Here is a 121,896-nt window from a genome sequence, read left to right on the forward strand (position 1 = left end):
GAGAGAGAAAGCAGATGTTTTGCAGTAAATAAATGCCACTCAAGCTACAATGAATAGTGTTTATGGGTCTCCTAAGTGTTCACATCATCTTACTTCTTAATCACAGGATGCAATTTTCTGTAACTGTTGACTCTAGTATAGGACTTATTTTGGTAGCAGCATTTTAGCTCTCTGATTCATTTCTAATGTGCTACTTTTATTTTAGAGGCATCATGCCCCTCCTCCCTTCAACTTGGATTAGTGTAGTCAGAGGTGACGAAATATTTACCCCTACCTCTCATTTTTAAGCATATTCTAAATAAAGTGTATTTCTCAGTTGTACATTTTTTGTAAGAATCTTTGGGAACTAAGCTAAACAAACACAAACATATATCTCAATCCAATCCAATAGAAGAATAAATAGGAAATGAATAGGTCAGTGGAATTAGGTTATGTTATCCTGTAATACAAACTGGCCCCGTCGTCGTTGTAATATTTATAACACTCTGTGCCAGCAGAAATGGTCCAACAGCAAGACTCACAGACCTTGAGCTTCTGTTTTAGCCAGTTGGCCAACAGGTGCAGTTCTCAGATATGCAAAAGGAAAGCCTAGTGAGCAAAGAGGCCAACTGGCCTGGTACCAACTACCAATCAGCTCACTTCATGCAAATAATCGCTCCTGTCTTATTCTACCATTTCAAAGACTATCCATTAATGGAAGAATAAATTTTGTTTTAAAACCACAATAAAAACAACTCCAAACTTCGTACTGTGTTGACCAATCATTTAAGACACTGTCCCTGAGTCTTGTCTTACCATAAACTTTTTTTGTTTGTTTGTTTTTTGGGTTTTTTTTTTTTTGCAGGGCAATGGGGGTTAAGTGACTTGCCCAGGGTCACACAGCTAGTAAGTGTCAAATGTCTGAGGCCGGATTTGAACTCAGGTACTCCTGAATCCAGGGCCGGTGCTTTATCCACTGCGCCACCTAGCCGCCCCCTTACCATAAACTTTTAAATAGTCACTTCATTTTTTTTTTGTTCCTTAGAAAAATTGAGATGAACATGTTTGAAAATCATGTTGTTCTCGTTGTAGGAAGCTATGTACTATAAAATTCTGATTTTTATTAGAAGTTTTAAATCTGAACCTCCACATATCTTTTCAAAAATAACTCTGTCTGAATTAAATATGTGGAATGTTTGTTAATAATATTATAGTCCTATATGTATGTATGTATGCCTAGAACTCTCTTCTGAGTTTAACATATTTCGAGATTTCATTTAAAACATTCTTTAAGAGCATATTTTTGCCATTTTACCTTTTCAGTCTCAGAAATATTTCTGTTCAAGACTAAGTATAAAAATATTGCACATTTGAATTAAATGATTAATATATTTCGATGGAATTACAAACAGTGGAAGTGAAGACAAAGATAGAACTTAATAAGACGAGCAATGAATGTACATTTAAAACACTGGATGAAGAATATCACAAATGTACTGCTGTTCTCTTAGGATTTAAAAAGCCCTTTTGCTAGTCTCACTTTCAAGACTATGAAATATAGCTCTTTTTAGTAATACCGGGGCTGAAAAATACAACTTTTTTCATCAGGTTGACAGAGGGACTTTTTTTTTTCAGTATCTATTAAAAATAGCTACCTACAGATTTGTATTTATGACATTCTCTGATGCTGAAACACAAATCACCTAGTCGATCTAAGACACTGTCCTATAACTAAAATCAGCACCACCTTCCTAGTTGGTAGTTCCCAGGCATTTCAGAAACACTGCCTATGCCAGCATACTGTCTTCCTGTTTTTACATTTGAAAAGCAAAATAGAGCTTTTCCCATTGTTGATATTGACCTTTTAAATGACTTTACTTCTGCAAAAGCAAAATTTAAAAATAAATTTGAGGAAGGTTGACAGAGTGCTGAGCTACTTAAAATCATGTGTAGCACAAAGATTCCCAGCTCCAAGGGTTTCTGGATGAGACTTCATATTTTTATTCTTGAAACCATAAAGTATCCTTAAGATTTGCCACTATGGTTCATGATATCAGATAAACTTCTTGACCACTTGGCAGGCAAAATATGACTTAGAATGGACATAATTCAGATACATTCAGGCTTCAGATTGGTTTGAAGGACATCCCCTGTGTATGGGTGAGAATTGGGGTACATTATGAAGGAACCTCAGTTTAGTTCGATATTTGCTGTATTAGTTTAGAAAGATCCTATGTGTCTGCTTGGAGGTAACCCCCATTTGACCCAGGACTCTATGGCTTTCTTGCTCTAATTTGGAGATTCTTAATTTGGGGTCTATAAAATTTTTTTAAAAAAGATTTGTTGGGGTGGCTAGGTGGCGCAGTGGATAGAGCACCGGCCCTGGATTCGGGAGGACCTGAGTTCAAATCCGGCCTCAGACACTTAACACTTACTAGCTGTGTGACCCTGGGCAAGTCACTTAACCCCAATTGCCTCACTAAAAAAAAAAAAAAAAGATTTGTTTATAATTTTTTGGTTGCCTTTATAATCCTATGTTTTATTTTTTGCATTTAAAAACATTATTTTGAGAAGAGAGGGGGCATAGGTTTTACCAGAATGCCAAAGGGGTACCCAACACAAACAAAAGTTAGGAACCACTGTTCTAGTTGATTTCATATTCTAAGAGACTCCTTTCCCCAAACTTGAAGAATGATCTGGCCCCTGATTGGCCAAGTGTGCCAACATTATCCAAACATTTATTAATTACTTGCCGTGTGCCAGTTACTGTGTTAGTTACTGGGAATACAAATGCAAAAATGAAACAATCCTTGTCTTCAAGTAGTTTAGAGTCTACTGAGACTCAGCTAGCTTCAGTGAGGAGATGACGGCCATGAACAGGATTGAGATTCTGCTCTGAAGCTGATTAAATTAGTTGTCTTTGCCCTCCTAGTCTTCCCTACTTTCCTGTACTTTTCTTCCTCATTTTGACTTTGACTTTCATGAAAAGTATCCAGCATGCTTATAATGCCCCCAGACTGCTCACGATCCTATCTTTCACTGTTATTCCAAACTCTATCCTCTCCAGACAGTATTTCTTTCTTCTCAAATGGTTCATTGGAAAAAAGGGCCCTTATATGGAGGTAAAGGATCTAGATTTAATTTCTGGCTCTGCTATTTATAATATACATGATAATAATAATAATAAATAAATTTATATAGCATTTTAAGGTTTGCAAAATAATTTGTCAATATTATCTTGTTTTATCCTCACAACAACCCTAAGAAGTAGATGCTACTATTATCACCATTTTACAGATGACTGAGGCAGACCAGTCAAGTGATTTGCCCAATTACAGTTAATAAGTGTAAGAGGCAAAATTTGAACTCAGGTCTTCCTGACTCAGCCCAGCTCTCTATTCAGTGCCTGTGTGACTTTGGGCAATTCAATTCATCTTTAGACTCAGTTTCCTGCTCTGAAAAATGATGGGGTTATATTGACTGAACTCTAAGCCCTCTTTCAGCTTTAAATGATATAGTTCTATAAAACATTCCTACAATAAAACAAGCACTGAATTAGGCATTTAAAGACTTTTATTTATATCCTGACACTAATCCTGTTTGTGCAATCTTGAGCAAAACACCTAACCACCCTGTACTGGGTTTCTAATCTGTAAAAAGGGATAATACTTGCTCTGCCTGACTTTTAAAGCTATTGTGGGAATCAGATTATACAATGTCCCAAAAGTCTTGGTGCAGTATTAAGCTTTAGTAGCTTAAAGAGGATATCACTTTATCCTGTAAAGTACTACATAAATGTTATTGTTATTATTGTTATTTGTTCCATATTTTATCCCCTCACTATCTAGATATGCATCTGAGATAAGAGCTAGTTATCTAATAAATTAATCATAACTAAGATGTTAATAGTTGATAATGAATTTCTTCCTCTCAGGGACATTGGAATTTTAACTGAGAGTTTCTAAATATATAATACTGCAGTTCAAATGAATGACTCTCTGGTGTTTACTTTTTTAAGGAATGATGACAGGTTGATGGGGAAAGGTTGATGGAGTGCATATCTACCTACACCCTCAAAGCCCCAACACATAAGGGGCTAACTCTTCTCTCTACACACAGATCTTTCTCTGGCCAGCATGCACTCATGTGAAATTTGCTATACCATGTTTTCATCTGGGAGGCACTAAAATGCTCCCCCTACTTTCCTCACACTGACAATGGAAAGAAAAATAGAATAAATATTCTTAGCCCCTGACCTTATATTTATTGTCCTCTCTCAAAAGAAGAAATATTCCCCCCATCACCTCCAACTAATTCCTTGCTTTATCTTTTTGTAAGAAATATTTGATTTGCAAATGTTTTAATGATTCCATGGATCTGCTATTTCATGGATATGGGTACTCCTTCCACCAGTGTGGATTGCAAAACCAGAATGTTTTTTCATTCTGTCTAATTTTATCCTCCTATATATTCTCTATGAGAAGGCCACTCAATGCATTGGGAGCTTTTCCCTCAGCTCTGTGCATTACAAATGCTAATAATTTATCAGATGGAAATCTATCTGCTATCTTTCAACATGACTGACCTACCTCCTTTGCTGGCCATATATTGCTTCAATTGCTTCAATAGTTATATGCTATGATAATATGGTACAGCTCTTTTTTTTGTGGGGCAATGGGGGTTAAGTGACTTGCCCAGGGTCACACAGCTAGTAAGTGTCAAGTGTCTGAGGCCAGATTTGAACTCAGGTCCTCCTGAATCCAGGGCTGGTGCTTTATCCACTGTGCCATCTAGCTGCCCCCTGGTAAAGCTCTTTTTACAGCCACCATACATCCATCTCCATTCTACCCATCATTTATTCAACAAACATTTATTGATTGCCTACTGTGTACTAGACTATGCCAGATGTTGTAGCATGCTAGCAATGCCTAATATATTTTGAATCTGTGCAAGTCTGCATTGAGCTATTCAATTCAACAGACATTTTTAAGTGACTGTAATGTACAAGGAATTATTTTAGGAACTCTGGATACAAAAGAATTTAAAAAGACATAATTATTGTCTTCAAGAAATTGATATTCTACTGGGGGATAAATATATATTCACAAATAAGTAAATAAAAATAATAAAGAGCAATTTTTAGGAGAGAGAGTAATAATAACTGTTGGGGGGACCAGGAAAGATGTCCTGTAGAATGTTGCACTTGAGGATTGAAGGGAATTCTACAGGGAAGATGTAAGAGGGATACATACAGTACCATGCTGCAAAGAAATGGGATTAGGAGAAGGAATACTGTGAAAATTAAATAGCTACTAGGCCAACTTGACTAGATCAGAGTACATGAAAAGAAGTAATAGAAAATAAGGCTAGAAAGGTAGGTGGTAGGCAGATTTTAGAGATCATTAGATGCCAGCCTGAGGATTTTTGTGTTTTATCATAGAAACAAGATGGAGCCATTAAAGATTTTTGAGTGGTGGGGTGATAGTAAGGACAATCAGATCTGTGTTTTAGGAACACATTTTGTCAGCCATGTGGGAGATAGAATGAAGATATTGGAGGCAGAGGAGCCAATAGCAGGCTATTGCAATAGTCCATGCAAATCTATGATAAGGTGATAAAATAGGGTAGAGTCCATCTGTGCCATTATTTAAAATATACCAAACAAAAATGTTTGGCAATTATTAAAGTACCATTATCTCTTCATACAATTTCTTGTGCAAAAGACATAATTGATAATATGTATGAGTGTCTGCATGCATGTGTGCGTATCCATATGTAAAGTATAAGAATAATAGAAAGTTAAGGGGGCAACTAGGTGGTGCAGTGGATAGAGCACCAGCCCTGGATTCAGGAGGACCTGAGTTCAAATCCAGCCTCAGACACTTAATACTTACTAGCTGTGTGACCCTGGGCAAGTCACTTAACCCCAATTGCCTCAGCAAAAAAAGAAAAAAAGAAGAAATAAAAAAAAGATAATATACCTTTTCTAACTTAGAACCAACATGCATTCTCTCTTGCCCTTTTAATGACCAACAATTTTTATGATATTGCATTGTTTCATAATGTCAGTCAAATAACACTAGGTAATCAATAGTATTAAAAAGATGAATTTGTGTGTGTGTGTGTGTAAATGAGTATCTTAGAATCTTTGAAAGCATAGTTGTATCATATTCCCAAATATGATCAAGTCTGTTCTCCTTACATTCAATTCTTGGCTTAGCTCTTTGTCCATCTGCAACATACTTCAGAATATATAATCCTATGGACTAACTTTAAGGATTGTTCACATACACATTTTATATCCATGAGGTTTTAGGGGGTTTGTTTACTTAATTTTAAAAAGATTTTCTGTGTAGATGATTGGACAGATCTCTGACAAATGATATATATCTTATTAAGGAGGGCCCTGTAGTATTCTGGCACTTCATGAAATCAGCACAAAGCCATCTGAACACAATATTGGGAACATCTCAGCCTTAACAAATCTATCTATCTTTGTCTCTTCCAGTTCGTTGGAAAAGAGGAAGGAGCTTTTTACTGGTTTTCATTGTCTCTGTATGTGTCTGTTTCTCTGTCTCTCTCTGTCTCTCTGTCTTTTTCTCCCATATGTATAGTAGACACCTTTTTGAGAAGGTATTTAAGATTGTATTTTACTCTACCAAATGAAATTTTTTTGTAATAATAGACAGTGTTGAGTACTGTGTTTTCTCTATCTCCCAGTCAGTTGTAATTGACAAAACAATGTTGTCTCCTGTTGAAAAATGTCTAAGAAAAACTTGCTGTTCTTACCTCATGTTTTCATTAGATTGTATAGACATTTTTCCATTTGTGGTATTTCTTTGAGATTAACTGAGGTAAATTGAAAATCTTTTCTTCAGTGTTTTACCTGACCAAGTAATTAGGTATTGGTTTGCTGAAGTAGTTTGTGGACTTTCATACATTAATTTTTTTAAATTAATCAGCATTTATTTTCTCTTTCTTTTTGACCTTCCACTTGACCATGCACTGAGGTGGGAGGGGAGGAAAATAAAACCCATGTAACACATATATATAGTTAAACAAAATTAATCCCAACCTTCTGCATATACAGAAATCTATGTACCAATCTATATATTTAATCCTTCACAGCCTTTCCATTGTGGTGACTATTTTGCATAGGTTAAACTTCTTTAAGAAATGTTTATGGTCAGACAATGTCTTTACTTTTATCCTTTTCCAATATTTCAGTGTCAGATCATTTGAACAGGCCAGTTGCAACGGCTGAAATCAGTATCTTTTTATCACATGTATCTTCTAATTTACCAACTTCTAATCAGTCTAGCTGTAAAGTGACAATTGATTCTGAAATGCCTCAAGACCAATCATTTTTTTCTTGTCCTTTGAGGTATAGTTAATATCTTGTTTTGTGATTTTATCTGGTGCTTGTCTCTCAACTATCTACTTTAAGAATTTATTGGGGGCAACTAGGTGGAGCAGTGGATAAAGCACCGGCCCCAGATTCAGGAGTACCTAGTTCAAATCTGGCCTCAGACACTTGAGACTTACTAGCTGTGTGACCCTGGGCAAGTCACTTAACCCCCATTGTCCCCCCCCCCCAAAAAAAAGAATTTATTGATAATGTATTGGTGTGATTCTGGGTATTCTGAGTTGCCTTTGGTGCCTTTCATTTCATGATTCTCAAACCTTATTTTCTAATAGAGTTTTCTCTGTTTTCCTGTGCTTAATTTTACACTAAAGTCACCAAGCATCAAAGTATGTGTTGACTTGGTTTGGAGAATCTTGAAAAGGTTTTCCTATTTTTAAACATTTCTTCATGCTTTGCCACAGACATTAGTACATAGTCTTACATTTTTTTCCTTCTGGTCAATGGAAGTTTTGTGGCAAAAAAATCAAGAGATCCTACCTTTATGGACATTACACATATGAATGTAATGCCTAGAACAAATAATTTCGTTGTCATGAGGAGCACAGGGTGTGGAAACTTCCTTCCCAATACATATTAGAAACTTAGTTCAGAAACTCAGAATAGAGAACCTTTAATCCCCCAACTGTATCATGAGATTAATGCCATAAAATCAACCAATTAGCTAGCTTTCATTCCCATTTCCTCATTTATAAAATGGAAGCCATTTATCTGGTCCCTACTTACCTCACAGGTTTAATGACATGAAAAACTGAACTTGCATTGTAATTGGAATGAATCAAATTGAAAACCTGAAAGTATAAGAATCTCATTTATATTATTATATATAAGAGAAAACAGTGTTCTCTTCCCACACATGAATTTTTGAAGTTCCTCCTTGCCCTATAATTCTTGTCACAATATCCTCATCATAAAATTATGCCCCAACTAAAGAAAATATCAAATTGACAATTCATTATGACAAAATAATAAATAAAGAATTGTATTAAAAGTAATACAATTTTAGCTATAAGATATGATGAGTAGGCAGATTTCAGAAAAAAACTGGAAATACTTAAGTAGAGTCATGCTGAGTGAAGTGAGCAGAACCAGGAGAACATTGTACAAACAGCAGCATTGTGTGATGATCAACTGTGATAGATTTAGCTCTTCTGGGCAATACAATGATCCAAGACAATTCCAAAAGATTCATGACAGAAAATGTTCTCCACATACAGAAAAAAGAACTGTGGAATCTGAATGCAGATTGAACCATACTATTTCTGGGGGGTTTTTTTTGGTTTTCCCCTTTTGTTCTGATTCTTCTTTCACAACATGACTAATGCTGAAATATGTTTAATGTGATTGAACATATATAAAAGCTATATCAGATTACCTTCTGTCTTGAGGAGGGGGGGGGAGGGAAGGGAGGAAGGGAGACAAATTTGGAACTCAAAATGTTATAAAAACAAATGTTGAAAACTATCTTTACATGTAACTAAAAAAATAAAATACTGTTGATTGAAAAAGGATTACAATTTTAAAATCATTTAAGGATGCATTTTTAAGGTTTCTCAAAGAGATATCACAATTTTAAAAAATATGGATAATGCTTTTTAAAGAAAAGGCAGCAAGACAAATATGCTTACTAGGGAACTAAACTGGTTCATATTGGTGGGAAAGTATTCTAATGAATAAATATGGAATTAAGAACACATGAGAATTAATATTGTTATTTCCATTCTGAGAAACATAATGTATCATTACATTATAGAGCTTGGTGAAATAAGCATAGAGCTTATCTGTTGCCCAGGAGATAGAAGTTATATTCTCACCATTTTAAAACAAGAGCAATGTGAAATTACCCTGGAAAAGTAGGATTAATTTAGATTAAGGAGGCCCTTGAATTTCAGACTGAGGAGTCTATACTATATCTTAGAAACAAACTGGTTTTTGAGCAAAAGGTAGATTAGTTTTGCAGCCACATAGAGAATGAATTGGTGGAGGAGAGACTGGAGGTAATTAGGAAGCTATTACAGTAGTCTAGACAAATGACGATGAGGGCTTGGACTTGAATGGAACAATATTGGGGAAGAGAAAGGGTGGAATTCCTGAGATGTGAAGGTAAAATCAATATGACATAGCAACCTATTGGCTATGAGATGTGAAAGTAAGGGAAGAGTCAAGGATGACACTGAGGTTACAAAATTTGGTGAATGGGAGAACAGTAATGTCCTCAGTTGAAATAAGGATGTTTAGAGAAGGAGAGGGATACAGGATGATGAATTTCATCTGAACATGTTCTCCAGTGTCACAGAAAATATATTATTCAGAAGCTGAATAAAAGAAGGATTTCCTGTTGGTGGCAAGGTTATTGACATTCATATATTTTGCAGATGAAGCAGTACTAATATCAACAAGACCCCAAATATTATAAAGCCTTCTCAGGAAACCCATTTTTTGAAAGAGATTGATTTACCAATTTATAATATAAAAGCAAAGGAACTATTGCCTAAACCACTGAATTTGTCTATCATTAATAGAATTAATATCTCAAACTATTACTCTGAGGATCAAATGAGATAATATTTGTAAAAAGCACTTGGCACAATGTCTAGAACATAGGTCCTATAGAAATGCTTATCCCCTTTCCTTCTCTCCTTTTTTTTTTTTTAAGTGAAGCAGTTGGGATTAAGTGACTTGCCCAGGGTCACACAGTTAGTAAGTGTTAAGTGTCTGAGGCCAGATTTGAACTCAGGTACTCCTGACTCCAGGGCTGGTGCTCTATCCACTGTGCCATCTAGCTGCCCCTCCTTCTCTCCTTTTAATATATAATTCTGTTAGAACTGAAAACTTCACTAAGACTTTTGGGACACCTTGTATAATAATGTAACATGATATAGTATAGCACATAAGTTGACGTTTGTATACACACATATGCACATGATAAATGAGAAATAGAGAAATAAATATAAGATATTTGAGGGGCAGCTAGGTGGCGCAGTGGATAGAGCACCGGCCCTGGATTCAGGAGGACCTGAGTTCAAATCCGGCCTCGGACACTTAACAATTACTAGCTGTGTGACCCTGGGCAAGTCACTTAACCCCAATTGCCTCACCAAAAAAAAAAAAAAGAAAAAGATATTTGATGGTTCCTTTGAGTTTGAGGCTATTCTAAATAGCTCCTTTATTCTATTTATCAGATAGGGAGAGAGGGCCATTATACATGTATAAGGACCAGTGAAGATGTTTTTGTACCAGCAGCTCCTCTCAGTGAAATGAACAAGAATGGAACATAGAAGTGGATAGGAAGCTCCTAGTTCCCTTCTCTCTTCAATTTCCCCATACATAAGCTTAAAGGATAAAAGAAATTGAATTTGTTCTGGGCAGGGGGAAAAGGGGGGTCATAATAATGTGGAATGGAACAAAGAAACAAAAAATTCTGGCTTTAAAAAGGCTAATTGATGGGGACCAGAACAAATAGTAACTGGGGTAAGCCAATTTAGGGCCTACATGGAGATACAAGATCAGAAGTCATGCAGAGAGAAATGAATTACATGCTAATCATGCTGAGATAGCAATTGAAGGGGAAAAAGGCAATCCTAAACACAGAATCAAAGTTTCGCTAAAGTCATCAGGCCCCAACACCCACCCAAGAGTATATTCTAACTACATGGAGAGACTGACCTCATGCCCATGTCTTCCCTTGAAGTCTTCCCATGAGTCTTGAAGGCCATTTTCCAAGCTATTCTGGGACAAGAAAGGGTGAGGATGGAAAGGTGTACTGACATTACTTCAATTTTCTGTCTTGACTAAATATTTGTCATTACAGTGTTCTTCCTTTCGTAGATCTGTTAACATGGTGGGCAACTAAATAACTAGACCTGAGTTAGTTTCAGAGGTCAGTTGGGGAAGAGCGAGAAAATGTAGGTATATTTATTACCATCAAATGTGGCCATTGGTCAAACCCATTTAAATGCAGGTCAAATGAATAGAATTCAATAAGCTTAATATGTCAGTAAGAGCTACTGATCAATAACAAGTTGGGCCTAGAGTTGAATAGGAGATCAAGCTGCATCACATTTAGGAAATTATGGAGAAGATTCTAGGCTGTTCTTTGCTACAAAATTCTATCTCTTTTAACAGTAACACTTTGCCTATGATGTTATATAACTGAGAATCATGGAATGATCTTAGACAAATTAACTAAAGGACAATGGAAAATCATGGTGAATGTTAGTAGCCAATATAGTGATTTATTAGTAATTAATTAGCAATGAGTAGTGATTTATTTGTAATGAAAAGAAGTATGAAAGAAATCATCCAGGTCATAATGCTACTGGGAAAGGAGCTGAACGAAGCATGTAGTGAGAATTATAGATAAAACATAGACAATTCCAATGCTACATTTAAATCCTTAAGACAGTAAAAGAATCAGATGAAGTCCTACAGTGACTGAGATGGGTCCTCAGTGGAGGACTGATGGAAGAATATGAATGATAATGACAGAAGATGGGAAAGCGTGGAAGGGCTGCAATCTGCATTGGTTCAGAAAATACTTACATCCAGATCTAGTAAAATGTAAGCACTTTAAGAACAGAGAAAATGCTTGTCATTTTGTCTTTGTAACACATAGCCTAATACATGCCATGGTGAATAAATGTTTTCTAAATTGAAGGGAATTCAATCAATCAATCAACAATCATTTTCCAGGGACTGTGATAAGCACTGGGGATATGAAGATGAAAGGAGCTTATGTTTCTGTAGGGAAGATGACGTGTAAATAATTAGATACATTTAGGATATGTAAAGAATAAATGATAAGCAACCTCAGACAATAAGGTTCTCACAATTAGGAGGACTGGGAAAGGTCTCCTTCTGGTAGCATTTAAGCTGTGTCTTGATGGAAGATAAGAGGCAAAGGAGAGAATATAAAGTATTCCAGGCATGGGAGACAAGTAGGAGAAAAGGTACAGAAATGGGAAATGCAATGTCATGTGGGAGGCTTAGCAACTAAAGTGAGGGTATAAGCAGGGCTGATAAGGATAAGAAGACTGGAAAGGTAGGAAGGTATCTGATAGGAATTACACATTTTAAATATCAAACAATCAGCTTTATATTGGATCCTGGAGGTAAGAGGGAACCTTTGGATTTTAATGAGTCGAATGGGTAACATGATCAAATTTGTTTTGGGAAGATTTGGGAATCTTACTTTGGTGTCTGTGTGGAAGATGGATTGGAGTGGAGAGAGACCCGAGGTAAGGAGACCCATTAGAAGGCTAACTGTAATACTATAGATGAAAAGTGATGAGTGCCTTAATGAAGTGTAATGGCCACATGAATGGAGGGAAGGGGACATATACAAGAGATATTGTGAAGGTAGAAACAAGTTTTGCTAAATGATTTGTCAGACCAGAGGTGATTGTAAGTGAGGCGTTGAGGATGAAATTGAAGTTATGAAGCTGGGTGGCCGAGAGGATGGTAGTGCCCTTTACAGTAATAAGGGACATTCAGAAAGGTCAGCATTTGGGAGGGAAAAGTTAACGAGTCCTGTTTTGGGCACGTGGATTTTAATGTGGTTATAGAGTAAGATAATGGATCCATCTAAATATCTAGGTTTATCTTTTCCCAGTTGATATCAAGATCACTAATTGATCTGGTTATTTCAGTCTTTAGAAATTAATTAATTGGTTGATTAGGTAACTAGTTGGATTAGATTTTTGAGGGTTCTTTCACTCCAAAATTCTTTGATATGCTGATTTCTGGGTACCCCAGTAAAGAGGAGAGACTACTAGTCAGAAGAATTGAGAAGAGTTCTACTCTCAGACTCCCTGGCCACATGACAAATCAATGAATGAAATGAATTAGCTTTACTGAGGTGGTTTCTTCATCTGCAAGATGGAAGTAATAGTACTTTCCCTAACTGCTTCATAGGGTTGTTTGAATGGTAAGTTACATGACAAATGTGAAAGTTCTTTGATACTCTTAAGCACTATGTGAATAATGTAAAGTACTATAAGGTACTGATTTAAATAATTTAGCTGCTAATGAGATATAAATAAAATAACAAGTTCACTTATTATTCAATTTTCAAATAATTGTTTTGATGGAACAAGATATTTTAGTAAAATTTGCACATATAAAATTTATTATTAAAGGCACCAAAACACCAATAGCAGACCCAAAGCACTATTTCCAAAACTTAATTTTGAGGGGAAAAAAGTTCAGTGTTACTTTTCCCAAGTGCTTAATAGGCCATTGCTATAAATTGTTCTCTTCTGAGGCATTGATATAAAAATTTTACTAGACTATAAATACCTTCCTTTTAGCCCAAAACTAGTGTTTTACAGTTCACAGGCAATTATTACAAATTGGGGTTCCCCTAATTACAAATACTTTCAAGAATAATTACTTAGTATACAACTAAATTATTCCTTCCAAAAATATTAAGTCTACTTTGACAATCACAGTAACTAATAAAGAGACACAGTTTTTGCCTTTGATATAAGGACAATTTCTAACTTTATGTATTTACAATTTTTTGTCAAAAACAAATATTAACAGTCCATTCTAAAGTATATTTTCCTGTGCTTATTTCATTAGAGACATAATGTTTTTTGGAAATATGATCTCACAATCTTTATGGAAATAATAAATGCATTAGAATAGTATCTTTTATCCTTTATGAAAAATTAAATTCTCAACAATATAAACTGGATGGCAATATGATACAGTGGGGTTTTTTATTGTTTTTTGGGGTTTTTTTTGCAGGGCAGGGGGGTTAAGTGACTTGCCCAAGGTCACATAGCTAGTAAGTGTCAAGTGTCTGAGGTTGGATTTGAACTCAGGAACTCCTGGTGCTTTATCCACTGCACCACCTAGCCGCCCCTGATACAGTGGTTTTGAGTTAGGAAAACCTGATTCCAAATGCTACCTCTGACACTGGCTGTGTGACCCCTGGAGCAATCAGCTTCTATTTGCCTTAGGCAACTCCTTAGAACTTATCTATTCGGTCATAGAAATATTAGAGTTACCCACAGTGTTGAAATCAGAGTGCCTTCAGGTATGATTTGTAAAAAATAGAATAATTTGATGTTTTCAGTTTCATAAAATAAGAATTACTTTTATATAATGCAAGGCACTAGAAATGGTGAGCACCAAATAAGAAAACAAAAAATGAAACTGAGTCTCTTTTAACAGGAAATAAATTACTCATTTCTGATTGTTGAAATTGCTCTCTGTGTCCAATTTTTTAGAGTGAAGATCAAATTAACAAAAAATTGGAAGAATAAAAATGAGAAAAGGTGTGGTGAGAATTGAAAACAATTCCAACCTGACAAATTATGAACTCTTCCATAACATAAATTGGATGAAGGAAGGACACTGATGCTAATTGAAGTGACTTCCTCGAAAAAATTAACTAATGTAAATCAATTACCACTGAGTAGTCAAGTCCATGAGCATTTATTAAACACCTACTATAAGCTTCAATCAGGAGGCAGTTGAAATCCTAGCCAAGTAGAAAAATATGGCAACCCCAGGGAAACTTATTTATATAAATTTGCTTATAAAAATTTTCAAAAAAGGCTTTAAAAGATTGGGAGAAAAATCTTCTCATAAATTAGCAAGAAGCAGAAAAGGAAAAAAAATTAAAAGGAAACTTTATGAAAGAGTCTATTTTACTCAGAGTCACCATGAAGATGTCTGAAGGTGAAATTGGAAGGAGGGTAACAAATGGAAAATAAATATCTGCTGAAAGAATGGTGGATTTGGAGTCAGAGAATCTCAGTTCAAACCCCTCCTTTGTCACCTATTAGCTATTTGACCTTAGGCAAATCACTGAATCTCTGCTGGCTCAGTATCTGGATCTGTAAAATGGGGAAGGAGGAGGATTGGACTAAGTGAGCCTATATGCTTCTTTCTAGCCCCAAACATGATCTTGTGATATGTATAACAACTTCTTTTCACAACCAAGGGAAGTAGAACCAACACAATTAGAATCTCATATCATTGTACCAGGAGGAAATGACATTGAAAGAAACAAAGATGAGGAAAACAGCTGGATTAGACCAAGTATACAGTAAGGAGGACTACATTTGAAGGAACTGAGAGAAGATATCTAAAAGAAGGGAAGTTAATAAAGTCACAAAAAAAACCCTTAAACATAATTACCTCCTTTCCCCCTCCAATGACAAAAATAATATCAATAACTACCTATTTATCTGTCTACATTTCCATCCTGGCAAAATTTTCATTAAACTAACCCCCCCACACACACACACACACACAATGAAGTCATCTTTGTTGAAAATATAGGAAGGGAACAAGAAGGCTTATTGCAAAAGATATTCTACAGTAGAACATCTTTATAATCACACAATTGACTCTAAAGTATAGAAAATGCATAATCTCATAGTATTCATTGTTTATTGACTTAAAAATATTTAATTTTGTAGAGCAAAGATTTTCCTCCAACCGGGTATCTCCTGTGCAAATGACAAAATCATTCTTCCATAAAAGATGTAACAACAGATAACTGTTCAATAACCCTTTGATTATTTCTATCAAGTTAGTGATTTGCAAACAAAGGATTTGAAGAATACAAGATTGCAGATTTGGGTTTGATACAGAAATCAAAGCTGTAAGAGAATAAAAGCCATGTTATACAATACTTTAAAAAGGGTAGGATAGAGGGAAAATGGAACACTCTTAATGGTTTTAATTTCATTCCACTATTTCTGGGTTGGTGAAAACTACTCTAGAATTCTTTAGTCTTCTTCGTCATATTGGTCTGTTTGCTTCTTCGTGCACATAATGTTCCATCTCCATTCCTTTCTTTGCACAGGATGTTTCCCATGCCTGGACTCCTCTGCTTCCTAGTCAACTTTCAGAATACTTGCCTTTCTTTAAGCCTGCCCCTCCTCCTTCAGGAAGCCCTTGTCAGTGCTTTCTACCCCTACTCTAGCTGTGTGCTATCCTCTCTAAGGTCATCTTCCACCTCCTCTGTGTTTATCTTATATGTTCTGATTTATATATGTTTTCTTCCCCATTAGAATGTGAGCCCCTTAAGGACAGAGACCATTTTTGTTTTTAATCGGTTTTCCCAGAGTTTAGTACAGGATCTGACACATAACTTAATACATGTTTGTTGAATGATTGATTGAAGCCCTCCTTTCCAGGGGTGTGCTAGAGCCAACTCAAATGACTCAGAAATTGACAGCTTCTACAAATGGGACTTGATTTATTGTGTTGTTGATTGTCTCAAGAAAGTGATGGAAACAATGTTAATGATGTACTTTTTTATGGAGAGCTGGTTATTAAACATTTACTTTTTAATGGACTACTTTTTATGCATAGCTTATGATTAAACATTTACTTTTTTAATGGAGAGCTGATTATTAAATGTTTACCAGTATACCACTGTTCTTTTCCCAGGGATTCTCTAGACTTAGAGCTGCACTCTGGAGCTGAGCTTCACTTTAATAAGGAAAGAACTTATGATTTTAGCACAGCATGTATAGGGATACCTAAGAGTTATGGCAGGTTCTGTTCTAGACCACTGCAATAAAGGGAGTCACAATTTTTTTAGTTTCCTCAATGCATATAAAAATTAGTTTAAGTGTGCAATAATATTATTTCTAAATATATATGTTATATATATACTTAATTAAAAATACCTTATTACTAAAAAAAATGCTGACCATCATCTGAGCCTTCAGTGAGTAATCATTTTTTTGCTGGTGGAGAGTCTTGCCTCATTATTGATGGCTGCTGACTGATCAGGGTGGTGGCTGCTGAAGGTGAGAGTGGCTGTGTCAATTTCTTAAGAATAAGAAAGCAATGAAGTTCACCATATCTGTTGACTCTTCCTTTCATGGAAGATGTCTCTGCAGCATGAAATTCTTTTTACCCACAGTAGAAATTCTTTCAAAATTAGAGTCAATCCCCTCAAACCCTGCTACTGTTTTATCAGCTAAGTTTATATAATAGTCCCAAACATTGCTGTGTCTCAGAGAGTATAGAGGCCCAAGGAAGAGGAGAGCAATAGGGAAGAGCCAGTCAGTGAAGCAGGCAGAACACACTCAATATTTACTTAAGTTTACCATCTTATATGGGAATAGTTCCTGGAACTTAACAACAAATAAAACAGTAATATCAAAGATCATTGATCACAGAGGGCAGTGAGGTGGTGCAGTGGATAAAGCACTGGCCTTGGATTCAGGAGGACCTGAGTTCAAATCCAGCCTCAAACACTTGATACTTACTAGCTGTGTGACCCTGGACAAGTCACTTAACCTTCATTGCCCCCCCCATAAAATCATTGATCACAGATCACCATAACAGAAATAATAATAAAGAAAAAGTTTGAAATATTGCAAGAATGATCAAAATGTGGCAGAGAGACACAAAGTGAGCACATGGTGTTGGAAAAAAAATGGCGCCAATAGACTTGCTTGACTTAGGGTTGCCACAAACCTTCTATTTGTTCATATATATATATATGTATGTATGTATACACACATAAATATGTATATGTGTATGTGTGTATACATATATACCTATATGTACATGTGTGTATGTGTGTATACATATATACATATATGTACATATATGTATATATACATATGTGTGTGTGAAATGCAATAAAGCAAAGCACAATAAAATGAGGTATGCCTATATTTCAAGAAGCAATAATTCTGGACCCAAGTTTAATTCCTATCTCTGACACTTTCTAGTTCAGTGAAGTTCCTCACAAGGAGAAAGTCTTCTCCAGGTTATAGTGCATAATTTCCCTACCATGTTCCAAAACATCTTCATCCTGAAGTTTTCTTCAGCTCTGGAAATCACATTTTGGAAATGCCTTCTGCCCCTGTAACCACTCCCTCTTGTTGGAAGTCTCCTCCTAAAATCTTTATTTAAGAAGAAAACCTGGGCCAGCCATATCTTTATTCCTTTCCAGGCTGCAGTCTGCACCATCTCTACCAAGCCCCGTGCTGGATACCCTCAGTTCCACCCACCATATATTGTGGGTTAGAATGGGAGCTCTTTAGAGCAGGAAACTGTCTTTCTTTCTGCTTATATTTGTATTCTGAATGGTTAGCACAATACCTGGAACATAGTTGGCTCGTTGGCTCATTGACTAACTAATGAACTGACTAGCTGTATGACTCTAAACAAACCATATTGTTTCTCTGTGACTCAGTTTCTTCATCTGTAAAGTTGAAATAATACTTATACTACATACCTCACAGGACTGTGAGGAAAGTGCTCTATTAATCTTAAATTTCTATATAAACATAAGCAATTGTGATTATTGTTATTATTATAATGGAGGGTTATTAGACTAGAGGTAATGTACTATTGTAGCAAAACACTGGCCTCCAACTCAGAAAGCCTGGATTCTGGTCACATTTTAGCCATGGATCAACTGTGTAACCATAGGCAACTTGCTTAGCGTCATTGGGACTATTTTTCTCAGCTTTAAAATGAAAATACTTGGATTAGATATTGCCTAAATTTCCTTCCAACCCATCAGTCCACAAAATTACCATCTTTGTTTGGCTTACTTTATTTCATATCATTATGGGCATCTTACAGATGAATAGGTATATATTATTTGATGACAATGATGCATCCTTGCACTCATATTACAGGAAAGCTGTTTCCATTTAAAATGTCCTTTCAAAAGAGAAAAATGTTAAAATTACAAAGAAAAACTTAGCTTCTTTAATGTCATGTGCCCAATGAAAACAAATTTCCCTTTATGCCATTCATTTGTAATCTACAAAACATATTTTTGTTTAAAATCCACGGCATGTCTTTGTCCTTTGTATTATTTAAAAGAAAAATAAGGAGCTTCCCCCTACCCTTTCCTCCCCACGAAGAGAAAAATAGATATTCTAATGAAAATCTATCTACCAAAATTATAGGCAGCTTTAAGAAGCTTTGATAAATAGGTTTAGTTTCTTTGGGAGGAAATTTCAAATCATTTGATAGAGTTTCCACTGTTTACTCAGAAGTGAGGGTGGCTCCAAGAAGATAATACCAAAGGAAAATACTATGAAGGAAAAAAATCAAATCAAATGCTCTGAATTTATCTTGTACTAGTTTATATGATGGTTCCCTTTCTGATTCCTGATTTGCTAAGGTCAGATACATATTGCATTGATACAAAAGAGTTAATTTCCTGCTTAATATTTTTTCTCTGTAGTTTTTACACAGATTGACTCAACTATTGCTAGCTGGATTTTCCACCAGGGAAGAACTGGGCTTCAGACTGAAATGTTTGGAATGTTATTTATTTCCTATTGCTTGTTAAAGAAATACTGAAGTAGAAAGAGGAATTCTCAATTGTGATATTTTAACTTAGGGTTTTTGGTGGTATTTTGAGACATGACAATAAAATCATCTTAACTTTAATGAGGAAGAATTTTCTAATAATCACATTAAGCTTCATTTATACAGTGCCATTTTTTCCAAGTGGTACCATGTGATATTTAAATCTTTTTATGATATACTCTGGAGAGCACTCATACTTAATTCCTTACATTTGTTTGGCGGTATTTGTAAAAGAATTTTCCACCTATATAATCTAATTTGATCTTACAACATTCTTGTGAAATAGGTTAGGATAACGACTTATCAGAGATATAATTAACAATTTTGTTGCCTGGAACAAGAGTCACAAAATGCTCTCAAGTTGAATAGCATAACATGTTCCCTCAGGTCAATTTTTTAAGCAAATTCCAGTGAAGGCATTTCAAAGACACTTCTAGAACTCTTGCCTGAGAGCTGTAATATGGACAGGGCTGAGCTGAAAAACTTAACTTGTGTTTAGCTCATCTAAGCATTTGAAAGAAACCATGCTATCTGAAAGTTTCCTATTTTAATGAATGTTTTGCTATTTAGCTTAGTTGTTTCTATCCTGTTGAAAGAGCATGGAAATGTTGTCTAATAAATTTGGGTACCCTGAGAGTAAAACCCTGATTGCCCACCCTAGTAATAGTTCTGATTATTACCCCCATTTTAAAGATGAAGAAGCTGAGACCCAAAGGAGAGCTGAGACTAGAAACCAGGTCTCTTAGCCAATAGTGCCATTCTTTCTTCCTCCCTGATAAGCACTATAAGTGGACTTGCTTCCTTTTTTAATTTAATTTTTTTTTTTGGTGAGGCAGTTGGGGTTAAGTGACTTGCCTAGAGTCACACAGCTAATAAGTATTAAGTGTCTGAGGTCAGATTTGAACTCAGGTCCTCCTAAATCCAAGGCTGGTGCTTTATCCACTGAGCCACCTAGGTGCCCAACTTGTTGCCTTTTAAAACAAGACAGCTAGTGCTCAAAGGTAAAACCTCAAAAGATCTCTTAGGAAAGCAGCAAATTATGGGGAAAAGAGCACTGGCCCTAGATTTTTGACACCTTTCTAGTTATGGCTTTACATCTAATTAGCTGTGTGACCTATTCCAAACACTTTGTCACTCTGAGTCACTCACTTTTGTCATCTGTAAAGTAAAAGGGGCTGCCTGCCAGAAGTTCTTAACTTAATTTGGGTCACGGACCCCTTTGGCACTCTAGTGAAACTCATGATAATATTTTTAAATTCATAAAATAAAATACAGAAGATTACATGGGAGAAACCAAAGTTTAGTGAAAATAAAGATGTAATTTTTTTTCCTATCAAAGTTCAATGACTTCTTGAAATCCATTTTATCATGCCCTTTGGGTATGTGTGGACCCTGTCAAGAACCCCTAACTTTGATGATTTCCAAGGTCACTGCCACGTCTCGAATTCTATGTTTTCCCTGAAGCATTAGAGACCATATTATATAAATTTCCCCTCTCTTCCAAGAAGAGTCCCTCAGGTGCCAAACATACTGTGCTGCAGCAAAAAGCCCCACAACTCACTATGATGAAATATAGTCCATTTTCCATTTTACTCATATAGATTATTCATTGTTACCTAGCTGCTTTCCCTTTGCATTGTTGGTTGAGGTTTAACTAACAGGTTCCCAGTCTACTCTCCTGCTGTCTAGCCAGCATATGTTTAGGAAATGCAAGGTTATTTTAATATTAGCCTGAGCAAAACGTAATTATTATATAACCACCAATGTGGGGAGAGATAGAACAGTAAGTTCTTAAATGAAATCCAATATAAGTATTTCTGGAAAATCAGATCTAACACACACCTTATATGATATGTGAAAGAAAGCATTTAACAAATGCAGATTTAGGTACAGTTCTAACCTTGAGGAGAGTGTGCTTCACCATCACCATGATGGTATTAGAGTTTCATCCTGAGGGCAATCTTCTCCCTGAACATCCTTACTGTGGCTCCACTAAAAGGGAGTAAGTTAGTAGGAATCTCTATGGAGATTGCCACCACATAATAAGTATTAACTCTCTGAATCTATCCTGTTGTATTCTAGGGTACTAAGAGAACATGTGAAGGGATTGATGCAAGACTAGTTAATGGACAATGTACAGGAAAGGAATCATGTGCTCAGAGGTAAATGTACAAAAAATACAAAGATAAACTACTGATAATTTTTTAAAATTGTAAATAATTCAAACTTATTTTACATTTTTAAAGTAAAAATAATGTTATTTTTAAAAGAAAGGAAGATGGCTTCTACAAGCTACAGAATGATGAATCAACGTTTCCACATTTTAAAAAGAGGGGGCAGACTAGATGGCATTTGAGGTCTTTTCTAACTCCAAATCCTATGACTATGAATATGAAATTGAAGTGAATTCCTAGACAAATTCTAGAACAGATTATTAAAGGAGTGGTACATAAGGATTTAGGAAAGAAAAAAGCAATGATAACTATGAGAAAGCATTAATTAAAAACAACTCATGATAGACTATCCTCATTTATCCTTCCCTAATCCCCTTAATACATTTTCTTTCCTCAAACTGCATTGTATTTATTTATCTGTCTACATGTTGTATTCTTGCTCTGAAAAACTCAGAATATACTCTCCATATGGTCAGGGACTGTTTCATATTTGTCTTGGGGCTCCACCCAGAGCTTAGCACAATATTTTATGCATGGTTGGCACATAATAACTATTTGTTGTATTATATTTATAGTCTCATTTTTGCCTGAGTTTCTAGAGTCATAGATCAAAGGAATACTATAGATATACGTAATATACCTATATTTCAGAAAGATATGATAATCTTTTACAATATCCTTGTGGGGGGGCGGCTAGGTGGCGCAGTGGATAAAGCACCGGCCCTGGAGTCAGGAGTACCTGAGTTCAAATCCGGCCTCAGACACTTAACACTTACTAGCTGTGTGACCCTGGGCAAGTCACTTAACCCCAATTGCCTCACTAAAAAAAAAAAAAAATACCTAAAACAATATCCTTGTGGGTAAGATGGAGATATATGGACTGGATAGCAGTGCAATTAGGCGGAATTAGAACTAGTTTAATGCTCAGACTTAAAGTGTTATGATTAATGAATTCATGTCCACATAGAAGCAGATATCCAATCAAGTGTCCCAAGAAGCTGCTCTTGTTTAAACTATGTTCAGTATTTGGATGAAGGCATAGATAACATGCTTATAAATTTTGAAAATGAAATAAAACTGGTAAATATAATGGATGACAGGACCCGGACCCAAAATATCAAGACTACTTCCTTTGTAGTTAGAGGACCTAGGTTGGAATGCAAGTTCTGACATGCTTGTTCTGTGTTACCTTGGGCACATCACTTAACTTCTCTATGCTTCAGTTACCTCATGTATAAAATAAAGGGTGTTAGACTAGATAGCCTCTAAGATCCTTTACAATTCTAAATTGATGAGCCTGTGATTATCAACTGATAAAAGTATTTATTATATACCTACTATGTACCAGCCACTATGTTACATGTTAGGGATACAATGATAGTCCCTGCCCTCAAGGAGATTACAATGTAATGAGGGAAACAACATAAAAACATCTATATACCGACAAGATATATACAGGATAAATTGAAAGTAAATTGAGAGGGAAAGCACTAACATAAGGAGTTGAAGAAGATGGGATTTTATGATCATGGTGATCTCACCATGATCTAAATAAGATTAAACAGGGATAAGTGTTACAACCTGGGTTCAAAAAGTCAACTGTGCAAATGCAAGATGGTGGGAGGTGTATCTAGAAAGCAGTTCATGTTTGGTAGACCACAAGTTCAATGTGAGTCAAAGTTGTGACATGGCAGCCAAATAGATATTGTGCTTAGTTCTGGGCACCAGGATTTAGGATGTCCATTGAAAAACTATAGCTTGAGCTATTTATATTTCTGAGAATCTGTTGTTCTGTGTCCAGAGTGGTATTCATGGGATATTGAAGAGATTCAAAACTAGATTATATGAGGATCAGTTAAAGAAAATGGTAATGTTGAGCTTGGTGGAAAGAGTACACTTGGATGGGGTAATGATTGGTGGGAGTGTGGGAGTGTGAGGATTAAGGAGGTACATGTCTACTGTCATATATTTGGAAGGTTGCCATAAGAAATAAATTATGTTCTGATTATTCTTGAGAGAGTTCAACTAGAGCCCATGGATGGAAACTATAGGGAGGTAGATTTCAGTTCAATACAATGAGGAACTCTATAACACTTAAACTTGTCCCAAAATGTAATGGACTGGTTCAGAAGTGGTGGTTTTTGTCCTTCATACTTGAAGAGAACCAAAATGACATCATTATGTTGGGGTCATTGGACAATGTGTCTAACTATGACTGATCAGACCAATATGAGTTTGGGAGGCTCTACCACGGGTATGAACATTTAGAATGGAGATGTCTCCAAATTTGCATATCTCACATTTCTTTTGAGCTACTGCAATTCTCCTTTGCTCATAGAGTATAGCACCTTCTTTGATGTGGTCATGGCATACTGAGAAGTCTTGTGTCAAAGTGTCCTGTATCTCACAATTGATTCCAAAGTTCTTCAGAGACCTTGAGAATATGAAGAGTGTCCTTGAATTGCTTTTGCTGTCCGCCACATGAGCATTTGCCTTCTGTGGGTTCTTTGTAAAGTAGTCTTTTAGGCAAACACACATTTGGCATTCAAACAATGTGGCCAGCCCATTGGAATTGGATTCTCTGCAGTAGAATTTGAATACTTGGCAATTCAACTGGAGAAAGGACCTCAGCGTCTGGTACCTTATCTTGCCAGGTTATCATCAGAATCTTTCTAAGACAATTCAAATGGAAGCGATTCAGCTTCCTGGCATGTGGCTGGTAGTCTGTCCAAGTTTCACAGGCATACAACAATGAGATCAGCACAATGGCTCTGTAGACTTTCAGTTTGGTGGTCAGCTTTATACATCTTCTCTCCCATGCTCTCCTATGGAGATTCCCAAATACTGAACTAGCTCTGTCAATGTGTATCAACCTCATCATCTATGTGTATATCCCTGGGAAGTACATTGCCAAAGTAAGTAAATTTATCCACAGCATTCAAAATGTCTCCATTTTCTGTGACCAATGGCTCCACATATGGATGGTGTGGTGTTGGTTGGTAGGGAACCACTATTTTCTTGGCATTAATTTTCAAACCATAATTAGCACAAGTGACAGGGAATCTATACTCTGTTGCAACTGTCTCAGAGGCTGCATTAAGTGTACCGGTTGAGAAGTAAGTAGTTCCCTAATACTGAAGGCATCCTAGATACTGTAGATGGGATTCATGTATTAGGTAAAGAAATGATTAGAGAAGATGATCTCTACCAACCTATCAAACTCTGTGATTTTATAATTTGCTGGAATTGCCACTGATAGAACTGTTTGCAGGGACGTGATTTGATCTGAAGAATAGATGAATTCATTTAATGAAAAGCAGTATTACAAGAAGATTCTGCCCTGTGGGTTCCACTGTCCATTCAGTGGCTTCACTTCACTAATATTAGCTATAACATTTCCTTACAATTAGAAAAAAATGGGATTTGGGGGAAAATTATCATGGTAGTTTGAACAGGAGAGACTGCATTGGGTTTTACCCTCCTGAATATGCCAGGTACCTACTTTATTTCAACAGTTTAGGGTTTAAACTCCGAACAAGCCATCAGGTAAAAGTAGGGTAAAAATATCACATTTAATCTTAGAAATTTCCAAATCCACTAAGGCTTTTGTAAGAGAACATAAATCATAGTTTGAGACTTCATGTTATCTTCCATGGTGAAGAAAGCTTCCCAGAGACTAAAATTTTCATAAATAACTGAGGGGAGGAGGGAATTAAACCAGGAAGTCTCCCTGAATCTTTTGAATGCTGCGATATAACATAACAGGAAGCAGTTCTTATCATTGCATCTTATTCTGTGACTTCAGGCCCTGAATATTCTCACATTAAATGTTAATTACACTGGGGGGGTGGAGGTGGGGGTGGGGGTGGGGGTGGAAAAGAACAATTGTTGACCGGAGGAAAAGAACAATTGTTGACCAGAGAAAAAGAATAGAAGGCATTGAATCTACAAGAGAAAAATAAAACCATGAAGGAGGAATAATTGTGGTCTTCATAATACCTTGAGGCAAATAAAATTTACCATGGTTAAATATGAGGTTCGACATTTCTTCAGTACTTCAGAAGATTTCTAATTTCATCAGTGATCCTGTTTAGGTTATAAGTATGAAATATGTTAAAATGTCCATGTTCTTGTGTGAATGCTGTGTCAGGCTATCTATGATATTTATGCAATTCTCACCTCCACCCTTCACCAACACAAATGACAACCGCTCCACATCTTGGTCAATAATTTTTTTGTATTTGTATCACCAACATCTAGCACAGTTCCTGGCAGAGTGAGTGCTTAATAAATGATTTTTGGCTGATGGATCCATGAGTTACTGTGGACAAAATAAAACCCATTATCTTGTTGGTCCACCTTCTGTTAGCTACTCTGAGCTCTGCTAATCTGATCCTTAAATAACTGTCATGATTTTGCCTATAATCAAAGCCTTTTCAGTGTGGGAAGATCCGTTAGAGTTTGTTTTCTGCTGGCCCAGCCTTTAAACCCAGAGTGACTTTCATCGCTCAATGATGAACTGAAGTAAAACTTAAGAGGAAAGAGATGTATTAGAACATCAAAAAAATTTCACTAACCTAAGCAAGTTTGTATTTGATTTAAAAACATACACAAAACTTCTCAGGATGTGCAATTTTTCACTTATAGGCATGTTTCATTATAAAAGTTTCACATGGTTCTCTAATAAACTTTCACAAAATTATACAGGGTGGGCCAAAAGTCACGATGTTTTAATAACTTTTTGAAAGTTATTTTTTGCCATTTACAAGATTTGATTTTTTCACACATAATATAAATTAATTTCATATATGTGTATATACTGTATATGATCCTATGGTATTGTAAATTAAAAACAAAAATGAAGGAGTTATTAAATATTGAAACCTCTTCATGATCTTTGGCCCACCCTATATATAAGTAGTAATTGCTTAAATTATCTGTGTACTGGTGTTAAGGATGTTATTGTTATCTGTGGTATTTACTGAGGGGTCATTATGTGAGGGTCATAATACTGTGACTTTTTCTGAATGTTGTTAAAATCTACGCATTAAAATTTGTTTATACTACATATGTGCCCAATGCATCAAAGTGACATTAAGGTGAGTCTGGGTCCTTCGAGATTTATACCAGTAGGGGAAAAGCTCTGGTAAACTCCACTAAGCTGGAAAAGGCTTTGAATGCATACAGGTCCAGTGACTGATAGTCTCTATGAGGAGTTCCTACTTAACCTTTTTTATGTCATGGGTCACTTGAGAAGACTGGTGAAGCCTGTGAACCCATAATATTTTAAAATTTATAAAAACAAAGCATGCAGGAATACAAAGGAAATCAATTATGTTCAACTGTGTTTATATATATATATATATATATATATATATATATATATATATATATATACATATATTTAAGTTCACAGCAGATTAAGAATCCCTGCTATGTCATCTGAGCCAAGTATGGAGAAGCACTTCATTATGTTTGTTGCAATTTGATAGACTTTCTGGGCATAGCTATTTCCCAAAGATTGTCCAATAAGGCACAGAGAGGTAGCCAATTCTGTGGTCAAGAGAGTACTCACACTCATGAAATTATAGATCATTGATGTACCAATGTTTGTTTTTTAAAGTAGATCTGTGAGTTCACTGGAATAGGGAAATACCAATAAGGTGCCTCCCTCTACCAATTCAGATAAGTGCCTGGGCTGCAATTTGTAGTTTTAGAGTTATGATTGGGGCACCAAGAGATGAAACGATTTGCACAAGGCCTTTTGCTAGAGGTAGACTTGAACCCAGAACTTCCTGTTTCCTATGTGTAGGTCCTCTCTCAGGCCTCCAAAGGCCCATGTCAGCCATGTTCATTTTTTCATTCCTCTGTGGGCTCCACTTTTGACTCTCTAGACTTTCTCCACCATTGCCCCCCACACATACCTTCTTTCCCCATGCCTTTCAGTTTTCTTTTAATTGTTTTCTTCCCTTCATTAAACTGGAGTTCCTTAAGGGTAAAGACTTTCTTTTTTCCTTCAAATTTTATTCCCAACACTAGCTCCTTACCTGGCTAAGCAAAGCAGGGGTTAATAATGCTTGTTGACTTGACTTTTTTATGTAGCCTAAACCAGAGTTTTCCAGAATGGGTTAAATAAAACTGAAAACTGTCTAACTGAAAGAACCAAGATTATACCATCAAAAAGGTTAAGATTGTAGAAGAGGAAAAGGAAGAAATGGAATTGATAATATACTACACAAAGGCCTGGAAGAAGCAGATGCGGATTGTGATGAAGGAGGAGTTGGAGAGAACAGGATGGTAGAGTTAAGGCAACAGATTTAGGGGTAAAGTGCTACATAAGCCAGTGCATTATGATATGCTGATTTCTTTATTTGCTTTGAGATCTAAGATACTACTGTTAGGGCTCCAAAAAACAAAGGGAAATTTGGTGTGGTGATGTTGAACATTTAACACCTAAAATTGGTCTAGAGAATAGTGCTACTATTTAAGGATAGTTTGGGGATTTAATGCAAAAAAAAAGTGTGTGTTTCACCAAGTTGCAGCTTTATCTCCATCACTAACCAGTCCCAGGAACAGGGAGAAACAGAATCAAATTCCTTACCTTTTAAAATTTTATACGAGATTAGAATGACCCATCATGTACTGAGAAATTGTGAAGTCCTTCATTGTGAACAGTTATAAAGAGCTAAAGGCACTAAATGTTTCAAAGGAAATAAAAAACTTTAAATGTTCCTGAAACTTATTTTATATAGTTGTGAGTAGCGATCATTTATTCAAAATTATATGGCTAAGAACTTTTCTACATCATGTAGATCTATTTCTATTATATCAGACCTTTAAAGATCTATAAAATATGAATTTGTGTCTCGGTTCTTTTATTCTTTGAATTTATGTGCCCAATATGATGTTGGAAAGGGAGGAGGGAAAGACAATGTGACTGGCCCCAAGAACCTATATTCCTCAAGATAATCCTGGATTCTCTCTTATAATCTATTTATAAATCTTGAGTTGAAAGGGACTTTAAAAAGCTATCTAAGCTGAATGCTCCATTTTTCAAATGAGGAAACTGAGACCCAGGGAAGCTAAATGACTAGGCCAAAGTAATACAGATAGTATAAGAGAAAAGATTTTTACCCAGGTCCTTTGACTCTAGAGTCAGAGATCTTTCAGTCTTTTTCTAGGGAGAGCTCCAGGTAGAGGTAGGAAAGGCGAATGCAGCCAGGTAACTCCTCACAGCAGGAGTTTGTTCGTTCGTTCCTTTGTTTGTTTGTTTTTAATTTTCTAATTTTTTTTTTTCAATCTCCAGACTATTTTGCTAGGGCAAAATGAAACCCATCCTCATTGCTACTACAAAAATAATCACTACAATAATCAAGAAACTAGAATTCCTTTTGATGAGATATCAACAAAGCAATATGTCTCCATCTTATGGATTATCATAAATGAAGGATTAATTCATTCCAGAAACAAAGTATAAACACAGTTATAGTGTAACATTATTTTGATAAGAGATAAGTCAAAAAATTTTCTGAGAAACCCTTATATGTCATCAGCAATCCCAAGACCATACTTTATAATGGGTAAAAGAGAAACACAAGTAGAAAAGTGGATGACTTCAACCCTGTCCCCCAAGCAGGAAATGAAAGATCAAAATATTTCCAACTTAACATGTCTTCCCTCCCCAAAAGTTGTTATCTTAGAACTCAGAACCCCTGAGTGTCTAGCACAATACATAATGGGATCATCTATTTAGAAAGAGAAGGGAACTTTAAAAACCAAATCCCTTATTTGATAGACAAAAATAAGGATAGATAGAGGTAAGAAAACTTTGGCCCAGAGAACTTAATGATTTTCCCAATGTCACACAGGTACAAAGGTAGTAAGGAACAAATCAAAAACTCTAAGTCCTTTGACTCAATTAAATTCAACAAGTATTTATCAGTTTTCTATAACTTTAAATGCATGCTTTTAATGTTCTACTCTGTGCTAGGTATGGAGGACAAAAGAGCCAAAAAAAGCCCCAAACCCAAAACAAACAGTCTCTACTTCAAGAAGCTTAAATTCAATTTAAGGGAAAGAGGGAAGGAAGAGTAAATACAAGTCTACACAAAATGAATTCAGTGTAATTTGGGGACAGGGCATTATCAACTGGAGAAACTGGAAAAGGCCTCTTGTAGGAGTTGGCACGTGAGCTAAGAGGCATGAAGAGGGGTGGGGTTCTAAGTGCAGAGGTGGGAAAGATGAGCATTTATGATGGGGGCAGACTGCAAAAACACAGAGACAAAGGATGGCATGCCATGTATGGGGCTTAGAAAAAAAGACCAGTTTTACTGGAATAAAAAGTGTGTGTGTGTGTGTGTGTGTGTGTGTGTGTTTTTCCTAATCAGTTTGGGGTGTAGACTGGAGCCAGATTGTGGAAGACTTTAAATGCTAAAAAAGAGATTTATGCATATTATCCTTGGGGCAACAGGGAACCATTAAAAGGGAGTAACATAATCATATTAATGCTTTAGAGCTATTGTTTTAGCACCTCTGTGGAGACTATATTAAAAATTATATAGTCTGGATTCAGGGAGCCCAATTACAAGGCTATTGCAGTATTCCAAGTGAGAGGTAAAAAGAATTTGAATTCAGGTGGTTCTGGTGTAAATTAGAAGAATAGATCTGTGGATGTACAAATAGAATAGAAAAGATCTCACAACTGATTGAATGAATAGGGTGAATGAGGGTACAAAGGCAAGAATGATTTCCAGATTTTGAGCCCAGGTGATTAGAAGAGTGATAATGACTTCAAGAAAAATAGGCTACTCATTCTAGATAGCTTTTGGGAATAAGAATACAAGACAAGAGTATAGTAGGCTCAAAAGCTATTCTGCAAGTGGGCAAAGTGCCCACTTGGAGAAAGGAAGTCAATGACCCCCTGAACCTGCTATACTCACTATGTAAAAGCTATATTACTTCTAGACTACTTAGAATTAATCAGGTCATGAGTGATGGCAAGGAAGACTGGGAGAATAGGCAAAAGATGGAGGCTGACACTATAATCATACACAACAGGAATTTGCTGTTTTCAGTCAGTTTAGACTTGTGAACCAATTTTTCTGAACAGAAAGTACTAAGATGTCTTATTCAGATGTATTTGCTTACAGTTGAATGTGTTTTCTGATTTCCTATATGCCAGAGATAATTATGCCTATATTTCAAAATTTCTTCAATGGAGCCTATGATCTCATCAATGTGGTTACTCCTGCCAACCACACAGACCACAACTTAGCCATAACTTCTTGTTCTGTGTGACTCTTGCCCATGTACTCCCACAAACCCTTCAGCTAGGGGGGAAGGAGGAATTCCTCTAGGCTTTTCACCATTCTATGGATACAAATGCAGTTCTCAGCCTGATCATTTGTTATCTTTTACAGCTGTTTCATGACTAGACCACTACACGTTTTTCTCAAAAGTCAATCCAGTCTGTTGTCTTTAATATGTAGAGGTAACTAGCTAGGTGTCCCACTGGATAGAGCACTGGGCCTAGAATTAGGAAAACCTCAATTCGAATCTAGCCTCAAACACTTACTATTTGTGTGACCTTAGGCAAGTTACTTTACCTTTCTTTGTCTTGGTTTCCTCAACTGTAAAATGAGAATATAATACCAACTACCCTTCAGGGTTGTGATGATCAAAGGAGATAATATTTATAAAGAGCTTGGAACATAGTAGGTACTTAATAAATAATTGTTTCCTTCCTTGCTTTCTGTACAAATCCCAACTTATTGTCCAAATACAGTGCCTATCCAAGATACATGTACTGTTGGACTAATTTAGTGGGTAACCCACCCACTCAATTGTATTTCATAGTCTGAATAAAAGACATGCTTTATCTTTTTGTTTTTCCCTCTGTGGACTGTTGGAGTGACCAGGTAGTTCTGAACAGGCTCTGTAGTATTCTGGTACTTTTTGAAACAACAAAATGCCATCTCCAAACAGTAACACAAGAGGACTTCACCATCAATATGGAATCTGCCTTTGATTTAGACTCTAATGAACACCCTAGGTAACCACACATGCACCTGTCTTTTTTTTTTTTTTTTTTGCTTCACTTAGTGTTGATTATAAGACGATCATTAAACAAGAATACCGTTATTATGTATGTCAAAGAATCTTAAATAAACTCACCATATGTATGGAAAATGCCTTGTTAGAGTCTTTAAGCCTATATTTTCCTCTACAAAGTTAAATGTTTTTTATAATAAAGAAATTAAAAATATGTGAGGATCTTATCTTCTCTACACTTTTCTATCAATTGTGCAAAGGTAAAGATGTCTGATCTAGAAAATTGTTGGAAAAACCCTGTTGGTTTTCTTCTTATATTTTCATTAAAAATACTCTCTCTCTCTCTCTCTCTCTCTCTATATATATATATATATACACATATATATATACATATATATGTATGTATATATTTATATATGTACATACAGATACATCTATACATATTTGAGACTCTCCATATTGATATGTGTATAGATCATTCTCATCAAGATTTTATAAAGGCACAGGCTAGCACTATGTAAATGTCAATGGTTATTGATGTTTTTAATAATATCATCTATGATTTACTGATCCTTCAAAATATCCTGATTTTTTCAATGTCTTGAAAATTGAAATCTTTCCAAAAAATTGTTTTTCCACATCCAACCCAGCTTGTTTTTTCTGTGTTTACTTGGCCTGGTCCAGTTGTTCTTCTTATCTTATTTCTTCTTCCTTATATAACACTTCAAGGAATGAGGTGGTAGATCCCAAATGCAGCGGGTATTGTGATTGATAAACTATTTTGTAATGGAGGTTCTGACAGATCTATTCCATTTCCACCTGTTTGTCATCTTTCTTTTATTTTCATCTCTAAATGCTCTTGAGATGATTGTGGTGAGTTGGGAATTACACCAAATTGGATGTAGACTCATTTTCCCTTCAGTAGCATTTCACTATTCTATGAAATTATATTGACACCATCTTTACCCATAACACTTTGAAAATTAATTTGTTATCTAAATCTGTATTGCAGCTAAATCTCTCTACTTTCTGAAAACATCAAGTGTTTTCTGTCTTGAGAGGTTTATCATAATCAAGTAAGATAATGGATAAAAAGTACTTCATCAACTTCAAAGTTATATATATATATATATGGCAGTTATTTTTTATCTCTTGTTGAGATTTTATCCTAGATCCTCCCAACTCTGAAGTCAATTCTCTATGAACTCTACCATGTTGCCTTGCTACTCTGTGCTTTTTATAGACTAAATGCTTTTTAAATGCTATTTTTTCAATAGCTGAACTTGTTTTGAAATCTTAAGTAGATACTGTTTAAAGACCTGCTGAAACATAACCAAAAATCCTTAAGCTTTCAGAAAGGAAAGCTAGGAAAAAAAATGGGGAGTTAACTTGAAAAAAATATCTTCTTAGCAGAATACTTTAGAGGGGCAAAGTGGAAAGAACAGTTTATATTTTGCCAAAAACAGGGAAAGAGTTCTTTCTCAATATGGAAAGTTGGCAATGGCCACATAATGATCTCAATCTTTCCTGAAAATAGTTCTAGACAATGAGCCAGATCTCAGTCTTAAAGGTATAATTGGTGAAGTCCTCACATCTTTATTTTGTGGTCCACACCCTTTCCTGATTGGACTGACAAAGTATTCCTTTAAAAATGACAATTACCAAACTACTTCGAGATACTCATTCATGAACAGTAAGAACTGTAATTAAAAACAAAGTACTTGGAGTGATTTCTAAAGCCATCCTTTGAAACTATTACTTCCTTCAAGGATGTTCTCTCTTTTCATGAACCTATAGAACTGAGTCTAAAATAGGTCTTTTCTTTTGTGAAATTTAAATACAGTTACAGCTGTATACTTTTAGGTAGAGTAAATACAATTTTTTTTTTGGTGAGGCAATGAGGGTTAAGTGACTTGCCCAAGGCCACACAGCTAGTAAGTGTCAAATGTCTGAGGCTGGATATGAACTCAGGTCCTCCTGACTCCAGGGCTGCTGCTCTATCCACTGTGCCCTCTAGCTGCCCTGGTTAATAGAATTTAAAAATAATAAAGGCATGAATTGCAATATATACACTCAACAAAGAACCCCAATTGTTTCGTACATTTTAGAGGGAATTTTTCTTCAGAAAAGGGTTGGACTAGATGGCCACTGGCCTTCCAACCAGGAGAGAAATCTGTTAAGTCTATGAAAATACTAATAAATTCCTTAGTATGCTGTCAGGAGGAATTTTTTGTTGATCTTTCAGTAATTTGATTAACTCAACAAGCATTTATTAAGTGCCCACTATGTGCCAGGCACTATGCTAGCAACTCAACTAAAGGAAATCAATTTGACTTCTCATTTATAAAATAATGTTTTAGGCAGTTGTCAAGGATAAACTTGGCATATTTCTCAGGAAGGATTTTTTCATTACCTGAATCTTATCAAGTATCATAAATAAATTATTTTAATAATTTATAATTTAATAATATTAAAGTATTATTCTTATCAAGTATCATAAATAAATGATCAATTATAGAATAGCTGTTCATCTCTTTTACTTTAGAAAGATACAAGGAAAGTTCATGCAAATCTGATCTTGGTCAGTTTCTTCCTGATTGACTCTTCATCTTCATATCTTGGAGAAAAGTCAATGCATGAACATTCATCCTAGGTTGGAGCATGGCACAAATTATAAGCTAAATATGGAAGCAGGTGATAAATGTTTGGTGATGTAGTTCTTCTCCTTACCAGAAAGGCTTCTGAAGTATTCTTGTGATGTCAGTACCTTACTGATGGAATAAAATTGTCTAAGACTGTAAACAATTTAAAATAATGTCCATCACATGTGGTCAGAATTTCTGGGAAGAGAATTTAACAGTGAATGTTTTAGACATCCAGTCAATGAGTTTCATATGGTTTCTAAGTAAAGAGAGACCCAATGTTGTAGGCACACCATTAACAGTTAACATATGACTAAAGTTACATGGAAAAACACAAAAGTCATATAAAGTCAAGTAGGAAAATAAGAAACCCTATGAAGTCAGTGACTAAAAACTTTGCCCTCAAAATATCATGTTCCTTCACTTAATACCAACTTTAGGCATTTTTTAAAACAGAAATTTGAAAACTAAAAAAAAAAAATGTCCAGCTACTTTTTAAGATTAGGCTTTTAAGAGGGTTTTTTTGGTTATTTTAGTAAATGGTTAAAACAAAAATTAAAGTTAGACAGTGACTTTAAAATATAAATAAATTAAACTTGGTAAACTTTGTTTTTCAATTGTTTCTGTCATGCCTGACTCTTGGTGACCACTTTTGGGTTGTTTTTGGCAAAGATACTAGAGTGGTTTGCCATTTCCTTCTCAAGTTCAGTTTACAGATGAGGAAAATAAGGCAAACAGGACTAAGTGACTTGCCCAGGGTCACACAGCTAATAAGTGTCTGAGGCTAGAGTTGAACTCAGGAAGAAGAGTCTTTCTGATTTCAGGCCCAACACATTATCCAGTGAGCCACCTAGCTGTACTCCTAGTGAGCTAGATACTTCCAAATAAGGATGAAATGTTGGTGAGCAGAGGACTAAACTGGAAACAATATGGGAATATGGAAGGACTTGTGATTTAGTTGGTATGAGCAACTCCCAGTATGGGAACTTCTTCCACCAAGCAGATGCCAAGCAACCAGTTCATGATCTTATATAAAAGTTCTAGGTCATTGGCTGAGGCCCATAGGACTAAGTGGTTGGAACACAGGTCTAACTGACTCCATGTCTACATTCATTTCACTATGCTATACCACTTCCACAAACTGAAAACAAACATATGAAAATAAATTTATACCCTGAAATTCAAAGGCAATATGGCACAGTGAGTAGAAAGTTAGTTTCAGAGCCAGGAGAACATCGGTTCAAAATCCCATGTTTGTCATATGCCATCAGTGTGATCCTAGTTAAGTCACATAGATAGCCCCTTTATTCCTCAGACAATATTTTAAGACTGTGAGTTGAAGAATGTTTGTGGTTCTGTAATGATAAAAGGATATTCTTCCTTGGGAACTCCCTACACCAGCAAAATCATGGGTCTGAACTAAGACAAACAAACAAAAAGACCTCCCCTATAATTATATGACAGCAGTTTAAAATGCTTGCATTTGACTATAAGTTAGATTTATGTCAAGATGTCTCAAAGTGAAGGTGTTTTATGACCTGATTGATCCAGAATAAGCATTGAAAGGGAGTCAAAATTTAAAAAAAAATGTTTTTTTTTATCAAAGTCAAGAAAGGCTTTAGCTCTACATTGTTTCATAGAACTATAAATCCCTGCAGTTGTGATTTCACAAATCAGTAGTATAGATCTTACAGGATTAAGTGACTTTCTCAGGGTTACACAGCTAGTAGGTGTCTGAGGCTGCATTTGAACTCAGGAAGGTGAATCTTCCTGACTTCAGGGCCTCTATCCACTGTGCCCCCTAGCTGTCACTTGTCCCATGTAACTGTATAAATCACAACCTATCTGAACTTCAGTCTTCTCCTCTGTAGAATTAATCTAAATAAGGCCTCCCCTTTGTCACAGGGTTGTTGCAAAAGTCAAATGAGATAAGTGATATGGAGAGCATGCTCTAAAAACTTCCAAGTCTCCTTACCTTTAATGGACCAATCAGCATTTATTAAGGACCTATTCTGTGATTGGCATTGTGATCACTGTGATCTGTAAAATGGAGCTAATAATAGCATCTACTTCCCCAAGTTGCTGTGAGGATAAAATGGGATAATGTTTGTAAAGTGCTTTTGCAAACCTAAAGCACTGTATAAGTATTGTTGATGATGAAGATGTCATTGTTGTACCTTTTCAATCAACTCCAATGGCTCCCTATTACTTCTAGGATCAAATATAAAATCCTTTGTTTGGCTTTTAATAATTGATCACCTTCCCCCTGTTTCCAACCCCGCCATCTTTCCAGTCTTCTCATACCTTACTGCCCTCCCCATTCTCTACAATCCAGCAACACCGGCCTGCTAACTCATGCACAACATGCCGTCTCTTGACTCTCAACATTTTCACTGGCTGTCCTTCATGCCTGGGATACCCCCTCCTCTCTGCCTCCTAGCTTCCCCTTGATCCCATCAAGCCTCAGTCAAAGTCCCATCTTCTGCAAGAAGCCTTTTCCACTCCTCTTTATTGTTACTGTCTTCCCTCTCTGACTGTCTCAAAGTTAGCCTATGTATAGGTCTTCCTGTACATAATTGTTGGCACATTATCCTCCTCATTATGCTGTGAACTCCTTGAGAGCAAGGAACTATTTTTTGCCTTTTTTTTTCCTTTTCTGTATCTCCAGTACTAGGCATAGCACCTGGCACATAGTAAGTGTTGGATAAATTATTGTTGACTTGCTGGGATAGACAAACAAAAGTTAAACTATTTCTGCCTTCAAGAAGCTAGTATTTATCAAGAGAAATAATCTGATCACATAGCAGAGTGAAAGAGAATAAGCATTTTGAAGTGCCTACTCTGTGGTAGGTAGGCATAATGCTAAATGCTTTACAAATAGGATCTTACTAGAGATAACATGTTATCATATCCAGGAGATACAAAGTAAATAAAATGTGATTTGGGAAGGGCAGCTGATGTGGGGGAAGGCACTAGCATTTGAAATGTCTTCATTGGCAAATGAGGGCAATCTTTCAGAGAAATAAGAATTTCTAAGAGATGGAGTTGAGGAGAGAGTGCCTTCTAGCCTGGGAGTACAGCCAGTCCACAATCATGGAGGAAAGAGATAGTGGGTATCATGTAATGAATAGAAAGGGGGCCAGTTTGGCTGGCCCAAAGAGCATGTGGAGGGCAGAAAGGATTTAAAGGCCAAATAAGAGTTTGTACTCCATTTTAGAGAAAGCAGGGAACCAATGAGGACCCAGGTGCTAGAGCATCATTCCTCTTCAGCACTAGTTGATTTGGCAGGGAGCCACTGGAGTTTGCTGAGCAGGAGAGTGATACAAAGACCTGTGCTTTAGAAAAATGATTTTGGAACATGTGAGATGGATGAATTATGGAAGGGAGAGACCTGGGGTGGCTAGGTGGAGTAGTGGATAGAGCACTGGCCCTGGAGTCAGTTGGACCTGAGTTCAAATCTGACCTCAGATACTTACCATCAGTATGACCCTGGGCAAGTCACTTAACCCTGTTTGCCCATTTAAAAAAAGAAGAAGAAGAAAGAAGGGAGAGATTTGAGAAAGGGAGACTAATTCATGTGCAAGGTACCAAAAGCTTGAACTAGGGTATAGTAGACACTTAATAAATATTTATCGTTTGATTGGTGGGTGCATAAGTAGCAAGGTTATCAATCATTGCTCTATATATTGTTGATACAGAATCAAGATGTGGTGACTGGATATTTGGGGTGATGGTGAATAAGGAATCAAGTTTGATTTCTAAATTGTTAAGAGTAGTGATACCCCTGACACAAAAAAGGAACCAATCCATCCCCCACACTACAGCCAGATTAAAATTTTTAAAAGCATAGTTCCAATCATATCATTCCCCTGTTCATAAACCTTCACTAACCCCTCACTGACAACAAAATAAAATCCATTCTTCTTAACCTGGCATACAAGAGCCATCATGAGGGGCAGCTAGGTGGCGCAGTGGATAGAGCACCAGCCTTGGAGTCAGGAGTACCTGAGTTCAAATCCGGCCTCAGACACTTAACACTTACTAGCTGTGTGACCCTGGGCAAGTCACTTAACCCCAATTGCCTCACTTAAAAAAAAAAAAAAGAGCCATCATGATATGACCTCAATCTGTCTTTCCAGAATTCCACTATTTTCCTATAGAAACTCCATGCTCCCAACACTTCTTATTCTTCCCTCATACTTTCTTGGTGAAGAGCATTTACTCATGCAATTCTATCTACTTGCAATACCTGCCCTCCCTACCTTCTAAGATTTTACCTATTAAAATTCTACTCATCCTTTAGGACTTAGCTAAGTGGAAACTAGTTGTTGTAGGGAATAGAGCCATGGGCCTGGAGTCAAGAAGACCTGAGTTCAAATGCAGCATTGGAAATTTACTGTATACCCTTGGGCAAGTCACTTAACCTCTGTTTGCCTCAGTTTTCCCTACTCTAAAATGGGAATAATAATAGCACTTATCACCCAGGTTTGTTTTGAGGATCAAGCGAGATATTTGTAAAGTGTTTAACACACAGTAGGTGCTATACAAATGCTAGCTTTTATTGGTGTTGTTGTGGCTATAGTTGTTAGCTATTATTTCAAGTGTTTTGCCTCCAAAAGGCTTTTATTCAAACCTATCAATCAAATGTAATATCATTCTAAGTAGTCACTGTCTTTCAGTCTTTCCCCTTCTAACACATCCCTCACCTGACTGCCAAAATAGATATCCTAGGGGTGCAAGTCTGCTTCTCTAAAAAACCTTCAGATGGTGAAAACTCCTCAGGTTGCCATTTTATACCCTTCATACTCTTGCTCCAAACTTCCTTTTTAGCCTAATTTCATTCTACTTCCATTTACACATACACATTCTAAGCAAATTCTACTACTTGGTCTAAGCAGCCTCTGAGATCCCTTCTAACTCAGATCAATGCTTGTTTGGATCCCATGTCATCTGTCACACAGCTACAAAGCATGCAGGTACTCACTTTACTGAAGTATTTCTCCTTGTTTATTTATCACTTTTGCCTTCCCTGATCTCTCCTTATATTGCTTTGAGTACTTTGTCTGGATTCTTATTCTGCCCTGATCACAATCTTCTTTATGTCATACTTACTTTGGAATAGGTCTTATTCTTTCTATAAGCTCTTCAAGGCTGCAGATCTTTGCATCTTGAGCACCTATCCCAGTGCCTTGAACATGGGTGCTTGATTTAATTTATACCTCTCTTTTTCTTAGGGCAATTACGGTTGATTTGCCATGGGTCATACAGCTAGTAAGTGTCAAGTGTCTGAGGATTTGAACTCAGGTCCTCCTGAATCCAGGCCTGGTGCTTTATCCACTGTGCCACCTAGCTGCCCCTCAATTTATATGTTTTTAAGGGTTCTTATTGATTTTGTCTTATACTCTATTATCTATTATATCTATGCATTTTATCTACCCCTATTATACAATAAGCTTCTTAAGTGTTGAGACTGCATCTTAAATCAATTAATTGATCAACATACATATATTAAGCATGTACTATGTGCCCCTCACTGTGCTGGACCCAAGATAAAAAACCAAAAGTGAAACAATCCCCACTACTACAGGGGAGTGCGTATAGGGGAGTAGGGGACAAATGGACACCATATACATGCACAAGTACATATAGAATACACATAAAATGAAATAAAGGTAATTTTAGGAGAAGGTTGTTAATATCTAGGGATATCAGGAAACACTTCGTGTAAGAGCTGGTACTTGAACTGGACTTTGAATGAAACTAGTTTTTCTAAGAAGCAGCAATGAGGAATGAGGCAAAAATGCATTCCAGTCATGGGAAACTGCCTTTACAAAGGCATGGAGTCGGGAGATGGAATGTTTTGTCTAAGAAATAGCTCGACAGCCACATGGGCTTCACTGTAGGACATGAAAAGGGCAATTATGTAGAATAAGCCTCAAAAAGTATACTGGATCCAGATTGCAAATGGCCTTAAATGCCAAGCACAACAGTTTTCATTTTTTATTAGAGGTTATAGAGAGGCACTGGAGTTTATTGAACAAGGGAATGAATATCTTCCAAGATGCTTAAAACACTTGGTGAATTGATTGATTCAATAAACACTTATTTGTATTCAGAAACTGATTTCAACAATCATTCAATAAAGTTCCATTCCACTTATCAGTATCCTTGGTGTTATCTACTTCTAATGTGGTTATAATGTACTAGCATCAGATTCCCAAATAAAAATAACTGCAGTGGAGTCTTGTTACAAATCTATCTATGGTAGTATACAGTTCAGTATAAGGCAGGTTCACTGTCACAGGAGTTTATTGCTGGAAATATCCAAAGGATTTCACTCTCACATTGCTCTATCTATAGTAAGGAACTTAGAGGACAGTGTAATACTGAGGCTGTGGTGTAGTGCATATGTAGTACTGACATCTTTGACAAGATTTGTCAAAGTTCCCACAAAGGCTGTAAACATAATTTATACTTTTCTAATTTTGTAAATTATTGAATATTGTAATTTTCATATAAAGCACTTCTTAAAGATTTAGTGAGACAAAATATTTTTATAAACAAATTATATTCTACTTATTTAAAAATGTATTCAATAAAATTTTTAAAGAAGTCATAGAAAATCTTCATATAAACTCGTATAGTAAAGGAATATATGGTTATTATTTTACTCCCATAGTTCTAGAGGTATAGAGGGACATCCTTTTTATGAAGTTCTTCTATAAGACTTTGATTTACTTGCTTGATCTAAAAACTTAAAAAGCATAAAACCTACCCAAAAAAGTATCCTTCAGTTAACCATGATGAACTGAAATTCTGAGAGAAGAGACAGAAACAGAAAAACAAACAGAAAGAGACAAAAGACAGAGAGAGAAGGGTTGTGGAGGGGAGAGAATAATTATGGAATACTTTAAGCAAATTTGTTTAGGACTTTCTGGCAGGCAACAAGCATGCTAAAGGTTGGAGTTAATGTCGACATGTTTTTTGAACTTCACATTGTTGTGAGGTCATTCTCAGCCCTGTTTATACTCTGGATCTCTTTCAGACCGCATGAAGGTTAATTTTAGTTATCCAGGAATAACAGAGAGAAAGACAGAGTGTTGTCCTCGTGAAAAGTGCTCTCACTTAAATTCATGAGATTTACTTACCTTTTGAGTTGCCTGCGCATCATCTGATGACAGGAAGCAATACGTGTCCCTGGTGACAGTTTCCTTGGATTGGCTTTGATAAATTTCAGCCAGTTTGTATGGGGAAGCCCCGGTAACAGCTGATATAAGTTTCCTTGTCCCTATGAGTGTCAGAGTCTGGTAGAAGAGGCAGATTGCTACCACTAAGCCCAAAAAGAAGGGTCGTGGGCAGAAACGCCGACGACAAAGGAAGATCTGGCGACAAACCATGACCAGTTCACCTTCACTTGGCTTCTGTCCACATTGCTGGAAAATGCATAGTAGCTATTTGTTGTTGTTGTTGTTGGCAGTGTAAAAGTCAGAAACGTGTCCTATTTTTTCCACAGCGAAGTCAAGTTTGCTCCATGCCTTCTGAACTTTCCAAGGAAGTTCGCCAAAGAACCATGGGATCTCCCAAAGTCAGTGAACAATTGACAAAAATGCATCCATGAATGACATTCACATACCCAACCTGGGTTTAAAAACCCAGGCTAACAATAATAGCTGCAATTAATAACCTAAGCTCCATAGGGTGCCAATCTTTTGCTTCCTGCACTATCTTGTTTTTATAACATCCTTTAAGTCACTCAGTCAAGGAGCGGAAGTCTTGGCCTCAGCTTCACAAGAAAAGAAACATAAAAAGAAAAAAAGCTCAAATCAGATCATAGCATCTAAGAATGCAATCAGTTAAAACCAAAAGGGCTTGTAACACAGCTGGATGCTGGCCAGGTTTCCTTAGCAGTTTCTCGGTTTTCTCCCCCCTCCACTTTAAAGCATTCTACTTTTGTGTTCCTTAAAACAGTCCCCATTCAGTTTAAAACTGACATTTTCCTCTAAGCATTTATGGATTTAAGGGGGGGGGGGGGAGAACATCCAGATTGAATGGACTGTCTTCACTTCATTTCATTCAGATTTAAGTTCAGAGTTCTATGTACTTACTTAGTTCTCTTGTTACCCGAAAAAAAGTTCTCCATGATCCCCTAATGCTTCGCAGATTAAAACCACTCGGAACCAGACGATCTTGTGACTCCAGAACATCTCCCCCACCACATGCAGGCGTTCACACACACCCAAGCAAACACACACAAACACACAACACACGCAGGCACCCTCTGAGCTCAGTTGGACCACAGACATTGTATAAATAAAGGCTGGGTTTCTCAAGGAGGGGCGGAGTTAAATGTACTAAGACTGCCCAGGCTGTTTCAGGGGCGGCAAAAGCAGGATGTCAGCCCTGGATCAGAAGGAAGAACTGTATTTCTGTCCCAGTATTTCCACTCAACAGAAAGGCTATTTCTCATTTGTCTTGGAATCTTAGTGACTTAGCCACAACTGCTTGCTTTTGTATCAGTTTTAGGGTTCTTTTTCAGTACCACTTTTGCTACCAAGACATCTGAAAAACAAATAGCCTTCAGCTAATTGAAAACAAAGTTCGAGGGGAAGACTAAAACAGATTCCAGTTAACATGCTGGAAACTTCAACTTCGGGGATTCGTGGGAGCAGCATGGTCAGTATCCACCTTTTAATACTTAGAAAGCAAAGTCTAGACAGAAAATTCCAGGGTCAAAAAAATGCATTAAGAGAAACTTATTTATTTACTGGCATAATATAGAAGTTATAATCCTGAGCTTTGTGGGGTGCCAAATTTTTGCACCTACTAATTCCTTGCTTTTTATAACTTCCCTAAATTCATATAGCAATGGAACGTACAATTATTATCTTGCTCCTAGTCTGATAATCAGGTGTTCACTTTCCTGATGCCTTTCCCCTAAAGTGGATTAAGAGGTGAAGGTGGATATAGCAACCAGTGGACAGCTATTACATCTTAGCAAAATTTCCACAAAGGTCATACCTCTCTGTTACTACCTGTGTGACCTGGAGCAGGTCATGTAACCTACTGGAGTCTCTGCACCTGAAAGAAGGTATTGGGCAATATGACCTGCAAAATCCCTTTCAGCTCTGAATCTATGAACCTATAAACCTTCAGGCTGCCCTGAATTGAGCCTAATAATAATTTGAATAATAATTCAAATTTATATCACCCTTAAAGGTTAATAAACCCTGGAAAGTGGTGAGGGCAAATATTTTCATCTCCATTTTATAGATGAGGCTCAAAGAAATTAAAGCCTCTTGCCCATGATCATAGAAGGAGTGTCAGAGTCAAGCTGTGGATCTATGACCTCCTAACTGCAAGTCCAGTTGTTTTTCCATTGACATCTACTTTTTGCCAGGGTAGTTCAGAATACATCCAAGGAAGCAGGAACTACCCAGCACAAATCCTTTGTTCTACCCTTCCCCAAGTCCCCTCACACATTCCCTGGACCTCAAGAGCTGATTCAGCCTGGGAGCAGATTTCCTACTATGGCTACAAAGGGGAACTGGTCTGTAGTCCAAACTGATGCATGTGGAGTACAACGTATTATGAGGTCCAAGAGTCTCCCTAGGGTGAAACTGAGGACCATTCTACATAACTTTACATCTTCCTTAACATGCTCCTTCCTAGGCAGGGGACAACTGCACTGCATAACTATGTTTCATAACTATTCATTGATATGTGGGGAAATTTCTGGGATGCTTTCTTTAAGAAAACAGATATTTTCCTTGAATCTAACCTAAAGAACAGTTATGTTGAGGTGGTGGCTTTACATACTGATTCATTGACTTATAGAGGGAATTTTCACTCTTCTCAGATTTACCACAGGTCTCCTAAAATAGGTAGTATATTAGAGTTGGCAAGAAACATGGAAATCAGTTAGCTAGAAATTGTTGGTGGCTAGGTGGTACAATGGGTAAGTGTTCTAGACTTGGAGTTAAGAGGAGCCATGTTCAAATCCTACTTCAGATACCTCCTAGGTGGAACTGTGGATAGAATGCTATGCTTACAGTCAGGAAGAGCTAAGTTCAAAGCTAGCCTCCTCAGTATTTATTAGCCACGTGACCCTGGGCAAATCACTTAATCTCTGCCTCAGTTTCCTCAACTGTAAAATGGGGATAATAATAGACCCTAATCTCTAAGGTTTGTAACGATTGGAATGACGCCACCTGCTGGAGACTTACTGTAGAAGAGTTCCGCCCATGAAGCGAAGGTCTTTGAGGGCAAGACCAGGAGTCTTTTCTTTGCTGTCAGGAAGTGACTTGGGCTAATGGGAGGAAGAGGGAAGAGACTGGCGCTTGGTCTCACTCTCTTTCCTGGGGACTCTGGCGGAGAAGGGAGCTAGAAATGTGCTCTCCCTTTAATAGATAGGAATCTAGGCCTTTCTCTCTCTCTTTATCAAATTCTTATTCTCCTTAATAAATGCTTAAAAGCCTAACTCTTGCTAAAGCTTATAATTTATTGGCGACCACTCATTAGATATTTTAGACAGACTAGCTAGAATTTTAGCCCTTAACAGGTTGTTGTGGGGATCAAATGAGATGATATTAATAAAGCTTTTCACATGGCATTTGCTACACAGGAGGCACTTAATAAATGTTTGTTTCCTTCCTTCCAAGCTGTGTGACCCTGAGCAAGTTACTTAACTTCTCTCAGCCTTGTTTTTATCATCTATAAAATGGGAACAACAGTATTACCTACCTCACAGGGCTGTTATGAGGATCACATGAGATAATAAATGTGAAGTGGTTTTTCAACCTTACTGCATACATATTAGTTATTATTATTATTGTTGTTGTTGTTATTGCAGTGTTACAGAAGCCAGTAGAGAGCTTCAAAGAGTGGGTGACTGCCAGTGTTGGGAATCACAGGTTTGGTGAGTATAAAGTTGAAGAGATGATAGGTAAGGAAGCTGTAATCAGAGATCTTAGAGATCTTAGAAATAAAACATTTTCCTCACAAAATATCTGTGAGAAAAATTTAAAAAGTGGGGTTCAGAGAGGTTAAGTGACTGGGTTAGGGTCACTTTGACTAGAGACACAGTGTTCTTCCCATATGCAACGTTGCCTCATTCTTACTAACTCGAAGCTGGTCTTGGACTGTTTGGAACTGCAAAGTCAAGGAGAACAAGGAATTGGGGCAATAAGGAGACTGGATGACAGGTCAGTGTGTATGTACAAATTGCTGGGGGGTGGTAATGATGGGGAAGAAAGGAAAAAGTCAATCAGGTGTAGAAATGATCTAGGAAGATGAAAATGGGCCTAACAGAAGTGGGTGACCATAGCATCAATGATTTGAAGAAGGTATTATTAATTCATTCTAACATATTAGGTGCCTGCTGTATATGGAGTATTTAATAGACAAGATATGGCACCTTATATTAGACATTATGTATCTTCACATTCAATTCCATTCTATGAACCTTTATTAAAAACCTACTATGTGCTGAGTACTTTGTAGTCTATCCAAATTGACCTTCCTGCTCTTCTTCACAGTCTCTCCATTTTTGTCACTGTGCCTTTGTAAGGGCTGTCCTCAGTTCCTGAAGTGCGCTCCTTCATCACCCCCACTTCCTAAAACTGCTAACTTATTTTAGTTCGATTCAAACACTTTTGCCCATATGAAACTCCTCTTGGTCCCTTTGGTTGCTCATATATTCCTTCCCCCCAAACTTTGTATTTTTGTATATGTATATGTGTGTATACATACTCATATATGTAAATGTCTCACCAAATGAAATGGAGCTTACTTGAAGGCTGGGATTATTTCATTTTTATCTTTGTATCTTTATTGCCTGACATATAGGTGTTCAACAAATGTTTGTTGATTGATTATAAGGACAGCCTGTGGTATGATAGCTGGAGAATTGGGTTTTGAATCAAGAGGAGCAAAATTTGAACTATCCAATTGACCTTGGACAACCCATTTAATGTATCTAGGCCAAAGGCAGACCCATATTACTTACCTCTTAAGTCACAGACAAGTTATGATCACCAGTTGGTAGAGGCAATTCCTATCCTGGAGGCTTCCTATGTTGGCAAAGTCACAGTCGGTGTACTTTTGAAAGATATGGTACTCCCTGTCTAATCGAGTTATGAGACACAAATAATGATGATACATGACATTTAATGGTGAGTACACTAGCAAAGAGGCAAAGTAAAATTGTAAGAGAGCTAATCAAGATCACCGAACCATAGATATAACATAGGAAGGGACTTTAGAGATGACCTACTATTAGAAATAAGGATAGTAGGGTCCAGAGACATGCAGTGACTTCTCCAACATCACACAGACCCAGATTAGAAGTCCAGTCCTCTGACACCAAGTCCTGTGCTTCCACACTTATTGAACACATTGAATGGCACTGACTTCAAGTGATTAAGAATCAGGAAAGAGATGGTGAACCTATGGCCCAGAAGTACCTCAAAAATCCAAGAGCAAGCATAGCTTCCCTCTTCCCTAACTTTGCCTGTTAGGGGATTGGGAGTAGAAGAAAGCTTTGCCCTTCATAGGATAGGATAACATTGAATGGTGTTTTCAAGAGAGCCAGGTTTCCATTAGGGTGAGGAGGTAGTGACGACTGTAAAATAGGCTTATGATAAAGGAGAATTTGCTCAAAATGAAGGTGGGACAGTATTAAAAGGAAGTAAGCAGGAGGTGAAAGAGACAACTGGGGGAAGAAAAGGCAGCAAGGATAGGGTGAGGATCATAAATTTGTGGAAGCATGCATCAAGGGACAGAGGATGTGAATAGGAACAGGGATTCATATGGGTTTTGTGCAGAGTTAAGATGATTTGTGAGTGCTGTGAAGTGCTGAAAGAGCAACAGGATGGCCGAAGAGTGACTTGTGGATTAGAAAGAAATAAAGGATTTGGAAGACTTGGGTTCAAATCCCAGCTCTGCCAATTTACTGTGGGTAAGACCCTGGGGAAATAATTTTGCTTTTCTAGGCCTTAAAAAGTTTCATCAACTGTAAATTTAAGGGAATAGACATTAGATGATATTTAAAGTCCCTTCTAGCTCATAATCTATGATCCTATTCACACACACACACACACACACACACACACACACAATCATACACATCACAGTTGCCCAAGCTATTCTTTAGCATTCCAGGTGAAATGCTACTAGAATTTTATAATATACTTCTAGAGGATTTTTAATTTTTTTTTTTTTTTAGTAAGGCAATTGGGGTTAAGTGACTTGCCCAGGGTCACACAGCTAGTAAGTGTTAAGTGTCTGAGGCCGAATTTGAACTCAGGTAGTCCTGAATCCAGGGCCAGTGCTCTATCCACTGCGCCACCTAGCTGCCCCGAATTTTTAATTTTTTTTACTGGGAGTTAGCATTTCTACATACAAAAGCAACCACTTTAAATTCTATAAAAATTGGATTAATAAAAGAATTGAAACCAAAGTTTTCCTTTTTCCTCCCCAAAGGACATTCAGGTTTGGAAATCTTTATGTTTCTATAACTCCATGCTCCTTAAATTTTTAGTGCTGCCTCAGTCTGGACTGGAGTGAAGAAAGATGACATCTTTGTCAAAGATGAGAATGGCTTCCAAAATCTTGTCCCCCATCTAGGAGTGAGGAGCAATGAGGTTTGCATATGGCTCTTCTCTGGACTTCTCTGCCTACTGCTTATAGCACAATCTACTAAAGTACAGGGATGTTTCTATATTGCAAGAGATTCTGGCGGCACACTTTGTTATCAAAAATTTTGTCACCAAGTATAAGAACTCATTCTTCTATGTGGCCTCTCTCCCAGCACTTCTTTGATGGGGGTATCCCCTCTTTTCCATTCAGGCGGAACCATAATTATTCTTTCCCTTTAAGGCTAAAACATGTGGGGAAGAAGCATAATGAGGAAATGGAGGCACAGAAGATAGTCCACATTAGGATAAGGATGGGTGGTGCTGATGGATGAGAAGTCCAACACAATGAGACCTTGGAGGTGGGCATAGTGGCCCAGGGATATTTATCCCATGTGTCTTCACAGGCTGATGAGGAAATGAGTGTGAGGATAGTGGTCACTATAGGAAGGAAACACCTTTTTCTCCAGGCAGATGTTGACACCATGAAGCAAGACCTCTTCACCTCCCATGAAGCAAGACTTCTTCACCTCACATTCAACACAACTCTGCCTTCTTGGGCTAGGTTATGGTTCACAAATCCCTTTAGCCCTTTGGCTTTCAAGAACAATTCTTGGACATGGATTTGGAGGCTGTCCCCAGCCTTGGTTTGTCCCCAACCCAGTGATCTTTGAAAAAAACTTCAGTTTTCTGAGTGCCAGTGACAGAACATGGCAATAAACTGTGAATCATGTTCAAAGGTGAAATATACACCACAGCCTTGTAAAAAACTCCAATCTTACACAACATTTGGCCAATCCTGACCTATAGACAAAATGTTATAGGGAAGTTCAGTAGTACCCTGTTTTACTTTTTGTTCTTAAGTTTCAAAAATTGCGTTTAAAATATGAAAGGCACCAGTGTTTCAGATGATTAAATATTTGTGATCTTCCAAATTCTATGACTAATCTACATTAAATTTAATGCTCTCCTCATGGTCTGAGTAATTAATAATATTCTAAGGAGATAATTATGACTGATCAGTCAAATAATTAAGGAGGAACAATTGAAGAATTAATAAATTTTGCTTCTTTTATTTCATATTACCTATTGGGAGATCATAGGTAGTCCAAGTTTGTGACACAAAAAAGTATGTCATTTGCCTGCAAATATTTTTGCCTGCCATTTCTGTCAGGCTATCCCAAAAATGGAGAGATTGCTAAATATAAAAACAAGAAAGAATGTCAAGGGGAGGAATTATGGAAAAGAGCAGAGACTTTCATTAATTGGTAGAAGTTAATTTTATTCCTTCACTTTTGAGGTAGATTTAATATAGCCTGCTCCCAGTTGACCATGTGTGTTAGCTCAGCACTTGGGTATTTTGGAGCTGAAAAAGCCCCTGGATGTTTCTGACCAACTATATATGACCCAGCCCAGAAGGACTCGGTGCTTTGAAGATGACTAAGCAATTAATCCCCTTTAAGCTGCTAAATAGGAAGAGCCACTAAGTGGACCTTTAAGAGAGAATGACCCACCATCAGTCACTCTTTTCAGTTATAGAAGCTGACCCAAAAAGAGGTGAGGGAAAAAGAAAGCCACCTTTCCTCCATCCCTGAAGAAAGGGAGACCATTCTCATATGGTCACTAAAGTGGATGCTTGATTGGGCAAGCTAAGCCTAGACCTTGGGTCCTCAGGGTACCATTCTGGCTTTGTTTTCTTTCCTAAGCATGTGTCTAGAAAGTGATCTTGAAATGGATATGTTCAGTCTTGGGGGCCACATTGTGAATTTGAGATGTTGGAGATCTTAAGTCCCTTAGTTGGAGTTTACTGGTGACAAGGAAAATTTCTGAATCAGAGAGTATACTACCAACAAGAGGAAAACATCAATCCCTAGCCTGTCATTTCTATAATGACCTTCCCAGCTCCCTCTTTGACTTGCTCTTTTTTTCCTCCCCTTTACTCCTTTTTCCCTTTCCAAATGATGGGTACATGTGGCCTAGATTTAGTTTGTTTCCATTTCAACAAATATTTATAAAGCATCTACTATATGCACTAGTAGCAAAAATAAGTATGAAAGTGGTCCCTTCCTTCAAAGGACTTAAATTCTGCTGGAGGTCATTGTTATTGTTGTTTGTCCTTCATTCTCAACGGTGACCAAGACATCAGAAGGTGATGTCATGACTTGCAGTGAATTGGATTTAGGTGAGGGAGGGATGTGCAAAGTCATCAGCTTCACTCTCTCCTCCAGAGCCATCTGGGTCCAGTGGCAAGATAAACATCAAGATGACTGGAGATGGCCCTGAATGTTTGGAGGCAATAGGGGTTAAGTGACTTTCCCAGGGTCACACAGTCAATAAGTGTGAAGTGTCTGGGGCTGGATTTAAACACAGGGCCTCTGACTCAATAGCCAGTGCTCTATCTGCTGTGCCACCTAGCTTCCCTGGAGGTTTATACCATGTATATTATAAGGAGATTGGGGGAAAAGGTGGTACCTTTGATAGAAATGATGAAATCATATATCCTATAGACACTGGGAATACACTGAAGTGGGATTAGGTCTGGATGTAAAGGCTCATCACTTTAGAAGTGATACTTGAAGTCTTGTGATTGAATGAGATCCTCATTAAGAAAAATGTAGAGGGGGCGGAGCCAAGATGGCGGAGATGAAGCAGCAAGCTGCCTGAGCTCTCCTTCTGTTCCCTCAAAAAGAACATTAAATCAAGCCTCTGGACGGATTCTGAAACTACAGAACCTGCAACGAGACAGAGAGACACAGTCTTCCAACCAGAGATAATTTAGAAGACTTCAGGAAAAGGTCAGTCTGACTCGGGCAAAAGGGAGGCCCAGCACAGGGCAATAGACCAGCGCCGAGGGGGTCGGGGCAAGTCAGCAGGAGCTGTGGGCCACAGCCGAACAACTGAGGCCCCTGGAATCTGGCTCAAAAATCTGGTGGCCAAGAAGGACAGTGGAAAAACCTATCTGCACCGGCCGGAAGGGCAGGTTGCCAGCTGTAGAGCCACGAGGGATCGGGCACCTGGCTGAGCGCGCTCAGACAGGAAGTGCAGGGGAGTGAACTACACACACTATAAAGGCCTCAGAGTAAAAAGCCAGTCACACAGCACCTATACCCCTGCACAAGAAGCCCAAAACAGGGACCCTGGTGCCCCCAGAGCAGACCTCAACTTAAAGAATAAATAAATAAGCTGCAATAATGAGTAAGAAGCAAAAAAGAGCCCTCTCCATTGAGAGCTTCTGTATCAATAGGGAAGAAGCCAACACAAACTCAGATGAGGACAATACCCTCAAATTGCCTACATATGAAGCCTCACGAGGGAAAGTAAATTGGTCTCAAGAACAAAAAGCCTTCCTGGAAGAGCTCAAAAAGGATTTTAAAAATCAATTGAGGGGCAGCTAGGTGGCACAGTGGATAGAGCACCGGCCCTGGAGTCAGGAGTACCTGAGTTCAAATCCGGCCTCAGACACTTAACACTTACTAGCTGTGTGACCCTGGGCAAGTCACTTAACCCCAATTGCCTCACTAAAACAAAAAAAAAAAAAAAACAAGGAAAAATCAATTGAGAGAGGTAGAAGAAAAATGGGGAGAGAAATGAAAGCAAAAGAAGAAAACTATGAAAAAAGAATCAGCAGCTTGGAAAAGGAAGCACAAAGAATGAAAAAAAATGCATAATTTCACTGAAGAAAACACTGCCTTAAGAAATTCATTTGGCCAAATGGAAAAAAAGGTGCATCATCTCACTGAAGAAAACAATGCCTTAAAAATTAAAATTGGACAGCTGGAAGATAAGGAATCTATGAGACACCAGGAATCAGTCAAGCAGAATCAAAAGAATGAAAAAATAGAAGAAAATATGAAATACCTCATTAGAAAGACAACTGATCTGGAAAACAGATCCAGGAGAGGTAATTTGAGAATCATTGGAGTGCCTGAAAGCCATGACCAGAAAAAGAATCTAGACACCATATTCCAGGAAATTATTAAGGAGAACTTCCCTGATATCATAGAATCAGAGGATAAAATCATCATTGAAAGAATCCCCTGATCACCTCCTGAAAGAGACCCCAAAGGGAAAACTCCAAGGAATATTGTAGTCAAATTCCAGAATTATCAGGTGAAGGAGAAAATACTCCAAGCAGCCAGAAAGAAGCAATTTAAAAATCATGGAGCCACAGTCAGGATTGCTCAGGACCTGGCAGCTTCAACATTAAAGGACTGCAAAGCTTGGAATATGATATTCCAGAAGGCAAAGGAGCTTGGATTACAGCCAAGAATCTATTACCCAGCAAAAATGAGCATTCTCTTTCAGGGGAAAAGATGGACATTTAATGACATTGGGGACTTTCAATCTTTCCTGATGAAAAGACCAGAACTGAATAGAAAAGTCGATCTTAACATACAAGACTCAAGAGAATTTTAAAAAGGTAAACAGAGGGGGAAAAAAAGTTTACTCAATTAGCTTAAACTGTTTATATCCCTACACAGGAAGATAATACTCATAACTCCTAAGAATTGTAAATGTATTTGGGCAGAGAGAAGGACTTTACACAGAGGGTATAAATATAAATTTTCTTTGATGTGATGATACAAAAAAAATTAAGGGATTGAAAAGGGAGTCTATGGGGAAGAGAGGAAAGGGGAGGTAGAATGGGATGAATTATATCATATGAAGAGGTGAAAAAAACCTATTACAATAGAGGGAAAGAAAGGAGGGGTGAACATTGTTTCAACCCTACTCTCATTAGAGTTCATTCAAAGAGGGAATAACATATATGTTCATTGGGATAAAGAAACTTAGCTCATTCGTTAGGGAAGCAAAAGGGGAAGGGAAAGGAGGGGGGAACTGATAGAAGGGAGGACAAAAGTAAAGGAGAAAAGGGTAAAGAAAAGAGAGGGGGTGATAAAAAGGGAGGGCAGATTGGGGGAAGCAGGGGTAAGAAGTATTATTATTATTATTATTATAGTAAAGTATGGCAGAAATTAGGCATAGACCAACATCTTACACCTTATACTAAAATAAGGTCAAAATGGATACATGATTTAGACATAAGAGGTGATACCATAGGTAAATTAGGAGAGAAAGGAATAGTATAAATATCAGATCTTTGGAAAGGAAAACAGTTTATGACCAAACAAGAGATAGAGCATATTATAAAATGTAAAATGGATGATTTTGATTACATTAAATTAAAAAAATTTTGTACAAACAGAAACAATGCATCCAAAATTAGAAGGGAGGCAGAAAGCTGGGAAACAATTTTTTATGGCCAGTACTTCTGATAAAGGCCTCATTTCTAAAATATATAGGAAACTAAATCAAATTTATAAGAATCCAAGTCATTCCCCAATTGAGAAATGGTCAAAGGATATGAACAGGCAGTTTTCTGATGAAGAAACCAAAGCTATCTATTCCCATATGAAAAAATGTTCTAAATCTCTAATGATTAGAGAGATGCAAATTAAAACAACTCTGAGGTACCACCTGACACCTATCAGATTGGCTAAAATGACAAAAAAGGAAAATAATAAATGTTGGAGAAGCTGTGGAAAAATTGGAACACTAATGCATTGTTGGTGGAGCTGTGAACTGATCCAACCATTCTGGAGAGCAATTTGGAATTATGCCCAAAGGGAGATAAAGCTGTGCATACCCTTTGACCCAGTAATACCACTTTTGGGTCTTTTGCCCAAAGAAATCATGGAAAGGGGAAAGAGACCCACATGTACAAAAATATTTATAGCTGCTCTTTATGTGGTGGCAAGGAATTGGAAGTTGAGGGGGTGCCCATCAATTGGGGAATGGCTGGAAAAGTTGTGGTATATGAATACAATGGAATACTATTGTGCTATAAGAAACGATGAGCAGGAGGAGTTCAGAGAAACCTGGAGGGTCTTGTGTGGGCTGATGATGAGTGAGATGAGCAGAACCAGAAGAACATTGTACACAGTATCATCAACATTGAGTGTTGATCTACTGTGATGGACTATATTCTTCTCACCAATGCAATGGTACAGAAGAGTTCCAGGGAACTCATGATAGAAGAGGATCTCCAAATCCAAGAAAAAAAAAAAAAAAGAAGTGTGGAATATAGATGATAGATGCTGAATGAACCATATTATTTCTTTTGTTTTTGATGCTGTTGTTTTTTTCTATTTTGAGGTTTTTCATCATTGCTCTGATTTTTCTCTTATAACATGACTAATGCAGAAATAGGGTTAATGTTATTATGTGTATATATATATATATATATATATATATATATATATATATATATATATATATATATATATATATATATATAACCTATATCAGATTACCTGCTGTCTAGGGGAGGGGGGAGGGAGGGGAGGGAGGGAGAAAAATCTGAAATTGGAAAGCCTGTATAAACAAAAGTTGAGAACTATCTTTACATGTAACGGGAAAAAATAAAATACTTTATTAATTTTTAAAAAATTCTTTTTTCCTTTTTCTTTTTTAGTGGGGCAATGGGGGTTAAGTGGCTTTCCCAGGGTCACACAGCTAGTAAGTGTCGGGTGTCTGGGGCCAGATTTGAGCTCAGGTACTCCTGAATCCAGGACTGGTGCTTTATCCACTATGCCACCTAGCCGCCCCCGTCATTCTCTTTAATGAAATTATTTATTGTTTCTATAATTTGTTCTTTGACCCACTCATTCTTTAAGATTAAATTGTTTAATTTCCAAAAAAAAAAAAGAAAAATGTAGAAATAAGAGGACCAACCCCAGAATCTTGGGCCAAATCCAACTTAAGTGATTGGCAAAAGGATAAATATCCAACATAGGGGATATACAAGAACCTCTCTTTAAATCTCCTCATTAATGTTTACAACCCGCATGAACTTGGGCAAGTCCCTTAACCTCTTTAAACCAGAATTAATTCATCTCTAAAATGAAAGGGTTGGGCCTTGAGTTCTCTTTCAAAGCTAGATCTATGATCTCATGAAAAAAAGGTTAAAAGCATAGAAATAGAACTAAAAGTGGTGTCTTTGAATTTGAGGGAAGGGAGAATATCCAGAAAGAAAAGTCAACTACTTCATGAAGGTAAAAGAGAAAGAAAATTTCTTTTACAAGGATGTTTATTTGGCAGTTGGGTCCCTGGTGACTTTTGTGAGTGCAATCTCAATAGAACCACCAGCTTTGAGGAGGTGTTGAGGGTTGAGAAACTGGAGCCATTGGATAAAAACAATAATTTCAGGAAGTTTGGCTGGAATAAATGTGAAAAGGAATTGGCTAAACCGTTCTGGAAAGTAATTTGGAATTAAGCTAAGAAAGTGACTAAAATCTTCTTTGACCCAGACAGCCTACAGCCAGGTATATACCCCAATAAGGTAAAAAGATGCTATTTACACTAAAATACCTATACAGGTTGTTCTCCCAAAGTTGTAGTACAGTTTTGAGCTTTTATAACTTAAATTTCATTTTTTTTTTGGTAAGGCAATTGGGGTTAAGTGACTTGCCCAGGGTCACACAGCTAGTAAGTGTTAAGTGTCTAAGGCCGGATTTGAACTCAGATACTCCTGAATCCAGGGCCGGTGCTTTATCCACTGCGCCACCTAGCTGCTCCTAAATTGCATTTTTTAAAGCATAGAGACTTTTTTGAAAAATAAAAGTATCTTATTATTTTCCAGTTACATGTAAGGATAGTTTTCAACATTGGTTTTCATAGGTTTTTTAGTTCCAAAATTTTCTCCCACCATTTCACCCTTCCCTCCTCCCCAAGACGGAAAGCAATCTGATACAGGTTATATATGTGCAATCACATTAAACATTTCTGCATTAGTCATATTGTGAAAGAAGAATCAGAACACAAGGGAAAAACCTCAGAAAAGAAGGGGAAAAAACCAGTCCATAAGTAGAAACAGTATCTGCATTCATAATTCACAGTTCTTTTTTTTTTTAAGCAACAAACATTTATTTTATTTTTTCCAGTTACATGTAAGGGTAGTTTTCAACATTCATTTTCACAAGATTTAGAGTTCCAAATTTTTCTCCCTCCCTCCCTCCCTTTCCTCCCCCCTCTACAAGATCGAAATCAGGTTATAGATGTACAATCCACAAGTGTTCTTTTTTTTTTATCAGTTCTTTCTATGGGGGTGGATAGTAAGCTTCCTCATTAGTTCCTTGGGATTGTCTTGGATAATTGCATTGCTTAGAGTAGTTAAGTCATTGACAATTGCTTATTGAACAATACTGCTGTCACTATGCACAATGTCCTCCCAGCTCTGCTCCCTTCACTATACATCGATGTTCATTAGTCTTTCCAGGTTTTTCGGGGATCATCCTGTTTGTCATTTCCTATAGCACAAGACCATTCCACCGCAATCATATAGCACAGCTTCTTCTATCATTCCTCAATTGATGGACATTCCATTGATTCTCAATTCTTAGCCTCCACAAAGAGTTGCTATAAATATTTTTTGTACAATTTTTCCCCCCTGTTCTATTTTTCATGATTACTATTGTTAACTGTTTCCCTTCCATCCTATTCCCTTCCCCATGATATTTATTCTATTATCCATCTTCTTTCATCCTATCCCTCTTCAAAAGGGATTTACTTTGTCTGTCTCCTCCCCCACTCTGCCCTTCCTTCTTTTGCCCCTCTCTCTTTATCCCCTTCCCCTCCTATTTTCCTGCAGGGTTAGAGAGATTACTCCACCCAATTGAGTGTATACATTATTCCCTCCTTGAGCCAATTCTAATAAGATTGAGGTCTTTGAGCCAATTCTGATTAGTACTAGGCTCATCTACTGCCCAGATTAAATAGATTACTCTGCCCAATTGGGTGTGTGTGTTAGTCCCTCCTTGAGGCAGCTCTGATGAGTTTAAGGTCTTTGAGCCTTTTCTGATGAGTGTAAAATTCATTTACTGCCGTGCTCCTCTCCCCCACTTTTCCTGTTTCTTTCCTATAGGATTTCACCTCTGCCCTTCCCCCTCCCCCAGTGCATTCCCCTCACCCCTCAATTTAACCCTAAGGATGTCATCATGGGGCAGCTAGGTGACACAGTGGACAAAGCATCACCCCTGGATGCAGAGGGATCCAAGCCAAAACCCAGTCTCAGACACAAGACAGTTACCCACTGTATGACCCCAGGTAGGTCCCCCCAACTCCAATTTTTTATAGTCCTCTAGGATCTTGTATTTGAAAGTCAAATTTGCCATTGAGTTCAGGTCTTTTTCATTAAAGTCCCATTTTTCCCCTGAAAGATTATGCTGAGTTTTGCTGGGTAGGTTATTCTTGGTTGTAGTCCCAATTCCTTTGCCCTCTGGAATATCATATTCCATGCCCTCAGGTCCTTTAATGTAGAAGCTGCTAAATCTTGTGCTATCCTGACTGGGGCTCCACAGTACTTGAATTCTTTCTTTTTGGCAGCTTGCAATATTTTCTCCTTGACCTGAGAGCTCTGGAATTTGGCTATAATATTCCTAGGAGTTTTCCTTTTGGGATCTCTCTCTGGAGGTGATCGGTGGATTCTTTCAATTTCTGTTTTAGCTTCTTCTTCTAGAATTTCAGGGCAATTTTCCCTGAGAATATCTTGGAAGATGATATATAAGCTCTTTCCTTGATCATGGTTTTCAGGTAGACCAATAATTTTCAAATTATCTCTCCTGGACCTATTTTCCAGGTCAGCAGTTTTTCCCAGAAGATATTTCACATTGCCCTCTCTTTTTTTATTCATTTGAATTTGCTTTGTTGTGTCTTGGTTTCTCATAAAGTCTCTGGATTCCATTTGTTCAATCCTAATTCTTAGGCAATTATTTTCATCAGAGAGCTTTTGTACCTCCTTTTCCATTTGGCCAATTTGACTTTTCAAGCTGTTGACTTTTTTTCTCATGTCTTTTCTGCATCATCCTCATTTCTCTTTCCATTTTTTCCTCTACCTCTCTATGGCCTGAGACCAATTCATATTTGTCTTGAAAGCTTTAGATATTGGGCCCTGATGTTGACATCTTCCTCTGAGGGTGCACCTCAGTGTTCCTTGTTACTGAAGAAACTTTCTATGGTCCTCACCTTTCTCTGTCTGCTCATCTTGCCTTTCTTTTCCTTGACTTTTAGCTCCTTAAAGTGGGGCACTGTTTCCAGGCTGTAGTTTCCCAACCTTAAGACGTCCTAGGTGGTGTGATTTAAGGAGGATTAGGTTCTTCACTCTCCTGGCCTGTTCCCTGGTCCATAGATGACCCCAGACCAACTTGCTAATCAACCAGCTTTGTGTGTTGCGGTTGTTAGCTCTGACGAGCCTGTGCCCCTCCTTCACCTGGGCCACTGCTACTTGAGCCTACCTCCTGGTTCCCAGCAGGGGTGAAAAACCCAAGTTCTGCCTCAGAACAAGCATAGACCCCTGTAGTCTCCCCCCTGTCCCGGTCTCAGCCCTCTCATCAGACTGTGAACTTAGTTCCAGATGACACTGGCACTTCAGCTGATTCAGAGTCTCTGGGGGTCTGCTTCTCTGGTGAGGCCTTCTTGGGACTGGATCTGTGTCAGGGTGACTGTGGGGTTGGCCTCAACCACTGTATCATCACAGCAGCTCCCTCTTTCTGACCTTCCAAGCCGTTCTTGGTTAGAAGATGATTTCAGCACATTCTTCTGTGAGTTTTGCTATTCTGGGCATTTTCCTATGGCGTTATTTGGATGTTTTTTGGAGCTATTGTGTCATGAGTTCAAGAGCTCACTGTCTTTCTTCCAGCATCTTGGCTCCACCCCAAAGTCTCTCCACACTTCTTTTTTTCTGGATGTTGAGAACATTTTCCATCATGAGTTATTTGAAATTGTTTTGGATCATTGCACTGCTGAGAAGAGCCAAATCTATCCACATTGTTCATCACACAATGTTGCTGTTACTGTGTACAATGTTCTCCTGGTTCTGCTCCTCTCAGTCAGCATCAGTTCATGTAAGTCCTTCCAGGTTTCTCTGAACTCCTCCTGCTCTTTGTTTCTTACAGCGCAATAGTATTCCATTACATTCATATACCACAACTTGTTTAGCCATTCCCCAATTTTTGGGCATTCCCTTGATTTCCAATTCTTTGCCACCAGAAAGAGAGCTGCTATAAATATTTTTGTACATGTGGGTCCTTTTCCCTCTTCTATGATCTCTTTGGGATACAGACCTAGCAGTGGTACCACTGAGTCAAAGGGTATGAACAGCCCCATAGCCCTTTGGGCATAGTTCCAAATTGCTCTCCAGAATGGTTGGATCAGTTCATAGCTCCACCAACAATGCATTAGTGTTCCAATTTTTCCACAGCTTCTCCAACATTTATTATTTTCCTTTTTTTGTCATACTAGCCAATATGATAGATGTGAGGTGGTACCTCAAAGTTGTTTTAATTTGCATTTCTCTAATCAATAGTGATTTAGAGCATTTTTTTCATATGGCCATAGATAGTAAAGCATGGACCCTTTTAAATTCTTTTTTTAGTCCCAAATTCTCCCTCCTCTTTGTTCCCCTAGTCAATAGTTTTCTTTTTTTTTTTTGTCATTTTAGCCAATTTGACTACTGTAAGTTGGTACTCAAAGTTGTTTTTGTTTCAAAGAATTTGTTTGTAAATCCATCTGGTCCTAGGTTTCCTCCCTCCCCCTTAGGAAACTCATTTATGGTTTATTAAAAAAAATTTTTTTAAAGAATAGGTTACTTATGTATTTTACTTTTTATTTTGTTAATTTAGGCAATTTTTTAGTTTTATAAATATCAATTTCATTTAGATTGTCACTTTTAATGGCATATAGTTGGGCAAAATAGTTCCTAATAATTGTTCTTGTTTCCTATTTATTAGTTGTGAATTCAGCTTTTTCATTTTTGATACTAGTAATTTGGTTCTCTTCTTTTTTTTAAAAATTAAATTACATTTTAAAAAACTCAATTTTATTAAGCTCTCCTTTGATCTTCAAGTTTGCTATTTTATTTCATTTTTTATAAGTTTGTTTAGTTTCACGCCTAATTCACTTATCTGCTCTTTCCCTTTTATTGACATAAAAGTTTAAAGGTATACAATTTTCCCTAAGTACTAATTAGGCTTTATCTCACAAATATTAGTATTTTAAGTCATTGTTGCCATCATATTTAATGAGATTATTAATAATTTGTATAAGTTGTTCTTTGACATCCCCCCACCATTCTTTAGGATTAGGTTAGTTTCCAATACATTTTCAATATTTATTGCATATAATTTTTATGTTGTGATCAGGAAATGATTCATTTAACATTTCTGATTTTTTTGCATGTGTTTGTGAGGTTTTTATGCCCAAATACATGGTCATTTTTTTGTGAAGGCATCATGCATAGATGAGAAAAAGGTATATTCCTTTCTATTCCCATTCAGAATCCTCTAGAGCTCTATCATATCTAACTTTTCTATTCTATTCTATTTAGGTCCTTAACTTCTTTCTTTTTAATTTTTTGTTTGATTTTATCTAGGTCTGAGGGGTAAATTTTTTGTAATATTTGCCACTCTGATAATTGTCAGATGATACCTCAGAGTTGTTTTAATTTGTATTTCTCTGATTAATAGGAATCTAGAGCATTTTTTCATATGATTATAGATGGTTTTGATTTCTTTGTCTGAACACTATCTGTTCATATCCTTTCACCATTTATCAATTGCGGAAGGACTTGTATTTTTTATAAATTTGACTCAGTTCCCTGTATTTGAGAAATGAGGCCTTTATCAGAGATATTGGTTTCAAAAATTCTTTCCCAGTTTTCTGCTTCCCTTGTATTCTTGGTTACATTAATTTTGTTTGTGCAAAAGCATTTAAATTTTATATAATGAAAGTGAAATGATTCTTAAATTATGTCTCCCGTGGTCTATTTTCCAGCTCAATTGTTTTTCCTATGAGATAGTTCACATTTTCTTATATTTTTCAGTCTTTTCACTTTGTTTTATTGTTTCTTGATGCATTATTGACTTCCATTTGGCCAATTCTAATTTCTAAGGAGTTATTTTCTTTAGTCATATTGTTCTTTTTCACATACCTCTAATTTCTTTTTTCCATTTTTTTCTTCTACAACCCTTATTTGGCTTTTAAAATAATTTTCTTTTTCTTCTTAAAAAATCTCTTCAATTCTTCTAGGAATTCTTGTTGGGCTTGTGCCTAATCTACATTTTTCCTTTGAGGCTTTGATTGTAGATGTTTTCAAGTGATTGTTTTCTGTGTTTGTGACCTGAGCTTCCCTGTCACCATCATAGCTCTTTATGGTTAGGCTCTTCCCCCTCTCATTCTTATAACCTACTTCTTGACAACATGAACTTGCTGTTCATGTTGGGCTTGGCTCATTTCTGGGTGTGGAGATATCTAGCCTGAGCTTCTGTCTTTTTTTTTCCTTCTGTTTTCAAAGCTCAGTCTTGAGGCCTGCAAGTTTTTGGTACCTTGGAAGTGGCATAGTTACTGGGGAAGAGGTCTTTTCATTGCCCTTCTGGTCTGAACTCTGCAAGTTCCTGACCCAAGTTTGGGTCTGTCAGAGTGTCTGTGATTTAGTTTCAGTGGACTACTGCTGTTTTTAGTCCTATTGGGCTACAGGTTTAGAGAGACTGAACTGTTTGACTCCCCTTTAGTCTTGGTTTCCTGCCCTGGTTAGTCCACTGCAGGCTTATGTGCAGGGATAACAATTAGAACAGAGACTTCCTTCTTCTCTTTGCCTCAGAGCCATACAGTGAATCAATCAATCAATCAAAAACCATTTCTAAGACCCTACTATGTGCCAGACACCGTGCTAAGTTTTGAAATACAATAAGAAGCAAAACACTGCACTTAAGGGGCTTACAATTTACTAGGGGAGACAACACTAAATTCTGATTTATAGAAGAGTAGCACAGCACCCAGAGATGGCCAAAGAATTGTCATATTTTTAATGGGACATATTTTTAACTTTAATCTATCTGTTCCATGGATAATATTTTAAATCCAGAGGAAAAAAATGTAACCAACTATGGCAAAACTTGTACATTATCAAAGTTGTGGCTGCTAAAGATTCATTAGTTTCTTATATTAGGTTAGTGGTTTCCATTTTGAGTACCTCCAAGGGCTTGTGGCATCATCAGCTTCACTGGAATTTAAATCATTTCCTGGATGTGGAATTGTTCCATTTCCCAAAATAAATGTACCTTGGGGCAACTCCAATCACATCATTTTCTTTCAGCTTCTCAAACCTTGATTTCATGCTCTGTGCCCTCTGCTAGGCATGACATCAAACTGCAATACTTATCAGTGGGCACACAGGTGGATAGCAAAAAAAAAAAATCACATCCTTGAAGCTGATTTCTCCTTCTTTAAGACATGAAAGTAACCTCATCTTGGCATATGTCCAAAATGCCCACTTTTCTATAAAATGAGTTCATATAATACGGCAAACAAATTCACCCTTTCTTATAATATCACAATCTAGCAACATATAGTATCTATTATGTTGTATAACAAATATTTCACCATCTGCTATATTAACTATTTTCCTCCTTTTTAGAACATAAATTTTAGAAATTATAAAATAATTTTAAAATTTTATCAGTCATCATATATTTTAATTTTTAATGCATTGGGGATCTATTCACAAGGAAAGATACAAGTAATCTGTGATTTTCATCAGGGTGGCAATTTTTTTTCTTTCAAAAGACATTCCATCTCCTAACTTCAAACATTTTCCCTGCCTATCTCTCATGCCTGGAATGCTAGCCTTCATCATCTCTGACTCCCAGATTCCCTAGTTTCCTTCAACTTTGAGCTAAAGCCCTACTTTCTGCAAGAAGCTTTTCCAGGTCCCCCTTAATGCTAATGCTTTCCCCTTAAGATTACCTCCAATTTAATCCTGTGTGTATATGTATGTATGTACACATGGATGCATTTATATACACACAACAAACATACACATATACTTGTTTGTATATAGTTGCTAGTATATTGTCTTCTCTCTAGATTGTGAGCCTCTTGAGGGGCAGGGACTGTTTTTCCTTTTTTATCTTCAGCATCTGACATATCTGGCATATAATAAGCCTTGATAAATGTTTTTTGACATGACTTGACCTTCTCCAATGCAAAACAGCTCTTCAGTAGTAGATAAATCTTTAAAAGTTGCTATGGATACATTGAGATTAAATTTCTTGTCCAGAGTAACTGAGGTAGGAAGTTTCCAATGTGGGATTTTGAACCCAGGTTTACTACTTTTAGAAATTTTTTTTTTTTAGGAATTTCTTCTGAGGCACAAATTTTCAGCATAAAAACCAAAGGTCACTCATTCATCAACTTAACATACTTAGAATTCCTAAAAATACAAGTTATATATTATTGTTTTCAACATTTTCCATATATTTGCACATGCACACACATATATATGTATGTATATATATATATATATATACACACATATATATATATATATATAAGGCTTCTTTTAAACGTGTAAAAGACTAAAGTTAATTCAGTCAAGCAGAAAGCCTGTTTTTGGCCATTTGAATGAAAATATTCAAAGAGTTATGTAATTACAATAGGATCATAACACCATAAATTATATTAATGTCATAGAACTATAGATTTAGAGCTAGAAGGGACACCAAAGGTTACCTGGTCCAATTTATTCCTTTTATAGATGAAGAAAGAGGCCCACAGGGGTTGTGACTTGCCATGTAGTAAGTAGCTAAGTCTAGAATTGAGCCCTAGTCTTCACCCAAAATTCAATATCCTTTCTCCTCTATGACCATACCTGCTTCCTTCCAGTGACTACTATTTTTAATTAGACAAATGATTCCATGTAGAACCTTCTCATGATAGCATCACACTATTGGTCGGTGACATACACAAGTACTTCAAAGTACATCTGGTTTTGATGCATTATTTTTCAAAAATGCCCATAGCATGGCATGTAAAAATCCTATTCCAGTCACTATAAGACTTGCTAGAAACTGCCCTTCTGTTTGTCATCCAGTATATTACAATACATAAAGAATGTACATGCTAGAATCAAGTTGTATAATTTATAATATATTAATTAGTATGTTTTAGGGGTTTTTTTGTTTTTATTTGTGTTTTGTTTTATTATATTGGCACAGAGGATCCCCCTATTGGAATCATTTGAAAATGCAAAGGTAGATTAGAATGGTTACCCTAGAGAATTATTTTTACTGTTGAACATAATGTTTACAAATGTTTCTTTTATTCTAAATAAGTGATAGTTATAGTTTCCTCAGTTATCTTAAGGTTGAAAGATCCAAATAAATAAAAGGAGAATTGCTTTATTAGAAACATAGACAATCAGAGATTCTCCATAATAAAAAATAATAGGGGAGATGGGGATTAAAAAGGAAGTGAAACTCACAGAAAATTACATTTATTTTCATAATTGGTTTTAAGTTCCTTCAACTTGTTACAAAACACAAGAAGACAGCTTTGAGTTTTGACTCTTCAGCTTTCTTCTTTGGTAGTAGTGAAGAATAGGTGGGGACTAGGAACTCTGGATAAAACACAAATGGAATTAGGGCTCTGCATCACAGATATGAAATGCTCACCAAATATGAAAAGCAATCAGAGTTTGATTGGAATATAGTAAAATTTTTTTTTGTAAAGAGCAATATTACTTAATAGACTTGTGTGGTTACAAACTGCTTGTATAACCCCCATTTACATGATGCTTCTGAAAGTCTGCAAAGTACTTTCCTCACAATAGCCCTGTGAAGTTGGTGGTGTGTAATAATCCCCATTTTACAGATAAAGGAACTGAGGCTCTGAGAAATTAAGTGACGAAAACAGCTAGTAAAGGCCTATGGTAGGATTTGAAGCTAGGTTACTGGACTCCAAGTCCAGTACCCTTTCCATTGTGCAACTGTGCTTTTCATATGCTACTTACATTGATTTCATGTACATTTTTCTATGGGATCCTCATTAACTACCCTGAGTGGTAAAGTAGGCAAGTGTTTCTAATTTATCAATTTTTTTAGTTCTATATTATTCCATTTTACAGTTATGTAAGTTGAGCTTAGAGAGTTAGTAAGTGGTAGAATTGGGATTCCGAACTTCAAAAGAATTTGACTCCAGGTCAAATGCTTTTTCCAGTACTGTACTACTTCTCTGGGTAATGGATTTTTTAAAACATTAAGTTCTTCTCACCAGCAAAACTAGCATTAATATTTTGTTGAAAAATGAGGTAGTTATAAAAAATTATTTAGATTAGTTTTCAAGGGTGTTGATTAGAGAGAATTCTAAAAGGTAGAATTCATTGAAATCATATAGAAAATCAAGTGAAATATCTATCTATAGACATACCTTACATATAAAATATGTATACATATATACACACATATCCATAGTTTTACCAATCCAATTTAACATGAAGACAAAGTTTTTACCTATCCCCTTTTTCTCACCTCAACTGTCCCTCTCAACTTACAACAAAGCAGAACAAGTCAAACACTCTATAGTCAGTTCTTAATTATGTATATCGATAGGATGAGAGGATGGAGGAGAAGGGAATAGGATTGAAAGGAGAGATATTGGCTTGGGTCAGCGACCCATACATGAAGCAAAACATTTCTCCTTAATTAGTACTTTGCATTAGTACTAGTTCAAAAGTAGAGATAATCAAAGTATTTTAAAAACAGCCTAATTTCCTCATTACTCCTTGCAAACAAGTATTTTATATTAAAATTAAGCCATATTGTCCAGAAAATGGCAACAATGAAGAGACAATTTTATGATGTCCATGGTATAAAAAAAAAATCTACCATATAAATGATGTTTTTCATACTTATCTACACAGATTCTTCCCTTAGTTCTCCTTGTGTTTAGTAACATTTGCAAGGTTGTCTATGTGACCAAGAGTTAGGTTCAAGTTAGTTGATTTCATCTACTAGATGATTGAACCCAAAACTATTGTCCCTTAAGAAATCCCCATCAGGAAAGGTTATGTCTTTTTATGTGAAGTTAAATAGAGTGGGGGAAAAATGATCCAGCGAACTTAGGATAATAATAAAAACATATCCTCTTGAAATAACCAAGTAGTTGAGGTTTAAAAAGTCGAATTAAGTCAAAATGAGTTTTTTCCTCTTGAAGAATTGCTTATATTTTCTACCTTATGTTTAGACATAGCCAAGGAATTCTTTATATTTTTCATAATGTATCATCTCAATTTATAACACAAGCACTTTGTTTTTCTCAAATCCTAATTTTTCTGTATTTAAATTTTCTGAACATGTTCACATATATTATGGAACCAAATCATGCAAGTTGACTTGGCACCAGAACCAAACATATTAATTTTTAATATAGTTCATGAAACTAAAAGTGGAAAAACTGGCAAAGAATAACAAGTGGAAAATATTGGTCACATTGACATTTCAGGAGTTCACATTTTAGTGACTTAAATGGCAAAACCTAAGATTTCTGATTTTAACAACCACAGGTTAGGTTTTTGTTACTTTGGGGCTCTAGAACGGGATAGGGTATTCTCAGAACAAATGCAATATTAGAAATGTTCCATTGGCTGTGCCTTTGTTTTGGTTTATCATTGATGCCCTGCAACAGAACTGAATTAAATCTGAATGGCTTTATTATTGCAGATGCCATCTGCCCTTCCTCTATACCCTGTGGTCTCTCAGCAACTACTACATAACCTAAGGACCTCTGGGCATCCCACACTTTCTTTTTTTTTTTTTTTTTTTTTTAGGTCAGGCAATTGGGGTTAAGTGACTTGCCCAGGGTCACACAGCTAGTAAGTGTTAAGTGTCTGAGGCCAGATTTGAATTCAGGTACTCCTGACTCCAGGGCTGGTGCTTATCCACTGTGCCACCTAGCTGCCCCATCCCACACTTTCTTCTGCCCCATATCACCCTTAGGAGGGCAGAACTTTTTTCCATTGGCCTTGCAGCTAAACTCTTTTTTGTGTTGCATCCCTCATTAAGAGCATGAGCTTCTAGCAAGCAAGTACTATCTGGAGTTTTCCATTTGTATTCAAGCATGTAGTTAGAACTTAATAAATGCCTTTTCATTTATCCAATTACTGAGATGCTGGCGCATTTTGGTATTCTGGTTGTGTAGGGCATAGTGAGAAAAGCACTGTATTTAGACTAAGAAAATTTGCCTAAATGACCCTGTCATTTCTTGTGACCTTAAGAAAGTTAATGTCTCCGGGCCACTGTGTCTTCATCTGTAAAATGAGAGGATTGGCATATATGACCCTGAGTCTCTTCCAGCTCTTAAGTATGATCCTCTTCTCTTGCACATGCATGCTTATTTTTAAATGGGGTGCCCAAAACAATAATCCAGATTTGGTTGGACCAGGGTTAGAATGCATTTCCCTATTCCTAGATATTATGATTTGGCAGCCATGTCACACTGATAAGTCATATATTGCTTGCGATGCACTAAAACCTTTTAGATCCTTTAAAGACAAACTAGATGTGCCTAGTTTGTATCTGTGCATCAATTTTTTTTTTAAACCCATGTAGGACTTTATATTTATTCCTAATAAATTTTATCTTACTGGAATGCCATGTCTGAGGAATAGCAAAGCCAGTTTGACTGTAATGCATTAAGGAAAGTGATATAAGCCTGGAAGGATAGGTTGGGGCCAGGTTGTAAGAGAATTTAAAAGCTAAAGAGATGTTTTTGTTTAATACTAGAATAGGAAACCATTGGAGTTTATGAGCAGCAATGATAGATCAGTGCTTTAGGAATATCAATTGAGCAGCTATATAGAAGATAGAATAGAGGTGAACATGAAATGGGGTCCTCAGTAAAAAGCCTACTGTGATAGTCTGGGCAAGAGGTAATGAATAGAGTTAGAGGGGGAAGAAGGGGACAGTTGCAAGAGATGCTATGGAGGCAGGATCAACAAAACTTGCCAACTGAATAGAAAAGGTGAAGGAGATAAGTTAAAAATTACTCCAAGGATAGTACCTAGGTGATTGTTAGGTCAGTCGTGACCTGTACATAAATAATAAAATTCAGAACTGGGTTTTGGATTAAAATTAACAAGTTCTGTTTGGGACATTTAAGTTTGAGATATCTAATCTAGTTGAAAAACGTTCAGTGGGTAGTTGGTGATGTGGGAGTAAAGCTCAATGAGAAAGCTGGATAGATACACAAATCACCTGCATAGATGTAATTAAACTCATAAGAGCTTTTTGAATCTTGTTATGTCAGCTATTCCTCTCAGCTTTCTGTCACCTCCAAATCTGGCATGTCATCTGTGCTTTAAACAAAATTACTGATTAAATTGAAATGTTAAATAGCACAGTGCCAAAGATGATACCTGGGGTATTATCCTAGAGCTTTAGTTTTAAAATGTAATATTATGTTTTGTTATATATTTCCCAATTATATTTTGATCTGATTCAGGTATCTGAAGCCCTGTGTTAGACACCTCTGCCCTAGAGTACTGCCAGCTTCTATGGGACACAACCATAAAATAATTCAGCTGGTTGGAAATCTACCTACGTGTAGTAATGGCAGCCACACATTGTTCCATCTTATCTATATGGACAACATGAGAGACTTTGTCATATGCTTTGCTAACATTCATGCTCTTAATCTACCATAGATCTAGAGCTGGAAGGGACTTTGCATAGGTCTTCTTGTTTAGCCCCTTATTTACAGATGAGAAACCAGGCTTCTCAGGGAAGTAACACAAAGGTAACATAGCTGTACTGCCATGAGTAGGCAGAGGTACAATTTGGACATAGGCCCTCTGACTCCAAAATGATTCTTTACATTGTACCACAATGCCTCACATTCTAGCAGCCCTGTTTAAATAAAAAAGAAAAAGGAAATGTAGTTAGTTTGGCATGAGCTGTTATTGGTCCTCACAACACTATAGAGTTCTGGGTTTCAAGGAAAGAACGTTAAAAAAAAATTCCTTACAAATTCTAAAATAATTTCAGGAAGAAAAAAAAGTATTTAAAGTTGTAGCCTAATTATTTCTTTGGTCTATGGCTTTAGATGATTTTAGCTAAATAAGAAATACCATAATTTGACATTTTAAAAGTACAGCAAAAAGTAAGTCACTATTACAATACAAATTCTTATGAAGAAACCCACTTTAAAAAAATACGCATATTATTTAGAGGATGTTCTCTTAATCCCAATGGAAGCTTCTAGAATACTGAAATGTCTTGATATTTAAATTTAGGAAAACATAACAAAAAAACCTGACAAATTTATGCCAAATAAATAGGAAAGTACAATGAATTGTAATTTATAAAAATGCTTTCCCTCTAGTATCCCAAATGACATGATCAAATATCAAATGTAAATTTCATGCACCACAGAAATCTAAGGAGGTGACAACAAAAAGCATACATACATAATAATTGTTTGGTTCAGTGAGTCTTTAGTTTTCTTTTTAAGGGAAAGATGGCTACAAAACATAAAACTACCTTTCAAATAATTGAGTTTATGGTTATCAAACACTCAGCTTCATTTAGGCATTTAATTAAGCCATTTATTGCTTCAAATGTGTCACCATGAACATTTTAATACACACTCCACAGAAGTAAGGCCTCAATTTTCACCACCTATAGATTGTGAACCCACCAAACATTCGTTTGTTTTTTTTTTGGTGATACCAATTATCACATGTACAACAACGATTCTGAATGTGCACTTTATAAAATCAAGTGCCTTCACTGTGGACCTTGGCGTATACATCACAGACAATCTTAAAAGTTGGCCATATTTTCTGGGATGAGGTAGCTGCTCCTTATGTGGCTCAATTATTTGTGGCAGGCTTTAAAAACAGTTTATCCATTACTTATCAATTTCACAAAATTTTGGTTTAGCACTTTATATATATATATATATATTTATGTATATATATTATAAAATATTTAGTTTCCGTTTAACCCTTGTCAACGTGTAACTTTTTCCAATGGTAAAAATCAAAATGGATCTAATGAAATCTGTACATTGAAAGTGACTCCAGTAGCAATTAAGCATATTCCTGGCTCAGAAGCCAAGATTGTGCTGAAAATAAGACGCTATAAAAGACTTTTACCTTTGACTAATTACAGTAAGATGATTGAGCTGGAGAAAGTCATGCTGCACCATAGGAAGGAGTATATTATATAATTCAGTGGCATATTCAGATAATATGCTAATAACTATTATTTTATATAGTTTTCTAAGGGCTTTATTAATAAGTTATCAATTAAAGGCGTCATTGGTACTCACTTAAAAAGAAGCCTAACTTGCTTTTTTATGTTACAATATGGTTGAGAGACATATTGTGACAGCTCAGAATCTCAGTGCTTGAAGGGACCTTAGGAGATCATCTAATCTAGCCCCTTTGGATAGCATTGCATAGAACTTGCCCTATTTTCTGAAAGAGGCCTTCTAAACAGGCTTATAAGGTGGTTTTGATTAAAGATGAAATCTGATGGGCCAACAAAGCTTTCAATATAGATATTTTAAAAAACAACATTAAGGATCTCAAATACTTATCTGCTGATCAGAAACTTCAATCTCAATATCAAAACCCACTAACTGCAAAATTTACAATTTCAGTAGCACCTTTGGAACAAAAATTCAATTTTTTACAGGCATTTAAAAATGCTGTAGTGCAGTCACTCTGGTTCTTATAAATAGGAATCTAAGGCGCAGAGTGTTTAAATGCTAGTCTGGAGAAAAATAAAAAATTAAACCTAATTGTAAGCTTCTAATTCAGGGGTCTGCAGCCTATTTGGATGAACATTTTGCCTTAAGACAAATATTTTATAATAACCATTTTTATTTTATATAATGTAATTATATTTCTCTGTTTTCCCTTATACACTAAAGTAAAAGGGTATTCCTAAAAAAATAAATTTGCATTTAAAATTTACATTAAAAAGGTTGTTTCTTATGTTCACATCACAAATCGCAAACAATATTAAAGAAATCACAGAACAGTTTATATCATGGGATTCTGACCTTTTTAGATAAAATGAGAAAGGTGAAAGGTGATTGGGCTTTAGAAATTTTCGCTATTATTTGTTAAATGTGTAAAATATAAATACAAGTAATTTTTTAAAAATTTTATTTTAACACCTAATACAATTCCAATTTTAAGGATTACTTGCACAAAAAAATAAACACATTTGGTATAAAAATTTATCACTTTAACACCCTTTTCCCTCAAGCCCCCCCCACCCCACCCTCATGAACTGCATCCTATTTTGATGCAGAAACATATAAAGACTAATGGCACAAATTAGTTTTTACTCTACAGGAGTTTCTGTTTATGTACCCAAGTACTCTAGAGGACACCAGCCCACTTTATACATGAACCATTTTCTTCAGCCTGCTGAATTTAGTTTCACAAAGAAACAAAGCTATAAAGGCATTTAAAAACCATTATCTTAAATTCTTTTTAGAAGCACTGACTTTTTTTTTTTTTTGCAACCAGTTATATACATAGTGTTACATTAACAGCTCTGGAGTACAGTACATGCAGCAGAATATACCTGTTGAATATAAAATACTTTTCTTAAAATCTTCATCGTTGGAATTCTTTGAAGATTAAATAATAGAATGCCCATTACTTTGAGAAAATGGCTGGAGAGTACAAATGTCTGCATATGTTGGCCACTGAAATAATCCAAGGCTAACTGGAATAGTATTTATAGCACACTGGGAGTGCATAAATAATTTACTTACATTATTAAAACACAACTAATAAAATTAATAGTTCAAGATCTTATAGGACTGCCTATATTAATCCTTTAAGTGGTTGCCAGAAAATGTGGTTTGTTGTTCAAGTCCCGTATAAAATGCTTTGCATTAAGTTTTTCCCAAGCTTATTTATGTCGACTGCCTCTTCTCTTCATTGCAGCAGTACACTGTGGGCAGTACCATTTTCCTTTTGGTGCTTCTGTCAGTCCAACACACCCGTAATGGAACCACTCTATAGGGCACTAGAAAACAAAATGACAACAAAAGTCTTTAGTTACACTAAAAAAAAGTCAAACCTCCAAAACAATTGACAGACTATTTTAATTTAATTATTAATCATAAAGTTTTTAGAGCTAAGGGGTGTGTATGCATACACATATAAAACAGTTAAAATGCACATAGTGCTTTATGGTTACAAAGGGCTTTACTACTATTCTATTTTGAAATGTAGTCTAGCCTTTTCATTTAACAAGGGAGAAAAAAGAGAAGCATTTCTTTTAAGATTATTTTACTCATAACTAGGATATGTATAATTAGCAATTCACCCAATTTCATGAAATTTCATTAAGAGAAGCTAGGAGATATCTTGTATACAAGACAATATATATTTTAAAGGTTTTTAAAATTTTTTACCTTACTCTAACTCCCTCCAAAAAATGTAGAAGCATATTACAGATAAAAACATTTATCTTCTCTGTGTCTTTACAATATTCAGAGGTCTGCTCTTATATATACAAGAAAATAAAGGTCCTTGGCAGTTATATTGGTGCATCTGAGTATAAAAACCATTTCCAAGAAAAGAAATGGGGCACAGATGGAGCAGGGAAGAAGCTGGTAAATATGTTACATGAACAAAGGTTGTGCTAATTACCTTCACCAACTGTTCAAATAAAGAGTTTTTCAATGCCCTTTAAAAAATAATAAAAGGAAACTCTTTGGCAGAACCCACTCACAGCTACTTAAGTGATTCTGGGAAGGAAGAGATGTTGCTAGTGCCCTCCCAGCCTACTCCTTACTCCCTAAAACACAAAAGGGATAATGAGATACAGGAAAATGTTAAAATTAAATTGTTTTCCTCTTAACTTCAAGCTGTCTTCTTCATTTCAAATTTGATTTCACCTATACTAGAATATCTGAATGACCACTTAATTCTTCTTATTTGCCACTTTTATAAAATTTGAATGGTCTGGTTATAGCCAAATAATAATAAAATGCCAGGATAATAAATATCGTTTTCTCAGCATTAGAACAAGGTCAGTGTGGTATCTATCTTTATATCCCAAATACCTTACATAAATTAAAAAACAAACATTTAGTGTTCATCACTTGTAAGACAGTATGTGCCACTGTCTTACAGATGGTAGTTCAATTAATGGAATAGGAATATACTTCAAAAATATCCATAATTTCCTCACACACTCTATCAAGCATTTATTTTCAAGGTTCTATGTCTGTTGCAATAAATATATCCTGGATACTGTTAAATATATTTTTGTTTTGGGAAAAAGAGGTGTCAAAGTTTCATCTATGAAAACTGTTGAAAGATATTATATGTCAGAAGTTATAAAACTAGTATTACATTTTAATACTGGGTATATTTAAGGGCATTATTTCTTTTGGAATATTCCAACATTACAAAAGCATCCATCAACCATAATAAACTTATAAAGCTAGAGCCTTTCCCACTCCCCGAAAACCCAATTACTTTGTTTTTATTTTACTACATAATTTGCATATATCTATAAATGTACATGCGTTCTTCCCCAATAGGATGTAATGTTTGTGAGGTAAAGAACCATTTCTCTTTTGTTTCTATATTCTCAGCGCCTAGTCCCATGACTTGTCACACAGTAGGCAGTTAATGCTTGATGATTGATTTCCATTTCCTTGATCCCAGATAAATAACAAAAACTTGTTTCTCTGGTATAGAACTGGTATAGATTTTATCACCAAACTAAAGGACAAATCTCAACTACTAAAAAGCCTATGTTTTCTATCATTCCAATATATGTAATTTTAGGGCAGCTAGATGGTGCAGTGGTTAAAGCGCTGGCCCTGGATTCAGGAATACCTGAGTTCAAATCCGGCCTCAGACACTTGACACTTACTAGCTGTGTGACCCTGGGCAAGTCACTTAACCCCCATTGCCCTGCCAAAAAAACCACAAAAAACCAAAACCAATATATGTAATTTTGATACTTACATCTTGGTTATCACATCCTACCATTTCACCATAGGATACCTAATTCAAAAAAATAAATAAATGTGAATATCAAAGAAAAAACCTAACAAAAATACTCTGAATATTCAAAACATACTTAACCCTTGTAATGCCTAATTTAAATACTTCTTTACAGAATCTTACATATAATTATATGTGATTTTTACATATAAATGGTCATTCCTCTGGGGTGACCTCCCTCTCTTCTCTCTGCTACTATAAGGTGGTATTTTCCTCTTTCTATCTTCCTCTTAGCCTACTGCTACTTGAAGCTACTCATTCCAACCTATGCTTTGCATCTCACCTTACTTCAGGGCAAGGTGAAAATGATATTAGTAAGGGAAAAGGATGGTAAGTCTCTGGAAGATTCTTTTCTCTATCTTCCCACTTCTATTAACAACCCTCCCCCAGCCACCCCCAACCCATCTCATAACTCTCACTCATCTTTGAAGGTTCTTCTACTCTTCAGGATGATGTTGTTCTTAAGTTTATATGAATTTCAACCCTTAGCATGCATTAATACTTTGAGGTGGGGAGTGAAAATGGGGGCAGAAGGAAGAAGAGAAGATAGAGAACTAAAAAAAAGAGAATCTTTTGTAACTTTCCATTAGAGACTACCTCCATACCACTACCAGCACTACAAGGTTGGAAAGGCTTTGAATATAATCCTGATAAGACTGTCTATTCATTGTCTGAAGATCTACTTAGCTAAGTACAGAGAAGGTTATCACAGAATGGGTGGTCACCAGGTGATGAATTCTTTTGGCCCAGATCACCTGTGAAACTGGTCATTAAAAATACAAAAAGCCCTGATCTCCATATCTGCAGTGGTCATGGCAAAGCAGCAGAAAAAGCAAGGATAAACTGCTAAGAATAAGTTTTTAGGGGCAGCTAGGTGGTGCAGTGGATAAAGCACCAGCCCTGGAGTCAGGAGTACCTGAGTTCAAATCCAGCATCAGACACTTAACACTTACTAGCTGTGTGACCCTGGGCAAGTCACTTAACCCCAATTGCCTCACTAAAAAAAAAAATTAAAAAAAAAAAAAAAAGGAATGAGTTTTTAGATCATCTACAAACACTAGTGTAGCGGCTGGTATGCAATGTAAGATTTTTGTCCATTGGGAATTAATCCCATTCATGCAGACCTTCTTACCATAAACAAAAAGAGAATAAAGAATGGTCCAGAGGTTCTCCTTGGTTAGGTGAATAAAGGAGTTAGTAGAGATGGTTTTATTGAGTACTCAATATTTATTGTGACTCAAAGTCACAAGAAAAAAAACATTTTATGGCATTTTTGGTCGTCTCATCTTGAGGTACTTGCAATCAGCATAATTTAAAAAGTTATGAAGAATTATACAAATTGTACAAAGGTAACACATTCCCTGATACTCTGACTTCAATGCAAAGGTATACATAGATAAGATGGTAAAAAAATCTTTTTTGAAAACAAAGTTTGGAATTAAAAAATGAAAGAGGGGGCAGCTAGGTGGCTCAGTGGATAAAGCACTAGCCCTGGATTCAGGAGGACCTGAATTCAAATCCAGCCTCAGACACTTGACACTTACTAGCTGTGTGACCCTGGGCAAGTTACTTAACCCTCATTGCCCTGCAAAAAAAAAAAGGAAAGAGGCCAAAGGCTAGTGGACTTTGAAAAACTTCACACTTGCACATGTAGTTTTGTTAAGAAGGGAGTTGGAAGCTTCTAGAGCATCAGATATTCTCATAAAAAATGAAACTCACTAGATCCTGACTAGAAAATACTTAATTACTGATAAGGAAGTCATTCTGATTCTACTGTCTTGCGTACTGTAAAAGTAATTATTGCTTAGAACAAATCAATAAAAGCACCCAGTGAAAGAATAAGAATGAAAAAATTAAATATAATTACAAATCTTTAATTTGACAAGCTATTAGTCTAAAAGGAGTGGGGGGGGTGTAGATGGACAAAGATAAAAATACCAACTCTGGCAATTACTGCTTCTAAGAGGGGTTTGAACAGTGCAAAAGTTGGCATGAGAAGAAGCCCAGAAACCTCCTCAGAGGATAAACTGAAGGGAAAATTGGCCTGTAAAAAACTTAGCATGAGACCAAGTTAAATCAGTATTCAAAGTATTCAAAGATGAAACTATAAAGACAATAAATAGATGAGAGATGGAACATATTTATCAGCATTTCTAAAGTAATATACTTCCTTGGTAAATAAAACTATCAAAACTGGACACTCTCAACACCAGTAAATGATGTTTTATGTGAGCAAGTGAAAATAATACTTAGAGAGATGAAGTCAGGAAGGAAAGTTAGACCTGAATAGATACATAAGAAAGCCAGTCTTCAAGTAGCACAATTTTAATGGAACTCATATATCAATTTTCAAGATCCCAAAGACAACAGGAAATAATAGGAAAAACCACGGACAGAATTATTACAGAAAGGAAGATACAGGGAAGATGTTAATTACCAATCCACATATTTACTTTTCTCTCTATAAAACTGCTTTGAGGATGATCTATTTATACATTAAGAGTGTCCTTTCAGCATCAGCTAGGTGGTGTAGTGGATAAAGCACTGGCCCTGGATTCAGGAGGAGCTGAGTTCAAATCTGACCTCAGATACTTGACACTTACTAGCTGTGTAACTGTGGGCAAGTCACTTTACCCTCATTGCTCCCCCCCCCCCCAAAAAGTGTCCTTCATGAGATATGGGAAAACTGGAACACTAATGCATTGTTGGTGGAGCTGTGAACTGATGCAACCATTCTGGAGCCCAAAGGGCTATAAAGCTGTGCATACCCTTGGACCCAGCAATACCATTTTTGGGTCTTTTTCCCAAAGAGATAATAAAAAAGGGAAAAGGACCCACATGTACAAAAATATTTATAGCTGCTCTTTTTGTGGAGTCAAGCAATTGGAAATTGAGGGAATGTCCATCAACTGGAGAATGGCTGAACAAATTGTAGTACGTGAATGTATTGAATACTAGTGTGCTGTAAGAAACGATGAACAGGAGGATTTCAGAGAAACCTGGAAGGACTTGCATGAACTGATGATGAGTGAGATGAGCAGAACCAGGAGAACATTGTACACAGTATCATCAACATTATGTGTTGATCAACTGTGATAGACTTGACTCTTCTCAGCAATACAATGGTCCAAGATAGTTCCAAAAGACTCACAATGGAAAATGCTATACACATTCAGAGAAAGAACTATGGAGGCTGAACATAGATTGAAGCACACTATTTTTATTTTTTTGTTTTTGTTTTTTCTTTCTCATGGTTTTTCCTTTTGTTTTGATTCTTCTTTCACAACATGACTAATGTGGAAATACGTTATACATGATTGTACATGTATAACATATCAGACTGCTTGCTGTCTTGGGGAGGGAGGAGGGAAAGAAGAGAAAAAATTGGAACTCAAAATCTTTACAAAAATGAATGTTGAAAACTATCGTTATTTGTAATTGGGAAAAAAAAATACTATTTAGTGGGGGAAAAAGTGTCCATGAAAATATGAGAATTGATCATGAAGGCTTGTACAGATAATTCTTTATAACAAACTACAGCTCCAGTCACAAAACTAACTGAGCAATTTAGATATTAAAAGATCTCATTTTTTGTTAATCATCAAAAACAAATATATTTAACTTGGTAGGGTGAAAATTTCAAAGAATCTCCTCCAACTAGCTATCTCCCATGTATGACTTAATATTATGAAAAATTCTATAATAAATGCAACACATAAAGTAAACTATTCAACCATCAACAAGTGAAGAATGAATAAAAGAGGACATGTTTGTGAAAAGATGTTCACATAGCTCTTGTGGAGAACACGTCATACAAAGTTCTAACAAAAGAGGAAGTCATATATGGTAAGGTACTTCAGAAGCTCCTGCTTGTGGATGGCTTTGTACTGATTTGCACAACACACCAGAACATTGTGCCTCTTATGGAATCTATGATTACCAAAAAAGAAAAAGAAAAAGAAATACCAACCTAGCAATCCATGCGGGGAAAAAAAAAAAGTGGCTATAGAATACATATTACCCACAAACGGATACATAATTAGACAGGCAGCCCATTAACTTAGTCTATCAGTGTGTACATTAGGCAGAGATTCTAGTTTGCCAAGGAGCTGAGCATAAAATTGAATAGGATCAGATAAGGCCAGATTGAATCTGGGAAAATGTAACACTTCCAAGTTGCTCAGTGCTGAAAAAAAGGCCAGTGTAAATTCTACTAACTCATATTTTAAATATCAATTTTATTCTAGTGATGCTATATGGTTGCAAATCTTAGAAAACCATGAATTGAAAATCATAACATATGACCTGAAAGCAACAGAAAATGCATTTGGTTAAAGTAGGCATTTCTATTTCTTGTACACTAGAAAGGATATAAACAATTATCAAGGACATTTAAGACCAGAAACTGAGATGGGTTAATCATATAGTAACAATTAGGTGGACAGTTCAAGCAAGAGGGGGGCAGCTAGATGGTGCAGTGGATAAAGCACCGGCCCTGAATTCAGGAGGACCTGAGTTCAAATCCGACCTCAGACACATGACACTTACTAGCTGTGCAAGTCACTTAACCCTCATTGTTCCACCAAAAAAAAAAAAAAGCGAAGGAAGAGAGCCAATATAATAAAAATGACAATTCTACCTAATCCACTTATTCAATACCATCCCAATTAAGTTACCAAAAAACTATTTTATTCAACTAGAAAAAATAATAATAAAATTAATTTGGAAAAACAAAAGATCAAGAACATCAAAGGAATTTTTTAAAAAGGATGAATGAGGTGTGGATGGACTTTTGACCTGAACTGACATTATAATCTAGACACCAATAATATCAAGGATTTATTAAAGTATCAAAGTACAGGGTTACTAATAGTATGAATCCTTAGATAAATCTCGTGTGTGTGTGTGTGTGTGTGTGTGTGTGTCTAGCACAGAAGAGTAGAAGAAAAGCAATCAATTTTTAAAAAATCCTATAATGGTCCAGGAGGGAAGAATACTGGTTGGAAAAAAACAGGTAGCAACAGTGGAAAGGGAAGTAGGTCTTTCAGAGAAAAGAAAAAAGATGAAGGAGTCAGGTCAAAATCACCCACAAAGCCACCATTTTGTGAATGGAACTGGAAAAGTAACTGCTCCCATTGTGGGAATGGAAGTTACCAATGTTACCAGATACTGGTTTCCTGAGTAAGAAATCTGAATACATTTTCTCACAGAAATATTTTTTTGATGGTTCATTTCTATATAGTACTAGTAGTCCATATCTACAGTTTAAGTATAGAACATATATGTTTTGGCAGGTAGGAAGGGGAACTGGCAGACTCTAGGAATCCAGACATCTTCTATGATATTGCTTTTACAGGAAAGTGGTCCATAGTTCAAAATGGCTCTGAACTTTTAAGAACACAGCACTTCTATAAACCTGGAACTACTTATACTCATGAAATATGAAAAATGAAACCCCCAAATCATCTTTATATTTTATTTAAAAAAGCAAAATAACAGGGCCTGAGTTCCCAAATTCATATTAGTACAAACTAAGTGAAATAGAATAGTTAATGAAGTGATGAAAATTGTAATAAGTGAAACAGACATTACTGCATGCATTTACAATGCATAAAATATAAGATTATTAAGGTTTGCTGCTTTGTGGGCAAGTATGTAAAGTTCTTATTTTTGCCCCCAAAGGCTTCAGGCTAAGTAACTGAATATTCAGAGGAGCTTCTGGTTATGGGCATTTCTGCACTTTCATTCTCCCTCATACCAAAATAAAGAATAAACAAACGTTAAAATAAAAATAGCATGTACTCAATTAAATATATTTGCTTCTGGAATTTTTGCAGCTCATGAAAGGGTCAATACAAATCTTATTTTCTAAAAGATTTCCTTGCCTCAAATGACCAATTCATTCATTTTAGTGTGTACTTTCATGCCTTCTGCTTACAAAGCCATGTCTGTGTACTAGATCTCCAATATATATTGCATTAAAATCCAGAACCAACTGCATCATCTAGAGTCTTTCAGGGAAATGACTGAAAGGATACGCTAATAGAAGAAATTAAGAGAGAAAGGGAAGGTAGAGTCTTTTAAAAATGAAATAGTTTTTCAAGTTGTTTTTGTTTTTCACTTCATCTGAATTAAGAGCATGTTGGATAGTTACCTGATTACAAATACAGTAACGTGGTTCATTTGGGTCATAAGTCCAATCAACCTGGTTGTTTGAATCAGACTCTGGTATTGCTGTTGTTTGTTGAGAAAGTTCTTGTGCTAATGCTGATGATGAGGAACATGATGATAAAGAAGAAGATGAAGAAGAAGATGATGACTGCTGGCTTGAAGACTTGTTGTTGTTTCTGAAAAATAGCAACAGTTTTATTTGGTAGACAATCTAGGGAAAGTGAATTAAAGAATTTCTATACAGGCTCCTGGAAGGAAAGAATTTGATTATATTATTTAGTGTTTACTTTTAATCTGTAATTAAAATATATATTTCAAATATAAGAATTAAAATCTTGTGGAATGGGGGGAAAAAGATGACAAAGACTCCTGAGAAGTTGTTTATCATTACTGAACTGCTTTTTATGGTTGCTGAGTTATTAGTGAGTTAGCTTCCTACTTTATTGAGAAGGCTGAGGCTATCTGATACAAACTTCCTCAGTTCCCCTCTTTCATTCTTTAAAGATTTATCACCGCCATCATCACCATTTAACTCTTCTTCCCTTAGTAACACATATTCCTACTACTCACTAAGACTAACCTTGGCTTGTACCCTTGATCTGATCTCACTTCCTCCTGCCTCCTTTAGGACCTTGTTCCAATAGTTATCCCCTTCACCCCAACCTATAACAAAAGACCTCCCTTGATCCTTGTAGCCCATGTAGCTATAATCCCATCTCTTATCCCCTAGCTTCTTGAAGAAATGGAATAAATCTAATGTTTCCAATTTGTGGTAAAATATGAAAGTTTTTAACAGTCGGTTAGGATAACTAAAAGACGCCAGTTTTTCAAGGACCACCCTTTTGGGGAGGAGATGAACAGTCCGCCTGCTGCACATGTCAGAGTGCCTGCCGGGTACAGTCCGCCTGCTGCGCATGTCAGACTGCCTGCCGGGTTTTTGACTTCCGGGGTGGAGAGAACGAGAGTAGGCCTTTTTTGCCTGCTTGGCGGGACTCCTGGCGGCGCGGCACAGACGGTCTCCCTCTCTCCAAAGGTGGCCTTTTCGGTTTGGTGAGTTTTTATAAGGAATATAGACTAAGCCTAGATTTAAGACGATTTGTACTGTATTTCTATTTTCCTATCCTTCTAATCAACAACACCTTATATACAATAAAGGCTCTATCTAGAAAACCAGAAGCTTCTTCCATTTACTAGTCTGGGAGATAAATTAAGGGAAAAGTTAAGTAGGGGAGATTTATGATCTAATATCCAATTTTAAATCTCACAAATTGCTCCATGTCCTCCCTTAAACCTAGCAAGGCTACCAATGAGCTCCTAATTAACAAATCCAATATGGCTTTTTTCCTAGTCATTATCCTCTATGATTTCTCTGTACCTTCTGACACTGCTGATGACCCTCTCTTACCAGATACTTTTTCCTTCTAACCACATTGTGCTGGTTCTTCTACCTGTAATTGTTTCTTCAGAATATCTCAGTCTCTCCTTTTTTTATTCCTAACTCTCTAATGCAGATGAATATTCCTTTAAGGGTCTGTTTTGGGTCTTTTCCCCTTCTTTCTATATTCTTTTTCTTGGCAGCCCCATTCACTTCTGTGGCTTCAATTATCAATTTTATGCAGATGAATTCTAAACGTCTCCAACGCTGACTTCTGAGACTCTAGACCCTTATTCAATGGCTTTCTTAACATGTCCATTGATGTCCAAAGTATATTCTAACCCTAAATGTCCTCATCCATTTAGAAATAGGAATAAAAGGTAAGCAACAATTCTTACTTGACTTACCCTACTAATTAATCCTGTCCAGTACTTCTGCAGTCTACATCGCTTTTTAAAGATGCAGAAGAACAGGCTCTGGTTCCCAGAGAAGATGCTTTTGGGGAATTGTTTTAAAACAAAAAACAAAGACAAAAAAACTTACTTGCTTTTTCGACCACTCCGGGAGTCTGTTGCTGCTGAACTTATGGTCTGAGTTAATGTAGATGCCAATGCTGATGAAGAATAGCCAGTTGATTCCCTGGCTAATGAAAATTCTCTTCCTAGCTGGAAGTCATTATTCTTAAAAGCTTCATAGCTGGCCTTTAAACTTGATGTTCTTCTACCTTCTTTCATCTAAAAAGATATTTGACAGTATTAGAATATATAATCATTATAACATTACAGCCCTAGTATTGGCTAACTTTAATCTTATTACAGTTAAAACTACTGCATCTGAATATTAAAAAGCAGGTATTATTCAGTCATGAAAATATGTATTTATCTTCTTACCAAAGGCACTAAAAAAGAGTCTGCGAATTCTAAGCTGGGCAGCTGGGAAAATGTGCTAACATCTATAATGGGATGAACAACCTCCAAAATAACAGAAAAAGCCCAAGAGCACTAAAAAGGATATAAAAGCCAAAGTGCAATCCGAAAAGATTTTCCTATCATCACCTTATAATTTCCAAACCTGTAATGGTTTACACTACAAGCTTAATTTGTTAGTTTTACCTAAGAAAATTAGATATAAAACTATTTCAAATACACTAATATGGACCTGATATAATTTCTTTAAAAGAATTCTACCTTTTCCATATTTTATTATATTTGTCAGGATTGTACACACACTGGCAAAACAAAACTACCTGTGCTGCCCCCATGTCTAACTATCCTTTACCTGGGCTGTGGCTTGAACTGCTTGAGCTGCTGCCATGGTAATTGCCCCAGCTCCAGTTCCTGAAGATAGTGAACCGATGTTATAGGACGCCAGCGGTTGAGAAGAATTCACATTGTAAGCATTGTTAGAAGATGTTGAAGAATTGTTGTTTCGGCATCCTAGAAGAAATTAAAGCACAAGCAGAATTGGAGAAAGTATAATTTCAATGAGGTTTAAAAAAAAAAAATTCCTTCCCCATTTAGGCAGTAATCAATAAATTCAAAGACAACACTGCTTAGTTAAAAGAAAACCACTATAAATTGGGCTGACTAAGCAAAGTGTCATGGAATTCCAGGGAGAATGAAATTTTTCTGTTTTTCTTCTATAGTAATAACATGTAAACATTTTAAAAAACAAAGTTCAATGCCTAGAATCCTATTTTTAATTCAGCCTTAAAATAAATTTAGAGAAATTTCATAAGTACATTTAAGAAATTATAATTACCTGGTGTATTTTCTTTAGAGGCATCTGATGTAAGAGTGGATAGAAGAGCTTCGGATTTAAACTTCTTTTCAGGAATGTGATCTGTTGTAGTATGGTGAGAAGTTGGATTATACTTCCTTTCTGAATAAGAATGAAGAATTACTTGGTTTTTAAATTTTGGAAAACTATGGTTGGGGAAAGTGAGAGTAGAAGTATTTCAGTTTAGTTATAAATCTGGGGCCTTATAATCTTGTGTGGTAAAGGGGAAAATAACATGTACTAGCAGTCTCTCAGCGGTGCAATGGATAGAGTACCAAAGCCTAGAGTCAGGAAGAACTGAGTTCAAATCTATCCTCAGACACTTGCTAGCCGTGTGACTCTAGGTAAGTCACTTAACGTCTGTTTACTTTAGTTTCCTCATCTGTAAAATGGGGATAATAATATTATCTACCTCCCAGGGTTGTTAAGATCAAATGTGATAATAAGTGCTTAGCACAGGCACATAGTAGTCATTACATAAATGTTAGCTATTATTACAAATAGACATAGGTTGATACAAGATGATCTGAAGGGGGTAAAGTACTAAGAGCTCAGTGGGTAGGGTTCAAGAATGGTTTATACAGAAAGTAGGCCTGAATTGAGGATTAAAACGAATTTTTCTTAATTCAGTCACTGCCCTAGAGTACACCCCTCAACAACTCTCAAAGTTCTGCAACATTTTCTTAATTGGTCTCCCTTCCTCAAGTCTCTCCCCACTCCAATCCATCCTTCAATGGAGGATAGTTGCCAAAGTCATTTTCCTAAAAACACAAGTCTGACATGTCATTATGGTGCTCAGAAAACTCCAATGACTCCCTATAACCTGGAAGAGGCAAATAGGCAAATGCCTCTGATTGGCATTTTACAACATGGCCCCACAATCTACCTTTCCAGTCTTATTTCACATGACTTTTCCCTTCACTAACACTATAGTCCAGTTAAACTTGTCTTCTTATTGTTCTTCCAATACAGTATTTCATCTCCTGTCAATGTGCTTTTGTAATGGCTTTAACTCATGCCTGGAAGGCATTTAAAACATCCTACTTTCCTTCAAAGATCAGATATATATCACTTTCTAAATGACACTATTCTGATGTCCCTACCCCCAAATTTTTCTTGTTCTACTTTAATATTGTTTTCATTTATTCATGTCCTCCTCACCAACCATTACTGAATTGTAAGGCCTACAAAGGCAGAGACAATTACTTTGTGTGTGTCCCTAGTGCTTAACACGAAAATGCTTGTTGACTGACTGACGGAGGTGATCATGAAACAGAGAGCACTTCATTTTCTTTCTTTCTTTTTTTTTTTTTTTTTTTGGTGAGGCAATTGGGGTTAAGTGACTTGCCCAGGGTCACACAACTAGTAAGTGTTAAGTGTCTGAGGCCGGATTTGAACTCAGGTACTCCTGACTCCAAGGCGGGTGCTCTATCCACTGTGCCACCTAGCTGCCCCGAACTCTGTTTTTTTTAAAAAAATAATAATGAATGTTAAAAGGAGGAGGAAGAATAGAGGAAGAAGAAAAAGCTGTTCTAATCTTTTACTCCAGTAATGGCTCACAGAAATAGTTTAACAGAGGAGTAAAAGGCAGGGTAATAATAAAAGCAATGGGATAACAGGCAAGATGATTAGTTTCCCAAGAGAGTATGTGTATACCTCATTATGCAATGTTTTCTAAACTCACAGTATCTGTGCATTAGAATGGGTTTCTATTTTCATGGTTGTATTAGGCTATATTAAAATTTCAAACACAATGAAATAAATATTCCCCAAACTTACTCTCCACTGGTGTATGTGAATGAGCATGATGGTTATTTACTGGTTGTGATGGAGTATCTAATTCCAGTGACCCTGAAAAAGAGATATAGAGATAGAGAAGTAAGTTACCACAAAACTGGGCAATTTAGCTACTAGCTACAGAAATTAAGTCCCTCACTTTCCCATCTACCTGGACTGGCAAACTCTAATCCATATCACTATAATTTAGTTTAGCCTTGTCCACCTGAGAGTCATCACTATCACACTATTACTGGTTCTCCTGATTTTCCTTGAACCATCCTCAGCTCTGAATAAATTACAGATACATGATGAGACATAACAGTCAAATACCATATCACAATATACTAAAGAGATATCAAACTCAATTCAACCAGATTAGAATGTAATTGGGAATGTGTAACAAAACAACAAAACAACACAACACAGATAATGCTTTTGGTTTTCTAAGTCATTTCTATTTAAATCTGACACCACTGGTCTGAAAGAACTATGAATTTAGTATCATTAAACCTGGCTTCAGATTCCACCTGGAACATTTACTGCCCATGTAAATATGGGGAAATCACTGAAACTCTCTGGATCCCACTTTATTCCTCTGTTAGATAATGGGGAGAAAATTTTAAAACTGTTAAATTTGATTAAGCATAAAATACTGGAGTTAGATCAGATAATCTCTAACATCACTTTTAGCTCTAACTCTTATGACCTTCCTTAAGCAAGAAAATATATGTACAGATTGCTGGATTATCTGAAAAGAAAAAATGGTTACTGAATAAGTGACTTGATGAACTTTTTAAACCCATTTCTCTACTACAGCCCTACTCTACTCATTCTGAAGGTGACCCTAGATCACCAGAGTCTACCAATGGAGCATAAGTTCTGGCAAATTCTACCATAATATAAAGACAGAGGGTCAAATTAAGAGAGGCTACAAGGCTGGTTAGAGTGATGATTGTTTTAAGCCACAGTTCTAAAAAAATGTCTATTAGGTTACAAATGGATGAAATCTATATTGGAGAAGGGTGGTATTACACTAGCAAAACAAAGCCTCTTATATAACAGATCCTTCAACTATGAGCTCATTAATGTTGGTGGACAAAAAAAAAATCTCAACCAAATGTTACTTGACTGTAAGAGCTTTTAAGGCAAAAACCTATAGTTCAAGAAAATATAAGAAAGCCTGGTCTAATAGAAAAAGCAAAGGGGCTCTGGAGTCAGAGGAACTGGGTTTATATCCTACATCATTTGCAAAATGAGGTTACACTAGAGCTTCAAGCTCTAATTCTAGGATTTCATGGCTATTATTACTATATGAAAGAGAATTCATTGTTCAGCAAAATGAGATGTGGTATTCTCCACATTTACAAGAGGACAAAGTTAGGTTATTATCTGTTTGAAAAGTAAGGTAGAAAAGCCACAATGAAAAATACTGTATTGACCCAAATGTGTGCCACACTGATCTCCACTCTGGCTTGTACAAAGTCTGAAAGAAACAAATAACCATCACCTCAGTAAGAGGGCAACAATACAAGTGATAAAATGAAGAAAGCAATTTTGACAAAAATGAGTGAGATGTTGTTATTTCAATTGAGAGTAATGCAGGGCAGGTAGGTGGCACAGTGGATAGAGCACCGGCCCTGGAGTCAGGAGGACCGAGTTCAAATCTGGCCTCAGACACTTACACTTACTAGCTGTGTGACCTTGGGCAAGTCACTTAACCCCAACTGCCTCACCAAAAAAAAAGAAAGAAAGAAAGAAAGGGCTCCCCCTTTCTTTTCCCTTTAATGCAAAAACAATTCTGGCACTAAGTAATTATTGTTTTTCAGTGTACTGGGATCAGAACTACCCCTGTGATTACCCAGCTGTAAGGAGTTCCCAGATAGGAAATTCTACCAATACATTCAAACCCTTCCTGCCACTTGTAATCTTAGAGCAGAGGTTCAGAGACTCCAGGAGGACCTGGAATTGGTGTGCTTTTTGAAAACATATTTTGATAACTATGTTAACCTAATTGGTTTCTTTTGTAATCCCATGTATTTTATTCTATACATTTAAAAAAACTTACTCTGAAGATGCAAAGACTTCACTAGCCTGTCAAAGGGGTTCATGATACAACACAAATGAAGGACCCCTCAATGCTTTAACACTGAGAGGTTAAATATCCTATTCAGGGTCACAAAGCAGGTATTTGTCAACAGTGGAACTTAAAACACTCCATTCCTGGTTCCAATGCAAACTTATACCACTTCTCTTTTTAGGGTATAGCTATACATTTGTTTTTTTCTTTTAAAAAAAGTTCTCATTTTAGAAGGGCTGCCTATGTTAGGAGTAGTCTATATTCGGACCAATGGAACAATTTAAAAAACAAATTCTGTCATTTTACCTATTTTCCTAATTTAGAAGACCATCTTTGCAAAGAAAGCACTAGAGAATTAGAGCTTAATGATTTGGAAATAGGAAACAGCAACATTTTTGCCCATCAAACAATAAAGGGGCTTTTTCATCCTTTACAAGATGTTCAATTGCCTTATCATTTATGGTAGTTCTAAAAGAAATTTTCTGTGTTTGCCTTTGGTTTCTTTAGATGAAATTGTAATAAAGGGTAAAACAGATGAAGTTGCTAGTATAGCTTACTCACTTTGGTTTCATACTTCCTTGTTCTCAAGAAGCTTTATTAACTTCATTAACCCATATATATGGAATTGGAAAACTCAAAATTATACAAGCTGAAAGTTATTTATGGCTGTCATTAGAATTTTTTAAAAAGCATCAAAGAGGAGCAGCTAGATGGTACAGTGGATAAAGCACTGGCCCTGGATTCAAGAGGACCTGAGTTCAAATCTGGCTTCAGACACTTGACACTTACTAGCTGTGTGACCCTGGGCAAGTTACTTAACTCCAATTGCCTCACCAAAAAAAGGGGAAAAAAGTGATTAGAAAAAAGTATCAAAGATGCTGCAAACAGGCTTAATGTTATTCAAATGTGAAGTTTTTATAGAGTTAAGTTTTAAAGACCTCTCAAAACTGAGTTTTAACTAGAAATCAAATAATTGATCCAAGTCAATTCTATAAATGCAAAATTTCAACTGTGTATATGAAAGGTGGTAATTTTATTTTCTAACCTGTTTCCAAAGGGATACCAAATTCTGATGTAACTCATATTGTAACAACAACCATTTTTTCATTGTTGAAAACATGTACACATATTTTTTTCTAGGTAATTTAATAATGTTGAGACAGTCAAAAATAAAGAAAAGAGGTTCAGTCATCTTGAGAAATTTTCGGCAGATGTCATATGTAAAATGGGAAAGGGGGACTATACATCAGTTGTGAGGTGATGTTTGAGTTAAGTCAGGCTACAGATATTATGCTCCTCCATTATAAGAAGTCTTTAGAGGATCCTGAAGCAAAAAGGAACCCAAAAGCAAGCTGAGGCCTTTATAGGCAAAAATTAAAAGCAGTTTATCTCTGGCAAGGAAGAGATTTAGGGCAAAGAAGGTTTTAGTGAGAGAATAAAAATGTTGCTCTGGAAAATAATTTGGAATTATACTAGACAAGTTACTAAAGTCTTTATATCCTTTCACTAAGGGATCACACTAATGGGAATCTATTCCAAATACCATATATGGAACAGAATATCCTAGCAGGACAACTTGTTATTGAAAAAACAAACAAAATGGGCACCCACTCACTGGGGAATGAATATACAAATTGTTTATATATGTGATAGATTATTATTGCATTATCATACAATATGAAGAATAAGCAAAACAAGAGATTTGTATGAAATAATAACAAAAAGACAGAACCAAGAAAATAACAGATACGGTGATTACAAAAACATAAATAACACAATAAAAGGCAATGGAACTCTGGTGAAATTTAATGATCAATTTCAGGCCCTGAGAAGTAGTGGTCAAACATACTCTTCTCTCAGTAAAGAGGAAGACTAGGGGGCGGCTAGGTGGTGCAGTGGTAAAGCACCAGCCCTGAATTCAAGAGTACCTGAGTTCAAATCCGACCTCAGACACTTGACACCAGCTGTGTGACCCTGGGCAAGTCACTTAACCCCCACTGCCCCGCCAAAAAAAAAAAAGAAGACTAAAGATATACAACGTGGAAACAATGTAAGTTGGTTTTGCTTAAATGTCTGACTCTGTTACCAGGGGAAATGATTATGGTATAAAACCAAAAAATAACAGATCTAAAAAAAAAGTTTTTTTAAGGTATTATTGAGTGAATTAGCACCTCCCTTTAGAATGAGCATTTTTTAACTTGGAATCTACAGATCAATAAGAAGTCTCTGGATACATGTTAAAAAACCCAAAAAACTTTATTTTCATTAATTTTGCTTCGATAATTTAAAGTCATTCTAACATTCTAAGAAGGGGTCCATAGGATTGACAGACTGCCAAAGGAGACCATGACACAAAAATTTAAGAACCCTTGCTATAGAAGAAGGTCCAGGTAAACTTCCCTAAAGGAGAGAAAATGAACAATCTTCTCTTAAATATACACAGATACTTTAAAGAAGTATAATCAATAAATCAGTCAATAAGCACTATTAAATACTTACTATGATGTGCCAGGCACTGTGCTAAGGGCTAACTCAAGTTTAGTGACAAAAGTACTTAACCTAAGGGATTACATTTCTTTTAATCTTTCTTTTAACTTTCTTTTAACTTAATATAAGCAAATGCTGAATAGCATGAATATTACAAAAACATGAGAGGCAATTGTTGGGGAGTGGATAGAGAGCTGGCCTTGGAGTCAGAAAGACTCCAGTTAAAGTCCTGCTTCTGCCACTTACTGGTTGTGTGATCTTAATCTCTCTTAACTTCTCAGTACCTGGTACTCAAACTCTCTAAGACTAAACTGTTGAACAGTTAAGAGATTTGCATAGATAGAGGAAGTATCCTCACTGGAAATCCTTATATAAATGACATCACAAAGTCAGTCTAAAAATAAAAACATTATTTTAGTAAAATCATATCCTTAATATAAAAGGCACCAGTGAATGAATTGCATATTTTTTTCTACTTTTCTGAGGTAGCCATGCAAACAAGCAAGAACAAGCAACAATGCGGAGCCTATATTGATCTTAGTTTTTTTGGGGGGGGGTGGGGCAATGGGGGTTAAGTGACTTGGCCAAGGTCACACAGCTAGTAAGTGTCAAGTGTCTGAGGCCGGATTTGAACTCAGGTACTCCTGAATCCAGGGCCAGTGCTTTAACCACTGCGCCACCTAGCAGTCCCCACTTATATTGATCTTAAAAAGATGCCAGCATCTATTGTAGCAGCCATCCAAAAGACTTGGATAGATTTAAAAGCATCTTTGGGAAAAGTTTTCCAAAACCATCACATCTACTTTCCAATAATTGAAACCTTAACATTTACTTACGTCAAAAAAAAAACAAAACCAAAAAAAACACATTTACTTACGTCTCTCTAATATTTCTGTAATTCCAGCATTATCAGCTTCTAACTCCATTTTAAATTTAGCCAGTTCTTGGTCCAACTTTCTCAAGTGTCGATCTACCTGTTTGAAAAAAGATCAAAGGTAACCACCAACATTTGGGACTCAGAGTGTTAGTTTTGTGGGTAAATGTTTGATTTTTATTTTAATTAATGAGAAGTGGTTATATCACTATCTGTGACATCAGGAAAGTTATTTTAACTACTCTATGGTCTCAGTTTCCCCATCTATAAAATGAAGGGATTAGACTACATCTTAAATATCCCTTCTAGTGCTAAAATTTATTTTTTAAAATCTTCATTACAATAAAATGTTCATCAGTACCTCCAATTTAAGAATTTTTTTCACCTAAACTCTATTTTTGAGAGAGAAAACAACAACCAAACAAGCTACAACCATGGATTCTGGGGACCCAGCAGAAGGAAACTTGAAGGGTATGCCCTCAGGTTCCTATAGGATCACACTAAATATGTATATTCACAGTCTGAACAATGACAATTAAGGTTAAGAATGATAACTCAGAGACAATGAACATCCTTAATAAAAGATTTAATTATCGTGTGCATATACTAGTACAGCTAGTAAGTGGATTAATACAGTTTATAAACTTTTACAAAGGTTGAAACAAAGTATTTTCTGATTAATGATGAGTTAATCAAAACACTCAAAACTACATCCCTTGGGGAATTTAAATTCAAAATAAAAGTTTAGTGTAAAATGCTTCCCTTTTATTTAGATGGCACAAAATAATTATCTTTTTCTATTTATTTAAAGATTTATATATATAATTTGGTTATAGATACTGCAATAATTCTGAAATCTAACCCAACTGCCATAATTGGGTGAAAATTTTATTAATTACTGCAGACAAATGAGAACCACTATTTTTGTGGAACTGGGGTTAAGACTATCTATCAATTATTTTAATAGCGCTGAATTGTAAAGGTAAACTTTATTCAAAACAGTCTAATTTCCATAGCAATAAGTGGAGATTGCTTTCTCTGGAGATCATACAATATATTGATAAGGAAAAAGTTAAAATAAAGCCTGTCAAGAAAATAATGTTTATCTAAGATAACCAGTGAAAGTAAGAATTACGCTTAACCATTTATGCCTAAGGTTAATAATAGGTGAAGTGTTTTCTGCATTCCAGCATGAATAGGATCCAAACTAGATTATAACATGGATACTTTTAAAAATCACTGAATAATAGAAATAAAGTTGCAAAATATAAGTAAAAGAACATCACATTGTTTAGCCTTTGGCTAAATGGGCCTAAAGGAGTGTTAGTCTGTGAAATTTCTATAATTAGGACCCAGCTCCCTTCATCCTTACCCGAAAACTGCCTGTCTGAAACTGTCAGAAGCTGTAATTAGCATCAGGGTCATCAATGTTGGAATCTCACTCATTCAAAGAGTTTGCAGGTAATTGAGCATCCTTGAATCTAACCTCTATTCTAGGAGAAAAATATGAACCTAAATTTCAGTAAGGCAAAGAAACTCTTCTCCTTACCTCTTGGCAAAAGTGGTCTAAAGGAACTCAGAAAAACACAGAAAATCACTTTAGAAAAAGTATTAGTACCCATTTAAACTCAATGCAACCTATAATTACATCAATCTACAAATATTTAGTATGCACATACTATGTGCAAAGCATAAAACTAGGTCCCTAGTGGGACACATACAATGATATAGGACACAGTCCATGGACACAGTTCAAGGAATTTACAATCAATCTGGGAGGATGTGAAGTGCTTTATAAGCTGGCCCCCTCCTACCTTTTCACCCCTCTTACACCTTATGCCCATCTACACACTCTAGATCCCAGCAACACTACCTTAATTACAGTTCCTCAAACATGACACCCTGCCTCTCCTCCATGCCTCTGCACTGGCTAGGCCCCATGCCTGGAATGTTCTGCCCTTTCGCCTCCACCTCTTAGTTTTCCTGGCTTCCTCAAAGACTCAAATCAAATCTCACCATCTTCAGAAGGCCTCTCCTGGTTCCCCCAGTTGCTAATGCCTTCTCCTTTAATTTTCCTTTATATGTTCTGTATATATCTTGTATGTCCCTAGATGGTGTCTCCCCCATTAGAATGTATGTTCCTTGGGAGCAGGGACTGTGGGTTTTTGTTGTTGTTGTTTTGCAGGGGGTGAGGGGGATGTTTCTGTTGTTTTTGACTTGAGGAATTTAATAAATGCTTAATGACTGACTAAAAAAGTTAAATACCACCACCAGATTTAAGGAACAATTTGAAGAAACTAGAGACTGCAGAAAAAAGATACAAGTCTTAAGAAGCTTATGACTTGAAGAAGCTAGCTGGGAAGCAAAAGCATAAGTAGTACTTCAGAAAGCAAATAAAGAATACAGTAACTTCAGGAAAATGGCAGAAGAAAAACTGGCCTACAAAATAGAAGTGAACAGAGAAGTCCACAAATGTCTCCTACAATGGAGGGCTTCTAAGAGGACAGGGACATTGAAAAAGTAAAGAAGACCCTGCTAAAAAGAATGAAACTGACTAAGCTGTTCTGAGAACTGACTTTCTCCTGCCATCCTCCCTTCCTAAATATCCACAAACTATACTAGTTAGTGCATTCCCCACTCCCTTCTTGATACTCTACAGACTAATGTAGAGGGGGCAGCTAGGTGGCGCAGTGGACAGAGCACCGGCCCTGGAGTCAGGAGTACCTGAGTTCAAATCTGGCCTCAGACACTTGACACTCACTAGCTGTGTGACCCTGGGCAAGTCACTTAACCCTAATTGCCTCACTAAAAAACAAAACAAAACAAACTAATGTAGAGTTGCAGAGGTAGATCCAAACTATATAAATGCTGGTTTAGGATCAAAAGGGGGCGGGGGGGGGGGGGAACGGGACACAAGTTTTTAAGAGCTATTTTTCTTGTTATTTTTTTTTTTATTCCAGAATCCTTGGTCCTGGATTAATGACTAGTACTATACTGGTTCTGTAAAAAAAAAAAAAAGATAAGTAATAGCATGTTTAGCATGTTTATTCAATCTGTTAGATGCTGAATATATTAACTTTTAAAACCTGACCATTGTCTTAGTCTTACCAAATACTACTGTACTTGAATGGTTAGTAAAACTGTACAGGGTACTGTTATGACACTGAATTCTTTCTACCCAGATTTGAAACACTTCATAGAGCTTCACAGAAACAGCTTCATAGAGCTGTCCCATCCCAAAGTTCCTTTGGAATGATGGAACAACTTAGCATGTATAGCAACAAGCTCTGTGACCCCTTTCTTCAAACTTTTTTCTAGTTGTCTGTTTTCTACAATAATAGTTTTATTTTGATACCTCAGATCAGATTAGCTGTTACTAGCCTTTCAGATGTTTCTTCTCTTACAGTAATTTTGTTATGTCCCAGTTTAATTCAGATTAAATCACAATTGCTACTGTAAAAATAAAAGAATGCCTATTGTCCAGATTATGATGTGCAGTTACACAGAAGACAACCCGTAGTTTATCTATCAGTATGTATAACTAGACAGCATAAATGATCAATGATATGGGTCCAAAATTAAATAGGAAGAAAGAGTAAGCCAGACTGCTTTAAGGAAATTTTAAGCTACTTTAGTGACCTCAAGACCCAGAAACAAAAGCCCATCTTTCTATTACCAATATTCTCCTTGTGTTGTTATGTGGCTTCAAGATATGAAATGTGGCTTCCTCTAAAGCCTTGCAAACAAAACTCAAATAGAAACAGGGGCCAGCCACTCAGCCACACATAAAGTTTCCTGTGGGCCACATATTGACTTTGAAAATGCATAATTAACATTATTTATGTTCTACTGCATTTTTATTTAGTTTGTTAAATAATTTCCAATTACATTTTAATATGGTCAGGATCATATTCTAGAGTACTGTGGGCAGAGTGTTTGACACCTCTGCTCTAAATAACTGAAAATGACTATCATAAAGAGAGCAATGAAAAGTCACATCAAGGATGTGAGCAGGCTATAACATATAACCAGGAAGGAATTTTGAAGAACATGTCTAAAAAAGGTCATCAGTGAAATATATGATATGAAGAAGAAAGGGACTAGTCACATGACAAAGGTATGACAGGAAGATAGCCTAATATTCCACAGGCATCTCACAATGTCAAGATAAATCAAGAAAGCCCACAGCATGTTGGGTGGAAACACTATGGTGAACTTCTAGAAAAACATGGCCAAGAGTCACACAAGATAGATAGACATAGCTGGGACTGTGATCTATATTACTGGAGGGGTTATCTTAAGCAATGAGATTACAGCTCCATCTGAGTATTGGGTTTCTGAGTATTCATCATGCCCTTCAACAATTGGCAAAGCACTGGGAGGAATACAAAAATAAAAAATAAGTTTCTGCTCACAGGAGCTTTTAGAATCTAATAAGATAAGGGATAAAACATATGTATAAATAAGTATGATACAAGGTAGAAGATGACAAAAATAAAAAGAAGGGGTGCTCTAAGAAATAGAAGCAAAAAAATCAGTTGTTGGGAGGGCATGTGGAGATCAAAGGAAAAAGGGAACTTGAGTTCACCTGATCTATATCTAGAACAAAAGAGTTTCAATAAGCAGAAATGTGGAAGGAGCACATTCCAGACCTGGGGTCTACTCTGCATGAAAACATTGTGTTAAGAGAATAGGATGAAAAGACAAAGTGAGATAGGAACAGGTAGTAAGCCAATTTGACTGGAATGTTTACTTAACAGTGGGGAACTAAAAAGGTGAGGTGGGCTGCATTATGAAGGGCCTGCAATGTCAGTTTGAAGGTAATAGGAAACCACTCAAAGTTTTTGATCTGGCAATGGTATGAATATACCTTTGCATTAAAAAAATGACTTTAGCAACAATGTAAAAGACAGGTATGGGAAGGAAAAGACTAGAGGCAGGGAAACCAGTTCAGAGACTATTATAATAGTTCATATAAGAAGTAATTAAGGCCTAAACTAAAACAATGACAATGAGTGGAAAGGAGAAGACTGGTTCAAGAGATACTGTCGGGATACAATTAACAGGACCTGACACATAGTGGACACTTAATAAATGCTTGTTAACTTGATTTTACTTGAGTGGACACTGCTTGGTTATAGGAATGACAGAGAAAAAAAGTCAAAGATAACTTCTGCTTGACAAGCCAGAAGGTGATGCCATTAACAAAAAGAGAAAAGATGTTAGAAAGGTAGAAGGGACAAGAATCAAAAAAAGGTGATATATTCCGTTTTGGCCCTCTAGAGTCAAGAGAAGAAGATGAATCAGCAATGTTTTAAAACTGGTAAGAGGAGAACAAGAAATCTGTGTACCATGATTAATTACAATGTCATGGAAGCTAAGAGAGGGGGAGTCAGTCAAGTAGAGTGTGGTCAGTATCAAATGCTACAGAAAGGTCAAAGAGGATGAATACTGATAAAAAAACTACTGGAACTGACAATCAAAAGGTCACTGGAGACTTTAGAGAGAGCAGTTTCTTTAAGATAGTGAGGATTAAAACCAGTTTGCAAGAGTGATGATGTGAGGAATAAATAACTGATGAAGTAAAAGGCAGTGAATCTGTAGACTATTCTTTTGAAATGTTTTATTGATGCCTTTTGTCTTTTATCAAAGGCATTTCCCACCCAACCTCCAGAATGAACCCTCCCTGGTGACAAAGGAAAAATATTAATAAAAAAATATCTGATACAGAAACCTTGTCTAAGAATGCATATAAGGAATGTATCACAAGCTGATGTCCTGGCTTCAAAGCTGACTCACTATCCATGATGTCACACTATTTATTTGTTTTTTAAGTATTCATATACCATAGTTGGATTTAGCTATTTCCCAACCAATGTATACTTAATTTGTTTCTGGCTTTTGCTTTTAACAGTGCTGTTATTAATATTTTGGCATATATTGGACATTTGTTTCTGTATCTTGGAGTATATGACCAACAGTGGGATTTCTAGAGCAAAGAGCATGGAAAATTTAATCTCTTTTCTTGCATAATTCCCAATCAAGATTCAGGATGGTTGGTCAACTTCCATTAACAGTGCCTAAGTGTGCTGATCTTCCCACAGCCTAAAAACACTATTTTCATCTTTTGTCATCTCTGCCAATTTTCCTATTGTACTTAAGAGCTGTTTTAATTTTAATTTCTCTTACTCTAAGTAATTTGGTGTATTGTTTTCAGGTAGTCATTTATAGTGCACAAATCTTTTGAAAACTTCATATCCTTTAATGATGTATGAATGAAGCATTTATTTTCGGTGTTATATGTTTTTGTCCTTCGCCTGTATATTGTGTAGATTAGCTTTTGCAAATTCCTCTTTCTAGAGGTTTAGCAGACACAGGAAGAAGAGAAAAAGATTAATCAAGTTTGTATCAGAACAGGGAACATTTGAGTATGTTTGTAGACAGAAAGGAAAGAGTCAGAGCAACAGAATGATAGAATGAACTAAGTCCTAGAAAAGATGGGGGAGTATGGGAATAGGATCAGAGATGAATAGAATACTTACTTTCAATGTTAAACCTAAACCCCACCCCCAAAAAAACCTATTATTCCATCCACCAATCTTCCTACCTATCTATGCTCTCAGTAACCTTCTTCCTCTCAAAGAATTATACAATTAGAGTGCCATATAATAAATATGAGCTATTTACTCTAGTAAGCCTAAGAGCCAAGATGAAAACTTATTAACTTCTAGGTTTTCAATAGAATCTTAAAAGTTAAAAGTAGTTTGGTTATTTACTTTACCTTTTTAAAATATAAATTTATTTAGAAAGAAGACCAATTTTTTATCAAGTCTGTAAACTGGAAACATTCAATATATTCAATAAAATGCATCATAGCAACATTTATTACATATATGAATATTTTTACAATTCCGTTAGCTATTATTAAATACAGTAAGGTAAGGGCAATAACTACTATAATGCCATACATATAGTGAATACTTAATAAATTCTTGTAATTGATAATGATGAAAGTTTCAATACTAGATAATTAAGGTAAATGGCAGTATTCAAGTGATCACTCACTGTAATTCTAAATTTATGATTTAAAAAAAATCTTAACCATGTATCAATATTATTGATTACTTTATTAAACTATTTCCTTTTCACAATTCAGCAAAATTTTGTATGAATAATTACTGAAAATTTCTACGTTAACATATAACAGAAAGAGACAGGAATTTCCTTAAGAAACTTTCATTTCACTTGCTCTCCCTATTTAAAATCAAATATTTACAAATATCATCTTACTTGATCCTCACAACAACTCTGGGAGATAGGTACTATTATTATCCCATTTTATAGTTAAGGAAACTGAGGCAGATAACATTAAGTGACTTATCCAGACACACAGCTAGTAAGAGTAAAAGGCTAGATCTGAACTTGTGTCTTCCTGACTCCAGGCTCTATCCACTGCACCACCTAGCTGGCTACTTACAGGTATAAGGGAAAGAACATCAGATTTGGAGTCAAATGGCCTGGGTTTGAGCCTTCACTTCATCGCTACTTGTGTGACCTAGGTAAAGTCACTTGACCTCCCTAAGCCTCAGTTTCCTCATTTATAAAATGAAGAATCTGAATTCGATGTCTTCTAAGACCCCTTCTTCTCTACTCAAGTATGTTACATATTACATATTAAGGACATTACTAAAAGTAAAGTTAAACTGAAAGTGAATTGGTATTAACTTTGTCCTTGAAGCACTCTAACATCAGAGCTATCTAGTGGCTTCAGAAATCGGTTACCCATTGAATAATACCAAATATGGGGAAGTGACCTAGGTCAGAGTAATGGAAGCCTTATGGAAAACAACCTTGGGTTCCTATGCTCTGAAATCAACAAAAAAAAAACCTGACCTCTCTCTATGCAAAGTCCTCTAAATAAATATGCTTTCCCATGACAAGAGTATAGTTAGTAGAATATAAAGAACCTTATGGTAGTTAGTGAATTTGGAACCGGGAAGGGAACTTTCATGGGTAATATTCACATTGCACTAACAAATGAGAGAAAAAGGAATGTTGCTTTCCCTGAATTTCAGAATGAAAGAATAAAGTCATAAGATATGACCCTCCCTTTTGGGGAGGGAATAAAATTCTAGCTCTTCTCTTCAGCATCTCAAATCCTTCACCACTTGGCTCCATCTGGTCCCTGCAGGCTAAGTACACATTATTCTCCCTCATGCACTCTGTGTTTTAGCCAAAATGGCCCCATCCATACACATCATTGTTGTTTGCCTCTCTCTCTCTCTTCCATGCCTAGATGTTCTACCACCTTACACCTGCCTATCAGAACCCCTGCTTCCTTTCAGAGGTCAGTTAATATGCCACCTCTTTTAAGAAGGTTTTTCCTGATTTCTCTAGTTATTAGTTTCCACCTCCATTCATGAGTATTAAATTTGTACATATTCTACTTCCCTGTGATAATACTCTATCTGCCTAGTAGAATGTTAGTTCCTTAAGGGAAGGAACTTACTCACTTCTAGATTTGTATTCCCAGTGTATAGAATAGGCCTTGACGCATGGTAAGAGTTTAATAAATAGCCTTGTTGATCGATTAATTATTAGCAGAACAAAGACTCAAATTCAGGTATCCTGTATCCCAGATCAGTATCAAAATCAGTATGCTGCAATCAAGTTGGGAAAAAATAGGTAACTCTAAGGCAGGTGTTTGGTTTTTTTTTAAAGGAAGAAATTTCTATGTTGAATAATTATCCAAAAGAAATATTTTAATCTTTTATGGGATTCACAAATACCACTCAATTAGGAAATGAAAACAAAACATTTGAATTAAAGGAAATTTATAGAAAGTTATCAAATATGTACTAATATGGCAGGCAAAGCAGCAGCATGTAAGTATTGCAGTGGTATCAACCTTAAACAGAAACAGCTGCACATTGATTTAGATGCCACCAATAAACATTATCTATGTTATCTTGCATTTTTATTTATTTTGTTAGATATTTATCAATTACATTTTCATCTGGTTCTGATGCAAAGCTCAATGAACCCCAAGTTTGACACCTCTGTTAAAGTGAAGAGAAAGCTGATCACAATCAGGGTTCAAGTCCTATTTCTGGCACAGACAAAATGTACACTCATGAATAAGCCATTTAACCTCTTACTGTGCCCAGGTGACCTTTTCAGACTATAAGATGTGGATGAAATGCAGATCTGTATTAGTGTAGGGGATTGTCATACTAGGGAAATCACAAGTCCAGACCAAAAACAAAGAGAAAAGAAAATAAAAAGTGAAGAGCAAGGGGAGATACAAAGAGATGGTGCTTACTTTCTTGGAGTTTACTATCTAGTAGGGGATATGAAACACATAGTATAAAATAATAGATAATGGGGGGAAAGTACTAACTGAGGTCTGATGGTGAAGAAATAGGGACAGCTGATCTAGGCTTTAAAGGATACATGGGATTTCGATAGAAGAGATGAGGGAAATCTTCCCGTCAGAAACTGTATGACAATTATATGACTTCAGGGAATAAGATGACTGTATATGTGTACCTCAGTTCTCATTCTCATTCCACAGAATTAAAAAATAGTGAAATAAAGCAATTATCCTTATCTACACCATTATACATATGTTAACATCCCAAAAGATTCTTGTATATCTATTAAACAGTAGGACCTTAGTTGAACATGACTGGGCTTAAGTAACAGTCCTCTTATCCAGAAGAAAAGGGTAAGTAAAAAAGAAACCTTAAGTAATCACTCTCTATGGATTAGACAAAGTTCTGTTATAAATAGAAATGACTGTGATATAAAAACAAAAGGCATCAATTTTAAAAAATGTCTTCTGCTGTGTGCCATTTTAGAACTCCTAGAAAGAATTAGAAATAGTTTCCCATGAAAAGACTTTGTGATTAAAGGAGAAAAAGCTAAGGGAGAGGTTCCTTTTCTAAACACAAATCATGAAAACAGACTTTACATGTTTGGATTATATTCAAAGTGGATGAAAATGATTCAACTTTAGGTCTTCTCTTTAAGATCTTGAAAACAACTGTAACTAATGACCTTAATATGAGAAATCTTGAAAACAACTGTAACTAATGACATTAATATAAGAATACCCAGGCATGGCGGCACACACATATGTTAATTCCTGCTTTTGTGGAAGCTGAGGCTGGTGATCACTTGAGGTTGAGAAGTTTGAGCTGCTGTGTGTTAAACTGATGAGGTGTTCACATTAAGTCCAGCACTAATACAGTGAGAGGTACAGGAGAGACGCACTAGGCTGCCTAAGAAAAACACTCCTCAGGTCAGATACAGAGTAGGTCAAAGCCAATGAGCAATGGGATTAGGCCCATGAGTGACTACTGTGGTTCCAGTATAGGAAAGAGAGGGAGACCCAGTCTCAAATAGAGGGAAATCTAAACAATGTCATATGCTATATTTGCTTAATCTGAGGATCAAATGATGGGTTCTCAAAGTTACATGTAATCTATGTAATGATGATGTATTATTCATTCTAGAAATAATCAAGGATCTATAGAGAAGCATATTCAAGGTTATTGGGAATAGTAAAAAAATTGTTAAAATTATTCAAGCATTAATTACTTTATTAGGTATAAAATCTAATACATTCTCATGACAATGACATATGGCAGAAGAGTACAAGGAAGCATTCAATGACTGCTTGTGGATTATAGGTTCCTAGAAGGGTAGCATTTAAAAAAAATGGTTCGTGTCTGGGTTAGTCACATTTTCCTAAGACAAGTACTGAATTTGTTGCTATGCTTTTCTGTACTGGTACTTCAAAATTCCTTTATTTATTACCATTCTACTAGCAAATTTTATACCTATGAGGTGAAACTAGTTCTGGGGCAGGTAAGGCAGAAGGCAAAAAGCCTCCTATTGCTTTATTAAAAGGGAAGAAAAAACCTGTTTCAATTAAGGCAAGAGGAAAGAAAAGAAAAAGAACAAACACCATAATAAATGGGGAAAGAAGGCTTAAAAATTCAAATGGAATTCTAACATTTAGGGAAACCATATAATAGTAAATTTCTAAAAGTCTAACATTAATAAATACACTACTAAAAATAGCTATGTTTATTAGAGAAGAAAAAATACTTTGTAATCAAAGTATTAAGCACAAAGTACAAATATTAATAGACAGTAACCCAAATCCAAAAATGAAAGAAAGAGTGAGAAAAATAATGGTACAAATATCCATTATTTGATAGATAGGTAGTCATTGACTGATAGGTGGTCTCTGGGGACCTACATCCTACCTTCTAGGAGTATGAGCTTGGGCTGGAGAACTTTATTCTGTACCACAGCTAATGGGGGGAGGAATAGTTTTCATGGATCACAGAACCCTGGTATCCAGATAGGTCCAAGATAGGTCAAAAATCTCCATTATGGTTCCATGTCCCTAGGGCCTTTTCAAGGTAAAAGAATGTTAGAAGGGGCATTAAAGATAACTTAGTCCAACACTCTCATTTAAGAAACTAGGAAACTCTGGTTCTGAAAAATTAAATGACTTGCTCAAAGTGACAGAGCTTATAAAATAAATGGCAGAATTAGGATCTAAACTCAGGTCTTCTAATTCGAGGACCATCTACACTATAATAATTGATTCTTCTGGTCCAGACTTGACGCCTAATTACAATCACAGGGACATTTTAAGCTTTGGAGCTCCACAGAAATATACTTGCCACAGCAGAAGGAACTTTACCATCAGTTCATCAACTACAATTAAATATGCCATCCTTCCAAATTTAACAATACACATTTTAAATTATTTTTGGCTAGGGGGATGAACTTTCGCTAGTCCAACCATACTCCTTTAGCAGTGCTCCTCTGTGAACTATGAGAGAACTTGCAAGAAGGCAAATCACAGTTATGCATAAAGTCTGTGGTAATAGAAGGGCATGAAATTAAAATTAACTCTTAAAACAAGTTTGAAAATTTGACCTGCACTTTCATTGATAAAGGGAATTTTCAGGTTAGAAATCCCCTCTACCAAGGTAAATGTGTTATCTTCTCTGCAACTTACATTCTTATACAGTTACCTGGGTCACTGAGACATTAAGTGACTTGCCAAGGGTGATACATTCAGCATATCAGAAAGGAGACTTGAACCCAAGTGTTCCTGATTCCAAGGTCAGGACTCTGTCTTCTACACCACACTGCTTACTTAACAATAATATAACACAATTTGTTTTATATATGTAGGTATGTATGTATATACATATATATATGTGTATACACACACACACACACCCCATAAGTCATAGTATCCCATTAGAGCAAATGATATTAAATGTTCATGAAACATTAATTATGCATATACAACAGTAAATATAACTACTGTAGGTTATTGGCTAAATGATGCATGAATATATGTTTTTTATATTTATATGATATCTTTCAACCAAAAAGTTCAGTGCACTTAAAAAACACTTAGTTAATGGACAGCAATTCTTACAACCTCCCCATGAAACAAAAAGAAAACATTAAAGAAAGTAATAATTACCTCCTTGCATCTCAACACCCTTTCTCAAAGAGCATAAGAGCATTTTAAACTCTTTGGACTCTTAAGTTTTAAACAGAAGACTTTAATTTTTATATCTTTTAATATGTTATTTGTAAGGAATATTACTTAACAGTAATGTTTCGGGGAGCATAACTAATTGGACATAGTAAAACCATTTCATGACTTCTCTACCAAATAAGTTAGTCCTTTCCTTAAATTCTTCTGAAATCACTTGTATCAACTGAAATCTTTATTTCCTTTTTTTAAAATTAAAAAAAAATTTTTTTGAAATTTTTATTTTCAAGCAAGAAAATATTTAAATACCATGACTAAGTTGTTGCAGTGTGGTACAGTGGAAAGGGTAGGTACTAGATTATAAGTCACTTTAAGAGCCACACAAAGAGATGCCAAATTATTTTATAAGCATCCTTCATTTTTTGGCACAAAAAAGATATCACCTAGCTTGATCACTCACCTTATTCATAAGACACGGTTCCAAATGTCTTTTAGCTGTTTCCATAAAGCAAATCTAAGCTTTAAAAGATTTGTTACCCTGAAGACATTTTAAAAATGTGCCACAGTCTCTGAGAATAATTGCAATGAGTTCCAAAAAGATTTTGAGCAACAACAGGACAAAACTCATAACTACCTTACAGTCACATTCCTACTAATACCCAACTCAACATGTTGAAAAAAAGAAAAGGAATGAAAAGGCACTTATTAAGCAATTACTACATGCCTGGCACTGTGCTTTAGCACTTGTACTGCAAACATAAGTATAAAAAGCAAGGCAGCCCCAACTCTCAAGGAGTTTCTAATAGAGGAAGACAATAAATAGAAGGGTGCAGTGGCCAGGGAAGGGTAATTTGGTCAAGGAAGACACAGGGAAAGTGAGTGGACTCCTTTGGTAACTGGCTATCATGTTCTTTCTAGGAATGGCAGTGCAGACTTGATTATTATTCCCAGAAGAAAGTGGATGGAGGAGGGGGCAGGAGAATGTACTGGGCTGGGAAGTGACAGGAGCATGGAATGAAGATAATCAGGATGAATCATCATGAAGGGTCTGGGATGGAATAGTTATGGTGAACATTCATAAATCATATTATCTGTCATATAACAGAATACATATAGAGACATAACACACACACACACACACACACACACACAGAGCCACTGGTAAGAGGAAAATCAAAATCAGTGCCTATTGTATACAGAGTTATCAGGATGATTTCCCACAAACAGGCACTGATTTTGATTTTTCCCTCATCAATGACAGAAACATACTCTCCCATCTTCAATACCCCAAAATCTTGGGGGTCATTTAAATTCTTTTACTTGGCCTCTGACCTTACTCTATTATCAAATGTTGCTGATTCTAACTAGCAGCTCTTAAATCCATCCAGTCCTATATTTTCTTTTCTTTTCTTTTTCCTCGGGGCAATGAGGGTTAAGTGACTTGCCAGGGTCACACAGCAAGTAAGTGTCAAGTGTCTGAGGCCAGATTTGAACTCAGCTCCTCCTGAATCCAGGGCCAGTGCTTTATCCACTGTGCCACCTAACTGCCCCCAGTCCTATATTTTCTTTTTTTTTCTTTTGCAGGGCAATGAGGGTGAAGTGACTTGCCCAGGGCCACACAGCTGGTAAGTGTAAAGTATCTGAGGCTGGATTTAAACTCAGGTCATCCTGATTCCACAGCCGGTGCTTTAACCACTGCGCCACCTAGCTGCACCCCACCCCCCAGTCCTATATTTTCAATAGTCACCACATTAATCCTGGGCTGATGCCTAGACTACAAGCCTGGCTTTATGTAAGGTCTGACCTAATGTCTGGCCTTATAATCTAATGCTTAGATTCTTCAAGTTCCCATGTAGGTTCCCTGACCCAGAGCTCTCAATATACAATCAATTCTGTATGCAAATGCTAAAATTACTAGCCTTAAAACCATTTTCATATCATATCACTTCTCAAAAAATTTTAGGACCTTGCTTTATCTCATAAAATAATCACACAAAATCATGCAGATATTAAATCTGACAATAGCATTACCCCAACTAGTGTCAATACCAAATATAAAGATGAAACAGCTTTCCACTATTTTTATATGCTTGATATCTGACTTAAGTTGTCAACACTCTTTCAGTTTAAGGATTTCTTTTTTTCATAGACAGGTACTTCTAATAATGGAACTCTGAAATTTCCCTTTCCACATACAACTTGTAAATTTTCATAATAGATGCAGGACAAAGTCTAGACTTATGAATCTCATTTATCAAAGGGAACTAACTCCTCTAAATGAGAAAAATCCCTCAACAATGAAGATTAGTACCCATTTTGTAATTTGCAGTCTTAGATATTAAAGCATTGGGAGGCTAACTAAAGAATCCAGGCTTAAAGACCACAAAACATTTTAATGCTGTGGGTCACATAAGAAATGACTGACTGTGACATACACATACACAGCAAGCCAATCTATGATTAAACTGTAATATTTATAATAATTATGCTTTCTGGATTTCTTTCTTTCACTAAAATCCTATACTACATGATGTTGTGGTAAGTTTGGGTCTCAGAAGTTATGCCAATTGACTATAAGCCCTGGAAAGTTCTACTAAGAACCCAATGATGGACTGTGTCCTTCAAAGACCATTGTAGCAAAGTTTGGAGATACTTATCAGCAGGTGGGTATCAGGTAATAAATTTTTGGTGGCCATGTCAACTCATGAAAACCATCTTCTAAGATGTAGAAGGGATGCAGTCTGTATTAGAAGAAGGAGTAACCGGGCAGCTAGGTGGCGCAGTGGATGGAGCACCGGCCCTGGAGTCAGGAGGACCTGAGTTCAAATCCGGCCTCAGACACTTAACACTTACTAGCTGTGTGACCCTGGGCAAGTCACTTAACCCCAATTGCCTCACTAAAAAACAAAACAAAACAAAACAGAAGAAGGAGTAACCACACTGACAAAATCATAGATTTGTTATTCCTTTAAAAGTAAGTTCATGGGGCTGCAAGGTGTCACAGTGGCTAAAGCACTGGCCCTGGATTCAGGAGTATCTGAGTTCAAATCTGGCCTCAGACACTTGACACTTACCAGCTGTGTGACCCTGGGCAAGTCACTTAACCCCCATTGCCCCACCAAAAAAAAAAAAAAGTAAGTTCATGTAGGCAGATATTTCTTGTTTTAACATTTCCATGCAATAGATAATCTACCAAGGACACACAGGATGAACAGTTCTAATAATAAATTATATATTGCTAAAATGCTTAAGAATAAAGACAGTACAAATTCAGTCATTCATCAAACATTCACTAAAAATCTACTATGTGTTAAGTCTATGCTAGATGTCAAGCAAACAGAAAAGAGCAAAAAAAAAAAAGGTTTAGATGTAAAAGAATTGGGACATGTCAAAGAATACTGGGAGGACAATAATTTGTTGTAATTGTTCAGTTGCTTCAGCTGTGTCTGACTCTTCGTGATCCCACTTAGGGTTTTCTTGGCAAAGATACTGGGGTAGTTTGGCCGTTTCCTTCTCCAGCTTGTTTTACAGATGAGGAACTGAGACAAACAAGGTGAAGTAACTTGCCTAGGGTCACACAGCTAGTGAGTGTCTGAGGCCAGATCTGAACTCAGGAAGAAGAGTCTTCCTGACTTCAGGCTCAACATTCTATCCACTGCACTGCTTAGCTGCCCAGAACAATAATTATATATTAGTAAAAGCACATACAAACACACAGAAGAAAACATAAGGGGAGGGGATACTAGCAACTGGAGAAATAAAGAGAGATCATATATAAGTGTTGGTGCTTGAGCTCAACTTTGAAGATAAAGATTCTAAGAAGCAAAAGTGAAGAGAAAGTACAAATGCTTGGTATACAGCAAGTGCTTGATTAATGTTTATTGATTGACATTCCAAGCACAGGGGACAGCCTGTGCAAAGGCACAGAGGTAGGAGAAGCAATGCCATATAAGGTAAACAGCAAATAGATTAGATTGGCTGGAACATAGATAGTGTAAAGGGGACTAATGAATAATAAACCTGAAAAGGTAGGATGGATACAGGGATTAAAATGCCAAACAGAGCAGTCTGAGTTTTATCTCAGAGGTACCTGGGAGCCACTGGAGCTTTCTGAGCAGGAAAGTAACATGATCAAACCTGTTTCAGCAATACCAATTTGGCAGCTGTGTGGAAGTCAAGTGAAAGAAATGGTTCAGAGACACAGGGAAGCAGAATTTTAAGAACTTAAAAATGTACTGGATATTGAGTGTAAGGCAAAGTGAAGAGCTGAGGATAACTCCTTGGTTGCAAACTTGAGTTACAGGAAAGATGTTACCCAACACAGAAATAGGCAAGTTAAGAAGAATACTGGGGGGCAGCTAGGTGGCGCAGTGGATAAAGCACTGGCCCTAGACTCAGGAGTACCTGAGTTCAAATCTGGCCTCAGACACTTGACACTTACCAGCTGTGTGACCCTGGGCAAGTCACTTAACCCCCATTGCCCCGCAAAAAACAAACAAACAAAAAAAAACAAAACACAAACAAACAAACAAGAAGAATACCGAGTTTTGGAGGAAAGAAAGAATTCTGTTTTAGATATGCTAAATTTAAAAGACCTAACAGATATCCAGATGAAAATTCCTAATAGACAATTGGTGATATGGGGCTGGAACTTAGGCAAGGGACTATGGTTAGAGGTAGAGATCAGCTGAACAGAGTCAGCTGAACAGAGATGATAAATTGAACCCAAAGGATCTCAAGAGATTAATGAAAGTACATCGAGAGAGTAAAGAAGGGCAAAGCTCTGGGTGACATCTAAGGCTGGGGATAAGGAATGATAATAATCCAGCCAAGAGAACTTCAAAAAGGCAGCAAAAGGTAGGGGAACTAAGAGAGAGCAGTGGCATAAACCCCTAGAAAGGAGGGAGTATTAAGAGGAAAAGGTAGTCAATATACTACAGAAAGGTATGAAGGAAAAAGACTGAGAAAAGGCAGGTGAATTGGCAAACAAGAAATCATTGCTACTCTGGAAAAAGTAGTGTAAGTTCAGAAATAAGGTGAGAAGCCAGATGACAAGGAATTAGGATGTGAGAGATGAAGTTGGGGCAATGAGTATAAAAGGCATTTTCTAGGAGTTTAGCTAAGAAAGGGAGACGAAAGATGATGGCTTAAAAAGAATGGTACAGTGAAGTAAAAGACTGGTTGGTTGGTTGTTTTTAAAGGATGAGGGAGACTTGGCATGTTTATAGGAAGTAGGGAAGATGTCAGTAGACAGGGGACAATCAAAGGTGAGAGAGACAAGGGATGATTGTAGGAGAAAGCTGAGGGAGGCTCGCAGGTTCATTACTCTAGAGCACAAACCTCGGAGGACAACTCGTCTAAGGCATTTTATAGGCGGAGAAACAAGCTCAGTGAGGTTAAGTGACTTGCCCAAGGTAATGCTGGTGGTAAACATCAGAGAAAGAATTTGAAGCTAGGTCCTCAGACCGCAGACTCTACCTACCATGGAGACAGAACCAACAGTCCAAGGAGAGGGGTTTGTCTTGGCAAGAGGGACCACTTCATCAGAAAATGGGGGAAAAGAAAGAGAAATAGAAATGATGTTTTGAGATGTAGAATAGAGGAAAAGAAGGCCCTCCTAGTGAACAGCCTCTATTTCCTTTGTAAAGTTTTTTCTGTGCTGAGAGTGAGATAGTAGTATGAGGCATAATGATAAAAGGAAGTTTGAAATAGACTCTCTCTCTCTCTGGCCTTGAAGGGGCATTTGGAGTGGACTAGAGACTGACTGCTAACTCCCAGAGAAATGACAGACCCCTGGTGGCTGCAGAACAAGCGAAAGCAAGCCCAGCTCTTGTAGCTAAGGATCCTGGTACTGTGGCTACCAAAAAGCAAGAGGAAGATCTAGCGAAAGCCATTGAGTTGTCATTGAAAGAACAAAGGCAACAGCCAACCACACTTTCCAATTTGTATCCAAGCACAAAAGAAAGTCTGAAATAGCTAAGGACAGTGAGTTAATTAGCAAAGAACAAAAAGCCCAGTGTCACTGAGGGCTCAAATGAAATTAAATATAACCAATCTGTAGCGGCCTTGTCATTCTATCTGTATGACTCACCCAGATCTATTCAAAAGAACTGTAATAGGAGCAAAGGAAACATCAGATATTAGGTATAAATCAAGGCTGAACAAGGTATGAGAGGCAACAGCATAAGAGGGCAAGAAATTCTAGAGTAGAGGATAGAGGATATTTGAAATAGTTAACTGAAGATTTGGAAGGGAGCAAAGTGAAGCCAGAACAAGGGAACTATCTTCAGAACCTAATGACCCAGGACAGCCTAGAAGTTATGAAGCGATAAATAGGTCTAATAGGAGTGAGGCACAGGGAAAGATGGAAAGTTAAGAGGCTATGGTCAGATAGAGGAATTTTAGAGTTCTGGATGATGCAAGTAGAACAACTGATGAGATCTAGGGTGAAGAGTATCCTTATGTGACTGAGGTGGAGTGAAGGTGTAGGTCATGATAGTTAAGGAGGTTGATAAACTAAAAGGCTGAGGTGTCTGAGGAAACATCAACAAGTATATCAAAGTCTCCAAACATAAAGGCAGGAGTTGGGGTAGAGTGGAATTCAAGTACTGAACTGCTCACGAAAGAAAGGAGAATGATCTGGGCATTGGTAATAACTACCACCAAGAGCTCTACAGGGTGAAAGCCCTGGATACAGTGCACCTCAAAGAGCCACTGCTTACTGATAAGAGCAGTAGTCTATAAGTGGCAAGAGGGAGGCAAGAGTATATAACCATTCTTCCTCCTCATGGAATGCACCTCTGAGGCCAGCTAGTCCTGCTCCTTCATATTACAGGTGATGAGGAAATGGAGACCTAGAAAGATAGAGCAGGTTTCCCAGGACAACCACATGCAGTGAGGATCGGGGTCATCTGATTTCAGAGCTTGGGTTCTTTTCAATATATATACCATGGGGGCAGCTAGATGGCGCAGTGGTTAAAGCACCGGCCCTGGATTCAGGAGTACCTGAGTTCAAATCCAGCCTCAGACACTTGACACTTACTAGCTGTGTGACCCTGGGCAAGTCACTTAACCCCCATTGCCTCTCAAAAAAAAAGAAAGAAATTTAATTTCAATATATATACCATAATGCCTCACAAATGGGGGGGGGGGGTCACTGAAGAGTACATTCAGTCTTTAGTGAGGAGGTAGCATCTGTATGTGCAGAAAATGCAAAGAGTGTAAGAGGAAAAAGTCTGAGGCAATACAGTATGGTACAGTGAAAACAAAAATCAATCTCTGAGGTAAGAATAACTGAGCACAAACAGCACCTCTGACACTTATTACCTCTGTGACTTTTGGCAAGTCACAGCCTCCCTGGGGCATCAGTTTTCTCATCTGTAAAATGAGGGAGTTGAACCAGATAGCCTCTGAGGTTCCTTCCAGCTGTAGATGTATGATTCTATGGAAGCAAGTGTGATGATGAACAAATAGGAATGTCAGAGGGCACAAGAAGAGGGTAGAGCTGGAAGAGGCATGAGAGGAGCAGGGATAAGGAGGAGGGGGATAAGAGAATGAGAAGTGTGGGGGAGAAGGGAGAAGGTAATACTTACTTTAGTAATAGCATGTCTCTAGGATTAGGAAAGGTACAGCTAACCACAAAATGGGGTTTTAATACCTTATGACAGGTACACACAAATAGCAGAGGGTAACACAATGGAAATAGGAAGACGAAGCCCAGTGTCAGCAGCCCTTCATATAAACATTCTTCTAACACTAGGTCTGTTATCTGAGTCTTTATTCCTAAAAGGCAGGGGAAGGCCTGGTGTTAGAGGTTTTAGCAACACAAATGAGGTTTCTGCTTATCTAAGGTTTAATTTCTGGGGGTGAGAGCCTGATGGCTGAGGAACAGGTCCTCTGCTGGATTCTAGAGGTGATAGGCTTGGCATGTGATGCCAGGGCTGTGTTCAATCAAGCAATAGGTGGTAATGTAAAGCCTTGATGCTATGATTGAGGATAGAATTGTGGGGGCAGCTAGGTGGCACAGTGGATAAAGCACCGGCCCTGGATTCAGGAGTACCTGAGTTCAAATCTGGCCTCAGACACTTGACACTTACTAGCTATGTGACCCTGAGCAAGTCACTTAACCCTCATTGCCCAGCAAAAAAAAAAAAAAAAAAAAGAATTGTGGTAGGGACAATGAAAAGCCAAAGAAACTGCTTCCAGTTTAGAAAGACATTAACCCAGTTCCCCTGATAATGGCTGCTCTCCTACAAGGTGTTTGCTTTCTGGGATGCTTGAGGTGGTATCTGTTGTCCCAAGTTCTACATGGGGCATTGGTCATTAAATGTAAAAGTCAGAAAGAAAAAAAAAAGGATATTATTTTGTTTTCTGTGTCTTATCTTGTGACAGGCAATAAAATCTTATTTCTATTTTTTCCTTCTCAATTTTTAAAAATTACTATATCAAGTATTCATGTGAAATGTTGTGTCTATAATACTTTAGAATAAAACCACAGAATGATGCTGAGAAAGCATATTTCATGTTAAATACATCAGAGAAAGCAAACCCACTAACTTCAGAAGATTACAGGCATTAAAATAAAAGTTAAAAATCAATTCTTGTTAAATAGGAGTTTGTAGTGATAATAGTGTGCAGTCTGAATTAAATTTTTTCAGCAATTCAGACTCAGGGCAATAATTTCAGCTGTTACCTTATCATTAACTCATACCACTATTCTTCACTACTGCCTATTAAAAAAAGAAATTTTTAAAAAGGAAATACTGGCAAGTCCTCACTTATGAACACTTGACACTCAAATGAACCATATTTGAGAATAAGAAGTGAGAGACCACATCAAAAAGCAGTCCACTACCATCGCCAAAGAAACAACTGCTCAGTTCAGAACAGTGGGTAAATGAGTAATCTACAGATACCTTGTTTTAAAAAGATGTAGGGGTTTGAAGAAAATTAGGTGCTGTTGCTCAAGATTACCTACCCATCCTTTAAAAGTACCCCTTATTCTGGGCAAGTCACTTAACCCCTATTGCCCCACCAAAAAAAAAAAAGGAAAAAAAAAAGTACCCCTTATTCCTACACACCACCGACAGGGGAAAATGATGTTCCCAAGAACTAGAAACCAAACTGTATTTCCCCATAAAAATGTTTTGATGGTCAAACATAGTTGAAATACCATTAAACATTCAAGTACAAATCCAGCCCATTAGTACATTTTAATTAGATTCTATATACTTTAATTTTACTTACCAAGTCATATATCTGGTTTGCCAACTGTACCTTCTCATCTGCATCTTCCAGAGCTTTATAATAATCCTGTGTAAAAATATGTTCATGTCAATAACAAACTTTAAAAATTAAAAAGTATATTTCAGAGACAAAATTGACTTCCTATAACAGTGCTGTAATGGCAAGAATACTAGATTTGGGCAACGATGTGGTATAGCCGAGAGAGTACTAGTTGTGAAACTGGGAAGACTTGAAATCAAAAAATGACATTAAAATTTCTAGATATGTGACTAAAGGCAAGTCACTTAATATCCAAGAGTCTCAATTTTATCCTCTGTAAAACGAGGATAATATATTACCTCCTTCACATGTTGTGAGTCTCAAATGAGATAACATGTCAGGTGCTTTACAAATCTTAAAGTAGTACTTAAATGTCAGATATTGTCATTATGTTTTAGAGTTAGAAAACCTGGGTTTGAATCTTGTTTATGTCTATTTGTGTGATCTTGGACAAGTCATTTAAACTCTACATGTCAGTTTCCTCAACTATAAAATGAAGAGATTACACATGAGGTTCTCTAAGATCCCCTTCTGGGGAGGCAGAAAGCTGGGAAACCATTTTTGAGGCCAGTACTTCTGATAAAGGCCTCATCTCTAAAATATATAGGGAACTAAATTAAATTTATAAGAACCCAAGTCATTCCCCAATTGAGAAATGGTCAAAGGATATGAACAGGCAGTTTTCTGATGAAGAAACCAAAGCTATCTATTCCCATATGAAAAAATGCTCTAAATCTCTAATGATTAGAGAGATGCAAATAAAAACAACTCTGAGGTACCACCTGACACCTATCAGATTGGCTAAAATGACAAAAAAAGGAAAATAATAAATGTTGGAGAAGCTGTGGGAAAACTGGAACACTAATCCATTGTTGGTGGAGCTGTGAACTGATCCAACCATTCTGGAGAGCAATTTGGAATTATGCCCAAAGGGCGATAAAGCTGTGCATACCCTTTGACCCAGCAATACCACTTTTGGGTCTTTTTCCCAAAGAAATCATGGAAAGGGGAAAGGTACCCACATGTACAAAAATATTTATAGCTGCTCTTTATGTGGTGGCAAGGAATTGGAAGTTGAGGGGGTGCCCATCAATTGGGGAATGGCTGGAAAAGTTGTGGTATATGAATACAATGGAATACTATTGTGCTGTAAGAAATGATGAGCAGGAGGAGTTCAGAGAAACCTGGAGGGTCTTGCATGGGCTGATGATGAGTGAGATGAGCAGAACCAGAAGAACATTGTACACAGTATCATCAACATTGAGTGTTGATCTACTGTGATGGACTATATTCTTCTCACCAATGCAATGGTACAGAAGAGTTCCAGGGAACTCATGATAGAAGAGGATCTCCAAATCCAGGAAAAAAAAAAAAGAACTGTGGAGTAGAGATGCTGAATGAACCATACTATTTCTTTTGTTTTTGATGCTGTTGTTTTTTTCTATTTTGAGGTTTTTCATCATTGCTCTGATTTTTTCTCTTATAACATGACTAATGCAGAAATAGGATTAATGTTATTATGTGTATACATATATATAACCTATATCAGATTACCTGCTGTTTAGGGGAGGGGGGAGGGAGGGAGAAAAAATCTGAAATTGTAAAGCTTGTATAAACAAAAGTTGAGAACTATCTTTACATGTAATGGAAAAAAATAAAATACTTTATTCATTAAAAAAAAAAATCCCCTTCTGGTTCTAAATCTATGCTCCAATGGTTCATCAGTATGTGAATCAGTGCCATCATAATTTACTATGCAAACACTTAAAAGAAAATTTCTGTATTCAATAAAAAGTAAACACAAACAAGTTGCTTAATTTCTCAGTGTTCTAGGCAACTAAGACTAGGAGTTCCTATCCCAATAAAATCCACAGGTCCAGGCCCTGTCCCTAACCCTTCAAAAAACTTTACTATGGAGAAATCTGTTCTTTGCTGCCTAAAGTTGGGATGTTTCAGCTCTTCAAAGGTTTGCCTTATCAGTCATGGGCAAGAAACAAGAGTTATGAACCCTGCTCAGCACTGTATGTTGCTGTAGCCAAAGTTAACCTAGAGGTAGTCAAATTCTTGGTGGAAGCCCGCAAAGTCAGCTTTTGTGAATGACAGATGGGACAATATTCCCCTAGATGATGCTGTGTAGCTCAAGCACCTGAGGTGGTCAAACTGTTGCAAGATTATCAGAACTCCTGCACTGTCTGAGACTCTACAAGCCAAAGTTGTTAGTCCCATAAGAATTAATAACAAAACTAAAAAGCTATAAAACAGGCAAAAGAAGGTCACTTAAGATACAGAAGCACAGGCTCACAGAATGTCAGAACTAGAAGAAATGGTAGATGTTTTCTAGTACAGGGGCTCTTATAGTGCAGATTCCTAAGGGCCTCTGGAAACTTCAGCGAGTCCACGAGATCAAACCTTTTCATAATAATAATAGTATTGGTCTTATTAAATATGTCTCCTTTTCCCAACTATATATCTGTGAGAAGTCAAATTTTCTTCCAACCAAAACTATATATCACAACAGATAGCATGCAGATGGAGCTTTGTGAATCCTGCCTATCTTCTATTAAGCCTGATGTTTAAGGAGATTTGCAAAATACGTAAAACAATGCTACTCTTCTCACTATTTTTTTTTTGTTTTGGAACAGGTATTTTTAATAAAAATGTTATTTATGCTTATATGTAGGGGGTTTATAATGTTAATTTAATTAATACTTTTTTAATGTATCGGCTTTTATTTCTAATAGGGTAAATATAGACAAATATAATCCACTTAAACAAAAACTCTTTGGGGTCCTGAGACCAAAAAAGCTTAAAAACTGTTCATCTAATCCAATCCCTTGCATTTTACAGAGAAGGATACTTGAGGCTCAAAAAAGTTAAGTGACTCACTCAAGTTTAGTATAGCTAGTAAATCAGAGTTGTAGATGTCAATTGATTCTACAAGGATTTTACTTAACCTCTAAGTTCTAAGATTCCATTAAAAAAAAAAACTTTTAAGAAAGTGGGTGGGGTGGGAGGTAGGAAGAGGAAGAAAGAACTTAAGTCTTTAGAATTTTGGGAAAGGTTCTGAAGAAAAATAGGTATAAAATTATGATTTCAAAGTGAATCTCAATTTCAGGTTCAAATAGAGCTAAAATAAAATAAGACTATTTCATCCATTGAATGTTTAAGAAAATATCATGATTAAAAGCTGATACAAGAGTACATTTAAATATTCAGCCTTTAAGAGACATTACAGAAAATGTCATTAGCACTACTATTAAAAGAATAAGTTCAGCTTCAATTTCTAGTTCTCCTTAGCTATCCTACCTTCCCTATAAAATCATACACCAATTCAACGATCAGAATGCTATTCAGGACAAACTAAATTCAGGAAAACATGGTTAATTTTTATGTCATGCTGCCTTTCTCCCCCACTAATACCCTGCCACCAGATGTGTCATACCTTACCAGAAACTGATGGGTCTAATTATCTTTGGGATAAAGATCTTCAGGACATCAGGTATCCCTAGAGCCTAAGTCAGTTCTGCTCTGGTCCTAAATCTGGTGGGCAGTAAGGAATACGATTTGGTCCTAGTTTTGTTCTTAACCTTCCTTCCTTAGGGTCCTATGGAATATAACCAAGTTTGGGCCAAGAGTGTACCCGTGTGAAAAGGCTGGGTTCAGCACAGAGGCAGATGGAAGGCCTAGACTAGAATTCTGGGTAGTCCATAATTAGCTAGGGGTTCAAGCAATCCTTCAGTCTAGGGTACAGCACATGTCAAATTAGATGCCTGGCAATCTATGGGGTATGCCAGAAGTCCTGGGAATTTTTCATCCAGGTTACATCATAACAAAATTGAAGGGTCGGGGGCAGCTAGGTAGCACAGTGGATAAAGCACTGGCCCTGGATTCAGGAGGACCTGAGTTCTAATCCAGCCTCAGACACTTGACACTTACTAGCTGTGTGACCCTGGATAAATCACTTAACCCTCATTGCCCCACAAAACAAAAAACAAACAAAAACCAACAACAGAATTGAAGGGTCTATTTTACATCCTGTGAAGGTAAAGGCAATTGATTACATTATACAATAAACATATCATCAATGACCTAGATTGAAATGGCACAGACTGAACTGAGAGGAAAGTACTCTTTAAAATATATTAATTTATGAAGAAAAGAAGAACCAACACATCTTAATAATTCTGCAACTTTCAAATGGAAGACAACTTTCAATGAAACAAAAATTACATCATGAAGAAAACATTTAAATTACTGTAACTCCTTTTGTTGAAGCTGTCGTACTCTATAAAGTCTAAGTCTCTATAGAATCAAGTAAAAGCCCAACAATTACTTCCCTTAATTAAAAAAAAACATACAAAAACCCCGACAATCTTCCTCAGTCTTCCTTAGAACATTCCAAGTTTTATGGTAATCATTTCCAATGCTGAACATACTTTTTTGATGGATGTCATTTGTTCTTCTCTCCATTCAGGTTTATTTTTCTTTGCATTCATAAAGAATTCACTGACTCTCTGCTCTAGCTGATCCATTGCATCTACAATATACAAAAAGAAAGCTTCATTATTATGTCACCAATCTTATACTCTGAATACATTAATTTTTCCTTATAAAAATAAATGTAAATCATATTTTATAACTTGCCTTTCTCTCTTACAAGATTCTTTCAAAAAAAAAATTTCCATTTGTCCCTTTTCACTGGCCAGTATCTTATCTTAAAGCAAAATGATAGGACATCTTAATTTCCTGAATAGAAGAAAAAACTACAAGTCCCCCAAATGATCCTATAGTTTAAAATTATTTTCCTTTCTTTACTAAGAAACTTCTTCAACATTCAATGAAATTGATCCAAACAGACTGATGGTATTATCATTTTAAACTTCTGAATAAAAACTAAATTAAACAGGTATAGAAATTGCCAAGATGGGATGAGCCCATATGTGACTGGAGGCAAATCATCATAACTTGTTTATCAGAAGACACATTCCGATTTGTAATGTATCTTCATATACTCACAGATCTCAGGTGATATGGCCCAATCCACTCATTTTTATAGATCAAGATTTAAAGAGAGTATCATGGCATAGTGGATAGAGGGCTAGCTTTGGATGCAGGAAGACCTGCCCCTGACACACATTAGCTGTGTGAAAATGGACAAATTACTTATCTTTTCAGTTTCCTAAGCAACTCTAAAACCGTAAGTTATAGATGAGTTGCAGATCTATAGACATATAGGGAGTATTTTTTAAAAATAAATTTTATTGCTATCTTTTATTTTCACATAACCTACATTTCCCATTGTTTCCCTCCCCTTTCTCAACTCTGCTAGAGAACAATTCCCCATAACAAAGAAAATGAGGGAAAAACAGTTCAATAAAACTAGCCAACATATTTTTAAAAAAAAGTATGACATTATATGCATTGTTCCATACAATAGCTCCCTTCCTTCTGCAAAAAAAAAGTGTCGAGGTGGGGGCAAGGGAGTATTCTCATATCTCCTCTTTGAGGACAAACTTGTTTATATAATTTCACAGCATTCAGTTTTCACTGCTTTGTTGCTTTTGTTCTTTCCATTTATATTGCTGTAGTCATTGTTTATTTTCTTTCCCTGGCTCTGCTTATTAAACTTTATATCAGTTAATCTAAGTTTTCCCATGTTTCCCTGTATTTACCATATTCATAGTTTCTTGTAGAGTATTCCATTATATTGATGAAGCACAAATTCCTCAACTGATGAACGTCTACTTTGCTTCCGTTCTTTGCAACTACAAGAAGAACTCCTATATTTTGGTGTATATTCCTTGGGGTATATGCCTAGCAGCAGAATCTCTAGGTCAAAGGGAAAGGACATTTTAGTCACTTTCTTTGCCTCATACTAAATTGCCTTCCAGCATTCCTGGGCCAATTCACATCTCCATCAACAATATATCAATAGGTCCCATCTTTCTATAACCCCATCCAATACAGACTTTTCCTATCTTTTGTCACCTTTACCAATTTGTTGGTTGTTAGGTAAGATCTCACAGTTGTTTTGATTTACATTTCTCTTTATTATTCTTGATTTGGTTGTTAGTAGGTCACAATACTTCTTTTGATAGACCAGGTTTCTACACAGAGAGCTTAAGACAACAATAAAATAACAGATTTGGACTCCTTCTCCACTCCCCAAAGTTAAATCTCTCCGCTTATTTATACTCTATCTTATTTACTCCATAATGTGACTTCTGACAAATCACAATGTCTCTAGGCCTCAGTTTCCTAATTGTTTGTTTGTTTTTTTTAGTGAGGCAATTGGGGTTAAGTGACTTGCCTAGGGTCACACAGCTAGTAAGTGTTAAGTGTCTGGGGCCGGATTTGAACTCAGGTCCTCCTGGTTCCAGGGCCGATGCTTTATCCACTGCGCCACCTAGCTGCCCCCTTGGTTTCCTAATTTTAAAACAAAAGGCTTGGACTAAATCTCTATGGTTCTCTCCAGTTCCAGAATTATACTTCTATGAGTTGAGAACTAGTAGTCTCCAGCTCTGGAAACAGCTGTAATCTAAAATTTAATTTGTAAATCAACTTCTTGGAATTCAAAGCATGTTTTTTTTTTCATAGAAACAATGTTACAAATAACCGTTAAGTCCTCAGGCTAGCCCACAAAGTTATTTAACTTGGAATGTAACCAAAATATCCATTTGTTATAAAGAGACAAAGTAGAAAGTGATAATGTTACAAAAACTCATTCACAATATTGTTCCTACTATATGTCTTTCATAGTCTCCACAAGGGAGTAGAGAAGTCCTAATGACATCTCTCTCCCCATCTTCTTTCTACCCCTCATGCTGAGAAGGCAGAGCTAAGGATCCATAGAAGCTGAACAGAGATGCAGGTACACACGTGGATCAGAACAAGTAATAAATCTATATCCTACCCACACAACAAGGAAACAGTAGCTCATGGCCTATGTCCTTCTGGGGATTGTTCCTCATGTAGCTCAGCTATTCACATGAATTGTCCATTAATGGTCAGAGACTACTACTAAAAAGATGAATGACACACAACAGGGTGTTAATAATATATCACCGTACCTACAAGTGCTTTAATTACAAAACATTTTCATTACTTTGTCACAGCAACCCCATGAAATAAGAGTATCATTATCCCCGTTTCACAGAAGAAACTTTGAGGCACAAATGAGAAAACCAAGGCTCAGAGAAGTTAAAGAATTTGCCCCAATTCACTTAAATTTTAAGAGACAGAGCCAAGCCTTGAACCCTTATCTTCTAACTGTAGTGCTATTTCTCAATCCGACTACAGCATTTTATGCTTTTCCAAAATTCTTCCCTTTTCCTTTTGTTTAGTCCTCACAACTGTGAGGTTGGCAAGCAGTGCAGCTATTGTGCCCATTTTACATATTGGAAGATGGAGGCTCAGAGAGATACTTCCTTGAAAAAGCTGGATATGAACTTGGATTCCTTTCTTGTTTTGCAGCACAATTTTGAGGTTCTGCCTCATCTTTCATGAGAATCACTTCATGTTCTTTTGTGGGAAAGTCACTTAGTCTTATGGAAAGAACAGTGGTGCATGTAGGGAGTCAGGTCCCTCCTGACGCTGAACAGGTTCCCACAATTGCACTACTAGAGTAGGCAAGATCCTTCCCACAAGGAAACTTCATTTCTAGAATTTGTTCACTTCCTCCTCACTCAAGGCTGTTGTCTTCCTTAAATACCACATCCATAATTAGGAAATAGCTGTTTTGTTTTTAAGAAAAAAAAATGCAGCCACAAAAGCTTAGGCTGCTGCTAGAATAGATTTTTCTTTATGAAAATAAAAATGAAGTTAATTTAAATGACTGACAGTATCTGTAATCTATTCCCCTCCCCCCCATAAACCTAGTTTCACATTTGTTGTTCTATGAATTCCACTGAAAAAATGAACTCAGATGGTCTTAAAGAAACACGCAGTTTTCTGCACAATTCTAAGCGGCCCGAACCTTTGCACGGAGTGTAAGAAGGATGCACTCCTTCCCCAAACACTTCCTCTGGCCAAAGAAGCATGTTCTTTTGGAGAATCCCATTCATTACCCGCCCATCCCAAACCCCACCAGACCAAAGGCACTGCTGAGATTGGGCCGTTTATGCAGCAGGGGGCGCTGGCGGGAGGGGGAACAGGTGCTCGGAGTTCAGGCAAGCGCGGGGAAAAGTCACTCACTCTGCACCTGCAGATCCATCTCGCGCATCTCCGTAAAGCGATCCCGCAGGTCCATCGGCAGCTGCTCAATCACTGTCGGAGAGACAGAACCCGTCAGAGGGGGCGGGGCCAGGGGCCAAATTACGCACGTACGTCCGGACGTCTGTGCGTGCGAGAAGGAGGGGGACGAGGGGGGGGAGGCGGCAGCCCACAGCGAGGCTGCCAGTTACCGTGAGAAAGAAACATCCCCCCCGCCTCCCCCCATTCCCGCCCGCCCGTTTGCTCGCCCGCCCGACGCTCCCGCGGGCAGCTCCCGCCCCGCCTCACACTCACTCTCCAGATAGTCCTCTAGGTACAACATCTCGGCCCTTAGAGCTGGGGAAATGGGGGGAGGGTCCGGGGGTTTGTTTGTGTCACTCGCTGTCGCCGGAGTTTTGTCCCTTTCAATATGGCGCCTCCGCTAGCAGCAGCCGCTCGGCTCGGGCAAAAAAAACACTTTGGCGCCTGACGGCGCTCGCCTCACCGCCGCCCGGCACGTTCATTGGTCGTCCGCCGCAGTGACGTAAGTTTCTCTGTGCCTTCTCCCGCTGCCTTGTGGGAAATGTAGTTTCGTTTCTGCAGAAGTTGTGAAAGAACTGGCTATAATGACTTCACAGCGAAACTGCGTCTCCCAGGAGCGACTGCAAGCGGTCTTGCACAAAATCTGAAACGAGGAACCGCGGTCTATTTGTTGACTTTTTGCAGGCGGTGCTGGGAGTTGTAGGCAGGTACATGACATAACTCGAAATACAACTTTTCGCCGGCTCCTCTGCACGGTGATGGCTCTTTCCGTGGGATCCCCGCTGGGTTTGTGAGAGGCGAATAACGGGAGGAACGTAATGCAGGTCACCAGGAACCGACATGACGGAGAGGCCGCCAACGATCAGGATTGTTTTGAAACCATAACTCTCTGCCACTATCTTCCTTCCAGAAATAGGACCCGCTGGTAGGTATCGCTAAGTAAGCTTTGCATATGACTGAAGGTACTTCGTGCCTGGAGTTGAGGTTCTGTGCAGGTTTCTAGAGGCATTAGCACCTTCTTTATGAGGTAGGACTTTGTTGGCAGCTGGGGTGGCATAGTGTGTTGGAATGCTGGACTTGGATTCAGGAAGACCAGAGTTCGAATCCTGCCTCTACATTCTGTGTGACCCTGGGACTGACCAGTCACTGAATCGCCCTTGGTTTTTTCATCAGTAAAAAGAGGGTTAAACACGGGGTTGT

General features: G+C 36.8%; 2 protein-coding genes across 4 annotated transcripts in view; both read right to left on the bottom strand.

Moving 5' to 3' along the window:
* Window positions 1-42,847, bottom strand: part of CPED1 (cadherin like and PC-esterase domain containing 1) — a 442,403-nt gene extending 399,556 nt beyond the window's left edge. Inside the window, exons 1-2 of the mRNA XM_043967578.1 lie at window positions 42,692-42,847; window positions 41,735-42,369 (exon numbers count right to left, since the gene is read on the bottom strand). Coding sequence (XP_043823513.1) covers window positions 41,735-41,983 — 249 coding nt within the window. The 5' untranslated portion in view covers window positions 41,984-42,369; window positions 42,692-42,847. The remainder of the gene's footprint in view (window positions 1-41,734; window positions 42,370-42,691) is intronic.
* Window positions 42,848-71,345: 28,498 nt separating this feature from the next.
* Window positions 71,346-121,104, bottom strand: ING3 (inhibitor of growth family member 3). 3 transcript variants are annotated; one of them, XM_043968998.1, is made up of 12 exons: window positions 120,970-121,104; window positions 120,658-120,729; window positions 116,901-117,001; window positions 112,426-112,491; window positions 90,645-90,741; window positions 85,204-85,275; window positions 83,407-83,526; window positions 82,924-83,081; window positions 82,189-82,379; window positions 80,254-80,446; window positions 74,061-74,099; window positions 71,346-72,099 (listed from the first exon to the last, which is right to left on the bottom strand). In XM_043968998.1, the coding sequence occupies exons 1-12, from the start codon at window positions 120,995-120,997 to the stop codon at window positions 71,983-71,985; spliced, it is 1,254 nt and encodes a 417-aa protein (XP_043824933.1). In that variant the 5' UTR covers window positions 120,998-121,104; the 3' UTR covers window positions 71,346-71,982. The 3 variants fall into 3 exon arrangements, 2 of the variants coding, with proteins under 2 accessions (XP_043824933.1, XP_043824932.1); XR_006353365.1 differs by lacking the exons at window positions 71,346-72,099; window positions 74,061-74,099; window positions 80,254-80,446; ... (2 more) ...; window positions 83,407-83,526; window positions 85,204-85,275 and adding an exon at window positions 101,918-102,067 and having other exon boundaries at window positions 90,673-90,741; XM_043968997.1 differs by lacking the exons at window positions 71,346-72,099; window positions 74,061-74,099; window positions 80,254-80,446; ... (3 more) ...; window positions 85,204-85,275; window positions 90,645-90,741 and adding an exon at window positions 110,910-110,961.
* Window positions 121,105-121,896: the final 792 nt, after the last annotated feature.

Source organism: Dromiciops gliroides, chromosome 5, assembly GCF_019393635.1.
Source record: "Dromiciops gliroides isolate mDroGli1 chromosome 5, mDroGli1.pri, whole genome shotgun sequence".
Lineage (NCBI taxonomy): Eukaryota > Metazoa > Chordata > Mammalia > Microbiotheria > Microbiotheriidae > Dromiciops > Dromiciops gliroides.

Bases quoted from the DNA above. Each gene is read 5' to 3' on its own strand.
- ING3 (XM_043968998.1), bottom strand. From the start codon at position 120,997: ATGTTGTACCTAGAGGACTATCTGGAGA. The intron at 83,527-85,203 runs GTAAGTTTGGGG...ATTCTTATTCAG, and splicing joins TTCACATACACCAGTGGAGA to AAAGGAAGTATAATCCAACT. The intron at 72,100-74,060 runs GTAAGTATCAAA...TTTGTTTTCTAG, and splicing joins TAGGATGTGATAACCAAGAT to TGCCCTATAGAGTGGTTCCA.